We start from the raw sequence: 133,687 nt of genomic DNA on the forward strand, positions 1-133,687 counted from the left end.
TAAAAACATAGGTTGCTGCTTTGGCACTTCTGAAATGTTAAAAAAAACAAGTCTTAAAGTGTAAACCTAGATAATGCTTTAATAAAAGCTACCACAACAGGACAGACGGCGCTGTTTTGCCTGAGCGAGCGGCAGCCCTCTACTGCTGTGCTTCGGCACAATTCATCTCGTGTGATGAGCTTACTTTCGGCCCTGTCCTAAGATAAACTACAACACTCCTCAAAGGCAGGAATGTCTGCTCAACCATAAAGATCAATTTTTTCCTTCTCGATGCCAGCAATGTAACTCCTTAGACGATAACATTCTTAATTCTTTCCTAATTTTGTAAGGGGTCATGGTGACCTGGTGCTGCTTCCTATGTGCAGATCTGGACTATGTATCTTTGGTGAATTTTATGTAAGATGTCAGTGTGTCATTTTGATGTACGACCCTTTGTCTCAAAAATGTATATAACTTATAACAGGCGGAATAGTCCTCAGAGTTTTCTGAACAACTTCTGTGGTTCTAATCCTCAGGTTGGCTCGAATAAAATTCTCTATTTCTCCTTTAGATTGACTGTTGATTAATTTTTCATCAACATAGGTCTTATTCTGTTCAGTACCTCTAGTTGAAGTGGGTATTGTTGAATATTAGGCAGAGGCTTGGAGTTGTCAACAGTCATTTAAATAGGAGTGGCTGACACAGAGGTATATAGTGACAGGGAAACATTTTATAGGCTATACATGTTATCAATCATATTGACTTGTTGCACAAACACTGTATGTGTACTTTTAGCAGTAGAATTTAAGCAAGCAGTGATACACGCCATGCGTAGCTTGATAGCTAGGAAAAGGATAATAATACATACAGTGAAAATAATAATCATCTCTAAAACAGAGCAAAAAAAATTACCTAATCCTGAGGAGAGCCAACTAAACAGATCGTTAAAAGGGTCTTTTTTTTTCTTTTAATGTCATAACCATTTTGCCTCTTAAAAATTTTATCTAGGAGCATCTCTACTTCTGCACAGGTATTGATATAAGTGCAACAAGTAGTGTGAGCAATAGCACAACTCCTTGTTTAGCTAGTAGAAAATCAAAGGTAGGGAATTCCCTGGCGGTCCAGTAGTCAGGACTTCATGCTTCCACTGCAGGGGACACGGGTTTGATCCCCAGTCAGGGAACTAAGATCCTGCAAGTGGTGAGGCCAAACAAACAAAAAAAAAGATTAGAAAAAAGAAAAGAATATCGAAGGTAACTATTATCCAATACTACTTAGGTTAAGGAATTGAGGGATGTCTCTTGTGCTGCAATGCTTTTTGTAGTCTCTTCGGCTATTTGACCAACGGGTGGCTGATAGATTTCTGACCATATCTCTCTTTACATATACTCCTTCACTAGGAATCAAGATTCTCAAAAGACTTTGCTACCAGGTATCTTAATAACATTGATCTCTTCTGTAATGGAGAGAGAAAGGAGTTTTATCTGTCTCTTTTATATAGACAATGGGATAACATAACATCCCAATGAGCATAAACCTTCTGCCTGTCAGCTCTTAAGATATTTATGTGCCCAGTTTTGGGAAGGTGGGTCAATTCCAATGCCGTATATGAAGACAAAACCTGAGGATGCAAGTGATCCCAAAGTTGCAAGTCCAACAATCGGTTAAATGGCCCCCAGTAGCTATACTCTGTGACAATTTTACTAAAGAATTTCCTTTCCATCCTAAACACTGGGTCAAAAGTATAGCCAGAAGAGAAACAATAACTCTCAATGTTGACAGAGAGACAGACAGTAGGTAAACAGTACAACTGAACCAGTAGGATGGGTCTTAAAGAGCTGGTCTGGACTCTTGGGTTAGCTGTCTGCTACTGTTGTCGATTTCTTCTCATCCCAGCTTGGTGAAGCTTGTCTTAGTTGAAGTCAGGTGTCAGAAACAGGGGTCATGGTCCATTTAGGAGCAGAAGCCTTTTTAAAAAATGAGAGATAGGAACCTAGGAGTTTACTCCTTTGAGCTTTGCAGCACAGGGGTTAGTACTAATACCTGATATGGCCCTTTTCAACGCAGCTGCAAAGCATCTTGTATTTATGCCTTTTCCAATGGACAAAATCTCCAGGTTGCAGTCCATGATCCATAAGGTCTTCATCTCCTGGGAGCTCGCGGTGAAAGGAATGTTGCCAGCTTTTCATTTTCTTTAAGTGCCTTAACGAGTCCCTGACGATAATGCAACATATCACACCCTTATGCAATGTTGGTTCATACATGCCTTCATCTGGGCACATAGGTCATCCAGCGGTTATTTCAAAAGGACACAGTTGCTGCTTACCAAAAGGAGTGGACCTAAGGTTGAGAAGCACCAATGGGAGAGCTTCTGGCCATGAAAGATGAAAAGCCCCTGAGAGTTTTGTCAGTTAGGTTTTGATAGTGTTGTTAGTTCTTTCTAACAGTCCTGAAGATTGGAGGGGGGTGATAAGTGCATTAAAGATGCTGCATTATTGGCTAAATGTCATAAATAGATTTAATTATTTGTCTGGCAAAGTGAGTCCCTGGTCACTATGTAACTCAGAAGGAATTCCCCAAACAGGAATTATTATTTCCAATAGTGATTTACCTACTGTTATACCCCTTGCTCTCCTGCAGGGAAAAGCTTCAACCCAGTGTGAAAACATACAGATCATCACCAAGATTATTTATATCCTCGAGGTGGCGGCATTTGGACAAAGTCCAATTGCCATACCTCAAAGTGTCCCTTAGGAAGAAGAACGTGGCCTTGTGCCCCATGAAGTGGTTTTCTGGGATTATATTTAAGACACAGAGTACAGCGAGTACATACTTTATGAGCCACCATGGGAGAATGTTTCCAAAACTATAGTTTCCCCCGTAAAACCATGTTTCAGGTGCCTCATGAGTTAAAGAATATACGTGCTGGAGTAACAGCCATTGTGCTCTAAGAGACACTATAGGTTTTTAAAATCAGGTCCAAAGCATATTTGTGTGATGGGTTCAAAAATTCCCCCTTTTTGTAGCCACATCTGTTTATCTTCTTTAGTGGCGATTTCTTGAGCCTGTGGAAGGAAATCTTTTATTGGGTTAGCAGGGTTCACAGAGAGCAGTGGAAGTTCTCAAAGCTGAACAGGATGAATTTTTAAAGTTGTCTGTTTTTCTGCAGCATCAGCAAGCTGATTTCCTTTAGCTTCCTTAATGTCAGATTTGGGATGCCCCAGTGTTTTAATACCTGCCAACTGTTTTGGTAGTGGTATAGAACTACAACCTGCAGTTAAGAACTCTGCAACCTGTTTCCATTTTTCATAGGCTGCCTGAGTTAAGACGGATTTTAAGGTGTTTATGGCCTCTTTTCCTTTTGGCATCCACTCAACCAGATCAAGCTGGTCAGACTTAAGTAATGCATTTAAAGGTTGAGAAATAAGTGGAAAATTAGGTACCCAATTGCTACAATATTCAGTCAGACCCAGAAATCCCCTCAATTGTTTCTTTTTTTGGAGAAGTGAGAAAGCTAAAATCTCTTTAATTTTTTTAGAGTTGATTAATAGTCCTTCCTTAGATATAAAGGGGCCCAAATGTTTTACAACAGGTCAGCAAATTGGAGTTTATCTTTAGGAAACTTGTGTCCCTTAGAAGCTAGTTGTTGTAACAGATGGATGGTGTCTTTTTGAGAATCCAATTCATTTCTAGAACATAAAAGCAGGGGCTTCCCGGGTGGCACAGTGGTTAAGAATCCACCTGCCAATGCAGGGGACACCGGTTCAAGCCCTGGTCCGGGAAGATTCCCACATGCCGCGGAGCAACTAAGCCCGTGTGCCACAACTACTGAAGCACACGCACCTAGAGCCCGTGCTCTGCCACAAGAGAAGCCACCGCAATGAGAAGCCTGTGCACCACAAAGAAGAGCAGCCCCCGCTCGCCGCAACTAGAGAAAGCCCGCGCTTAGCAACGAAGACCCAACGCAGCCAAAAATAAATAAATAAAATGAATAAATTTATTTTTAAAAAAAGAACATGAAAGCAAATCATCTACACATTGAATTACAGTGGAGCCACCAGGAAAGTTTACATCAGCTAAATCAGCTTTAAGCACTTGAGAAAAGTAAGTGGGGTTCTCACTATAGCCCTGTGGCATGGCAGCCCAGGTATATTGATGATTTTCCCATGTGAAGGCAAAAACGTACTGACTGTCCTTCTTTACTAGGATACTAAGGAAGGCATAAATCAATTACTGAAAAATAGCAGCTATCGGCTGGAATGACTGAGAGCAGAGTGTGTGGATTTGGGACCACAGGACAACAGGAATCACAATGTTATTTATAGTTTTCAGATCTTGAACAAATCTCCAACCTTTCCCATTTGCCTTTCTCACTGGTAAGATATGTGTGTGTGACAAGGACTGGTACAAGGAATTATAAGTCCCTTCTTAAGAAAGTCCTGAATAACAGGGTTTATTCCATTTAATGTCTCTGGTTTAAGTGATATTGTCAAATATTAGGTAGAGGCTTGGAGTTGTCAACAGTCCCCTTAACAGGAGTAGCCAATTTAATTTTTTCAATATCTGAAGAAGATGACCATAATTCTTTAGGCACTGGCAATAACAGGTCATTCACTTCTTCTTGGTCTGTTTGAACCACTGATTTTTATAACCATCTATTTTTCAGTAACTAGATTTTGCTCAGCATTAAAATTTCTAAACCTAGAAGCATTTCACCTTTTTGTGAAAAGGCAATATGAGCATTGCTGGCTTTTGAAAGGTCTCTTCCTATCAGATGAATTGGGGCACATTTTACTAGGAGAAACACAAGTTTCCCTGTGATAGTTCCTAACTGAAAGGTTAGCGACTCTGATTTTAAAATTTGCAAAGGTAAATTAGAAACCCCTACTATTTGAATTGACCTTATACTCCAAGAGAGAGGGCAATGAATAAGGGTAGGGTAAAGACCAGAGATTGTAGCCCCAGTATCTGCAATGGCCTTTGAAGTTTCCCCTCTGATTGTTGTCTCAATTTCCCCTAAGGTATTGGAGAAGAGCCGGGGGAAATACCTTCTCATAATTGTCAAGCACTCCTATTTCTTTTTGTTTTGCCATGTTCCAAACTCCATTTAAATGTATGGCACTCTCATTTGAAGAGACCATGGCTTTTGCACTAAAAACAAGTGCGGGCATTTCGTTTTGGGCCAGGGTTAGAAGAAAAGTGTTTTAATAAGGCCTCTAAGTTGCTGTAGTTGTACATTCATGACTTTAGTGACTCTTTCTTCTTCTTTGGAAGGTTTTAGAGAGATTCTCTGCAATAGTGACAAGCATGTTAGAATGTATTATGGCCCATTCCAATTCATGTCTTTTAATTAGCTTTGCTATTTTTTCATCTAATCCCTCTTAAAGATTGAATTTAGAATTGGATCATTTTGATCATTTTGAAAACTTTCAGAGGCCATTCCAGGGTGCTATTTGGAGGTTTTCTCAAACCTCTCAAAGGAAAAAAAAGTTTCTCTGCACTTTTGCTTGCATTGGTGGATCATTGCCCACTCTATTTTCTCAGGAAAACTTTTGGGGATGGCTTGGTACAAGTTACGAGCAAGTTCTCGACACCTGTGAACATCTGCATGCTCTTGCTTATGAAAATCTTCCATACGTGTCTTCCATTCTCCCTTTTGTAGCCATACTTGGCTTTACTTTTGGATACCAGCAATTGCTCAAGCTATTACAAATCTAAGTATCCTGGCTCATGTATCCTTACAGAATGAATTCTCTTAAAAACCCTAAAGGATCTTGTAAAGGGCCTGGAAAATCCTTAGTTAAAATTTTAAGTTCAGCTCTAGTCCAGGGAGTATATATTAGTTCAGGCTCACCTCTTCCAGTAGGTTTCTCTTTAAAGGGACCTGCAATGATTTTAGGGCTCTCATTTATTCCCTGGGGTCCAGTTAATTTTTCCTTTGGAGGTGGAGGAGGAGGTAGAACAGACAAGTTGAGATATGGATGTTCAGAAGGGAGAAGGTATAAAGTTCAGAAAGGAGGGGAAGGAGGAGGAGAAAGGGATAGGGTAGCTTCTGAGCTTTTCTCCAATTTAGCAACAGATTCTAATAATTTTCAGTTAGTTTCCTGTAAAGGTGTCATTTTATCATTACCATGCTTCAAAGCTTCTAAGTACCAATTGAAATATGCTTCCCATCCTGTCTATGTAATTTTTTTTTTTTTTTTTTTTTTTTTTTTGCGGCACGCCGGCCTCTCACTGCTGTGGCCTCTCCCGTTGCGGAGCACAGGCTCCAGACGCGCAGGCTCAGCGGCCATGGCTCACGGGCCCAGCTGCTCCGCGGCATGTGGGATCTTCCCGGACCGGGGCACGAACCCGTGTCCCCTGCATCGGCAGGCGGACTCTCAACCACTGCGCCACCAGGGAAGCCCAGTGGCTATGTAATTTTATAGCCATAATTTTCCAATTTTGCACGCAAGTAAACTAATTTTGGTAAGTCGAATGTTCCCCGTTTTGGCCATTTAAGAGTTAAGTTAGAGCCTCCCATTTTACCAAGTTCTTGCAAGTATCAGCTCCATACATACTGTACATGAAGCCAGCCGAAGTTCCAGTGGGTGGCTATCCATCTGGGAACTGGTAGGCTTTAGAAGCACGATTTCCCATTTTCCTTTTGTTTAATTTGTATTATGAGGTCACAATTTCTAAGGGCGCTGCAGGGTCAGAAGTGTGCTGCTTGTGAGCTTAGCTCCTCAAGGTGTCACCCTTGAGTCGGTTCAGATCTTCTGTGTCTCCGTTTCTCCTGTAAGCTGTCTAAAGCCACCATGGGGGCTTGAAGCACCGTAAATTACCTAAAGTGTTAAAAGGGCGTTTCCTATGGGACTGCTACTCATTATAAGGATTAATCCTCAGACACTTCCTCTAGGTTCTCAGTCACCAGAGAAGGCCTGGTGGCTGGAAGGAGCAAATGTCCGTTTCTTCAGAGATGAATAGGTTCAGTCTCTTGTTCTGCTGTCAAACAGTTTGTTCAAACCATTTATACACAATCTTTCCAACTTGAGCCAAATTTAAAAAGACCAGCCAACCCAGTTCACTCCAGAGTTCCTTCTTGGCTTTCCCCTTCTAGGAACCTCCATCTAGCCCATTGCCTAGGAAATTCCCCCTCCGTCCCTTTTACCTGGAAATGTACTGGTACCCTGTTAAGACTATAAATCCTAAAATTTTAACAAATTGGATAAAATTCAGGATCATCATGCAAAGCAATGAGGTCCAGATATCAGGAGAACTCACCAAAGCAACTGAGGAATACCAAAAAGGCGGTGGGGCTCAAAGGGCCAATGCTGGTACTGAGCGCTGGTTTAGAGTAGACTCCAGGTGTCCTCTGGTGGGCGTCTCTGATATCCTGCTAACTACGCCAAGCAAATATCAACAAGAAAGTAATCAATATCGATCTAAAGTGGAAATAGAGAATTTTATTTGAGCCAACCTGAGGGTTATAACCCAGGAGACAGTCTTTCAGAAAACACTGAGGGTTGTTCCACCTGTTAGAAGTCGAAGGCACAATTATATACATTTTAAGACAAAGGATCATACATTAAAATGACACACTGACATTTTATATAAGGTTCACCAAAGATACATAGAGCAGATCTACACATACAAGGCAAGCAGTCACCATGACCCCTAACAGGATTAGGAAAGGAAAAATTAATCTTCTCTGTAGGTACACTGCTGGTGTCAGAAGAAGGAAAAAAATGATCTTTGCAACTGAGCAGACATTCTTGCCTTTGAGGAACGCTGGTTAATGTATAATACAGATGCACATTGCCCATTAGGGAGGGCCCAACATGGACAGGGAGTATGCTACACTTAAATTTTCTTGTCCTACCTCAAAACATAAATTTTATTCCATCACCTGTTATTCAGGAATTTCTTTTAAAAAGGCTTATAGTTCCCTGTACTAGTCCTTGTAACATGTCTATCCTGCCAGTAAGAAAGCTGAATGGAAAAGACTGGAAATTTGTCCAAGATCTGAGAGCAATAAATAATATTGTAATTCCTCGACATCTTTTGGTCCCAAATCCACACACCTTACTCTCAGTCATTCCAACTAAAAGCTGTTATTTTTCAGTGATAGACTTATGCAGTGTCTTCTTTAGCATCCCAGTAGAGAAGGACAATCATACCTTTTTGCCTTCACATGGGAAAATCATCAATACACCTGGATAGCCATGCCACAGGGCTATAGTGAGAACCCCACTTACTTTTCTCAAATACTTAAAGCTGATTTAGCTGATGTAGACATTCCTGATGGTTCTACTTTAATTCAACATATAGATGATTTGATTTTATGTTCTAAAATTGAACTGGATTCTCAAAAAGATACCATCCATCTGTTACATCAACTAGCTTCTAAGGGACACAAGTTGCCTAAAGATAAACTCCAATTTTGCTTACCTATTGTAAAACATTTGGGCTACTTAATATCTCAAGAAGGACTATTGATTGACACCAAAAGAATTAAAGGGGGCTTCCCTGGTGGCGCAGTGGTTGAGAGTCCGCCTGCCGATGCACGGGACACGGGTTCGTGCCCCAGTCCGGGAAGATCCCACATGCCGCGGAGCGGCTAGGCCCGTGAGCCATGGCCGCTGAGCCTGCATGTCCGGAGCCTGTGCTCCGCAAAGGGAGAGGCCACAACAGTAAGAGGCCCGTTTACCACAAAAAATAAATAAATAAATAAAAAATAATAAATAAATAAATATATATACATAAATTTATTTATTTTTAGCTGCATTGGGTCTTCGTTGCTGCACATGGGCTTCCCCTAGCTGCGGCAAGCGGGGGCTACTCTTCGTTGTGGTGTATGGACTTCTCATTGTGGTAGCTTCTCTTGTTGCAGAGCATGGCTCTAGGCACACGGGCTTCAGTAGTTGTGGCATGTAGGCTCAGTAGTTGTGGCTCGCAGGTTCTAAAGCTCAGGCTCAGTAGCTGTGGCACATGGGCTTAGTTGCTCCACAGCATGTGGGATCTTCCTGGACCAGAGCTCGAACCAGTATCCCTTGCATCAGCAGGCAGATTCCTAACCACTGCGCCACCAGGGAGGTCCCTAACAAATGTCTTGAAGAGAAAAAGACAAGTTGTACCAGCAACTCCCTTATGTCAAATACCATATAGATGGCTCTTGGAAAGCCTGCAAGAGCAGTGACCATGTTTAATACCATGTTAGCAAAATTTCCAATTGATGAGGCTATCAATGAGAGCTCTCTTGGAAGGATCACTTGCACTCTCTCAGGTTCTGTCTTCATATGTGGTATTGGAATTGACCCACCTTCCCAAGAATGGACACATAAATACCTTAATAGCTGGCAGATAGAAAGTTTATACTTATTGGGATGTTATGTTACCCCATTGTCTATATAAAAGAGACAGATGGACCTCCTTTCTCTCTCCATTACAGAATCAAGAGATCCATGTTATTAGGATACCAAGATACCTGGTAGCAAAGTCTTTTGAGAATCTTGATTCCTAGTGCAAGAGTACATGTAAAGAGAGATATGGTCAGAAATCTATCAGCCACCATTGGTCAAATCATTGGTCAAATACCTGGAGTGACTGCAAAATGCATTGCAGCACAACAGACATCCCTCAATTCCTTACCCCAAGTAGTATTGGATAATTAGAATCACCTTCGATTTTCTACTGGCTAGTCAAGGAGTTGTTTGTGCTATTGCTCACACTACTTGTTGAACTTATATCAATACCTCTGCAGAAGTAGAAATGCTCCTGGATAAAATTTCCAAATGGCAAAATTGTTGTAAGACTGAAAAAAAAAAAACCCTTAAAAAATCTCTTTTGGTCACTCCCTACAGGACTAGGTAATTTTTAATTTTTTTCCCTCTGTTTTACAGATGTATGATTATTCTTTTCATAGCTATCAAGTTACTCATGGCATGTATCATTGCTCACTTAAATTCTATTGCTAAAAGTACACATACAATGTTTGTGCAACAAGTCAATATGATTGATAACATGTATAGCCTATAAAATGTTTCCCTGTTAGCATATATCTCTGTGCTGTTCACTACATTCAATTAACTAATTTCTCCTTTAGTTTGCTTAATTCTGAAGTTTTTATGCTGAGGAAATCAGTGTTGCCAAACCAAATGGATCTTGACATTTTAACTGCTTGGCAAGGAAGAATGTGTGCTATAATCCAGACTGAACGTTGTGTTTTCATGCCAGATCTGTCCTCTAATATAACTCATCTAATGAATCACATTAAAAATTAAATCTCTGCATTAGGGAATCCCCTTCCTAGTCTAGGTTACATCTTGGGTAAATGGTTCAGCTCTGGGGGTTCATGGTTTAAATCTCTGCTTATGACTTTATTATTGTTGTTGGCTATATTGATTGTGTTCTGTATCGTTTATAGAGTAATAATCTATTGTGCTTTTTGCTGCATATACAAACCTGCAAGTAAAATAATGATGTCTATAAGACTTGAAACCATTGATCATACGTATAGCTCTATATAAAATACTGGACAGGCACAATGCACGTAGGAGGAAGATTGGACAATAATTGGCATGAGTTCTATTGAACAGCATGAGATTAGCTATGAGTCCTTGTCTGGTACTTTACTGACACATAAACCCCTGAAAGATAGAAGAAACTGGCCTATTGGGACCTGGTATTGCAGGACCGGATAGATCCAGGGCAGGTAAGACACCACCCTGGTGTCGAGGGACCAAGCATTTCATAACCTAATACTTTCTATCGAAAGATTAATGATCAAAAGTGGGAAACGATGGAATAAAATTTATGTTTTGAGGCAGGACAAGAAAATTTAAGAGTAACATACTCCCTGCCTATATTGGTCCCTCCCTAATGGGCAATGTGCATCTGCATTATATATTAACCAGACCTCCTGAAAGGCAAGAATGTCTGCTCAACCGTAAAGATCATTTTTTCCTTCTTCTCATGCCAGAAATGTAACTCCTTAGAAGATTCATCTTTCTTTTCCTAATCCTGTAAGGGGTCATGATGACTTACCAATCCGGGGGCATTTGCAGCTGCTAAAAGGAGTACAGGGGCATTTAGCGGGGCCAGAGCTAAAGACAGAATCTGAATACTAAGTGAGAGACACATCCACATAACAGGAACTGGTGTTCTCCCTCCCCCTGGGGTTCTCGTGACCGTCATTCCTCATGGACCATTAACCATCTGTGTCAGCAGACAGACAAACAAACAAACAAACTAAACAACATTCTTTCACTTTTCATATAAGATGAAGGCAAGGGTAAAAGTTGAACAGAGAACTTATCTGGCTTGGGCACATTCCTTGTGAGTAGGCTAAAGCTCAGTCACACGGAAAGGGGAGGGGATAAGACTGCAGGCCTAAGATGGAGCTGAGAAAAATGGAGTCTGTGTGGTTCAGCCACACATTTCACCCCCAACATCTATACGGCCCACACAATCTTATCTGCCATTCTTCCTTGAATACCCTAGGGCCAGATATCGGGAGGTAACCTGCATGCCTAACCCACAACAGCAATATACACAACAGCAAGCACCAAGAATCCCTGCTAGACAAGGAAGGATGCCTAACAGGGCCATACCCCATATGCCAGGTAAGGAGGTCAACCAACGGATGAAGTCGTCTGCAAAATAAATATTCCCTACATGGTTAATAGCCTTTTTCATACGAGACGATAAATCAGTGATGTTAGATTCATAAGAGGGGCTGTAAGTGCAGCATTGTTGTTGAATTAGGACATGTTTCCCCTTGTGCCTCTGTCAACATGTCCAGAGTCGTATGGTTTTGTAAAACTACTTTCCTCATTTGTGCAGTTTCCTGATTTAGTAGAAAAATGCTTTATCTAGAATTATTTAATACAGAAACAGTGAACTTGGCTAGGGCTTGTATTTCTAATTCAGCATGAATGCCTACATATTGAGGGAGAAAGATAGAGACCAGCCATTCACAACAGGAGAGACTATGGTTCCACCTAGTTTTGAGAGCCAGCAAGTTTGAGAGTGTCTGGCAATGAGGAATAGATCTTTCTTGACAAAGAGGGAAAAGCAAGGGTATAGTGGCCAGTCCACCCATATGGGAGATAAGGCCAAAGATTGGTGCCACGTATCCAGATGCACCTTTGGGTGATAAGAAAGCCCCTCCCTTAAGAATCTTATTTTCTTGACCTGTCCATTCAGTTTGTAAAACCAGGTGGACAAAAGAACAAGAGGTTGGTGGTAGCCACTCGATATGTTTATGTCTGGCGAACCAGGTGTGATTTTGTCCCTCTTTACAAAAAGGAGCAGTATGTCCCAGTTGACTGTGTATAGCACATAACCTCCCAAGATCATCTCAGACATGATAGGCAGTGTCAAGTTTAGAGGAATTGGGTTCAAGAACAAGCCAAGGAGAAAATGCTTTTTACTATCATTACAGTCAAAGGGGGAAATGTGAGCCATGGTGACATCTAGTGCCCCCAACAGGAGCTTACCTGCCATGCCCACCCATTGTCCCCATGCCATGAGGTTGAAAGGCAGAATGACCCATGCATTCCTTCAGTGCTAGACATTGGCAGCAATCTGTACACGCAACAGTCAGAGCAGTTATGGACTTCAGCATAGGTGGTGGCCCAGGACAGAAACACATTGTTGGAGGTAGGTGGCATGAATCCCAGAAGGAAAAGGCTAAGAATGATAAGCGTTTGAAAGGTGCCAAGAAAGGCAAATGCTCATTCAGAAACAACACCATAGAAGTTTGGTCTCCATGTACCAGGATCACCCCAGGCTTTGGCACTTTTCCCAGAGGACAATACCAGACATTTTTTCCCTTTATGTCAGAAGTGGGCAGGGAGATATTATATGTGGGACTTCTGGTAGAGCCCATAAGAGGAGCCCTACTTCAGTCCCCCATCTAATTTCAAGGAGGAGATCACCTTGTTTATGGGTGGGCCTTCTCTTAGAAAGGTTGGGGAAATACTATACCAGGGGCTACCCCTTTCCACAAAGATATAAGGATGCCAAGCCACCTGGGAGGGGGATATCATTTAAGTCTCCAAGGTGGGAGGTCCTGTGACACTCTTAGGACAATATCCATATCCTGCTAGATGGGTCGCAGTCCTCCTTCCAAGACTTGTACTTTTAAGGCCCTAGCTGATAGAGCAGGTGCAGTCAGTGTCTCATAAATAGGTGTATAGCCTGCTGTGGGTTGCAGTGTTTAATAGCTGGATGGCCTCTAACAGTCGTGAAGACCATCCTCTTAAAGACCTGTCCAGAGAAGTCTTCTTCAATGTCTCTTTCAGTAACCCATTAACTCTTTCTACCCACCTTGCTGCTGCTGGGTTATAAAGCAGATGGAAGGTTCATAAAATCTCACAGGCTTCTGCCTATTCTTGTACATCATGTCCAGTGAAGTGGGTCCTTTGGTTGCTATCTATGTGAGTGGGGTCTCTTATACACTTTCCAACTTGGTCAAACCCCTTGATCTGTCCATTCAGTTTGTAAAACCAGGTGGACAAAGAACAAGAGGATGGTGGTAGCCACACCATATGTTTATGTCTGGCCAACCAGGTATGATTTTTGTCCCTCTTTACAAAAAGGAGCAGTATGTCCCAGTTGATTATGTTTAGCACATAACCATCCCAGATTTGCTCTTTTACTAGCAAAGGATTGCATCAGACCAGAGGTGGTAATGTGCGTTTGTGTCTCTCTGATAAGGGTAGTAGGTCGATATAGTGCACTTTCCATCCGGTCACTGGGTCAGAGGCTCATTCACTGTGACCAGGGGTATGTCTCAGAGGTTATTGCTGCAGGTTTCAGTGGGGGCAGTCCCAATCCCATTTTTGTCCCTTTTTAACTAGAGAGTATAGAGGTTGTATTATTAGTGCCAGATGAGGTATGAACAGATGCCAATAACCTAGTAAGCCCCCCCTCCAAAGATTGTAATTCCTTGACCAACTGTGGAGTGGGCAAGGCTCGGATTTTATCAATAACTTCAGCCAGCATAACTTTTGTCTTACCCAACCAGACAATTCTGAAGAACTTTACTGATTGCTCAGGTCCCTGGATCTTGTCAGCGTTTATTTCCCATCCTTGGTTTTGGTTTGTGTAAATGTGTCTGTAAAGGGGCAGCAGCTTAGGAGAGGAGAGATAAGTCATCACAGGTTAACATAATGTCATCAGTATAAGATAATTCCAACTCAGAGTGGGGCTTTTGCCAGATTTCCAGGTCCTGGGAGACCATACCATGACAAATGGTGGGACTATGTAAACAACCCTGAGGCAAGACCTGAAAGGTCCCTTGCCTCCTGTCCCAGGTGAAGGCAAATTGATCTTGAGGGCTAGCATCCAAAGGAATTCTGAAAAACGCATTAGACAGGTCAAGCATACAATAAAACATTTTCATCACAGAGATATTCTAAAATAGTAGTATTATTGGGACCTGCCATATGGATGGGAGGGACCACCTTATTTAATTGGCTATCATCAACAGTCATCCTCCAAGTCCTGTTGGGCTTCTTTAGCAGCCACACTGGGCTATTATAATTGCTATGGGAGTGTCTGATAACTCTCACCCTTTCTAGTTCTTTAACAGTAGCAGTAATCTCTTCATAGCCCCTAGGCAGCCTATACTGTTTGACATTAACAATACAGTGGGGTGTGGGTAAACGGACGTGCATGGCCTACCAACATTGGTGTCACCATTCTGGTGTGAAGGCGACACTCTCCAGTGGTAGTGGTCAAATCTAGGTCTTGTAAAACATCAACACCTAGGATATATTCTGGTACCAGGCAAATGTATACGTGGAACAGTCAGGTTGGCAAACAGATAATTTGGAAATATAATCTGATTTGTCTTATTTGAATAGTTTGACCCCCATGTCTGTCTGTAGCCCATATTTCTCCCTGAAATTTAGAGGGTTTGCCATACAGCAATGTACACTCATCTCTAGTATCTACCAATGCTAAGACTGTTTGTTTATGTGGGACCAATAAACTGTCAATTCTACATGAAGCCTCCAGTCACTCCCACACTGCATGCACTACAGGGAAACGTTGGCCCTACACCTAGTTCCTCAGTGAGAGGACAATCCACCCCTGGCATTCTACTTTTAGCGGGGGACACTGGGATGCATTGCCACATGTTTATTGTCAGTAGAAAGAGGAGTAATTTGTTTGTCTTCTGCTAGGGACTTCCACAAAGATGACAGGACTGAATTAGGCTTTCTGTTCTTTGGTTTTGCTGTTGTTGCTGTTGTTGTCATTGTTTTATCACTGTTTTCCTTTGGAGTCCCTGCTAACATTAAATCCTGCCAAAGTTGTTTATGTGATACCTGGGTTGGTCCTTTCCCTGCTTATTCTCCACCCTTTGTTTGTTTCTCTTTTATCTCTTTATTTTTGTCTACTTTTCTATTTCCTCCATGGAGGACTCTTTCTGTTTCACTGAGATCTGCTATAATGGCAGCTACCAGAGCTATCACTTTACTGAATATAGGTGCCAGAACTGATACTAAGGTGTCATACCAAACTCCAGGAGCAGACTGTAAGATGCAGCCCTTCATACCTGAGATAAATTATTCTTCATCTGGCCCCATAAAGCTGTCTGGATATATAGCATGTCTCATTCCCAGTTCTCTAATGATGTCTTGTAGTTCTTCCATGGAGTTCCAGTGTAATGGAGGAGATGGGACATCTCCTTTGTTAGGCCAGGGCGGCTTTACCCCAGCCCTAATCCAAGTAACCAAGTCAGCCACCATCCTCAGTTCCCTCCCATTCCAGCAGCATATAACCTTTGTCTCAGGGCTGGCTGTGCTTTCACCAAATCCAGTTTAGACATCTCCAGGCCATTTAGCATGATACTATCTGTCCCACAGGCAGAGTAACCATGCAGTTACTCCTTTCCTGGTCTTTTGTTTGAACCTGGCTGTCAACTCAACTACTTCTGCAGAAGAATACTCCCTCATAGTTATCTTTTGGCTAGTTGGTATCACTTCTTGTTCATCTTTGGGCTCACGGGTTGCCTGACTCTTTGTTTGAATGAGGGGGCAAGCCCTTAGGTCATCTTCCCCTTCAACAACTATATTTCCCTTCTCAGAGAAATCATTACACAATAGATCCCATCATTTGGGATTCCAATTTTCCTGTGAGATAATGGTCCTCACCCTGTTGGATGGTGCCACCCTTGCATTTTTGCCACTTTGCATACAATGACCTCTAGGTGTTCCTCTTGTTGTTGTACCTTTTTGGCTAGTAGGTCTGAATTAGAGAAACAAACACTCTTAGATCCTTTTCTAATGCCAGGGCCTCTTTAGTTTTCCCCTAGTTCCTGCCTGAGTCAGAGTTCTTTTTCTGCACTCAGTCACAGGGCCCAAAGCAGCAGCCATACTACTGCGGCTATAACATGTTCAATTTCCTACCTTAGCTTCTCTTTACCTACTGCTTTGGTTAGAATCTCCAGTAACCCTTATAGCGTTTTGGGGGTGTCCCTGTACTCACACACTAGCCTGAAGCGTTCCAAAAACTTGGCTAAGTCTACCCACATGGAAGAGGCTGGCCATCCTGGGATTTCCCCCACTGACAACAGGCTGTCTCCCAACATGGTCCCCTTACCCATGTCTATTTCATTTTTGGTCTCCTGGCTGGCTCGCCAATTCTTTGAAGACAGGGTTATTGAATAAATCCCCTGAACTGAGAAGAAACTTTGAGACTGAAAAACAAAGCAGGCAACTCCATAAAGTACAATTATGAAGTTTATTGTGGGTAGGTTACATACAGGTAGGATCGGGCAGATTTCAATCCGGAATCATTCACAGCTGCACTATACACCTCCAAATGTGGTACAGGATTATTTAAAGGGGCCAAAGCTAAGGATAGGATCTGACTACTGTTACCAAGCCAGATTCATTTGCCTGTATGCAGCAAGCCAAACGCTGAGATGCCAAGCTTTGTAGTAGAGAAAAGCTTTACTCACAAGGCAGCCAAACAAGGAGATGAATCTCAAATCCACCTCCCAAAGATAGGTTTTAGGAATATTTACAGGATAAAGAGGCAGGATGGTCTGAGGCACGGGGAAAGGTGATTGGAAATAAGAAAAGCGAGGTAATCAGTGATCTGTGCAAGTGTAGTCAAGCTTCATGGTTCTTCATAGGACACATGTTCAAAAACTGGCAGTGTTAGCATGTTCTGAGGGTGGAGTTTTGGGCCTTCTGATGTTAAAAGGTCATCACGCAAGTCCAGTTAGATTGTCAGTAGTCTCAACCGGTCTGAATCGGGCAAGAACTAGCTCCAAGCTCCTGAAAAACAACTTAAGCAACCATTACTACAGTGACCCATATGTCAGGGATGTTATATATAAGGAAGCTAGTGGGAGTTTAGTTTAAAATCAACTAAAAGCAAACTAAAAGCAAGTGAGGCAGGTTAAATTTGGTGGGCCTACTCAGGTTAGCCCTCCGTTTCACTACTAAGGGAGAAGCACGTCCATGCCAACGGGAACCAGGGTTTTTTCTCTCCCCAGGGGTCTCAGGACTATTATTCCTCACAAATCATTAACCATCTGCGTCAGCAAAAGGCGTTCTTCGAATTTTCATATCAGATGAAGGCAAGGGTAAAAGCTGATAGAGAACTTCTCTGGCGCTCGTGCATTCCTTCTGAGTAGGCTAAAGCTCCATCACAGAGAAAGGGGAGGAGGGTAGGACTGTGGGCCTATGATGGAACTGAAAAAATGGAGTCAGTGTGGTTCAGCCATACAGCACCTTTGGCTAACTTAATGTAAAGTGTCAGTGCCAGGCTTCCCTGGTGGCGCAGTGGTTGAGAGTCCGCCTGCCGATGCAGGGGACACGGGTTCGTGCCCCGGTCCGGGAAGATCCCACAGGCCGCGGAGCGGCTGGGCCCGTGAGCCATGGCCACTGAGCCTGCACATCTGGAGCCTGTGCTCCGCAATGGGAGAGGCCACAATAGTGAGAGGCCCGCATACCGCAAAAAAAAAAAAAAAAAAGTCAGTGCCATTTTGATGTTTGATCCTTTGTCTCAAAGCTGTACATAACTGTGCCTTCCATTTCTAACAGATGGAACAGTCCTCAGAGTTTTCCAAAACACTGTCTTTCAGATTATAATCCTCAAGTTGGCTCAAATAAAATTTTCTATTTCTTCTTTAGATCGACTATTGATTAATTTTTCCTTGACAGGAGGAACGGTAGAGCACAGGCGCGACCAAGGTAACAGGCGCAAGAGGAGTGTTCTGGCACGACCCCAGCCTTCTCCGCTCCTCCCTCCCAGTTACTCCTTGTGGAGATCGCCAACCAACCAGAGACCAGGACCAACCCCAATCCCCCTCCTCCCCTTAGGTTGGGACTGGAGAGCGCAGGCGAGAACGAGATGGACGGAGGGGCGCGAAGCGAGGTGCGCAGGCGCTGCAAGTCTCCGATGAGGCGCGGGCCTGAGTGGGACGTCGGCGCGCAAGCGCAGCAAGTCCCTTCAAAAGGGGCACGCTCCTCCACCGGACTCAGCACGCAGGCGTGGAGTCTTCCCCGCTAAGGGTTCGCGCAGGCAGGGTATTAGTGCGCAGGCGTCCCGCCAGGGGGCGGAGCCCGAGAGTTGGGCGGCGGATATCCGGTTCCTGGAGCAACGAACGGCGGCGGCGGCGGCGGCGGCGGCGGCGACGACGGCGACGGCGACGGCGACGGCGACAGCTACAGCTTCTGAGGAAGCGGCTGCGGAGGAGGAAGAAGAGGAGCTGGGCAAGGCGAGAGCCACAGGCGGGACCCTCGCCATGGGTCAGCGGACCTAGAGCGGTGGAAGGTACCGGCCGGGAGCCGAGCTGGTGAGACAGTCGTGGGGGTGGAAATGGAGACCGCTCAGGCGGAGAATGGGGAAGAATTGAGGCTCAGAACGCTGACGGAGAGCAGTGAAGGGCCCTCAGGCCGATGAGTGGGAGGAATGGCGGCGTCGGAATATTGAAGGGGAGTAATGGGGGAATTTAGGGGAAGGACGGGGAGGAATGGGCTCAGAAGACTGACAGGTGGAAGTGTCGGGATCTTGGGCGAGGACGGAGAGGAATAGGGGAGGATCCGAACGCTGAGGGCAGATATCGGGGCCTCTCAGGTTAAGGAGAGAGAAATGGGGGTCCAGAACGCTCAAGGGGAGAAATTAGGGGCTCTCAGGCTGATGACGGGGAGAAATGCGTTGGAATGCTGAAAGGGAGGCTCGGGGGTCTCATATGGAGGACGATGAAAAATAGGGGGTCAGAGCGCTGACAGTTAGGGATGGCATGATCCTGGCCCAAGAGGAGAGGAATGGGGTGGAGGGGTTCAAACGCGGAAGGGAGAAATCAGGGTGTCTAAAGCTGATGGGAGGATGAGGACGCTGAAGGGAACTTTTTAGTTGCAGAAGAGCGGAATAGGGAGGTTTGGGGGCTTGGGAAGAAATTGTGGCTTAGAGCACCGACAGAGGGAAAATAAGGTGGGCGAGGTTGTCAATGATATGGAGGAGCTGGGGGCTCTGTGGCAGAGGACACAGAGGAAGTCGAGGCAATAATACTGAGGTAGCAGGATAAGAGGACAGCAGACAGGGAAGGAATGGGAGAGTTAAAAGACTGAAAGAGAGATTAGTGACTCCTGGGTCAAGGAAGGGAATGAATGGGAGGTTAGGATGCTGAGGGAGAGTTTGGGACCTGGGTCTGGGGACGAGTCGTATGGGGGCCTCTTGTGCCGAGGATGGGAGGACTGAGGTCTCTCAAGCTGAGGCTGGGGGGGATTGGGGATTAGGACGCTGAGAGTGAGGGATGCATTGAGGATGGGGACCCTTAGGTTGAGGATGGGGCTACCCGGTCAAGAGGTGGGGGGAATGACAAGCTCCTGGGCCCAGGACAGGGAAGAATGGAGTGGGGATGGGGTTTTTTCTCTTCCTTACATTGGCCAGTTGCTTGTGGCAGGTCCTAGATCTTAAACAAGCATTAATAGATCCGTGGGTTTGTGCGGCCTGGGGCACAACGTGTTCCTCCCTAGAGCCTCAGTTTCTCCCACTGCCCCCTCCATGTTGCAGGCCGCTGCTCCTTCTTGTGGCCCCATGGCTGAGGACTGGCTGGACTGCCCGGCCCTGGGCCCTGGCTGGAAGCGCCGTGAGGTCTTTCGCAAGTCAGGTGCCACCTGTGGACGCTCAGACACCTATTACCAGAGGTACTGGGTGGGTTGTGGACAGAGTCAGGCGTTAGGGCTGGGCCTGGTTAGGCAGGGTGAAATCAGGGGGTGGGGTTAAATTATGCATATACAGTTGGTCCTTATTATTTGCAGTTTCCATATTTGCAAATTTGCTTACTAAAATTTGTTTGTACCCCCAAAGTCATACTCACTGTGCTTTCATGGTCATTTGTGGATATGCACAGAGCAGCGAAAAATAAGTCGCCTGATGCATGTGTTCCCAGCCGAGGTTGTACGAGGCTTTCTTATTTTAGCTCTTGTACTGTAAATAAGTATCCTTTTTGAGGTCTATTTAGTGTTCTGTTTTTTGCATTTTTGTACTTTTTAATGGTGATTTTGCTGTTTGTAGTTGCCCCCAAGTGTAGTGTTGAAGTGCTGTCCAGTGTTCTAAGTGCAAGAAGTCGGGGATGTGCCATATGCAGAAATACATATTAAATAAGTTTTGTTCAGGCATGAGTTGCAGTGCTGTTGGCTGTGAGTTCAATGTTAATAAATCAAAAAGGCAGTATATCTAGAAAAAGAAGAGGAAATTTGCCAATTAGTACATGAGGCTGCTAAAGTAACATCTATAGTATCTGATGAAGCTAAGGAAAAGGTGTTAAAGTGGCTAAATTCGCGGAACCATGAGCTGATGATTAAAGTGTAGTGGACAGCGTTGTGAGGCTGAAAGCAAAGGACATTGACAGTCATGTTACCCAGGGTTATGAAAATGTTAAGCCTGTCTCAGCTAGTGATGGCTGGCTCACACGTTTCAGAAGGTGATACATCGTGAAAAGTGTTAAATTTGCAAGTGAGGCAGGTTCTGCAGATAAGAGACTGTGGAGGAATTTAAAAAACACCTGATAATGTTATACAGGAAAAGGGTTATGTAGAAGAGTAGGTTTTCAGTGCTGATGAGACTGGCTTGTTTTACATCGACAAAGGAACCTATATAACACAGATGGCTTCCAAAGCTCCTGGCTTTAAATCATTCAAAGGCCATGCAGTTAATTATTTGTAAGAGGACTGTATTAAGCAGGGTGTCTTTAAACAGAAACACACATAAAACAAGGTTACATACTGATCAGCTGACAAAATGTGACCAGAGGCTTACAGGAACCTAACCTGTAGTTCCATTAGGAGCAGTGGTCCTGTACTCACTAATTGAGTGTTCAAGGTGACTTTATAGAACAGATTACTGTGAATAATGAGAATTGACTGTAAATACATGAAAATACATTTTTATAAACCAGTTACATTTAAGGATTTAAGGTCTTTTAGAATATGTTAGTGATACAGTTATTAAATTTCTTAAACTTTTTTTGTATGTAAGTTGTTGTTTCCTTGGAGGAATATAGTAAAATTGTACCTACAATTACACTTATTTATATGTTTATAAATAAACGTATGGTATTTTTTAAATGTTTATATTAAATGTTTATATGTTTATTTATATTAGTTGTACGTTTATCCACATATTTACAATTTTTATAAAACTTTCAAAATTTATAAATATAAGTGCAATGATCAAGAACTGAAAAGGCCAGAGATTTTACCCTAATTAAGGCAAGATAGCAAGTGAATGTGTCGCGGTTCTGTGGATGCTAGTAGGAGATATGAGGCTTCTGGTTCAGAGATGAAAGACAGTTTATTACTCACAGCATTAGCAGCATCCAGTATGTCATCGTTATTGTGCCAGTTCACCAAATGCCAGTTCCCACAGGGTGACATGAAGAGAGTAATTAATTAGCACCTACACACGCACTGGGTTGTGTTGTAGGAGAGGAACCTTGAGCTTAAGGAATCCAGTCTTTTATAATGTTAGGACAGTAAGGATGCCTTCGCTTTGCTCTGGAAGGACACCCTATCTCTTGTCTTCCAAGGCTGATGCTGTACACATATCCTTGAAAAGATAGTTCATAACAAAGGATAGTCAATGCTGCTCTTGAAAGACATGTAGAAATGTGAGAGACCTGTGGAATATTGTCTCCCAACATCAGTTACTTATACTTTGTTTTGTATGTAGTTGCATTTATTTGTTTACATATGTATTTGTATGTATATCTATATGTACACTTATATGTGTACAGTTGACCCTTGAACAATGTAGGGATTAGGGGTGCCAATCCCCTGTGCAGTCGAAAATCCACATATAACTTTTGATTCCTTAAAAAGTTAACTACTGGGGACTTCCCTGGCGGTCCAGTGGTTAAGACTGTGCACTTCCACTGCAGGGGCATGAGTTCAATCCCTGGTGGGGGAACTAAGATCCTGAGTGTCATGTGGCGCGGCAAAAAAAACAAACACACAAAAAAATTAACTACTAATAGCCTACTGTTGACTGGAAGCCTTACCGATAACATAAATAGTTAACACGTATTTTGTATGTTGTATATATCATATACTGTATTCTTACAGTAAAATAAGCTAGAGAAGAGATTAAGAAAATCATAAGGGAGTTCCCTGGTGGCCTAGTGGTTAGGATTCTGGGCTTCCACTGCTGTGGCCCGGGTTCAATCCCTGGTCAGGGAACTGAGATCCTGCAAGCCGTGCGGTGCAGCCAAAAAAAAAGAAAATCATAAGGAAGAAAAAGTTCATTTACAGTACTGTACTGTATTTATCAATACCATAAGTTTACATCATCTGTTTACAAGATGAATTGCTTGTATGTCAGTACCTACATCAATATTGTCTTATATGATACAAAACATTGTAGATATTATACATATTACTAATACCAGACATCAAAAATGAAAAGATAATTGAAAAATTTACGTTTATTTACAGGTATAACAATTCATGCATTGATAACTAAGAAGGAGCAATATGATTGCTTTATGGTAGGGTACTATAATTGATACGATTGCTTCATGGATTGCTTCATGGTAGCCTCACCTGTACACTAATGAATGAATTGTAAAATTTTTATGGCATACAGTATTATAATCATATTCATAATACAGTATTGGGAACATTGTTACATTTTTAAAAACCACTTACCTGTGACGATAGGCAGTTTCCCTGATTGCCAGAGAGAGAGGCATACCATATGGTAATGTAATTCTTTGAAAGCAAAGTTATAAAACAGTGAGAAAACTAACATGTTAAGTTTGTATTAAATATCACTCACCTTATGCCTGTGTAAGTATAGGCAATCCACTTCAAGTCTCGCACAGGTGAATACTTGGGTGATGAAACGTCTCATACAGTTCTTGCCGTACAGTTGTTAGGTTTTCACACAAAGATACTCACGCACAAACACGATAGGTAAGTATTAACTGTACAGCCTGATGATTATTTACTGTTTGTTAAGTGGAAGTGGATCATCATAAGGGTCTTCATCTTTGTTGTCTTCACGTTGATTAGGCTGAGGAGGAAGAGAAAGAGGAGGGGTTTGGTCTTGCTGAGGAGGGTGGCAGAGGCAGAAGGAGAGGAGGTGGAAGGGAAGGCAGGAAGGCCAGAACACTCGGTGTAACTTTACAGAAGTACATGGTAATTTCTTGTCTGACCTTTTTGCTTTTTCACTTTTCCAAAAATGTTTCTACACAGTACCAATCTTTCTTCCACTGTTTGCTTTAGTTTGTGTCCATATCATAGAAGGGTCCGTGTTGTAAAATAAGTCAAAGTATTCTTGAATATCGGAACCCTTCTGCTAGATTGTCTAATGTCAGTTTTTTTCTGGCACTCCTTTTTCTTCGTCTTCTTCCTCATCATCTGGCACTGGTTCGGCAGCGTTCATCTCCATCAAGTCGTCTTGTGTTAATTCCTCTGGTGTGGTGTCTGATAGCTCTTGAATCCAAGATCCATGTCTTGAAACCCTTCGTCCCCTCCCCCCTTTTTGCCATATCCACAATCTCTTTCATGATATCCTTGATTGACTTGGTCGTAAATTCTGGGAAGTCATGCTCAACATCTGGACACAGTTTTCTCCAGCAGCAGTTATTGTTTTGGGCTTGATGACTTTCACAGCCTTTTCTATAACGATGGCGTCTTCAGTGGTGTAATTTTTCCAGACTTTCATGATGTTCTGTCTATGAAGGTTCTCTTCCATAGTGTTGACAGTCTTTTCTATAGAGCACTGTGTGTAATGAGCCTTAAAGGTCCTTATGACCCCCTGATCTAGAGGCTGAATTAGAGACATTGTGTTTGGGGGCAGGTGGACCACTTCGACACCTTTGGTGTTGAATTCATGGGGTTCTGGGTGGGCAGGGGTGTGGTCCAATATCAAAAGAACTTTAAAGGCTGTCCCTTACTGGCAGGGTACTTCCTGACTTCAGGGACAGAGCATCAATGGAACCAATAAAAAAAAGGGTTCTCGCTGTCCAGGTCTTCTTGTACAACCAAAAGACTGGCAGCTGGGGTCTGTCTTTTCCCTTCAGGGCTCTAGGGTTAGCAACTTTATAGATAAGGGCAGTACTGATCATAAACCTGACTGCATTTGCACAAAGCAGTAGGGTTAGCCTGTCCCTTCCAGCTTTAAATCGTGTTGCTCACTTCTCTTTCTTACTAATATATGTCGTTTCTGGCATTTTTTTTGCAGAATAGGGCACTTTGATCTGCATTAAAAACTTGTTCAGGCAGGTATCCTTTCTTCTCAATGATTTTCTTAATGGCGTCTGGGAACTTGTCTGCTGCCCCTTGGTTGGCAGAACCTGCTTCTCCTGTTATCTTGACACTTTCAAAGCCAAACCTCTTTCTACAATTATCAGACCATCCTTTGCTGGCATTAGATTCTCCGGCTTTAGAGACTTCACCTTCCTTTTGCTTTAAGCTGTCATTACAGTGACTTCATTTTTTCTTGAATTATATTGGAATTTATAGGTATGGCTTTCTTATAGCAATCCTGCATCCACATAAGAGCTGCACTTTCAGTGCGAGATAAAAAGGTGTTTTGCAAAAAATACAAGGTTTTCGAGCTGCTGGTGTAGCTGCAGCGATAGATTCATGAATTTCCTTTTTTTTTTTTTTACAATAGTCCTTACAACTGGATTCATTAATCTTGAATTGGAGGGCAACCACCTGCAGATCTCAGTCTATGGTACATGTCAAGCAACTCTGCTTTTTCTTGTAATGTCATGACTTTTTTCTGCTTCTTGGGAGCACTTCCAGCATAGCTAGTTACACTTTGTTATGGGTCCCATGATGTTATTCAGGATTTACGGTATTGCGCTAAACGCGATGAAAATGACATGAGAACCACCGCAAGGGGTCACTTTCTACTGTGATGTGCAGTTTACTGGAGAAACAGCCTGCTCACTCGGAGATGACTAGCCTTCCATGGCATTTTAAGCAGATACTCACAACACTTGAGCTCACTGCAGTAGCAACAGGAGGTGGCTGTTAGATGATTATAGTAGTACAATACGTACTATAGTTAATTTTATGCAGTTATGGTATAATACTGCATCTTTATGTTTGTTTACATTTCTCTTGACTGCGAATGGTACCACATACAGTCTTTAAGTGTGTGATAAATAAGTTTTGATGTTTAAACTTTTATAATAGATTTATGTATATTTTACGGTGGTAAAAGATGAAATAGACTAGTACTACATATATTTTGTGCATTCATGACACACCTTTTTCTTAATTTTTTCAATATTTCTAGGCTACGTGGTTCATTGAGTTTTTTTAAATAGTCACAAATCTCCAAAAAATTTTCCAGTATATTTATTGAAAAAAATCTATGTATAAGTGGACCTGCGCAGTTTAAACCTGTGTTGTTCAAGGGCCAGCTATATTTAAAACATTTGTTTGTGTCTTATATAAGTTTTCTTTGTCTATGTATTTAGTATGTAATGCTAACACAGTTACATTATTCAATGTATTTGTGCTCCTATTTGTGTTTATTTTCACTTACATAAAATACCACTAGTAGCACACGTTATAAATACATGCACATCTGTTTACATTTATATTACTTATTACTGTTTGTATACTTGCTGGTATTTATACACCTTTTATCTTCCTGCTGTTCAGGATTATTTGGGGTAGTTACTTGGTCGGGGCTCGTAGGCTGATCCCAGGCTGCCTCCTGTATCCCACCAGCTCTGCAGGCCTATTCACCAGCCCAGTGGGAGGGTTGTGAGGGTGGAGTGGCAGTGGTTCCACCTAGGTACCAACCCGTCCTGGCCCACCCCCAGCCCCACAGGAGACAGGATCCGAAGCAAAGTTGAGCTGACCCGATACCTGGGCCCTGCGTGCGATCTCACCCTCTTCGACTTCAAACAAGGCATCCTGTGCTATCCAGCCCCCAAGGTACTGTACAGTGTGCGATACCCAGGCAGGAGTGGCTGAGCCACCTAACACCCACCCGCTGACTTACATCTTCCTGCCCTTGCTCTTATCTCCAGGCCCATTCCTTGGCCATCCCCAGCAGGAAGCGGAAGAAGCCTTCGAAGCCAGCCAAGGCTCAGAAACGTCAGGTTGGACCTTCGAAGAGCGAAGTCAGGAAGGAGGCCCCAAGGGATGAGACCAAGGCTGATGCTGGCACAGTCCCAGCCTCACTTCCTGCGCCTGGGTGAGTGTCAGCCTCAAGTGAGCCAGGTCCACGAGGGCTGTGGTTGGGGGTGCACTCGGCCCCACACCCATGTTTCCTGTCCCAGGTGCTGTGAGAACTGTGGAATCAGCTTTTCAGGGGATGGAACCCGACGGCAGCGGCTCAAGACTCTATGCAAGGACTGCCGAGGTGAGTGGCCCCTGGAGCACTGGGAGGTAGAGCCGGAGCAGGCTTGGCGTCAGGCTAGGACACAGGTGTCTGGCTGGAGATTGAATGGTAGATGTCAGGATGGAGGCAGTCATGAGGTCAGGTATCTGATGCTCCCTTCACATTTCTCTTCTACTCTCTCCCTCCCTACAGCACAGAGAATTGCTTTCAACCGAGAGCAGAGGATGTTTAAGGTAAGCACGACCTGCTTCCTCCTCACAAGTGTGCGGTGGGAGCAGGATGTGATAGGGGCTGGTGAGAGTCCGAAGGAACAGTGATGGATCCACAGGGTGTCAGAGTCATTTTGTAGGGAGCTAGCTACAGTCAGCTGACGGTCATGGGAGTTAATCAGTAGACACAGTGACGAGGTTCACAGGGGAACAGTAGACATCGTTATGGCCTCAATGATGGTGGCTAATCAGTAGTCATCAGACAGTGAGTGATGAGACAAATGGGGGACGAGCAGACATGATGATGGGGGCCAGTGTGGGGTCAGTAGACACACGAGGGGCAGTGCTCCTGGAGCCACTCTGCCTGGACCTGTGACCTTGCCCCGCCCATTCCTGGCAGCGTGTGGGCTGCGGGGAGTGTGCGGCCTGCCAGGTAACAGAAGACTGTGGGGCCTGCTCCACCTGCCTTCTGCAGTTGCCCCATGATGTGGCCTCGGGGCTGTTCTGCAAGTGTGAGCGAAGACGGTGCCTCCGGATTGTGGAAAGGGTGAGTCGGGCAGGTGGGGTGGGCCCAAGGCTCACCTGCACTCCTGACCCTCATAGCCCTGGCCCCATGCGTCACACCTCCGGCCCCCCACAGAGCCGAGGGTGTGGAGTGTGCCGGGGCTGTCAGACCCGAGAGGACTGTGGCCGTTGTCGAGTCTGCCTTCGCCCTCCCCGCCCTGGTCTCAGGCGCCAGTGGAGGTGCGTCCAGCGGCGTTGCCTGCGGGTGAGTCAGGCTGGAGGGGCCGGCGCTGGTGGGCCGCGGCAGAGCTCATTGTACTGTTACAGCTGCCGCTGCTTCGTCCCAACCTGGCCTTGCCCACCTCATGTCTTCTTTTCTCCCCCGTCCCGTGCTCACCTCCTCGGCCCCGCCTGCCCCTGTCTGCCAGCACCTTGCACACCGCCTCCGCCGCCACCATCAGCGATGTCAACGACGCCCTCCCCTAGCTGTGGCTCCCCCTGCTGTGAGTGCCCCGGCCCACCCTCTGCCTGCCTGTCCCACATGCATGCTTCCTGCACACCTCGGGGGAAGCAGGTGGTCCCGTGTCTACCTGGTGCCACCAAGCCTAAACTGTCCTTCTGGCTTTCTCTCAGGGTAAACACGGCCGCCGCAGGGGAGGCTGCGACTCCAAGGTGGCTCCCCGGCGGCGCCCCCCCCGAACCCAGCCACTGCCTGCACTTCCGCCCTCGCAGCCTCCAGAGTCTCCAGAGCTGGTGAGGCCCTGGTGGGCAGGGGGAAGGCACAACCGTAACCTCACCCACTACCTGCCCTGACCCCACCCCATTTGCCTCTGCAGCACCCCAGAGCCCTGGCCCCCTCGCCACCTGCTGAATTCATCTATTACTGTGTAGACGAGGACGAGCTAGTGAGTGGCCGCACCCTACCTGGACAAGCCTAGACTCTCCCAGGGCACTTGGTTAACCCCAAAGAAGCAGATGCTCCATGGGCCTAATAAGGGAATAGTAAGGCACAGTGATGGGTGCTAGTGTGGGATGAGCAGACAGTGGGGTAGGCACTAATATGGGATCAACAGGTGCATTGACAGCACCTAATGTCGGATGAACCAGCACTCTAGTGGGACTAATAGAGGAACAGCTGGCACGGTGACTGAAGTTCACGCAGGATGAGCAGATGTTGCAGGTGCAGTGATGGGAGCTAAAAGAGTGTCAGCAAAATCCTGCTGGAGATGGGGGTCAAAGACATTGTCTTGGTAGCTAGTGGGGGACTAGCAGATAGAACGATGGATACCGTGCTGGAGCAGCCACAGTCCTCGTGGTATCAAGGGCCATCCGGTACAGTGATACTGCCTGGTGCTCGACTAGCAGACACTGAGGTGTGACTAGTGGGGAGTCAGGCTAAGACCAGTGTCCAGCCAGTTCCCTCCAGTGGGGCTAGTGGAGGAGTAACAGGAGCAGCATTGTAACTGTCCTAGTGACAGCGTCCCCTGTCCCTCTGCTCCCCAGCAGCCTTACACGAACCGTCGGCAGAACCGCAAGTGTGGGGCCTGTGCGGCCTGCCTGCGGCGGATGGACTGTGGCCACTGCGACTTCTGCTGTGATAAGCCCAAATTCGGGGGCAGCAACCAGAAGCGCCAGAAGTGTCGTTGGCGCCAGTGCCTGCAGTTTGCTATGGTGGGTGCAGCAGGATGGGTCAGGTGGGTGGGACGATCAGTGCCAGGCCCCCCGGTGCCTGAGAGGGATGGGCCAGCCTGGTAGGTGGGTGGGGACCGGCCAGATGGGTCCTGCAGCTTCAGAGCGGTGGGTGGGGCAAGGGGTTCGGCCAGCAATTAGCAGACATTGTGCTGAGATAAATGAAGAATCTGGGTGGCACTGGCATTGCCAACAGGAGACTAGCAGGCTTGGTGACGAGGGGCTCATACCTGAGGAGACTCTGTGCTGGGATTAACGGGGGTGGGGGAAGCGGAGTCACAGGCACATTGATCGGGGCAGGGTAGTGTGGTTGGCCATTGTACCCAGCGGCCATAACACCCCACCTCTCCTCACAGAAGCGGCTGCTGCCAAGTGTCTGGGCAGGTTCCGAGGATGGTGCCGGGCCACCCACACCTTACCCGCGTCGAAAGAGGCCTGGCTCTGCTCGAAGGCCCCGTCTGGGTCAGACCCCGAAGCCTCCCTTGGTCACGCCCATGGCCCAGCCAGACCGTGCCCAGACTCCAGTGAAGCAGGAAGCAGGCAGTGGATTTGTGCTGCCCCCGCCTGGCACCGACCTCGTGTTCTTGCGGGAGGGTGCAAGCAGTCCCGTGCAGGTGCCTGGCCCAGCTCCAGCCTCCACAGCGGCTCTGTTACAGGTGAGGGTCCCACCTTATCCTGCCCTTCCCGACCCCACCCAGCCTCGTGTGGGGAAGCTGGGACCAAGTCTGCTGCCATCCTCCTTCACGCAGGAGGCCCAGTGCCCTGGCCTGAGTTGGGTCGTGGCCTTACCCCAGGTGAAGCAAGAGAAGGCGGATGCCCAGGAAGACTGGACACCGGGCACAGCCATCCTGACTTCTCCTGTATTGCTGCCTGGCTGCCCCAGCAAGGTGGGGGTCAGTGATGGGTGGTCTGTGAGCAGAGTGATGGTGAGCCATGATGGTGGTTCTTTGAGCAAAGTAATAGTGTGCTGATGACAGCCTCTCACAGAATCATCCCGCCTGTCTGACAGATGCCCCACCCTCCCCAGGCAACTAGTTTTGCCTGCTTTGCTGCCCAGCTAACAGAAGAATGGAAATCTGTGAGGAATGGGAAAGGTTTGTAGGCAGAGAGATGGTTTTTCTGTGCTCAAGTGTGACAGAAGTGGGATTGTCAGCACAGTGACATGTTGGCTGATAGAGACACTTTCCTCAGGCCAGCCCTACCCTTCTGACAACTGCCCGTTTTCCACCTCCCCCAGGCAGTAGACCCAGGCCTGCCACCTGTGAAGCAAGAGCCACCTGACCCTGAGGAGGACAAGGAGGATGAGAACAAGGATGACCCCACCGCTGACTTGGCCCCAGAGGAGGAGGCAGGAGGGGCTGGCACGCCCGTGGTCAGTGCTGGGGGACACCTCACTCTCCTGACCCTGCTTTAGCCCCACCAGCCATGTTGACCCTGGTGTTAATTCTTCCCCAGATCACGGAGATTTTCAGCCTGGGTGGAACCCGCCTCCGGGACACAGCAGTCTGGTTGCCAAGGTGTGCCCTCCACAGGGAGGGGTGGGGATGGGATTGGGTGGGGTGCCTGTCAGATGTGGGCCCTGAGTCTTAAAAGTACACTCAGCGTTTTGGCATGGTGTTGTGGGAGGTAAAGGCCCCACACCACTGCTCTTGTCACAGTCAGTGACGGGGTTTGTACAGGACCTTAGAGATTTCTCCTGAGGTCCAGGTCAGGGCTGTTCTTGAGGAGGGTTACGGGAGGTGATGCGGGGAGAGGATTTGGTGACCTGTGATGAGATTTGAAAGAAAAAGAAAAGGAAAGCCTTGTCCCCATATCCCTAAGAAAATCCACAGAGGTCAGGCTTAATATATAAGTTCTTATTCAGAGAATTATCATTCGGGGTCTTGAAGGCCTGTGGAGTCTCCAAAAGATGAATGGGTGGGCTGGGCAATGGTGGGTGGGCAGGAGACCTGGGTCCTAAGATGGCTTTGTGATCTGGGTCCACATACAACTGGAGTATCCTCTGTGGAAGGGATTAGGCTGTTTTTCTTCAGCCTTTCCAGAGCCCATTGAGGTCATTTACTGTTTTAGCTGCTGCACAGGACTGTCCCCACAGGCGTGGCAGTAGAAGGCAGGATAGGTGCCTGTAAGGACTGGGACGGTGGGAGGAGGACAGGGGGATGCTGCCCCCTGCAGAACTGCTGACAGCCCTGAACAGAGCCCCAGACACAGGCAACATAAACCTGTTGGCCTAAACTCCTGGATTCCTTTGTTCCTGCAAACTAGTGTCTGCAGGCCAGAGACTTCTCCACCTGCACCTGGGCAAGTACTGAGGTACTGATTGCGGCCCTTCTGGGTACACTGCAGTGTGGCAGATACAGTGGTGAATCAATGACCCTGGAAGGCTTATCCTTCAGAAGATACAGGATTTCTGCCATCAGGGAGCTTATAATCCAACTGGGGAGACTTATTTCCCCTATGCATGAAGTCATTACATATTACTGGAGAAGGTAATGATGTGCTTGATGTGCTACATTGTCTGTAATGGAAGATTTTAGAAGAGAGAAGGGAAAATTAAGGGGAAATGGAAGAGTAGGGAATGGTTTGTGATGCTCCATTTTGCATATAGGGAACCTCATTCAACATACAGACCTGCTCCCTCTTCTCTAGGTCCAAGGACCTTAAAAAACCTGGAGCTAGAAAGCAGTAGACTGGAGGCTTCTGCAGACTGTAGGACTCAAGGTGATATTTACAGACCGACTTTATGAGAGACAACACTGATCTGCTCAGAGGCTGGACCATAGATGGATTGCCAGGGCTTGTGTGGGAGTCAGTAGGAACTGGGAAAACCTACCACCAAACCAGAGGAGCAGGCCTGTTCAGTACTTTGAGCTTATAGAGGAAGTAAGCAGAAAAGGAAGGAAAAGAGTAGAAAGTTGGTGCACCTGCTCCAACCGGTGCAAATCCCAAGAGCCTGAGAAGTGTGGATATTAAGGATGGGGGAGTTGGGATGGGATGTAATTAAAGCCACCTTCAGCCTAAACAAGCCATCATCATAAATAATTTTAAATACATTTGGATGAGACCTGGCCGTGACTAAACATTTCCTCAGGGAGACAGCAATTGGGAATGTAATGTGAATAAATGAGGAAAGGAACTGCTATTTGGTGAGTTCCTCCCATGGACCTAGTTTAGTCCTCAGAAACATCTTTCTAGAAAGGCATTGGTTTTGCCCATTTTTGCAGACAGGAAAACTGAGATGCAGAGAAACTACGTAACTTGTCCAGTGTTGAACAGCTAATATTGATAGAGCCTAGAATCAGACCCAGGTTGTAAAAGCCTTGTCCTAAGTTAAGCCACTAAACTGTTAACTATAACCTATATCTAATAGTGTGTAATAATGTTATATTAACGCAAGTTTCCTGTCAGTGACCTTGAAAACAAGGTGGATTACTCTAAGCTTTATAACAAATCCCTTAACACTGCTGCCCTTAGGGTGGTTTAGGGAGCACCAGGGCATTGTGGATGGTGCCACCTTATCAGAGCACCCGTGACTCCTGAGACTGGGTTCTTCCCAGGCCTTGGGTGCTGCATAGGATCCCTCAAACCCAAAGGGCATCTTTCCCCATTGGCGCTGCTTGTTACCGTCACTCCCCGTCCTCAGCCAAAGCAGCCTTCAGAAGTAAAGCTCCTGGACTGGCTCATCATTCCTCACAACTCGAATCCCCTGTCCCTTGGTGACCTTTGTGCTTGGTTTCTGCTCTCAGCCCCTATCTACTAGGAGTCCGAGTTCCTGCTACAAGTCCTGCCTAAGGGCCAGTCTTGGCTCAGCCCTGCCTCACTTTCCAATTCTGCATAAAGTGCCAAGAAGATTAGACCTGTGATTCGTTACTTAGTTAGCTTTACAGTGGCAGGACTGAGTGCATGCCTCCCTCCTTAAATTTTGTAGCCTATGTGCTTCGCTTGCCTTACTCTAGTCCCAGCCCTGCAGCTTGAGATAATTCAGATGTAGATTAAACTTTTCTTTAGTTTAACTCATTATATAGCCCTCTGCCACCCTCCTCTTCTCCTTCCGTTGCCTCACCCTGCCTACTTCAGCCAGAGGCAAGACTGGATAATTTTATTGATACTGTTTTGCTCCCCCGCCCAAGGATCCAACCACTCAACCCTAGTATTCTAGTGGTATTTTGACAGTGATGTCCTAAGTGAAGTTTATTTGAATAGCATTCTGATTCATGAGATAAGAGTTTGGTTATTGTGTGTATGAGGATACAGTCAGAAAAGCAGCATCACTAATATAAAGATTTTATGTGTATATGTACATATAAATATGTATATTAAAAGATTTATTGTAGGGATTTGACCTTATGCAGTTGTGGGAGCTGGTTGAACAGTCTCTGTAAGGCTGTTGTTTTTACATCTAATGCTGGAGCTTGAAGTCTGCAGGGCAGGCAATCGGGAAGGGAAGATGGATGTAAAGAGTGGGAGACCGAGGAGACACTGGCGCCCACGAGCACGAGCTGCAAACCACGCGGATGGCCCGGAACCCATGTCAGCCTCTCACCACCTCCAACTTCGATGATGTGGGTTTCCTGCAGAAGAAGCTGGTGCCCTTCATCACAGAGTTAAATATGCATCTGGGCCAGGAATTAGAGAAGCCGAAGGAAGATCCTGGGGAAGGTGGAGCAGCTGCAGGCCTGGCTGCAGGCCTGACTGCTGCCCCATACCAACGAGGTGAGCCAGCAGATAAATGACATGTGTGAACTGCAACAGTGCCTGGTGCCCCTGCACCAACCTTCCGAGTGTGCTGCTGCTTCACTTCTGCCCTCCAGATATCACGCAAAATGTCTCTTGTGGCCCATCCTAACCGGAAGCGTACGGGGAAGGGAGTACTGGGAAACGTAGCCTAGTCAAGGTGACACGTTACAAAGCCACCCTGCCATGAATCAGCTCCCAAGGGTCTCACTACTCACCTGAGGATAAAGGATAACTTGATAAAGCTGCGTTGCTGAAAATGCAAAGCTGAAGACCATGGATTTCATGGTGACCCCAGCAAGTACAGAAATTCTGTCAAGCCCACCCAGAAAAAACTTGCTGGTCTCGGCTATTTTTGTGTCATTCAAGTATTGAGAACCTGGCCCATGGTAGGCACTGTACTTAATACTGGGATTCAGGAATGAAAAAGATATAGTCCATGCAGTTTTATTAAATACATCAATATGTATTTACAAATGGTGAATGGATTTCCAACTTTATCGTGGAATTTAATGGTGAAAACACAGAATTCAGGAAACTGTTGGGAGGACAGCCCTTGCGTGAACCTTGTTGGGGCACAATAGGCATTGGAAATAATATAAATAGTTTCTATCTCTATGCTGTTCTATTTTAAAATTATTTTTAAATGATTTTTATTGTCCCGTTTACTGATTTATACACTTAGTGTTTCTTTTGGAGAGTCTTGATGGTGCTTAAGTGTTGATTGACTGCCTCTGAGAAAGTGGTATAATGGGTGGCAAGAGCAAGGTCAGGTTCTGTCCATGGACCTTGGGTGAATCACTTCTCTTAGGCCTCCCAGGAGGTTGAGACTTGGTTGAAAGCCTCGTCTCACCGGGCTTGGCGCCTGGCCCAGCCCCTCCACCCACTGAATAGGCCCGCCAGGGGGCTCCGGCGCCCGGACCGCGGTCCTCCCACCGGGGCTCGGGAGACGCTGCCCCTCACCCGCCTGCCTGGGCGGCCCTGGGGCGTGGGCGTGGCCTCCGCTGGGTCCAGGCTTCTGTTCCCAAGCCGAGCCGTCACGGTGGGAAGCCGAATCCCCTCTTCACAAAGTGGCTCAACAGGTAAAACCGAAGCGGAATTAAGTTACGGGACACGCCCAGGGTGAGGGCGCGGCAAGACGAGCTCAGGACCAACGCTGGGATGTGCAGGGCAGCCGGGTATTGCCAAGGGTCTGCTTCCCCTGTCTGTCGCTGAAAACTCCAGGGTGTAGACCTCGGAGGTTACCGACGGGCGCCCAAGGATCTCAGTGGCGTTTACCAAAACCCGCTCCTAGGCCGAGGGCGTTTTCGTCGCCTCTCTTGCCCAAGGGTGTGGTGTCAGGGTGCTTCCACTCAGACCAGCCGGCGGGCCAGGCACCCGTGGGAATCGAAGATCAAGGAACTGGCCCTCAGGACCGTGTCCAGGGAACGGAGACAACCATCTAATTTCTTTCTTTTTTGTTTGTTTCAGGCTACGTAAACTCTTAGCAGTAAATGAAAATGAGTATTTTTCCGAACTGCAGTTGAAGGAAGAAGCTTTATAGGACATAAAAGACAAAATGAGAGAATTATTAAAAGAAATTTTGAAAGAGAAGAGAGACACTGTTTTGTGGCTGAAAGCCTGAACCAGCAATTCAGGAAATGGAGTCCAAACCTAGAAACATTACTGCCTACAAAATCCGAAGTGGGCGCATTACAAATGATTAAGCAATGCTAATTTACCGTAAATTGCGGTCTTAAGATGGGATGCACAGTACTAGTTGTACTTTGGTTATTACACGTCAGTGACCGACTAGGTGCTGATTTTTTTTGTGTTGTAGTGTTGGTTCTATGTTCACCCCCACTATAGAAAGAGTACCAAAGTGTTATTTGGCTTTTAGGTATTAACTACCACCTTGCTCTTGACCAGAAGTACAGCTGTGGTCTCCACCTGTGCTGAGGGCCCCTTCTAGGTTTCCTGACCTGTGTTGTTTTCCTGCCTGGGATCTGGAATCTCAGAGCCCGATCACCTGCAATTCTAATCCACATCCTCCCCCTGGCCCTAGTTTTTATTGTGCCCAGCCAGGTCGTGTCACTGCCGTACCAGCCCATCTGATTGCCCCCCATCCTAGGGTACCTCAAGTCTAAGCCCTGGTTTCCTGATTTTATTAACAAATTTGTCATTACTGGTTGAGTTGGCTGACAAAACAGGCTCTCTCAGCTTTAATTGTTTAGCTGTAAAATGAGGATAATACCCGCTGTTCCATCAATCTTGTAAGATATTTGTGAGGCTCAGAGGTTTTATGTGTGAAAATAACTTGTAAATTCCTGTAAAGAACTACGCGAATAAGGTTGTCTTGTGATGATTTATGTCATGAAGATTAACTTAGAGATGGCCTCAAATTTTAGCCTACCAACAAAATGCCCACTAACCTTCCTCATGCTTTTAGACCGATTACAAGATATAAACAGAAAAGTCAATTGGAATGTAGTTAGATCTTCGACTAAACTTCGGGTTAAGGAGGCTCTTTTTCTGCTATTTGATGAACCCTGGAAGAAGGGAGTGAGGTCGGCGGGAGGCCTGGCGGAGGGCGGGGAGAGGACTGCGCAGACTCAGCTTTTCCGCTCCCAGAGGAAGTCGTGAGTGCTGGAGTCTATGGTCACCATGGTGACGGGACCAACTTCCGCCCCACTCACCTGCCCTGATCCCCGCGAGGCGCACCATGGCAACCGGACCTCTGCGTCGCGGAATCTGGTCCCTCAGGTCGCTGTGGTTGGGGAACCGCGGCGGGCGCCGCCCCCAAGCCGAGGGGACTCGAAAATGTACAGCCAGCGATTTGGCATCGTACAGCGGGAGGTTAAGGGCCCCACTCCCAAAGTGGTGATCGTGGTAAGCACGGGATGTGTGTGCGGGACCCTACCGCTTTCTGCATCTCCCCCAACTCAGCGCAGCCCACCCTGGCCCCCAACAGGGGCTCTCTCGAGGGAAGCAGGTGCTTGATGCAGCAGCTTGAATTTTGAAAGAGGGAAGGATAAGGTCTCTTGCCTAGCTCTCGTACTCCGTCCCTCCCTACCCCCCAACCCCCCCGCGTCATATAATATTTACTTTCTGTATTTGGAGAAACACCACTTTAGATCTTGAGAGTTTTCAGTCTTCCAAGACTGCTGAAAGAGGTCGTCCCTTTGCAATGCGGAGGGTGTGTCAAGGAAACGGTGCTGGGTCAGGCGGCAGGAAATCTGGGGTCTGGGCTGGCGGTGATGCAGCTGTACGGTCTTGGGCTAGTTCTACACGCCTAGGAAAATCGTCTGTTGAAGGAGTATTGGGCTGTGAGGGGTTGTGAGTGGTTATAGAGCCCTTTCTCTGCTGACTCAACCATAACAGAAGCGTCCCTGCAGGCCTGGGAATAGGAGGTTGGTTGCCTTTAAGGCAGGGGAGGTGGTAGGAGGCCAGGGGAATGCTGCGTGCTGCAGATCCTGCTCAGAACCCCAGACGCTTGGTCCATGCACCTTTGTTTCTACACACTGGTTTCTACAGGCTAGAAAACCACGTGTAGGCAGGCAATTATGGAGGTATTACTTGAGCCCCTGCTGTGTGCACAGCTCTGTGGAAAATACAGGGGTGAATACAGTGACCCTGGGAGGTTTACCCTTCTTTAGAAGTCTGATCCCTGCCTTCACGTTGCTTATCATCTAACTGCAGAAACAACTTGCTCATGCACAAAACCATCAAAGGTTAACACAGTAGATAATGATGTGCTATACTGTCTGTGTTGGAACATTGTGGAAGAAATATCAGGGATAATGAAGGGTGCAGTTTTATTATGCTCCATAGTGCGCATAGCAGTTCTCAATGCCCCCTCTTTTTTAGGTCCAGGGACTGTAGGATCTGGGTTTGGAAATCAGTAGAGTGGAGTCTTTTACAGTCTGTACGGTTCAAGGTGATCATTATAGACAGACTTTATGAGGGACAGAAATTGATGTACTTTGGGTTCCGTATGCGAACACTGAGCTCAGGGGCTGGGCCATTGGTCAGGTGATATTACTTGTGTTGGGAACCAATAAGGATTTCTGTTCCACCAAATTACCACCAAACCGGAGAAGGAGGCCTATTGAATACTTTAAGTTTATAGAAGAGTAAAGAGGAAAAGGAAGAGGTCAGAGCTGGTGTATCTCAGATGTCAGAGTGTGATAAGAAGTGTGGATGTTAGAGGTTGCAGAGTTGTGGTGGGAGAAGAATTAAAGCCACCAGAGATGAGACTTGGATGCTAAACAATTCCTCCAGGAGAAGTTGGTGAAAGATGAAATGTCTGAAGTAATGGAGAAGCAAAAGGAGCGGCTATTTGGTGAGTGCCTCCTAGGAACCCAGTTATTTACTTCTTGAAATAATTTTTTAGGAGGACATTTATTTTTCTCATTTTGACAGGTGAGAAAACTGTGACTTAAAAAGATTAAGTAACTTGCTCAAGATCATACAATTAGTAATCAGTAGAGGCCAGGATCAAACCTAGGCTGTAAGACATCATTCTTTAAGACATTAAACTGTAATAGTAGAAACTAATTTGAGATGTTGCAGTAACAAAAGCCTTCAGTGACCTTGAAAGTACAGAGTGGTTATTAAACCCTTTGTTCTGAATTTAGCATGGTTTAAGAGTTGCAGTGTCCATTATGGTGGCCACTAGCCACAAATGGCTTTTGAGCACTTGAACTATGCGTAGAGTCACATGTTGAAATGATAATATTTTGGATATATTGGTTAAATAAAAATATATTATTAAAATTAATTTCCCCTGTTTCTTTTTACTTTTTAAAATACAGCTACTAGAAAATGTTATTAAATTACATATCTGGTTTATATTATATTTCTGTTAAACAGGACAGGTTTTGATTACATAATGCTAAGACTGCATGGGTTGGCACCACCTCGTTGTTAGAGAACTCCAGATCATACCTGTTCATCCAGAGATAAGGTCCTTCCTGATCACAAAGTCCTACACAGGATGCCCAAGCCTTAAAGGGCTTCCTAATCCCCAGCTACTGCTCAGGCTGTTTCTCACCACCCTCCACCCCCATCCCCCTCTTCAGTCAAAATGTACCTCAGAACCTGGTTCTTGCCCTGACAATTTGACAGTTGATTCCTTATGACCTTGGTGCTTGGTTCCTGTTCTCAGCCCATCTGTCTACTGGGAGTGTGAGTTCCTATGTATATCCTGCCCAGGGTGCAGTCTTGACTCAGGCTCTGCTTTGTTGTCACTGAATCCACATTCATAAAATGTTTTATGTATTAGAGAACAGTAGTTTGTTAACTAAATCTAGGCTCTAAATAATTTGGATATGAATTAGTTACTTCCCATGATGTAACCCTCAGTATCATCTTTTGTCTCCAACCTACCTCAGTTTTGTATTATCTTATTCAACTAATCTAGGTGTGTGTATATATATATATATATATACCCTGAGCCCTGAATCTTTTCATGAAGCTATCTTCAAATGTTGATTTTCTTTCCCTAGGAGATTCCCTTACCAAGTCCCAATTCTAAGTGTAAATGATCAGATTGACTCTGCCACATGAGTTAAAAGTTTTGTTCCTGGGCTTCCCTGGTGGCGCAGTGGTTGAGAGTCTGCCTGCCGATGCAGGGGACACGGGTTTGTGCCCCGGTCCGGGAAGATCCCACATGCCGCGGGGCGGCTGGGCCCGTGAGCCATGGCCGCTGAGCCTGCGTGTCCGGAGCCTGTGCTCCGCAACGGGAGAGGCCACAACAGTGAGAGGCCCGCGTACCGCAAAAAAAAAAGTTTTGTCACTGTGAATCAGCACACCAGAGTCTCACTACTCACCTAAGGATGATTTGCTAAAACTGGCTGAAAATACAAAGCTCAAGACCATGGATTTCATGGTGGCCCAGGAGGAGCAGGAATCACATCAAGCCCACCCATAAACATTGTTTCATTCATTCATCTTTCCCATTCATATTGAGAACCTGATGCTGGTAGGCATGTTCATTGCTAGGAGTACAGAAATGAAAAAGATATAGTCCATATGATTTTATTAAATGTGTCAATATGTATTCACAATGATGTATGCATTTCCAACTTTCTGGTGGAAGTTTGTATAAAATGAACATATTTACAGAAATTCAATTTACCCCAAAATGTCAGGAGCACAGCTCTTACATTAAACTTCTGGGCACAATAGAAATAGGAAAAAAGTTCTACCACTAGGGTTTTTTTTTTTCCCTCTTTTCTTTTCCTTCTTTCCCTCCCTCCCTTTCTATCTTCCTTGCTTCCTTCTTAGTAAAGGGTTTTTTATTGTCACAACTTGTTATATATTGATATATCCTTACACTTAGATAGTAGTCTCTTAATTGAAAGAATTTTTATGTCGGTAGCTATGTTGTCCACCCCTGAGAAACAATGTGGGGTAGTTGGTGGCAAGATTAAGGTCAGGAATTAGAAGACCTCTAATTCTTGTTCTATCCAGGTCTGCCCTAACTGTTTTTTTTTTTTTGCCCTAACTATTTAAAGCACTTTGAGCAAATAACTTATCTATTGTTAAGTTATAACTTATCTAGATAATCCAGAGATTATCTAGTCAATTATCTATTGACTAGATAATCTCTGGAGCCCTGTTCAAATTTTTAACTTTATAATTCCATGAACTTTTACTCAAATGGCATTTGAGAAATATTTGAGACTGATTTGATGACATCTTAGGTATAGGTTCAAAGAATCAAACAAGTTACATCTTAGGCACCTAAGTTGTTTGCAGTTGTAGCAGGATGTATTAGTTTTATATACCAAGTTTTGATTAATATGAGTATCGGTGGAGGTCATGATTAATTGAAAATATGCAATCGATTTTGGGTCTATCATAAGTGATAGTTGCTATTTGTTTTCAGAGAGCCAAGCCTCCCAAAGGCCAAGGGGCTGAACATCATCTGGAAAGAATCCGACGCAGCCATCAGAAGCATCATGCTATTTTGGCTTCCATTAAGTCAAACGAGCGGGATCGCTTGAAAGTTGAGTGGGACCAGCACAATGACCGCAAGTTTGTGGACAGTCTTGTGAAATCAAGAGTCAAGGATGCCATGCAAGGGTTTATCATCAATACTGAAGAAAGACGAAATAAGTAAGGCTCGTAAACCAGCTGACCCAGACTCTGAAACATTCCTAAAACCACAGTTTGAGATTGATCAATCAAAAATCAAGTGAATTTTTACAGTAAGGATCATGGCTGAGCTATGCATATTCCTGCCAAACCAATAGCTATTGCTTGTTTCTATTTTCACTTGTGATAACCTATGTTTGATAGAAAGCAAAAGAACATATTGTTTCAGATTTCTTTATTTTTAATTAAAATCTGCTCATTTTGCTTTTTTGTTGAAGATATACATTACATATCTCATCTGTATGTGATCAAATAAAACATGGCATAGATCAGTATCTTTATTGCTTTAAATGGCAACTAGTCTTATTTTATGGAATACTGTAATGATCTTTCCTTCTTACAAAATTTATGACTGAACGTGTACTTCTGAAATCAGATTTAACAAAATAAAAATCAGTTAGTGAAATGGTACATGTGGCATGATAGTTTTAATTTCCTTTTCTCTTGTCATTTTGTTTTGTGAACTTAGGTTACGTGAACTTTTAGCATCAGAAGAAAATGAATATTTTATTGAAATGCAATTGAAAGAAGAAACAATTGAGGAGAAAAAAGATAGAATGAGAGAAAAAATCAGATTATTAAGAGAGAAGAAAGAAAAAGAGAGACAGGATTTTGTGGCTGAAAAGCTAGACCAGCAATTCAGGTAATGATATCAGAAAAACACACACACAGAACCTGAAGTTGGTATATTAAGAATTATTTAGGAAAGCTAACTACAGTAAAGTGTAGCCTTAAGAGGGTATACACAGCAGTTGTACCTTTAAGTCTTGTTAATTATATATACATCATTGCATAATGCAGATACTGAGGAGTTTTGTTTGTTTTGTGGTGAGAATGCATAAGATTCACTCTCTTAGCATATTTCAAATATATAATACAGTATTATTGCCTGTAGTCACCATACTGTATATTAGATCCCCAAAACTTATTCATTCATCTTATAGCTGAAAATTTATATCCTTTGACCAATATGTTCAGATTTCTCCCACCCCATAACCCCTGAGAACCAGCATTCTGCTCTCTGTTTCTATATATTCAACTTTTTTTTCTTAGACTCCACATTTAGTGAGATCATACAGTACTTGTCTTTCTCTGTCTGGCTTATTTCACTTAGTATTATATCCTTCAGGTTCATCCATGTTGTCTCAAATGGCAGAATTTTCTTTTTTATGCTGAATAATATTCCATTTCATACTTTCTTTATCCATTCATACATCAATGGACACTTAGTTTGTTTCCATATGGTAGTTCTGGTTTTAATTTTTTGAGGGATCTCCATACTGTTTTTCAGAACGGCAATACCAATTTATATTCCCACCAACAGTGTACAAAGGTGTCGTTTTCTCTACATCCTTGCTGACACCTGGTCACCTCTTGTCTTTTTTATAATAGCCATCTGAACAGGTGTGAGGTGATATCTCATTGTGGTTCTGATTTGCATTTTTCTGGTGATTAGTGATGTTTTCACATACTTGTTGGCTATTTGTATGTCTTCTTGGAAAAATGTCTATTCAGGACTTTTGCTCATTTTTTTAGTCAGATTATTTGGTTGTTTTTTTTTTTTTTTTTGCTATTGAGTTAAATGAGTTTCTTATGTATTTTAGATATTAACCCTTTAACAGATATATGGTTTGAAAATATTCTCTTCCATTCTGTAGGTTGCCTTTTTATTTTGTTGATTGTTTCCATTGCTGTGCAGAAGCTTTTTAATTGGATATAGTCCTACTGGTTTATTTTTCATTTTGTTGCCTTTGCTTTTAGTGTCATATCCGAAAAATCATTGTCAAGACCAATGTCAAGGAGCTTTTTCTCTATGTTTTCTTCTATGGGTTTTACAGTTTCAGGTCTTATGTTTAAATTTTTAATCCATTTTGAGTTAATTTTTTTTTTTTTTTTTTTTTTTTTTTTTGTGGTACGCGAGCCTCTCACTGTTGTGGCCTCTCCCATTGCAGAGCACTGGCACCAGACGCGCAGGCTCAGCAGCCATGGCTCATGGGCCTAGCCGCTCCGCGGCATGTGGGATCTTCCTGGACCGGGGCACGAACCCGTGTCCCCTGCATCGGCAGGCGGACTCTCAACCACTGTGCCACCAGGGAAGTCCTTGAGTTAATTTTTTTGAATGGTGTATATAGGGATGCAATTTCATTCTTTTGCATGTAGATATCCAGTTTTACCAAGACTGTTTATTGTGTTTATTTACCAAGACTATTCATTGTGTGTTCTTGGTCTCCTCGTAAAAGATTGGTTGACCATATATGCCTGGATTTATTTCTGGGCCCTCTATTCTGTTCCACTGGTCTATGCAACTGTATTTATGCAGCTACCATACTGTTTTGATTATGATAGCTTTGTAATATAGATGGAAATCAAGTATGTGATGCTTCCAGCTTTGTTCTTCTTTCTCAAGATTGCTTTGGCTATTCATGGTCTTTTGTAATTCAGTTGGAATTTTGGGATTTTTCTTTTTCTGTTTCTGTGAAAATGCCATTCGAATTTGGATAAGGATTGCATTGAACCGGTAGATCACTTTGCGTAGTATGGACATTTTTAAAAATTAATTAATTAATTTTATTTTGTTTATTTATTTTTGGCTGTGTTGGGTCTTCGTTGCTGCGTGCGGGCTTTCTCTAGTTGCGGCAAGCGGGGGCTACTCTTCACTGTGGTGCGCAGGCTTCTCATTGTGGTGGCTTCTCTTGTTGCGGAGCACAGGCTCTAGGGTGGACGGGCTTCAGTAACTGTGGCTCACGGGCTTAATTGCTCCGCGGCATGTGGGATCTTCCCAGACCAGGGCTCGAACCCGTGTCTCCTGCATTGGCAGACGGATTCTTAACCACTGCACCACCAGGGAAGCCCCAGTATGGACATGTTAAAAATATTAATTCTTCCAACCCAAGGGCAAAGGATATCTTTCCATTTATTTGAGTCTTCAATTTCTTTCATCAGTGTCTCATAATTTTCAGTGTACAGATCTTTAACCTCCTTGGTTAAATTTATTCTTTTGTATTTTATTGCTTTTGAAGCTGTTGCAAAAGGGATTGTTTTCTTAATTTCTCTTTCAGATCATTCATTATTAGTGTAAAAAATGCAACTGATTTTGTTTGTTGATTTCAAATCCTATAGCTTTACTGAATTCATTGATTAGTTCTAACAGTTTTTGATGGAGTCTTTAGGGTTTTCTATATGCAAGATCATGTCATCTGCAAACAGATAATTTTACTTCTTCCTTTTCATTTTGGATGTCTTTCATTTCTTTTTCTTGCCTAATTGCTCTGACTAGGATTTCCAGTACTATGTTGAATACAAGTGGCAAGAGTGGGCACCCTTGTCTTATCCCTGATTTTAGAGGAGAAGCCTTCAGTTTTCTACTTTTGAGCATGATGTTAGCTGTGCACTTGTTATATATGGCCTTTATTGTGTTGAGCTACGTTCCTTCTATAAGTAATTTGTTGAGAGTTTTTTTTTATCATGAATTTGTCAAACCTTTTTCTGTATTAAGATGATCATATAATTTTTATCCTTCATTCTGTTAATGTGGTATATCACATTTATTGATTTGCATATGTTGAACCATGCTTGCATCCCAAGGATAAATTCCACTTGATCATGGTATCTGCTTCTTTTAATGTGCTGTTAAATTTGCCATGCTAGTATTATATTGAGGATTTTTGCATCTGTGTTATTCAGGGATATTGGAAGTGTTTTCTCTTCTTCAATTTTTTTGGAGGATTTGAGAAAGATGGGTATTAATTCTTCTTTAAATATCTGGTAGAACTCACCCACAGCATGTGGCATCCTCCTGGACTGGGGCACGAACCCGCGTCCCCCACATCGGCAGGCGGACTCCCAACCACTGCGCCACCAGGGAAGCCCTATTGGTAGATTTTTGATTACTGGTTCAATCTCCTTACTCATTATTGGTCTTTTCAGATTTTCTATTTTGTCATGATTCAGCCTTGGTAGTTTATATGTGTCTAGGAATTTATCCATTTTTTAGATTATCTAATTTGTTTGCATATAATTGTTCATAATAGTCTTTCATGATCCCTTGTATTACTGCAGTGTCAGTTGTAATGTTTCCTCTTTCATTTCTGATTTTATTTATTCAAATCTTCTCTCTTTTTTCCTTAGCTAGTCCAGGTAAAGGTTGTCAATTTTGTTTATCTTTTCAAAAAACCAGCTTTAGTTTCACTGATTTGTTTTATCATTTTTCTAGTCTCTACTTCATTTATTTCTGCCCTGATCTTTGTTATTTTCTTCCTTCTGCTTACTTTGGGCTTAGTTTGTTCTTTTTATAGTTCCTTGAGGTTTAAAGTCAGGTTGTTTATTTGAGATCTTTCTTTTCTCTTAATATAGATGTTTATTGCTATAAACTTCCCTCTTAAAGCTGCTTTTGTTGCATCCCATAAGTTTGGGTATGTTGTATTTCTGTTTTCATTTAAGATATTTTTTGATTTCCCTTTTCATTTCTTCTTTGACCCATTGGTTATTCAGGAGTGTGTTGTTTAATTTCCACATATTTGTTAATTTTCCAGCTTTCTTCCGGTGTTTGGTTTCTAGTTTTATGCCATTGTGGTCAGAAAAGATACTTATATGATTTTAATCTTTTTAAATCTGTTAAGACTTTTTTGTGACCTAGCATGTGATCTATCCTGGAGAATGTTCCATGTGTACCTGAGAAGAATGTGTATTCTGCTGCTATTAGATGGAATGTTCTGTGTATGTCTGTTAGGTGCATTTGATCTAAAGTATGGTTCAATCCAGTGTTTCCTTACTGATTTTCTGTCTGGATGATCTATGCACTGTTGAAAGTGGAGTACTGAAGTTCCTTACTATTACCACACTGCTGTCTGTTTCTACTTTGATATCTGTTAATATTTGCTTAACATATTTGAGTGCTCTCATGTTGGGTGCATATATAGCTGACCCCTTGAACAACACAGATATGAACTCTGCAGGTCCACTTAAATGTGGTTTTTTTCAGTAAATGCAGTACTACATGATCTGGGATTAGTTGAATTCGCAGATGTGGAGGGCTGACTACAGGACTTGAGCATCTGTGGGTTTTGGTATCTGTAGCAGGTCCTCAAACAAATCCCCTGCAGATACCAAGGGATGAATCTATATTTATAATTGTTATATCCTCTTGATGAATTGCTCCTTTTATCATTATATAATGACTTTCTTTCTCTCTTATTACAGCTTTTGAGTTAAAGTGTATTTTATCTAACATAAGTGTAGCTACCTCTGCTCTCTTTTGGTTTCTACTTGCATGAAATACCTTTTTCCATCCCTTCACTTTAAAGATATGTGTATCCTTAAAGCCGAAGCAGGTCTCTTGTAAGCAGCATATTGTTTGATATTGTTTTTTATACATTCAGACACGCTGACTAGATAATTTCAAATTACCTGTCTTTGAGTTCTCAGATTTTTTTCTTCTGTTTTGTTTGTTCACGCCTGATGTTGATGCTGTCTCTTGGATTTTTCATTTCATTCATTGTATTCTTCAGCTCCGGAATTTCTGTTTGGTTCTTTTTGATGATTTCTATCTCTGTTGAATTTCTCATTTTGTTCCTGTGTTGTTTTCCTGATTTTGTTGCATTGTCTATCTGTGTTCTCTGGTAGTTTACCAACCTTCCTTAAAACAATTGTTTGGAATTCTTCATCAGGTAATTTGTAGAGCTTTATTTCTTTAGGATTGGTTATTAGAAAATCATCGTGTTCCTTTGTTGGTGTCTGTTTCCTTGATTTTTTGTAAGCTTCGAAGTCTTGTGTTGCTGTCTTTGCATTGAAAGAAGTATTTACCCCCTCCAGTTTTTACTAGCTGGCCTCAGGAAAGAAATACCATCACCAATCAGCCCAGCTAGGGATTCTGAGACCTTTCTCAGACCTTTTCTATGGATGCACCTGCTCTACACTTCTTGTTCTCTCGAGTGTATGTAAAGCATAGCCTCACATCCTGTCTTTGGCAGGATCTGGATTCTCCCTACTGGCTGCTAGAGGAGAAGATGCTGTAAGGGGCAAAGGGGACACTGGGAAGTGAATTTCAATGGACCATTAATATATTTTCCACTCTCTAGTAAATGTTTTTTGACACAGTAATAAAAATGAAGTTTCATAAGTGGTTTGTGCTCTTAAAATACGTATTAATTTGGTAACAATTTTTACAGATTTCAGAGAGATCTTATATAACTAAGTATACAACTTCAAGTTGTATAACTTGCTAGTTAGATGAATTATTAGAATTTTTGAAGAAACAGTTATATCCTGCAACAATATACAGTAGCCCCCCTTATCCATCCCCAGTAAATGTCTGAAACTGGGGCGAGTACCAAATTCTGTATATACTATGTTTTTTCCAATACATACAGACCTATGATAAAATTTAATTTATAAATTAGGCACAGTCAGGGGTTAACAACAATAATGAAATGGAACAGTTATAACAATATACTGTAAAATTCATGAATGTGGTCTATCTCTCTATCTCAAAATATCTTATTGTACTGTACTCACCCTTCTTCTTGTGATGATGTGAGATGATAAAATGTCTATGTGATAAGTAAGATGAAGTGACGTGAATGATGTAGACGTTGTGATGTAGCATTAGGCTACTGGCCTTCTGACCACACGTCAGAAGCAGGATCACCTGCTTCGGGTGATCCTGGATCATTGATCAATGACGATGTTGATGGTTGATGTCAGGAGCAGAAAATGTTGACGGAGATCCCAAGTGGGTGCAAAATTTCATTACACTACTTAGAACAGAGTGCAGTTGAAAAACTTATGAATTGTTTATTTCTGGAGTTTTCCATTTAATGTTTTCAGACCACAGTAGATTGTGGGTAATAGAAACTGTAGAAAGTGAAATGGTGGGTAAAGGAGACTACCATAATTCATTTGAAATCCAACTGTTTTCAGTGTTTTTAATGTAATACCACCAACTCTTTAATACAGAGCAGCAAATATAGTTTTAATTCATTATAACGGTGAAGGGGCAGTGTTAAATTTTGATCAAGGATGCTAAATCAGGCCCCATTACTGAAAATATAACTGAGGCTTTAATGTATACATAAAGTGAGATGAAATTTTTCCTCTTCCTCTCCTTTCCCTTCCTCTTCCTTTTAGTATTCCATTGTGTGAATATACCACAATTTATTCATCTTCCAGGTTATAGGCATTTCAGTCATTTCCAGTTTATTCCTATAAATAAAGCTGCTGCAGACATTCTTGTACATATCTTCTGGTAGACAAGCACATTCATTTCTTTTAGGTATATTCAGTGGCATACCTAGAATATTTGACACTCTAGAACGGATCATTTTTATTGCTCCAGGTCTTCCAAACAGCAAAATTATTTTCAGTAATAATAATGAAATGAAATGAATAACAGTGACAAGATAACCAGTGATTTTAAATTTATTTATTTATTAATTTATTTTTTGCGGTACGCGGGCCTCTCACTGTTGTGGCCTCTCCTGTTGCGGAGCACAGGCTCCGGACACGCAGACTCAGCGGCCATGGCTCATGGGCCTAGCCGCTCCGTGGCATGTGGGATCTTCCTGGACCGGGGCACGAACCCATGTCCGCTGCATCGGCAGGCGGACTCTCAACCACTGCACCACCAGGGAAGCCCAAAATTTTTTTTATTTTTAAATAATTATATATTCACAGAAATTGAAAAGATAGTACAAAAATCTCATGTATTCTTACAGTCCCAGTTTCCTCCAATGGTTATATCTTATGTAACTATAACACAGTATCCTACAAGGAAATTGACATTGGTATAATGTATGTATATAATTCTGTGCCATTTTATCACGTGTAGATCCATCTAATCCGCCACCACAATCAAGATACAGAACTGTTCCATCATCACAAAAGTCTCCCTTGTGCTCCCCTTTATAGTCACAACCACCACTGTCACCCCCATCATTCCTAACCTCAGGCAATTTCTAATCCCTTTTCCGTCTCCATAATTTCATCATTTCAAGAATTTTATATAAATGGAATCATACAATATGTGATCTTTCGAAATTGGCTCTTTTCAGTCAATGAATTGCCTTTGAGGTTCATCCAAATTGCTGCATGTATCAATAGTTTGTCCTTTTTATTGCTGAGTGGTATTCCATTGCATGGATGTACTTAAGTTTCTATAAATCATTCACTTACTGCAGTACATTTTGATTGTTTCTAGTTTTTAACTATTATAAATGAATCTGATATGAACATTTGTGTACAGATAGTTGTGTGAACATAAGTTTTCCTTTCTCTAGGATAATTGCCATATGCTGGGTCTTATATGTATGCTTAATTTTGTAAGAAACTGACAAATTGTTTTCCAGTGTGGCTGTACGATTTTATATTTCTACCAGTAATGTGTAAAAGATTAAGTTTTTCCATATCTTTGCCAGCTTTTCATACTGTCACTAGTACAGCAGAGGTGTGTAATGATATCTCATTGCCACCTTTACTGGCATTTCCCTAATGGGTGGTGGTGTTGAACAACTTTTCATATGCTTATTTGCCATGTGTACATTCAATTTGGTGAAGTGTCTCTTCATATCTTTTCCCATTTTCTAATTGGATTAGCTGTTAAGTTTTGAAAAGTCTTTGTATATTCCAGATATGAGTCCTTTGTAGGATATGTGGTTTAGAAATAGTTTTTCCTAGTCTGTAGCTTGTTTTTTTTTCCTCTTAGGGGTGTCTTTCACAGAGAAAAAGTTGGTACATCATGAAAAAAACTTTTTTAATCCCCTACCCCTGTATGGCCTTTCCCCCCTTCCCTCTCCCCACTGGTAACCACTAAGTTTGTTCTCTATATTTCTGAGTCTGCTTCTTTTTAGTTATAGTCATTAGTTTCTTGTATTTTTTTGGATTCCACATGTAAGTGATATCATATGGTATTTGTATTTCTCTGTTTGACTTATTTCACTTAGCATAATGCTCTCCAAGTCCATCCATGTTGCTGCAAATGGCAAAATTTCATTCTTTTTTATGGCTGAGTAGTATTCCATTGTATATATATGCCATATCTTCTTTATCCATTCATCTGTTAATGGACACTTAGGTTGCTTCCATATCTTGACAATTATAAATACTACTACTATGAACATTGTGGTGTGTGTGTCTTTCTGAATTAGTGTTTGTTTTTTTTTTTTTGGATATGTACCCAGGACTGGAATTGCTGGTTCATATGGTAGTTCTGTTTTTACTTTTTAGAGAAACCTTCATGCTGTTTTCCAAAGTGGCTGCGCTAATTTACATTGCTACCAATAGTGCAACATCCTTGCCAACATTGTTATTTATGTTCTTTTTGATGATAGCCATTCTTTTTTTTTTAACATCTTTATTGGAGTATAATTGCTTTACAATGTTGTGTTAGTTTCTGCTTTATAAGAAAGTGAATCAGCTATACGTGTACATATATCCCTATATCCCCCCCTCTTGCATCTCCCTCCCACCCTCCCTATCCCACCCCTCTAGGTGGTCACAAAACACTGAGCTAATATCCTGTGCTATGCAGCTGCTTCCCACTAGCTATCTATTTTACATTTGGTAGTGTATATATGTCCATGCCACTCTCTCATTTCGTCCCAGCTTACCCTTCCCCCTCCCCGTGTCCTCAACTCCATTCTCTACGTCTGCATCTTTATTCTTGTCCTGCCACTAGTTTCTTTGGAACCATTTTATTTTTTAGATTCTGTATATATGTGTTAGCATACGGTATTTGTCTTTCTCTTTCTGACTTACTTCACTCTGTATGACAGACTCTATGTCCATCCACCTCACTACAAATATCTCAATTTCGTTTCCTTTTATGGCTGAGTAATATTCCATTGTATATATGTGCCACATCTTCTTTATCCGTTCATTCGATGATGGACACTTACATTGCTTCCATGTCCTGGCCATTGTAAACAGAGCTGCAATGAACATTTTGGTACATGACTCTTTTTGAATTATGGTTTTCTCAAGGTATACACCCAGTAGTGGGATTGCTGGGTCATATGGTAGTTCTATTCTTAGTTTTTTAAGGAACCTCCATACTGTTCTCCATAGTGGCTGTATCAATTTACATTCCCACCAACAGTGCAAGAGTGTTCCCTTTTCTCCACACCCTCTCCAGCATTTATTGTTTGCAGATTTTTTTGATGATGGCCATTCTGACCGGTGTGAGGTGATACCTCAATGTAGTTTTGATTTGCATTTCTCTAATGATTAATGATGTTGAGCATTCTTTCATGTGTTTGTTGGCAATCTGTATATCTTCTTTGGAGAAATGCCTGTTTAGGTCTTCTGCCCATTTTTGGATTGGGTTGTTTGTTTTTTTTTGCTATTGAGCTGCATGAGCTGCTTGTAAATCTTGGAGATTAATCCTTTGTCAGTTGCTTCATTTACAAATATTTTCTCCCATTGTGAGGGTTGTCTTTTGGTCTTGTTTATGTTTTCCTTTGCTGTGCAAAAGCTTTTATGTTTCATTAGGTCCCATTTGTTTATTTTTGTTTTTATTTACATTTCTCTAGGAGGTGGGTCAAAATGGATCTTGCTGTGATTTATGTCATAGAGTGTTCTGCCTATGTTTTCCTCTAAGAGTTTGACAGTGTCTGGCCTTACATTTAGGTCTTTAATCCATTTTGAATTTATTTTTGTGTATGGTGTTCAGGAGTGTTCTAATTTCATACTTTTACATGTATCTGTCCAGTTTTGCCAGCACCACTTACTGAAGAGGCTGTCTTTTCTCCACTGTATATTCTTGCCTCCTTTATCAAAGATAAGGTGACCATATGTGCGTGGCTTTATCTCTGGGTTTCTATCCTGTTCCATTGATCTATATTTCTTTTTTTGTGCCAGTACCATACTTTTGATTACTGTAGCTTTGTAGTATAGTCCGAAGTCAGGGAGCCTGATTCCTCCAGCTCCATTTTTCTTTACAAGATTGCTTTGGCTATTCGGGGTCTTTTGTGTTTCCATACAAATTGTGAAATTTTTGTTCTAGCTCTGTGAAAAATTCCAGTGGTAGTTTGATAGGGATTGCATTGAATATGTAGATTGCTTTGGGTACTAGAGTCATTTGCACAATGTTGATTCTTCCAATCCAAGAACATGGTATATCTCTCCATCTATTTGTATCATCATTAATTTCTTTCATCATTGTCTTATAATTTTCCGCATACAGGTCTTTTGTCTCCTTAGGTAGGTTTATTCCTAGATATTTTATTCTTTTCATTGCAATGATAAATGGGAGTGTTTTCTTAATTTCACTTTCAGATTTTTCATCATTAGTGTATAGGAATGCCAGAGATTTCTGTGCATTAATTTTGTATCCTGCTACTTTACCACATTCATTGATTAGCTCTAGTAGTTTTCTGGTAGCATCTTTAGGATTCTCTATGTAGAGTATCATGTCATCTGCAAACAGTGACAGCTTTACTTCTTCTTTTCCGATTTGGATTCCTTTTATTTGTTTCTCTTCTCTGATTCCTGTGGCTAAAACTCCCAAAACTATATTGAATAATAGTGGTGAGAGTGGACAAACTTGTCTTGTTTCTGATCTTAGAGAAAATGGTTTCAGTTTTTCACCATTGAGAAGAATGTTGGCTGTGGGTTTGTCATACATGGCCTTTATTATGTTGAGGTAAGTTCCCTCTGTGCTGACTTTCTGGAGGGTTTTTATCATAAATGGGTGTTGAATTTTGTTGAAAGATTTTTCTGCATGTATTGAGAGGATCATATGGTTATTCTCCTTCAATTTGTTGAAAAGGTGTATCACACTGATTGATTTGAGTATATTGAAGAATCCTTGCATTCCTGGGATAAACCCCACTTGATCATGATGTATGATCCTTTTAATGTGCTTTTGGATTCTGTTTGCTAGTATTTTTTTTAACATCTTTATTGGAGTATAATTGCTTTACAATGGTGTGTTACTTACTGCTTTATAACAAAGTGAATCAGTTATACATATACATATGTTCCCATATCTCTTCCCTCTTGCGTTTCCCTCCCTCCCACCCTCCCTATCCCACCCCTCTAGGTGGTCACAAACCACCTAGCTGATCTCCCTGTGCCATGTGGCCGCTTCCCACTAGCTATCCACCCTACGTTTGGTAGTGTATAAATGTCCATGCCACTCTCTCAATTTGTCCCAGCTTACCCTTCCCCCTCCCCATATCCTCAAGTCCATGCTCTAGTAGGTCTATGTCTTTATTCCTGTCCTACCCCTATGCTCTTCATGACATTATTTTTCCTTAGATTCCACATATATGTGTTAGCATACGGTATTTGTTTTTCTCCTTCTGACTTACTTCACTCTGTATGACAGACTCTACGTCCACCCACCTCACTACAAATAACTCAATTTCGTTTCTTTTTATGGCTGAGTAATATGCCATTGTATATATGTGCCACATCTTTATCCATTCATCTGTTGGTGGACAGTTAGTTTGCTTCCGTGTCCTGGCTATTGTAAACAGAGCTGCAATGAACATTTTGGTACATGACTCTTTTTGAATTATGGTTTTCTCAGGGTATATGCCCAGAAGTGGGATGCCTGGGTCGTATGGTAGTTCTATTTATAGTTTTTTATGGAACCTCCATACTGTTCTCCATAGTGGCTGTATCAATTTACATTCCCACGAACAGTGCAAGAGTGTTCCCTTTTCTCCACACCCTCTCCAGCATTTATTGTTTGCAGATTTTTTCATGATGGCCATTCTGACTGGTGTGAGATGATATCTCATTGTAGTTTTGATTTGCTTTTCTATAATGATTAGTGATGTTGAGCATTCTTTCATGAGTTTGTTGGCAATCTGTATATCTTCTTTGGAGAAATGTCTATTTAGGTCTTCTGCCCATTTTTGGATTGGGTTGTTTGTTTTTTTTTTGCTATTGAGCTGCATGAGCTGCTTGTAAATCTTGGAGATTAATCCTTTGTCAGTTGCTTCATTTACAAATATTTTCTCCCATTGTGAGGGTTGTCTTTTGGTCTTGTTTATGTTTTCCTTTGCTGTGCAAAAGGTTTTATGTTTCATTAGGTCCCATTTGTTTATTTTTGTTTTTATTTACATTTCTCTAGGAGGTGGGTCAAAATGGATCTTGCTGTGATTTATGTCATAGAGTGTTCTGCCTATGTTTTCCTCTAAGAGTTTGACAGTGTCTGGCCTTACATTTAGGTCTTTAATCCATTTTGAATTTATTTTTGTGTATGGTGTTCAGGAGTGTTCTAATTTCATACTTTTACATGTATCTGTCCAGTTTTGCCAGCACCACTTATTGAAGAGGCTGTCTTTTCTCCACTGTATATTCTTGCCTCCTTTATCAAAGATAAGGTGACTATATGTACGTGGGTTTCTCTGTGGGCTTTCTGTCCTGTTCCATTGATCTGTATTTCTTTTTTTGTACCAGTACCATACTGTCTTGATTACTGTAGCTTTGTAGTATAGTCTGAAGTCAGGGAGCCTCATTCCTCCAGCTCCATTTTTTGTTTTCAAGATTGCTTTGGCTATTCGGGGTCTTTTGTGTTTCCATACAAATTGTGAAATTTTTTATTCTAGTTCTGTGAAAAATGCTAGTGGTAGTTTGATAGGGATTGCATTGAATCTGTAGATTGCTTTGGGTAGTAGAGTCATTTTCACAATGTTGATTCTTCCAATCCAAGAACATGGTATATCTCTCCATCTATTTGTATCATCTTTAATTTCTTTCATCAGTGTTTTATAGTTTTCTGCATACAGGTCTTTTGTCTCCTTAGGTAGGTTTATTCATAGATATTTTATTCTTTTTGTTGCAGTGGTAAATGGAAGTGTTTTCTTGATTTCACTTTCAGATTTTTCATCATTAGTGTATAGGAATGCCAGAGATTTCTGTGCATTAATTTTGTATCCTACTACTTTACCAGATTCATTGATTAGCTCTAGTAGTTTTCTGGTAGCATCTTTAGGATATTCTATGTAGAGTATCATGTCACCTGCAAACAGTGACAGCTTTACTTCTTCTTTTCCGATTTGGATTCCTTTAATTTCTTTTTCTTCTCTGATTGCTGTGGCTAGAACTTCCAAAACTATGTTGAATAAGAGTGGTGAGAGTGGGCAACCTTGTCTTGTTCCTGATCTTAGTGGAAAAGGTTTCAGTTTTTCACCATTGAAGAGGAACTTGTATGTGGGTTTGTCACATATGGCCTTTATTATGTTGAGGTAAGTTCCCTCTGTGCTGACTTTCTGGAGGGGTTTTATCATAAATGGGTGTTGAATTTTGTCGATAGCTTTCTCTGCATCTATTGAGATGATCATATGGTTCTTCTCCTTCAATTTGTTAATATGATTTATCATGTTGATTGATTTGCGTATATTGAAGAATCCTTTCATTCCTGGAATAAACCCCACTTGATCATGGTGTATGATCCTTTTAATGTGCTGTTGGATTCTGTTTGCTAGTATTTTGTTGAGGATTTTTGCATCTATGCTCATCAGTGATATTGGCCTGTAGTTTTCTTTCTTTGTGACATCTTTGTCTGGTTTTGGTATCAAGGTGATGGTGGCCTCGTAGAATGAGTTTGGGAGTGTTCCTCCCTCTGCTATATTTTGGAAGAGTTTGAGAAGGATAGGTGTTAGCTCTTCTCTAAATGTTTGATAGAATTTGCCTGTGAAGCCATCTGGTCCTGGGCTTTTGTTTTTTGGAAGATTTTTAATCACAGTTTCAATTTCAGTGCTTGTGTTTGGTCTGTTCATATTTTCTATTTATTCCTGGTTCAGTTTCGGAAGGTTGTGCTTTTCTAAGAATTTGTCCATTTCTTCCAGGTTGTCCATATTATCCGCATATGGTTGCTTGTAGTAATCTCTCATGATCCTTTGTATTTCTGCAGTGTCAGTTGTTACTTCTCCTTTTTCATTTCTAATTCTGTTGATTTGAGTCTTGTCCCTTTTTTTGTTGATGAGTCTGGCTAATATTTTATCAATTTTGTTTATCTTCTCAAAGAACCAGCTTTTAGTTTTATTGATCTTTGAGATCGTCTCCTTCTTTTCTATTTCATTTATTTCTGTTCTGATCTGATCTTTATGATTTCTTTCTTTCTGCTGACTTTGGGGTTTTATTCTTTATTCTTTATTCTTTCTCTAACTGCTTTAAGTGTAAAGTTACATTGTTTATTTGAGGTGTTTCTTGTTTCTTAAGGTAGGATTGTATTGCTATAAACTTCCCTCTTAGAATTGATTTTGCTGCCTCCCCTAGGTTTTGGGTCATTGTGTTTTCATTGTTATTTGTTTCTAGGTATTGTTTGATTTCCTGTTTGATTTCTTCAGTGATCTCTTGGTTATTTAGTAGTGTATTGTTTAGCCTCCGTGTGTTTTTAGTTTTTACAGATTTTTTTCTGTAATTGATATTTAGTATCATAGCGTTGTGGTCAGAAATGATACTTTATACTATTTCAGTTTTTTAAAATTTACCAAGGGTTGATTTGTGACTCACAATATGATCTATCCTGGAGAATGTTCCATGAGCACTTGAGAAGACAGTGTATTCTGTTGTTTTTGGCTGGAATGTCCTATAAAATATCAATTAAGCCCATCTGTTTAATGTATCATTTAAAGCTTGTGTTTCCTTATTTATTTTCATTTTGGCTGATGTGTCCATTGGTGAAAGTGGGGTGTTAAAATCCCATATTATGATTGTGTTACTGTTGATTTCCCCTTTTTATGGCTGTTAACATTTGCCTTATGTATTGAGGTGCTCCTGTGTTGGGTGCACAAATATTTACAATTGTTATATCTTCTTTGATTGATCCCTTAATTATTATGTAGTGTCCTTCTTTGTCTCTTGTAATAGCCTTTATTTTAAAGTCTGTTTTGTCTGAGATGAGAATTGCTACTCCAGCTTTCTTTTGATTTCCTTTTGCATGGAATATCTTTATCCATCCCCTCACTTTCAGTCTGTATGTGTTGCTAGGTCTTAAGTGAGTCTCTGTAGACAACCTATATATGGGTGTTGTTTGGTATCCATTCAGCCAGTCTATGTCTTTTGATTGGAGCATGTAATCCATTTACATTTAAGTTAGTTATCGATATATATGTTCCTGTTACCATTTTGTTAATTGTTTCGGGTTTGTTATTATAGATCTTTTCCTTCTTTTGTGTTTCCTGCTTAGAGAAGTTCCTTTAGCATTTGTTGTAAAGCTGGTTTGATGGTGCTGAATTCTCTTGGTGTTTGATTGTCTGTAAAGGTTTTAATTTCTCCATCAAATCTGAATGATATTCTAGCTGGATAGAGTAATCTTGGTTGTAGGTTTTTCCCTTTCATCACTTTGAATATGTCCTGCCTGTGCCTTCTGGCTTGTAGAGTTTCTGCTGATAGATCAGGTGTTATCCTTATAGGGGTTCCTTTGTATGTTATTTGTTGCTTTTCCCTTGCTCTTTTTAATGTTTTTTCTTTTTATTTAATTTTTGATAGTTTGATTAATATGTGTCTTGGCATGTTTCTCCTTGGAATTATCCTGTATGGGACTCTCTGTGCTTCCTGGACCTGATTAACCATTTCCTTTCCCATATAGGGAAGTTTTCAACTATAATCTCTTCAAATATTTTCTCGGTCCCTTTCTTTTTCTCTTCTTCTTCTGGGACCCCTATAATTTGAATGTTGGGGCATTTAATGTTGTCCCAGAGGTGTCTGAGACTGTCCTCAGTTGTTTTCTTTTTTTTTTTTTATTCTGCTCTGCGGTAGTTATTTCCACTATTTTTATCTTCCACGTTACTTATCCGTTCTTCTGCCTCAATTATTCTGCTATTGATTCCTTCTAGAGAATTTTAAATTTCATTTATTGTGTTGTTCATCGTTGTTTGTTTGGTCTTTATTTCTTCTAGGTCCTTCTTAAACGTCTCTTGTATTTTCTCCTTGTATTTCCAAGATTTTGGATAATCTTTATTATCATTACTCTGAATTCTTTTTCAGGTAGACTGCCCATTTTCTCTTCATTTTTTTGGTCTGGTGGATTTTTACCTTGCTCCTTTATCTGCTGTGTGTTTCTCTGTCTTCTTATTTTGCTTGACTTACTGTGTTTTGGTGTCTCCTTTACATAGGCTGCAGGTTTGTTGTTCCTGTTGTTTTTGTTGTCTGCCCTCAGTGGCTAAGGTTGGTTCAGTCGGTTGTGTAGGCTTCGTGGTGGAGGGGACTAGTGCCTGTGGTCTGGTGGATGAGCCTGGATCTTGTCTTTCTGGTGGGCAGGACTGCATCTGGTGGTGTGTTTTGGCTTCGTCTGCGAACTTTGTATGATTTTAGGCAGGCTGTCTGCTAATGGGTGGTGTTGTGTTCCTGTCTTGCTAGTTGTTTGGCATAAGGTGTCTAGCTCTGTAGCTTGCCGGTCATTTAATGGAGCTGGGTCTTAGCATTGAGATGGAGATCTCTGGGAGAGCTTTTGCTGTTTGATATTACGTGAAGCCAGGAGGTCTCTGGTGGACCAACGTCCTGAGCTTGGCTCTCCCACCTCAGAGGCACAGGCCTGACACCTGGCCAGAGTACCAAGACCCTGTGAACCACATGGCTGAGAAGAAAAGGGAGAAAAAAAAGAAAGAAAAGAAAGAAAGAAAGAGAGAAAGAAAGAAAGAAAGAAAGAAAATAAAGTTATTAAAATAAAAAAAATTTTAAATTATTAAAAATTATAAAGTAATTCAAAAAAAGAAAGAAAGAAAGAAGAGAGCAACCAAACTAAAAATCAAATCCACCAATGATAAAAAGTGCTAAAAAAATTATAAAGTAATTCAAAAAAAGAAAGAAAGAAAGAAGAGAGCAACCAAACTAAAAATCAAATCCACCAATGATAAAAAGTGCTAAAAACGATACTAAAAGAAAAAAGGGACAGACAGAACCCTAGGACAAATGGTAAAAGCGAAGCTATGCAGACAAAATCACAGATAGAAGCATACACATACACACTCACAAAAAGAGAAAAAGGAAATATATATATATATAGAAGGAAGCAAGCAACCAAATCAATAAACAAACCTACCAATAATAATAAACTCTAAATACTAAACTAAGATAAACATAAAACCAGAAACGAATTACATGCAGGAAGCAAACCGCAAGTCTACAGTTGCTCCCAAAGTCCACCGCCTCAATTTTGGGATGGTTCGTTGTCTATTCAGGTATTCCACAGATGCAACGTACATCAAGTTGATTGTGGAGGTTTAATCCGCTGCTCCTGAGGCTGCTGGGAGAGATTTCCCTTTCTCTTCTTCATTTGCACAGCTCCTGGGGTTCAGCTTTGGATTTGGCCCCGCCTCTGTGTGTAGGTTGCCTGAGGGCGTCTGTTCTGCACCCAGACAGGACAGGGTTGAAGTAGCAGCTGATTCGGGGGCTCTGGCTCACTGAGGCGGGGGGGAGGGAGGGATATGGAATGCGGGGCAAGCCTGCAGCGGCAGAGGCTGTCGTGACGTTGCAACAGCCTGAGGTGCACCGTGTGTTCTCCCGGGGAAGTTGTCCCTGGATCACGGGACCCTGGCTGTGGTGGGCTGCACAGGCTCCCAGGATGGGAGGTGTGGATAGTGACCTGTGCTTGCACACAGGCTTCTTGGTGGCTGCAGTAGCAGCCTTAGCATTTTATGGCCGTCTCTGGGGTCCGCGCTGATAGCCGCAGCTCGCGCCTGTCTCTGGAACTCGTTTAGGCGGTGCTCTGAATCCCCTCTCCTCATGCACCCCGAAACAATGGTCTCTTGCCTCTTAGGCAGTTCCAGACTTTTTCCCGGACTCTCTCTCGGCTAGCTGTGGTGCACTAGCCCCTTCAGGCAGTGTTCACGCAGCCAACCCCAGTCCTCTCACTGGGATCCGACCTCCAAAGCCCAAACCTCAGCTCCCAGCCCGCACCCACCCTGGCGAGTGAGCAGACAGGCCTCCCAGGGTGGTGAGTGCTGGTCGGCACTGATCTTCTGTGTGGGAATCTCTCCGCTTTGCCCTCTGCACCCCTGTTGCTGCACTCTCCTCCGTGGCTCTGAAGCTTCCCGCCTCTGCCACCTGTATCCACCAGTGAAGGGGCTTCCTAGTGTGTGGAAATTTTTCCCCTTCACAGCTCCCTCCTAGAGGTGCAGGTCCTTTTCCTATTCTTTTGTCTGTTTTTTCTTCTTTCTTTTGCCCTACCCAGGTATGTGGGGAGTTTCTTGCCTTTGGGGAGGTCTGAGGTCTTCTGCCAGTGTTCAGTACGTGTTCTGTAGGAGTTGTTCCACATGTAGATGTATTTCTGATGTATTTGTGGGGAGGAAGGTGATCTCCACGTCTTAATCCTCTGCCAGCTTGAAGGTCTCCCCCGACGATAGCCATTCTGACAGGTGCAAGGTGATACCTCATTGTGGTTTTGTTTCTTTCATTTTTTTTTTTTTTTTTTTTTTTTTTTGGCCATGCCTCGTGCATCGTGGGATCTTAGTTCTCCAACCAGGGATTGAGCCTGGGCCCTCAGCAGTGAAAGCATGGAGTGCTAGCCACTGGACCACCAGGGAATCCCTTCATTGTGGTTTCGATTTGCATTTCCCTGATGATTAACCATGCTGAGCATCTTTTCATGTGCTTTTTGGCCATTTGCATATCCTCTTTGGAGAAATGTCTTCAGTTCTTCTGCCCATTTTTTAATCGGGTTTTTTTTTTCTTTTCTTTTGATGTTGAGTTGTATGAACTGTTTATATATGTTGGATATTAACCCCTTATCAGTCATATCATTTGCAAATATTTTCTCCCATTCAGTAGGTTGTCTTTTCATTTTGTCGATTGTTTATTTTGCTATGCAAAAGCTTTTAAGTTTAATTAGGTCCCATTTGTTTATTTTTGCTTTTATTTCCCTTGTTTAAGGAGACAGATCCAAAAAAATATTGCTATGGTTTATGTCAAAGAGTCTTCTGTCTATGTTTTCCTCTAGGAGTTTTATGGTATCCGGTCTTACATTTAGATCTTTAATCCATTTTGAGCTTACTTTTATATATGTTGTTAGAGAATGTTCTGATTTCATTATTCTACATGTAGCTGTCCAGTTTTCCCAACACTTATTGAAGGGACTGTATTTTCTCCATTGTATATTCTTGCCTCCTTTATCATAGATTAATTTACCATAAGTTCATGGGTTTATTTCTGGGCTCTCTATTCTGTTCCATTGATCTGTGTGTCTGTTTTTGTGCCAGTACCATACAGTTGTGATTACTGTAGCTTTGTGGTATAGTCTGAAGTCAGGGAGCATGGTTTCTCCAGCTGTATTCTTCTTTCTCAAGATTGCTTTAGCTATTTGGGGTCTTTTGTGTTTCCATACAGATTTTAAAATTATTCATTCTATTTCTGTGAAAGATGCCATTGGTATTTTGATAGGGGTTGCATTGCATTTGTAGATTGCCTTGGGTGTGGTATGATCCTTTTTTAACAATATTAATTCTTCCAATCCAAGAACACAGTGTATCTTTCCATTTCATTGTGTCATCTTCAATTCCATTCATTAGAGTCTTTTAGTGTTCCAAGTACAGGTCTTTTACCTCCTTAGGTAGGTTTATTCCTAGGTATTTTATTCTTTTTGATGTGATGGTAAATGAGATTGTTTCCTTAATTTCTCTTTATGATAATTTGTTGTTAGTGTATAGAAATGCAACATATTTCTGTATATTTATTTTGTATCCTGCAACTTTACCAAATTCACCAATGAGCTCTAGTAGTTTTCTGGTGGTGTCTGTAGGATTTTTCTATGTATAGTATCATGTTATCTGCAAACAGTTTTACTTCTTTGTTTCCAATTAGAATTCCTTTTATTTCTTTTTCTTCTCTGATTGCTGTGCCTAGGACTTCCAAACTGTTGAATAAAAGTGGGGAGAGTGGGCATTCTTGTCTCATTCCTGAGCTTAGTGGAAATGCTTTCAGTTTTTCACTGTTAAGTATGATGTTGAGGTATGTTCCCTCTGTGCCCCAGACTTCTTTTTAAATGTCCTATATTTGTACACAGTGATTGGACCCCAGATTAAGGAAGGAATTTTTTTGGCTTTTTAGTATTTTGTGGTGTTTTTATTAAATGAATATCCTAGGATGTGTGGTCAGAACACTTGATGATATAATGAAGTACCAAGGAACTCCAGGACCAGACTGCCAGGTCTTCAGTCCCTGCTCTACTACATATTGAATGTTTGAAATTACGTGAGATACTTAACAGCTCTGTGCCTTCATTTCCTCATCTGTAAACTGGGGATAAAATAATAATAATAATTAGCTTACAATAGTGTTTGTTGCAAGACTGGTTGTTATGAAGATCATAAGAGTTCAAATATGTAAAGTGCTTAGAACAGTGCCTGGCAAATAACTGTTGCTAATAATATTACTACTCCTGGCTCTGTGGCTTGGAAAGATACTTAGGCTCCCTGAGTTTCTATTTCTTTCTTTCTTTTCTTTTATTACTATTTTTTATTTATTTATTTTTGGCTGCGTTGGGTCTTCGTTGCTGTGCGCAGGCTTTCTCTAGTTGCGGTGAGTGAGGGCTACTCTTCATTGCAGTGCATGTGCTTCTCATTGCGATGGCTTCTCTTGTGGCAGAGCATGGGCTCTAGGTCCACGGGCTTCAGTAGTTATGGCACACGGGCTCAGTAGTTGTGGCTCAAGGCTCTAGAGTACAGGCTCAATAGTTGTGGCACATAGGCTTAGTTGATCCGCAGCATGTAGGATGTTCCCAGACCAGGACTCGAACCTGTGTCCCCTGCATTGGCAGGTGGATTCTTAACCACTGCACCACCAGGGAAATCCCTCTGTTTTAAAAAATATTTATTTATTTATTTGGCTGCGCCAGGTCTTAGTTGTGGCATGTGGTATTTTCATTGCCGCATGCAGGATCTTTAGTTGCAGCACGTGGGATCTTTTAGTTGCGGCATGCGGGATCTAGTTCCCTGACCAGGGATTGAACTCGGATCCCCTGCATTGGGAGTGTGGAGTCTTAACCCCTGGACCACCAGGGAAGTGCCAGGTTTCGATTTCTTTAACTCTAAAATGGGGATGATACTTGCTGCCCCATCTAAGTTATAAGGCACTTATGAGGATGAAATAAGATTTTATGTGTGAAAGTGCCATGTGAAGCACTGACAAAAAGTTTTCCTCTTATTAATGATTATTATCATTAAAATAGATATTCTATTTGATGTTTTTTAGCTCATCTATTTTAATTTTTGCATATAAATAATTTATATGATATAGTTACATATTAATAACCTCATATAATTTATAAACAATGTTGTGGGTGCTTAGAAGTTTTTTTACTGAAAGACATACATAATCAAAAAAGCTTGAAAACCTACTGATCTAAAGAAGTGTTTATGATATGAGCTCATTCATGCAGTGTTAACACATTATTGACTGGGGGATTTTTGCATAAACTAATGCCTGTGGCCAAAGATTTGTTTTGTAAGTGAATATTGAAACACCCACGTTTGAGTAAATATCAACAACTTTTTTTGCACTTAATGTATTTATTTGAAACTTTGTACATGTCTTACGAAAGCATTCTAATATTTCGTTAGAGTGTGATAGGCCCTAGCAGGCACCTCTGTGCAGGGGAACAGAACATCTATTACAAATATACCATGTTTCACTGCACTTTCCCCTGGAAGAGCAGACTCTACACTTTCTGGTGACATTTTTTTTTTTTTAGTCCTGTGGATATTATTTCCTCTAGAATACGTTATTTTATTTTACTTGATAGTTGACAAGGTGGATCTTTGCGGGGGACTCTTTTAGAAACGCCACAAGAAGGACCAGGTGCGGGACTACCACTACATTCACCAGAATGGTCAGTTACCCATTCTCTAACTATTGCTAACAAAAGTTGCTTGTAAGTCATTTTATTCTGTGCGTTAAAGCTACAATTAATTTTAAACACATTGAATAAACTGCAATTACTCAAATAGAAACCCACTTTCTTATACCATTTTTGAGTTTTCCAGAGGATATTGAAGTTTTCCAGGCATTGATCAGATCGATCAACTCCTTATATATTTATTATACTCTATTAGACAAGTGGGCTTAGTTATCTCATGGCCACTCCTCCTGTCTTCCTTTCCTGTAGATGCTATGGAGGCGTCATGAATAACTGTCACCATGCGGACTAACCCCTTGTCTTTCCATATAAGAAGAATCACTTCTCCCTTCCATAAGAATGTCATTTCTCCCCTCTGTAGATTTTTAGATTTATCCTTTAATTGGTTTGGTAGACCACAATTATCTCTTATAGTCCCACAAACTCTGGTTTTATTTTTCAACAGTATTTCAGATGTGGACACACTGTTGTAATAATTGTCTTGGTAAATATGGTGCCATGAACTAAGATAAGGTTGTAGGACTGAAACCGTTTCTTGAAGTTTCTTTTCTTCACCCATGTAAGTCTCAAGGTTACATATATATCCGGTTTCACTTTTGCTAACCATCCTGACCGAAATTCCATATTTTGTAAGTTTTCCGGGATTATAGGTTTTGAATCTGAGTCGTCCTCTCCACTTTATCATTGCCTCATCAAGTGATAGCTCTTGTTTGAGTATATAGATCAATTGAAATTTTGGTAGAAAATAATCCAAAAGAGCTTTAACTTTTGAAATTCTGTCTGCAGGAAGTGGAGTTTCCAAGTTATCGTTAAAGTGAAGAAATGTCATTATTTGTTCGAACCTTCTTCTGGTCATAATCTTTGGAAAGATAGGTTTCAAGTAAGGGATCAACCGACTATTTTTTCCAGTGTGACTTTCTTATTTGTCCCATCAAAATTATTAATCCAAGAAACTTTTTCATGTCACTATTGGTTACATCAGTCCATTTTAAAGCCTTATCATACTTTTTATATGATTTTTCATTCTGTTGGTGATACAAGTTTGTTTGAGAAGCGACCAACTTGAAAAAGTCATTACCAAAAATTAATTCTGTTATTTTGCTAATACTTTGCGTGTTATTACATTCAATAGTTATACCTGACACACCTCTAAAGTCTTCTAATTTTTGTTATGAAATGTTGTCCTCAGTCCACTTTTCTGTAGAAGCAAAGGAGCATTCTCCAGCACCGTGAGTTTCATTTTCACTTTCTGTATCAGAATCAATCACTAAGGTTTTTTGTCTTTTTGTTGGTCTAATATTCACATCATCTGAATCAGAACTGTATTCTGAAGAACTACCATCTTCTGAGACACTAGCATATATGTCACTCAGACAATCAGAGAAAGTATCTGCATAAAATTCACTGAAAAGTTCTTCTTCACTCAAAATTTCGCAATGCGTTATTTTTGAAAATTTTATGATAATAAACTTGCATTTATAATATACACAGGGTTGGAACAAAAACCTAACTGAGCAAAATGTGAATGATAATGACAATCATAAGTTGTGATCAGTTTTAAGCTCTAACAACTTCGCATGGTGATGTTAATTGTATCACTCTCTAAAACCATATTGATACGTCTCTGGTCAATAATGTTCGGGTAACAAAAGACGTATTAATACATCTCTGGTCAATAATGTGTTAATTCTGGCATTCTTGGCAGCATGCATCATCAACTGCCTTAAGAATGTCTTTGTACTCTTAGATTTCATATTAAGGAAGGAATTACCTTAAGAAAGTCATTAGCAATAAACAAAGAGCTACAGAAACATGTTGTTCATTGCAACATTGTAATAAAAGTTAGACATAACCTATATGTTCATCAAATAGGGGAATGTTTAAGTAAACTGTGATATATTTATAGGCTGTAGCCTCTGTTATGCAGCTTAGTAAACTATAATAAAGTTCTAAGGTTAGGAATTGTTTTAAAAAATATTTCATGAGGAAGCATTCCCAATATAATGGTAGGTGGAAAAATTAAGATACAAGGAGATATAGATATGCAGAATAACTCCAGTTCTAGTAAAAATGCACATACATAAGACTGGAAAGAAATATATTAACATGCTAATAGTGATTATCTCCTGATAGTAGGATTACGTGTTATTTTTAGTGTCTTCATACTTTTCTATATTTTCTAGTTTTTCTGCAATGAACATGTATTAGTTTTATACTTAGGAAGAAAGAGTTGATTTTAAATAAAAATTTAAAAATATAAGCCATACTTATTATCCTTAGGCTTTAGATTTCCATTAATTGAATACCTTTGTTAGAGTATGAATCATAGGATTGGGAAGGACTTTAACAAGTTATCATGGCCAATTCTGAGAATTTCACTGATGAATTTCAGACAGCTGAATTCGTTTTTTTAAATGTTAAAGTGTATTTTGGGGGTTTCATTTTGTGTGAAATTGACCACTCTTGCAATAAGAGCTTAGACCTCATCTTTTCTTTCAGTCTTAACAACTCGAATTTCTTTAAAAGTTCTTTATTGAGCCTATTCTCCAAACTTTAGCTTCTTGGTGTAGAATTTGATTTAGAAACCAGGAAGACTTGATGTTTATAAAAAACATTGCCTTCCATCACAGTTCTCAAACTTGGCTATATGTCAGAACCATCTGAGGAGCTTTTAAAAAATACAGATGTGTTAAACATTCTGATTTAACAAGTCTGGTCTGGGAGGGGGTAGGGAGGAAGAGGAGAGTAGGGTTTTGAAAATATTCCTAAATAATTTCACAGCTCTTAAATTAAAAATGGGCTCAGTCAAGAACATTTGAAGAAATTTAAATTACTGAGGCTGAAAGAAAGGATGAGGTCCAAACACTTACTGAAATAGCATTTCTTCTTGAATGGTGACACAAGCCTGGTTGTAAAAAGGCAACAAGAGGGCTGTTTTCTCAACTCTAGCAGAAACCCCTTCAGTGGATGTGTGCCCTGCCAGGAATCTAGATGCAATGGGGAAACATCACCATGATATGCTAACTCTATCCTTGGGTCTTTTCTTGGATGTACATTCAGGGTCTCTTTCTACCAAAGCCTTAATCTACTTGTAATGTTGCAGGGACTCATCCCTCTTCTATTTCCTCTATAGTAATAATAGTAGTTGCCATTTACTGAGTTCCTGTTACCTACTAGGTATTTATGTCCATCTATCTCTGATTCTTACCAGAACCTTGAAAGTCAGTTCTTTCACAGATATAGAAACAGGCTCAGATAGATCGAGTTTTTGATCTAAGGTCACATAGGAAATATCAAAACCAGATTTCAAAGCCTGCTCTGCTTGACTCCAGTGCCTGTGCTTTGTCTGTGGCATCATGGTGCCTGCCTCCTTGCTGCTCCCTCATGTGTTTCCGGTGTTCAGATGGCCTACATCCAGGTCTTTAACTTTCTTACTTCAGTGTCTGACTGTGCAGATTTGTGCCTACAGAGAGCAATGTCTTATGAAAGGCTGGGTTTCTTTTTAAAATTGTCCTTTCAGGGAACGGTGTGAGGAGCTCCGTGTTGAGTTGTCCTGTATCCATCAGAAGGCAGTGAGCAAGGATCGGAAAGCACAGATAGCATTTAATGAGGAGCTGAAAAGGCAGAAGCTGGTGGAAGAGCAGATGTTCTCAAAGCTCTGGGAGGAAGACCGACTGGCCAAAGAGAAGCGAGAAGCCGAAGAGGCGAGGAGACAAAGAGAGCTGGTGGAGAACACACGGCTGGGGCTGAATGCCCAGATCACCAGCATCCAGGCGCAAAGGCAGGCAGCACGGCGGCTGAAGGAGGAGGAGGCGTGCCTTGTGGTGGGTCTTTTGAAATGCTTGTGATAGGATGATGAACTCAGTGGCTAGAATACAGTTTCCGGGCCTGCTACTGTAGTTTGCCTGATGGCCAAGGCTCATTCACAGAGCAACAGACCATGGTCAGAGCCTTGGATTTCAAGGCCCAGCTGACAGTGCCATCTCATTGTATAGGGCAAGTTACTTCACTACTGTGATTCAGTTTCCTCATCTACAAAATGAGGCAAAGGGCACTTGTCTTTGTTGTGAGGAAGAAATGGGATAATCATTGGCAGTGCCAATGAAGCCTAGTGGCAATTTGGCAACATCCCCCCATTCTTTGATATGAATAATTGATAGTTTCCAAATCCTATATAAAGTGCTTGTACAACAGCTACAGTGACCCCCCAGACCACCAGCATCAATAATTTTGTTCCTACAAGATCACTGCCCCTAGTATATACAAATTAGAGTTGTCAATGGAAATGTGTGCAAGCACTCAAAAAGGTAGCAATTTTATACGTATATAAAGCTTTCAACATCTGATACTTTAATACCACTAAATTTAGGAAGATGGTAATATTTTCTTGGGGAATCCCAAGTATTGAAATTTGAAACCATAAGAAACATCAAAGGTAAGGTACATGCAGAGCCCAGAAATCTTCTCTGGGTTTAAGATTGTTTTATTTTGAAGAGTTTAGTAGAAGATCTCTAAGAAAATCAAAATAGTGGCCCCCAAATGGCCTTATATATACCCCCTCCTCTGGTGTAAGATACTTAGTGAGCCAGTTTTACTCACAACACTTCTGACACCAAATGTGTGGGTTTTTTTCTCACATCAAACAATACTCTGATGCTCTGCAGACACTGATTAGGTGTCCTACAATTTGATTCAGTTCTGATACTATGTGGAGTTAGTGTCAGACTCCGTAAGTTGAAGGGCTTAGTCCCACAAGACTGCCCTCACTTCAGATACCCATCACAAGTAGTGGGTCCCTAGGTTACCCACACTTCTGTCCAGCTTGGCTACAAAGTCCAAGGTTCTCATGACTCCCCCTCAGTTTCAGTAATTCACTAAAATAGCTCATAGAACTTAGGAAAGTGCTTTACTTACCATTACCAGCTTATTGTAAGGTATACAACTCAGAGATGGTCAAATGGAAGAGATGCATAGGGGAAGGTATGTGGGGTGGTACACAGAGCTTCCGTGCCCCCACCACCTTGATGCATTCAATCCAGAAGCTCTCTGGACCTCATCATTTGGGGGTTTATGGAGGTTTCATCACATGGGCGTGATTGATTAATTCAATCACCATTGGTGATTGAACTCAATCTCTGGCCCCTCTTCCCTCCCTGGAGGTCAAGGGGTGGAGCTAAAGTTCCAACCCTCTGATCACATGGTTTGGTCTTTCTAGTTATCATCTCCCATCCTGAAGCTATCTAGGGGGTCCAGCCACTGGTCATCTCATTAGGCTACAAAAGATAATCTTATCACTTTGGAGATTTCAAGGGTGTTAGGAGCTATGTGCCAGGAACCAGGGGCAAAGACAAAATATTTATATTTTATAGCACACCTAGCTATCTCTATTTCTACCTTACTTTAAAAAAATTTTTTTTTGGAAATAACTTTAACAAGGAGTTGCCAAAAATATTAGAGTTTCTTTGTACCTTTACATGACAAAATATTATATATAGAGACTTATAAAAACTTAAACTCGTATAATACTTTCAACTAAAGTTACTCCCTTATTTAACTAAACTAAAAAACCCTCCTTTGGATTTCACCAGCTTTTACATGCACTCTTTGGAGGAAGGGGTGTAGTTCTATGAAATTTTACCATATGTAACCACTACATTTATGTAACCACTACTGAATCAGGATATAGAATTGTTCCATCATTCAAAGAAACTCCTTCCAGCTACTCCTTTACTGTTATAACCTCTGTCAAAGAAAATTCAATTAACAATCAAGTTAAGAAGGAAAAGAGAATTTTATTCAAGCCAAACTAAGGATTATATAATACAAGAGACAGACTCAGAAGCTCTGAGAATTGTTCCACCTGTTAGTAGTTGAAGGCACAGTCATATACATTTTCAAGACAGAGGATCATACATCAAAATGACGCACTGACATTTTACATAAGATCACCAAAGATACATAGTCCGGGTAAGCACATACGAAGCAAGCAGTAAGTCACCGTGACCCCTTACAGAGTTGGGAAAGAATATTAATCTTCTATAAAGTTCTATTGCTGGCGTCAGAAGAAAGAAAAAAGAATTGATCTTTGCTGTGAAGTAGGCATTCCCATCTTTGAGGAGGTCTGGTTAATGTATAATGAAGATGCACATTGCACTGTAAAGGGGGAGGGAGGAGGCCCAAACAGAGAGAGAAAGAATTTTATGTTTACATTTTCATCCTACCTTAAAATATAAATTTTATTTCATCACCACCCTCAACCCTAACCCCTGGCAGCCACTGATGGGTTCTTTATCTCTATTATTTTGTAATTTCAAGAATGTTTTTTCACCCTTTTTAATGTTATAATTATAACATTTGTTATAATTATAACAGTAATGTCATATTAAATAATAATATGAACACTTTCAAATGCACAGAAGTGGAGAGTACAATGATCATACTCATGTACTGATCTCCCAGTTTCAGCAGCTGTTGCATTTTGACATGTTGATTTCCTATATTCTACCTCCTTCTGTTTTTGTTTTAAAATATGTCCCAGGGACTTCCCTGGTGGTCCAGTGGTAAAGAATCCACCTTACAATGCAGGGGACGCAGGTTCAATCCCTGGTCAGGGAACTAAGATCCTACATGCTGCAGGGCAACTAAGCCCGTATGCCACAACTACTGAGCTTGCGTGCCTCAGCTAGAGCCCGCGTGCCCCAAACTACGGAGCCCACGTGCTCTGGAACCCAAGCACCACAACTAGAGAAGAGAAAACCCGCACGCCACAACTAGAGAGAAGCCCGCATACCACAACAAAGAGCCCGCACGCTGCAATGAAAGATCCCGCGTGCCTCAGCAAAGATCCTGTGGGCCACAACTAAGACCGGACGCAGCCAAAAATATATGTGTGTGTGTGTGTGTGTGTGTGTGTGTGTGTGTGTGTGTATCCCAGACATGTCATTTCTCCCTTAAATACATCTCTAGTATGCGTCTCAACAACATGATTAAGGATATTTTCTTATACAATGCCAATATCAAACCTAAAAAAATTAATAATAATTCATTGCTATCATCTAAAATCAGCATCAAATTTCCATCACTGTCTAAGTTATTTGACATTTAAATCAGGATCCAAACGTTGTTGTCCTCTTATAAGTCTCTTTTAGAATGAGTCACTGTTTATTATTCAAATATGGTCACATTTGAGATTGAAAGGGGTGCATTTAATTCAGTACATAAGCGCAACAGTGTAAAATCAGAACTATCCTGGGAAAACCAAGACATAGTAAACTGCTTTTAGGTCTCTTAATTTTGAGCAGTTCTCCCCCCATACCATCTTTACCTGCTTCATAGTCTGATTTGGCTGATTTCTGCCTCCTGGTATAGTCAACCTTACTTTTTAAAAAGTGTGGCCTGGAACTTCCCTGGTGGTCCAGTGGCTAAGACTCCACAATCCCACTGCAGGGGCCCCGGGTTTGATCCCAGGTCGGGGAACTAGATCCCACATGCCACAAGTAAAAGTTTACATGCCGCAACTGAAGATCCCGCATGCCGCAACGAATGTCCTGCACGCGGCAACTAAGACCCGGTGCAGCCAAATAAATAAATGAATGAAAAATAAATAAATAAATAAAAAGTGTGGCCTGCTATCCCACTGGCTTTCATGTTTGATATCCATCGTTTTTCCTTAAATATTGCAGAGCATTTTTACTTTTATTGTCTCATTTGACCCTCACAATTCAGTGTGGAATTACTCTCATGACATTAATGGAAAAGTCTAGCATATAACTTTCTTCTCACAAGCCAGAAATCATGGCAATCATGGCTGTTGTGAGTCTCAGTTAGATCAAGTCAATTGGGGATTATATCCCTCCTCACTATCAATGTGTCATCTCCTGTCCCCGCTGGGCAAGGACTTATCCCTCCAGGAGAGTGCAAATGCCTTTGACAGGAGGATTAATGCCTCAGTTTATACCAAGCTCACAGCACCCAACAGCAGTGGTACCCCAGTTAAAACTGATTGGTCAGGCAGTTAAGCTAGCCAGGAGGGTCAGATAGATAAGAAAATGAGAGGAATGGGGGAGAGCTTTTAAAGAACAAAATGCTTAATTTACTTTTGTATATTTAGCTGATGTGGACATCTGCATTTCTGGACTCTTATTGCTGGTTAATAATGTATGCAAATCTAGATGTGCAGATGTGCATAGAAGACTAAAGTCTGGAAGGTCAATACACCAAAACGTTGAGAATGGTAGTGGGTGAATGGGTATTAAGAATAAAAGTGATTTATCCTTATACTTTTCTGCATTTTGAACTCCACAACTATTTATTACTTGATAATCACACACAGACAGCAATTTCACAAAGCCGTATTGCTGATTCAGCAATGAAAAGGCAAGTTTTATTTCTTATAGTACCTTTTCAGCCAGGAGTGTGTGTTTCCAAGAAACCATTTATTCTCACCTCTTAAATGAAATGCATTAACTTCTTTGTTTTGTCCAACTGTACTGATACAGTATCTTCACTATTGTTCTGCCATAGGAAAATGACAAAGCACAGGTGAAACTTGAGAATGAACAGGATAGGCTAAAGAAACAGAAGACAAAACAGGAAATAAGGGCTGCTTTGCAAAAAGCCCTCCAAGAGAAGATGGAGCATATTCAGCAGGAATACAGAGAAGATCAGGACTTGAACATGAAGCTCATGCAAAGCGCCCTTCAAAACTTACAGGAAGAGGCTGATAAAAGGAAGCAAAAAAGAGTAAGACATTTATTCAGTGCCTACTGTGTGCTGGATGAGGTTCCTTGTTGAGCTCTCAGTCTTACGGGAGCCAGCCATGTGTAGAATAAAGCATAACTGCTACTGTAAGTGTGGTCCACGAACCAACAGCATTAGCATCATCTGGGAGGATGTTAGAAATAGAAATTCATAGGCTTCAGACTCAGAATCTCCAAATTCAGATCTTGGCCGGTACAAGAAACCTGTTTTAACAAGTTCTCCCAGGTGATTCTGATGCTCACTAAAATTTGAGAACTCCTACTCTATAACATGGTATTAGTACTGTGATAGCAGGATGGGATCGCAGGAAGTGGAGTGACTAAGTATGTCCAGAAGTTGGGGAAGACATCACTGAGAAAGTGGTGTTCAAGTTGTACTTTGAAGGATATGTAGTTTTGACAGGCAAAGAGAGTAGAGAAAATCATTCCAGTGTTTATTCAGCTGTTTCTTTAAAATTTGTATTGAACTCTTTAGGGTGTTGTTGTTTTCCTAAAGGTACTATGATTTGTTTTGTTTTGTTTTGATAGACTTTATTTTTTAGAGCAGTTTTAGGTTCACAGCAAAATTGGGCAAAAAGTACAGAAACTTCCCATATACCCCCTGCCCCAACACATGCATAGCCTTCCCCATTCTCAACAGCCTCCACCAGAGGGTACATTTGTTACAATTGATGAACCTACATTGACACATTATCACCCAAAGTCCATAGTTTACATTAGGGTGCATTCTTTGGTGGTGTAGATCTATAGGTTTGGACAAACATATGATGACATTTATCCACCATGAGAGTATTATACAGAGTGATTTCACTAGGCTAAAAATCCTCTGTGCCCCACCTGTTCATCCCTTCCTCCACCCCAAACCCCTGGAAACCACTGATATTTTTACTGTCTCCATAGTTTTGCCTTTTCCAGAACGTCATATCATTGGAATCATATAGTATGTAGCCTTTTCAGATTGGCTTCTTTCACTAACTAATATGCATTTAATTTCCCTCCATATCTTTTCATGGCTTGATAGCTCATTTACTTTTAGCACTGCATCTATTCCATTGTGTGGATGTACCACAGTATATTTATCCAGTCACCTTCTGAAGGACATCCTTGGTTGCTTCCAGGTTTTGGTGATTATGAATAAAGTTATTGTGTACATTCTTAGGCAGGTTTTTGTGTGAACATAACCTTTGGGTAAATATCAGCATAACCTTTGGGCAAATATCAAGAAGCGTTATTGCTGGATCATATGGTAAGAGTATGTGTAGTTTTGTAAGAACAGCCAAATTGTCTTCCAAAGTGTCTATACCATTTTGCATTCCTACCAGCAATGAATGAGAGTTCCTATTGTGCAGCGTCCTTGTCAGTATTTCGTGTCATCCGTATTCTGGACTTGAGCCATTCTATTAGGTGCGTAGTGACATGTCATTGTTGTTTAATTTTAATTTCCCTAATGTCATGTGATATAGAGCATTAAGGATCCTGAGCCCAATTCCAATATGTAGAGTGGTATCCAAGCACTGCTCGGGACACGAGCTGGGTGTCCTACAATTCCGTTCAATTCTGACACTATCTACCTAGAGATAGCATCGGATTCCACAGGGAAAGGGCTCAGTTCTATAAGACTGCCCTCTACTTCAGTTGCCAGTCACAAGCCCAGATGGTTACCTGTGCATCTGACCAACTGGCTACAAACTGGAAGTTCCAATGATTTCCCCCTCAAACCCAGGATGCCAATTGCAAATCCAAGTTGTTACTTGACAGACTGGCTGTAAATCAGAGGTTCCCATGACCCCCTCCTTGAGTTCAATTGATTGGCTAGAGCAGCTCACAGAACTCAGGAAACCAGTTTGCTCACTAGCTTACCAATTTATTACAGAGTATATTAAAGGATACAAATAAATAGCCAGATGAAGAGACATATAGGATGAGGTCCTGAACAAAGGAGCTTCTGTCCTCATGGAGTTTGGGGCCTGGCATGGTGGAAGTGTTCTGGTTCCCCAATTCTGAACCCTCTCCTTTGGGGTTTTTATGTAGGCTTCATTACATAGACATGATTGGTTAAGTCATTGGCCATCAGTGATTGATTTCACCCTCCAAACCTTCTCCCCTCCCCAGAGGTCAGGGAACTGGGGCTGAAAGTTCCAACCCTCTAATCACATGGTTGGTTCTCCTGGCAACCAGAGGTGTGGTCCAAAAGTCACCTCATTAACAGAACAAAAGACAACTTTGTTGCTCTCATCACTTAGGAAATTCTAAGGGTTTTAGGAGTTCTGTGCCAGAAATGGGGATGAAGACCAAATATATATTTATTATAAATCATAATACCACAAGCATCTTTTTATATGTTTGCCATCTGTATATTTTTGATGAGGTGCCTGTTAAGATATTTGGCTCATTTTTTGAGTTGTTTGTTTTCTTCTTGTTGAGTTTTAAGAGTTCTTTGTATATTTTATCGCGAAAGCACCCTTCCTACCGTCTTGTTGTAGCTTCTTCTTTGTCTTTGGACGTAGAATATCTCTTCTGGTAGGTCCCAGTCTTTTTTTGTTAATGGTTGTTGAGCAGTTAGTTGTGATTTTTGTGTTTTCATGAGAGGAGGGGAGCTCAAGTCCTTCTGTTCCACCATCTTGTCTCCAATGCTCTCTGTATATTTTAGATAACAGTCCGTTATCAGATAAGTTTTTAGCAAATATTTTCTCCCAGTCTGTGACTTGTCTTTCATTCTCTTGATCAGAGCTTTCATAGAGCAAAATTTTTAATTTTAATGAAGTCTAGCTTATCTATTCTTTCTTTCATGGATTATGCCTTTGCTATTGTATCTAAAAGCTTATCACCAAACCCAAGGTCACCTAGATTTTCTCCTTTGTTATCTTCTAGGAGTTTTTTTTTTTTTCTTTTACAACTTCTAGGAGTTTTATATTTTATGTTTAGATCTTTGGTCCATTTTGAGTTAATTTTTGTAAAGGTGTAAGGTCTGTTTCTAGATTCTATTTTTTTTTTTTTTGGCATGTAGATGTCCAGTTGTTCTAGCACAATTTGTTGAAGAGATTCTCTTAACTCCATTGTATAGCCTTTGCTTCCTAGTCAAAGATCAGTTGACTATATTTATATGAGTCTATTTTGGGACTCTATGTTCTTTTCTATTGATCCATTGATCTATTCTTTCACCAATTCCATACCATCTTGATTACTATAGTAAGTCTTAAAGTTGGGCAGGGTCAGTCGTCTGACTTTGATCTTGTCCTTAAATACTGAGTTGGCCAATTTGGGTCTTTAGCCTCTTCATATAAATTTTAGAATCAGTTTGTTGATTTCCACAAAATAATTTGCTGGGATTTTTTTTTAATTACATTGAATCTATAGATCAAGAATGGAAGAACTGACATTTTGACAATATTGAGTATTCCTATTCATGAACATGGACTATCTCTCTATTTAGTTCTTTGATTTTTCTCATCAGCTTTGTGCTTTTCCTCATATAGATCTGGTACATATTTTGTTAGATTTGTACCTATGTATTTCATTTTTGGGGTGCTAATGTAAATGGTATTGTGTTTTTAATTTCAAATTCTACTTCATTGCTGGTATATAGGAAATCAGTTGACTTTTGTATGTTAACCTTGTATCCTGTAACCTTCCTTTAATTGCTTATTAGCTCCAGGAGTTTTTTATAGGTTCCTTCAGATTTTCTACATAGACGACCAAGTTATCTGTGAAAAAAGACCAACTTTATTTTGTTCTTCCCAATCAATATACCTTTCATTTCCTATTCTCGTCTTATTGTTTCAGCTAGGACTTTCAGTATAATGTGAAAAAAAGTGCTGAGAGGGGGGGCATCCTTGCCTTGTACCTGATTTTAGTGGGAAAGCTTCTAGTTTTTCATCATTAAGTATGATGTTAGTTGTAGGTTTTTTGTAGATATTCATTATCAAATTGAGGAATTCCCACCTTTATTCCTGGTTTACTGAGAGGGTTTTTTTAAATTTTAACATGAGTGGGTGTTGGATTCGGCCAAAACTTTTTTCTGCATTACTTGATATGATCATGTGGTTCTTCTTCTTTAGCCTGTTGATATGATGGATTACATTAATTGATTTTTGCATGGTGAACCAGCCTTGCTACCTAGGATAAACCAATCAGAGAAGAAAAGAAATAAATGGAATCCAATTCAGAAAAGGAGAAATAAAGCTGTCACTGTTTGCAGATGACATGATACTATACAAAGAGAATCCTAAAGATGCTACCAGAAAACTACTAGAGCTAGTCAATGAATTTGGTAAAGTAGCAGGATACAAAATTAATGCACAGATATCTCTGGCATTCCTATACTCTAACAATGAAAAATCTGAAAGTGAAATTAAGATAACACTCCCATTTACCATTGCAACGAAAAGAATAAAATATCTAGGAATAAACCTACCTAAGGAGACAAAAGACCTATATGCAGAAAATTATAAGACACTGATGAAAGAAATTAAAGATGATACAAATAGATGGAGAGATATACTATGTTCTTGGATTGGAAGAATCAACATGGTGAAAATTACTCTACTACCCAAAGCAATCTACAGATTCAATGCAATCCCTATCAAACTACCACTGGCATTTTTCACAGAACTAGAACAAAAAATTTCACAATTTGTATGGAAACACAACAGACCCCAAATAGCCAAAGCAATCTTGAGAATGAAACATGGAGCTGGAGGAATCACGCTCCTTGACTTCAGACTACACTACAAAGCTACAGTAATCAAGACAGTATGGTACTGGTGCAAAAACAGAAATATAGATCAATGGAACTGGATAGAAAGCCCAGAGATAAACCCACGCACATATGGACACCTTATCTTTGATAAAGGAGGCAAGAATATAGAGTGGAGAAAAGACAGCCTCTTCAATAAGTGGTGCTGGGAAAACTGGACAGGTACATGTAAAAGTATGAAATTAGAACAGTCCCTAACACCATACACAAAAATAAACTCAAAATGGATTAAAGACCTAAATGTAAGGCCAGACACTATCAAACTCTTAGAGGAAGACATAGGCAGGACACTCTGTGACATAAATCACAGCAAGATCCTTTTTGACCCACCTCCTAGAGAAATGTAAATAAAACCAAAAATAAACAAATGGGACCTAATGAAACTTCAAAGCTTTTGCACAGCAAAGGAAACCATAAACAAGATGAAAAGGCAACCCTCAGAATGGGAGAAAATATTTGCAAATGAAGCAACTGACAAAGGATTAATCTCCAAAATTTACAAGCAGCTCATGCAGCTTAATAACAAAAAAACAAACAACCCAATCCAAAAATGGGCAGAAGACCTAAATAGACATTTCCCCAAAGAAAGAATGCTCAACATCATTAATCATTAGAGAAATGCAAGTCAAAACTACAATGAGATATCATCTAACACCGGTCAGTAAGGCCATCATCAAAAAATCTAGAAACAATAAATGCTGGAGAGGGTGTGGAGAAAAGGGAACACTTTTGCACTGTTTGTGGGAATGTAAATTGATACAGCCACTATGGAGAACAGTATGGAGGTTCCTTAAAAAACTAAAAATAGAATTACCATATGACCCAGCAATCCCACTTCTGGGCATATACCCTGAGAAAACCATAATTCAAAAAGAGTCATGTGCCAAAATGTTCATTTCAGCTCTGTTTACAATAGCCAGGACGTGGGAGCAACCTAAGTTTCCATTAACAGACAAATGGATAAAGAAGATGTGGCACATATATAAATGGAATATTACTCAGCCATAAAAAGAAATGAAATTGAGTTATTTGTTGTGAGATGGATGGACCTAGAGTCTGTCATACAGAGCGAAGTAAGTCAGAAAGAGAAAAACAAATACCGTTTGCTTACACATATATATGGAATCTAAGAAAGAAAAAAAAAAGATCATGAAGAACCTAGGGGTAAGACGGGAAAAAAGACACAGACCTACTAGAGAATGGACTTGAGGATATGGGGAGGGGAAAGGGTAATCTGTGATCAGTGAGAGAGTGGCATGGACATATATACACTACCAAATGTAAAATAGATAGCTAGTGGGAAGCAGCCACATAGCACAGGGAGATCAGCTCAGTGGTTTGTGACCACCTAGAAGGGTGGGAGGGTGGGAGGTAGGGAGACACAAGAGGGAAGAGATATGGGAACATATGTATATGTATAATGGATTCACTTTGTTATAAAGCAGAAACTAACCATTGTAAAGCAATTATACTCGAATAAAGATGTTAAAAAAAAAAGATCAGCTGTTATCCTTATGGGGATTCCCTTGTGTGTTATTTGTTGTTTTTCCCTTGCTGCTTTTAATTGTTTTTCTTTGTATTTAATTTTTGATAGTTTAATTAATATGTGTCTTGGTGTGTTTCTCCTCGGATTTATCCTTTATGGGACTCTCTTTGCTTCCTGGACTTGATTAACTATTTCCTTTCCCATGTTAAGGAAGTTTTCAACTATAATCTCTTCAAATATTCTCTCAGTCCCTTTCTTTTTCTCTTCTTCTTCTGGGACCCCTGTAATTTGAATGTTGGTGCATTTAATGTTGTCCCAGAGGTCTCTGAGACTGTCCTCAATTCTTTTCATTCTTTTTTCTTTATTCTGCTCTGCAGTAGTTATTTCCAGTATTTTATCTTCCAGGTCACTTATCCGTTCTTCTGCCTCAGTTATTGTGCTATTGATCCCTTCTAGAGTATTTTTAATTTCATTTATTGTGTTGTTCATCACTGTTTGTTTGCTCTTTAGCTCTTCTAGTTCCTTGTTAAATGTTTCTTGTATTTTCTCAATTCTGTTTCCACGATATTGGATTATCTTTACTATCATTATTCTGAATTCTTTTTCTGGTAGACTGCCTATTTCCTCTTCACTTGTTAGGTCTGGTGGTTTTTTTCCTTGCTCCTTCATCTGCTGTGTGTTTCTCTGTCTTCTCATTTTGCTTAACTTACTGTGTTTCGGGACTCGTTTTCGCAGGCTGCAGTTTGTAGTTCCCGTTGTTTTTGGTGTCTGTCCCCAGTGGCTAAGGTTGGTTCAGTGTGTTGTGTAGGCTTCCTGGTGGAGGGGACTCGTGCCTGTGTTCTGGTGGATGAGGCTGGATCTTGTCTTTCTGGTGGGCAGGTCCACGTCTGGTGGTGTGTTTTGGGGTGTCTGTGGCCTTATTATGATTTTAGTCAGCTTCTCTGCTAATGGATGGGGTGGTGTTCCTGTCTTGCTAGTTGTTTGGCATAGGGTGTCCAGCACTGTAGCTTGCTGGTCGTTGAGTGGAACTGGGTCTTGGTGTTGAGATGGAGATCTCTGGAAGATTTTCATCATTTGATATTATGTGGAGCTGGGAGGTCTCTTGTGGACCAGTGTCCTGAAGTTGGCTCTCCCACCTCAGAGGCACAGCACTGACTCCTGGCTGCAGCACCAACAGCCTGTCATCCACACGGCTCAGAATAAAAGGCAGAAAAAAAAAAGGATGAAAGAAAGAAGATAAAATAAAATAAAGTTATTAAAATAAAAAAATAATTATATTAAGAAAAAAAATTTTTAAGTAAAAAAACGGACAGACAGAACCCTAGGACAGATGGTAAAAGCAAAGCTATAGAGACAAAGTCACACACAGAAGCATGCACATGCACACTCACAAAAAGAGAAAAAGGGGAAAAAAATATATATATCGTTGCTCCCAAAGTCCACCTCCTCAACTTGGGATGACTTGTTGTCTCTTCAGGTATTCCACAGATGCAGGGTACATCAAGTTGATTGTGGAGAATTAATCCGCTGCTCCTGAGGAGGCTGGGAGAAATTTCCCTTTCTCTTCTTTTCTTGCACAGCTCCTGGGGTTCAGCTTTGGCTTTGGCCCCGCCTCTGCATGTAGGTCGCCTGAGGGCGTCTATTCTTCGCTCAGACAGGACGGGGTTAAAGGAGAAGCTGCTTCGGGGGCTCTGGCTCACTCAGGCCGTGGGGAGGGAGGGGTACGGATGCGGGGCGAGCCTACGGCGGCAGAGGCCGGTGTGACGTTGCACCAGCCTGAGGCGCGCTGTGCGTTCTCCCGGGGAAGTTGTCCCTGGATCACGGAACCCTGGCAGTGAGGGACTGCACAGGCTCCCGGGAGGGGGTGTGTGGATAGTGACCTGTGCTTGCACACAGGTTTCTTGGTGGCGGCAGCCACAGCCTTAGCGTCTCATGCCCCTCTCTGGTGTCTGTGCTGTTAACCGTGGCTCGCGCCCGTCTCTGGAGCTCCTTTAAGCAGCTCTCTTAATCCCCTCTCCTCGCACACCAGGAACCAGAGGCAAGAAAAAGTCTCTTGCCTCTTCGGCAGCTCCAGGCTTTTTCCCGGACTCCCTCCCGGCTAGCTGTGGCGCACTAGCCCCCTTCAGGCTGTGTTCATGCCGGCAACCCCAATCCTCTCCCTGGGATCCGACCTCCGAAGCCGGAGCCTCAGCTCCCAGCCCCCGCCCGCCCCGGCGGGTGAGCAGACAAGCCTCTCGGGCTGGTGAGTGCTGGTTGGCACCGGTCCTCTGTGCGGGGATCTCAACGCTTTGCCCTCCACACCCCTGTTGCTGCGCTCTCCTCCATGGCTCCAAAGCTTCCCCCCTTCGCCACCCGCAGTCTTTCCCCGCGAAGGGGCTTCTAGTGTGTGGAAACCTTTCCTCCTTCACAGCTCCCTCCCACTGGTGCAGGTCCCGTCCCTATTCTTTTGTCTCTGTTTATTCTTTTTTCTTTTGCCCTACCCAGGTATGTGGGGAGTTTCTTGTCTTTTGGGAGGTCTGAGGCCCTCTGCCAGCGTTCAGTAGGTGTTCTGTAGGAGTTGTTCCACATGTAGATGTATTTCTGATGTTTTTGTGGGGAGGAAGGTGATCTCCGTGTCTCACTCTTCTGCCATCTTGCAGCTCCTCCATAGATTATTGATTTTAGATCTTTTTCTTTCCTTATATGTATGTGTGTGCATATATGTATATACGTGTGTGTATATTTATATATATATTCTAGAGGAAGTACATGGCATGCCTTCAGGGACCACAGATGGTAGTCAAAGCAGAGTGCAGACAGAGAGAGGCAGGACCTGAGGCACATGCCTTTGTTAGGATCCATGGGTGGAGTACTTTGTGGTTCCCAGGCTAAGGCTGGATTGGTCAACTCAAAACAAAAGTGTGGGGTTTCAGTAAGCCCCACAGGGGTCTTATCTAAGAGGTATATAAGGGGAAGATGTTGGGAGGTGGGGCACTGTCGATCACAGGGGCTCTTGGGGAAGTCATATTAGGAACTTACATTAGCTTGTGACTCTGTGGACTGCTATGTAGAGCATGCACTTGCATGAGGGCTCGTGTCAATTTGAGATCCCTGCAGGATACTTAGCCAAACAATATGGATTCAGAGGCAGCGATGCAGTAGAGTAGCTTAGCTAAACTCTTTTTTTTTTTTTTGTGGTACACGGTCCTCTCACTGTTGTGGCCTCTTCCGCTGTGGAGCACAGGCTCCGGACGCGCAGGCTCAGCGGCCATGACTCACAGGCCCAGCCACTCTGTGGCATGTGGGGTCTTCCCGGACCGGGGCATGAACCCATGTCCCCTTCATCGGCAGACAGACTCTCAACCACTGTGCCACCAGGGAAGCCCTTAGCTAAACTCTTGACAGTCTATCTTGTGATTCCTTGTCATCAGGAATAACAATCACTTGTGTAGTGGATATGTTAAAGACATAGGTATTGTTTTCTTTCTTTAAAAAAAAATTTTTTTTTTACCATGCCGCATGGCATGTGGGATCCTAGTTCCCATACCAGGGAGCAAGCCTGCACCCCCTGTATTGGAAGCACGGCGTCCCAACAACTGGACCACCAGGGAAGTCCCAGTATTGTTTTCTGAAGCCACCTTAAGGCACATTTAACCAAGGCAATAATGATGAAGCCTATGATAAATAGACTTGCTACTGTTTGGAATCCAGGTCTTAGCCATTGCCCTCAGGTGGATGTCGAGAGCCATGAGAACAAATCAGGGACCTCGGAATGTGGGAATTTGTTGAAATACTTTAGTGATATTAAGCATGACCTGTATCTCTTGACATCTGGAGGTTGGCCTGTAACAATGTTACAATAATAGGGATCATCTCCATGGATAGCTTGCAGACTGGGCAGAGTCAAGTAGACCTGCTCCAGCCCCTTGAGTCAGATCCACAACAGACTATGAATGCGGTGTTATTCATCGTTAAGAGGCGATGAGTATACAGGGTGAGGTCCAGCCTTTGTGTTTGAGTATAGTCGGTAGCCCTCAGAAAGTACTGCAGTTACTTTGATGCCTACCCACAGGGTGCCATGTGTAGGGTCTAGATTAGGGGTTTGGTCCAGCCTAAATGAGGCTCGAGGTGTTTTGGAGGGAATTAGTACAAGGGTCTGATAACCAGGAAGAGCTATAGGATACGTAGGGACATGGGGCTGTACATCTTGCCCTGGGTGCTCACAGACCCAACACCTTTTTACTTGCAAGTCCTGAGCTGCCACCTTGCAGGTTTGTATGAATATATTTGTCATGTAGGATCTAGGGTTGTGGTGTGGGGCAGGATCGTGGCATGCAGCAGGAAGGAGTTGTGGATGAGATGTAGAGAGGTGTGGAGGTAGCTTTTTGGGTATGGAGGATGTGCTGGCAGTGGTGGTGGTGCTGGGAATAATGAGGGGAGTAGGCCTGTTGTGGATACATCAGGTAGAAAGCAAAAGCTGTAATCTAGTACACTGAGCAGGGAACACAGCACTGAGAATTCCCTGACCATGGGGTCTAGGCAGGTCAGTCAGGCTAGAGGTGCCTCATTGTGGCTCATATAGTTTAGAATACATTGTTTGGCTTGCCATAAAGGTGAAATGATGTCTAATGCTGCCAGGCAGTCAGCAGGGGACTTATAGATTTTCAAGGGTTTTTATAGAGGCAAGGGTCGTGAGGCAAGCAGTTAGCTATTTCAGGAAAATAGTACTCTGTAGAGTCTTCTGGGTTGATCTACTGGAGGCGTTTTTGCATCTTGGCCTTGAGGTTAACAGTCACTGTCACCGAACTGCACTTGGGTCGGCTCGCCCAACACATGCAGCAAAGCCAATCTACTGACACGGGATTGTGGTGAAGGAAAATACAGTGTTTATTTGTAGGGCACCAATCAAGGATAACAGGTGGCTCATGCTCAAAAGACCTAAATTCCCTGATGGCTTTCAAGGATGAGTTTTTAAAGACAAAGTGAGGGAGAGGGTCATGGGTAACATGATCAGCTCGTACACAGTTTTCTGACTGGTGGGTGGTGAGGCAACAGGATGATGTTTCGGGAACCTAAATCATCAAGTCTTCTGGCTCCCCACAGTTGGGGGTCTCTCCTATAGTAGGGGGTCTATGTGCTGGTGGTCAGGATCTGGTGGGGTGCTGGTGTCTATAAAAACAATTCAAGAGTGTGGATCAGATTGCTATCTGGATCCCTCAGGGAGGAACCACAGTCCTCTGACTCTGTTTTATGGCTGACTTATTGTTTAAGTTACTATTACTTTTCTTGCTTGACTGCTTTTTCTTTGTTTCTGCATTACCCCGATTCTCTAATTATTAACTTATTGAGCCTGGTCTTTAAAACTCAAGAGGACGAGGAAACCAAAGCTTTTCCTACAAAAAAGAAGCAGGGGACACAGAGAGCTCTGTGACCGGGAAGGTCCCATAGGGTCCTGCTTGGTTTCAACAGCCTTGAGGTTAACAGTCACCACAGTCATCACCCCCTGGTGTGGAGGGGATCTGGGAGACAAAAGTCCCAACGTCCAATGAGGTTGGGGCACGTTGTCTCCCTCTTTGTTCTATTGGGTTGTTGTGTTGTCACCTGAGGTGCAGTCATGTCCAGCAGTGAGCCCTTGGTCTGGGGCTATGTTCTCTGCGGAGCTAGTGTGCTTCGGGGTGGCAGAGGCTAGCTTACACTAGCCTTACACTAGCCTCTTCCCAGGTGGAGAGTCATGAAGGGTAGGAATGGCTGGTTGGTGTTAAGTTCTGAGTATAAATGCTAGAGGCCTGACTCAGGACGAAACTACAAGTATGCGCTCTACTACTAGTTGAGCAGATTCAGTGAACTCCATGGGGTCATCAGGGGCATACCTTGCAAAGGAACACTTGGTGTCCATGACCAAGCTTTGTGGGGACTCTAACCACAATGTGTATAGATTCTGGGCACAATGATAGGCTAGTCCTAGGGACATTTTGTGGATGGCAGCTTTGTAATCCAGAGATCACCCCATTAAAACTATAGTAAGATCATTAGAGCATGAACTTGCCAGCCAGAGGAGTCTGATTTGGTTACATTGAGATGGCCGTTCTGCCTGGGATATAATTTGAGGCATGGTCTAAAAGGGAGTGACTCACTTAAGCATCGCTTCTACTGGCACCATTTAATGTAGAGGGAGGTGAACTCTGGGTCAGAATCCATGCCTGCTGGCAAACTGGCAGAAACTCTTCTAACAGGGCCTGCCAGCGCCGGGTGCTCTGCTATCCAGTTGCGCCCCTGGCTGGTTTTGTTCCAGCGTATCTCCTGAGACATGGTTAGGCCTGAGGGGTCTACTGGTAATCCTATTACCCATGCTGTACACAGTAAGAGTAATAGGCACATCTAAGATCATTTACATTTGACTGACTTGCAGAGGCCTCCTTTGGGGCCAGCAATCTGGATACTGACCAAAGGTGGGGTATAGTTGCTTTGGAGCATGAGCTCATTTACCTCTTCATCTAAAGTTAGGTAGGGACCCAGCCCACATCTGCTGATAGAGGCTGCTAGATCCCAGGGTCCTTTTTGGATTTCATTTCCTAATGTGGTTGACAACCACTAGGTTGAGGGCCACTTTTCCTCTCTCTGAGATCCACACAGTTCAGCTAGTGGGTCCTGGAGCTATAATTTCAATCTCCAGCAAAATTTGTGATGAATTTGTTTTAATTAACCAGCCTTTGTAACCCAAATAATGAGTCGTAGCTGGTGGCCCTAGATTCGTGACTGATACTGAGTCATCTTCTGGGTCAATAAAATCTGTATAATCATGATTCTAAGGAATTTGGTAGGAATTTGTCCTCTCAGGCTTTCAATTATAAGAGGATCATATTGCACAATCTTCCCTTGACTGGGTTGCCAGCGTGTGGAAGGCAGAGAGACAATGGAATAATCAGAATGGTAAGGGGAGTATTCACCTGGTGAGTGGATGTGAGTGGCATCCTCTCTAATGTCAAAGGATTGGGGGTTCCCTTTTAGTACTAACAGGGGAGTCTTTGGAGGAGACTGGTAGTACGTGTGGTGGTGTTTAGAGACATGAAGCTGGGAATTAAGTAGTATTAGAGCCTGGGGCCAAATTTCTGTCCATTTGGGGGACAACACAGTGTATAAGAGCTTGAGGAGTATATCTATGCATAGGCCATTGTGTCTTTCTGTAAGTCCAGCTGCTTGAGGCTGGTAAGCTAAGTAGAATTCCACAAGATTCCGTATTCTAGAGCCCATGACGGAACAACTTGGGAGGTGAAATGGGTACCTTGATCTGAATCTACTCTTGGTGGGGCAAAGGGGATGAGCACATACTTGATTAAGAAGGAGGTCACATAATGGGAAGCAGCCAGCAGACATCCACTGAAGGTATGGATGATGGTGTTTGCATACCTATTAGATCTTGTGGAGGGCAACAGCAGCCTGATAAACTCCATATGCCATCTGAAGTAGAGTCTGTCGCTTGGGGCATGTGTCCCCACCAAGCATCTTTCCAGAGTTTTGTTCGGGAGCAAAGGAAGCAATTATCTACCACCACTTTGGCTAGAGCTGGAGTAAAGGGCATACACCTGTATGCCCAGTCAGTAAGTGCTGTCACTCCCCTATGGCCTGATATAATATGGGCCCACTCTGCTAGTGAGTATGGCACTGAGGAATAGTTGTGTCCAGGCTCGCTTTTGGTACTCCGGGAGGGGGCTCATACATGTAATTTAGATGAGTCTGTAATGTTACTATATGCTTCTGGTGTTTGCTGTGTGTGTGTGTGCAGAGACGAATGACCCTAATCGGCATGTGTGAGTTGGCTATTTCTTTCCAAATGGAGGCACCCCAGATGGGCTTTCCCTGAATCATGAAATTATCCTTTTGCCATTGTCCAGACTAGACTGTGAATCCATTGGCTACCTCCCAGGAGTGAGGGAAAAGTATGTGCCCTTAGAAATCTCATTTTTATGATCTGTCGTAGATCAAGGTACACTGCCTCTAACTCTGCCAGTTGGACCGAGTCAAGAAAGCTGTCCTATACTAGGGATGTGCCATGGCCTATGTGTACAATGGTGGTGCTGCCAATGGTGAAGAATACCAACTCCCTTTCCATGTCAGATTTTGTTTGCAAGGAAGGGCCTCCCCAAACTACTAGATGGGCTGGCATGAGGGTGCCACTAGTTGCACCTCAATGTCAGTGAGCAAGGGGCTGGGCATGGGGAAACCACTTTCCTGTAATTTGGAAAGACCCTTGATATCAGATTTAGCCCTTTTCTGAAGGTGCTATTTCCATTTTAACAGTGAGGCCTCAGTGGCCGTGCCGAGCCTCTGCCAGGTTGAACCCCTCACAAAGTGGAGGAACATGGCCTTGTAATTTGTGGGGGGGACTCCCTGTAAGAAGAATTATCTGGATCTGGGGTCAATTAGGGCCTCTTCAGGATTGGAGGTGAAATCTAGGTCATCTGGGTTGCTCTGTTCAAAGAAGTGATAGATCCATTGACCCATACCAGTCTTACAGAGAGGGAGTCAGGCCTCATCTAGTGTTTTCCATTGGCTTTGAACCTTTGTGGTAATAACCGCAGTAGAAGGGTGATCTCAGTGCCAAGCGTTAAAAATCCAAGTAAACAGGGGAAGGGATTCTCTTTCTATACCTTTAGGGCTAGTGCCTTTGGGTTTGGACTCTCCCTGGTCATTGGAAGCCTCAATTATGGTGTTTCCCTTTTCCCACATGGAAGGCTAGAGGTTGCCCAGAGTTGGGTATTTCCCTTCCCCCAGGTCAGTGAGGCTCTGATAAAACCCCAGCAGGTTAGACTCTGGTTAAATACTTTCTCCTGAGGCCAAACCTTATTAAGAAGAATAGAATGCTCTGGTGTATTTCAGAATGGTTCATTTTCCCCTCCCCTTGCCATAAGCATGAGGGGATTTTTCTCTGATATTTACTGTAGAACCTGAGGTAAGGTTTTGTGAGTTTACAGGAGGTAAAACTCACAAACGTGTGGGGTCCCCCTGGATGATTGGGTCCCCTTAGAGTTTTTAACTCAGAGCAGTCCACACTGAGCCTCCAGCCAATCTCATTGTGTTTTCAATTTGCATTTCCAAAATAGCTAATGATGTTGACCAACTTTTAATGTGCTTATTTGCCATCTGTATATCCTCTTCAACCAAATGTCTTCTGATATCTTTTGCCCATTTTCTAACTGGATTGCTTATTTGATTTTTCCCTTTCTTTCTTTCTCTTTCTTTCTTTCTTACTATTTTTGATATTGAGCTTTTTCTTCTCAATTGGATATTTTTTTCTTAAATTCTTAACAGCTTCATTACGGTATCATTCATAAAACATACAATTCACCCATTTAAAGTGTACATTTCAATGGATTTTAGTGCAACCATCACCACAGTTGATTTTAGAACATTTTTATTATCCCACTTTCCCTCTTCCCCTCCCTCCACCCCCAATCCTAAGCAACTACTAATAGTCTGTCTCTATTGATTCCCTATTCTGGACTTTCATATGAATGAAATCATATATTATGGGATCTTCTGACTGGCTTCTTTCACTCAGCATAATGTTTTCAAGGCTTATCCATGTTGTAACCTGTATGAGTAGTTTACGCCTTTATACGGCTGAATAATATGTCAGTGTATGGATATACCACATTTTGTTCATACATTTGTCAGTTGATGGGCATTTGAGTTGTTTCTACTTTTTTGCTATTATGAATAATGCTTATGTGAACATTCATATGTGAATTTTTGTTTGGACATATATTTTTGTTTCTCTTGGGCATATACCTAGGAGTAGAATTACTGACTCTATGTTTAAGCTTGTGAGTGATCACCAAATTGTTTTTCAAAGTGGCTTCACTGTTTTACATTCTCACATACTTAGGAGGGTTCTGATTTTTCCCCATGCTTGTTAACATTTGTTATTGTCTGTCTTTTTTATTTTAAACATCCTAGTTTGTCTAAAGTAGTATGTTACTGTGGTTTTCATTTGCATTTCCCTAATGAGTAAAAACGTTGAGCCTCTTTTTCTGTGCATATTGGCCATTTATATATCTTCCTTGGAGTAATCTATCTAAAGGCTACTGAAGTCTTAAGAAGTATATTCAAGTTATTTGCCCAGTTTTTAACTGGGTTGTCTTTTTATTATTGAGTTGTAGGAGCTCTTTTTATGTTCTAGACACAAATCCCTTATCACGTAAGTGATCTGTAAATATTTTTCTCATTCTGTGGGTTGCCTTTTCACTCTTGATGGTGTCCCTTGAAGTACAAGAGTTTTAAATTTTGATGAAGTAAAATTTATCTATATTTTCTGTCGTTGCTTGTGCTTTTTGGTGTCATATCTAAAACACTCTTATTACACCAAGGTCATGAAGATGTCCTGTTTTCTTCTTAAAGTTTTATAGTTTTAGCTCTTACATTTAGGCCTTTGATCCATTTTTTTTAAAGATTTTTTTGATGTGGAGCATTTTTAAAGTCTTTATTGAATTTGTTATAATATTATTTCTGTTTTATGTTTTGGTTTTTGGGCCGCGAGGCATGTGGGATCTTAGCTCCCTGACCAGGGATTGAACCCACACCCCCTGCATGGGAAGGTGAAGTCTTAACCACTGGACTGCCAGAGAAGTACCTGCCTTTGATCCATTTTGAGTTAACTTTTGTATATGGTATGAGGTAGAGGCCTAACTTCATTCTTTTGCATGTGGATATCCAGTTGTCCCAGCACCATTTGTTGAAGAGACTATTTTTCCTCTATTGAATTGTCTTGGCACTATGTCAAAAATCAATTGACAGTAAATGTGAGGGTTTATTTTGGACTCTCAGTTCTATTCCATTAATCTATATATCCATTCCTAGGCCAATATCATGTCTTGATCACTATAGATTTGTAGTAAGTTTGAAATCAGGAAATGTGAATTTTCCAACTTTGTTCTTCATTTTCAAATTGTTTTGGCTATTCCAGCTCCCTTGAATTTCCATTTGAATTTAGGATCAGCTTGTCAATTTCTGCAAAGAAACCAACTGGGATTTTGATAGGGATTATTTTGAACTTATAGACCAATTTGGGGATAATTGCCATTTTAACAATATTGTCTTCTGATCCATGAACATCGGATACTTTCCATTTATTTAGGTCTTCTTTAATTTTTTTCAGTAATGCTTCTTAGTTTTCAGAGTATAAGGTTTGCACTTCTTTTGTTAAATTATTCCCCGAAGTATGAAACTATGTATACAAGCCATTCTGAGGGTGCAGCTACACCCTCAGATCTTGCTAGTTCTACCTCAAATCTGTGATATTCTCAAAAGAGATCACAGATTGGATCAAACAGCACAAATATAATACCATGAAAGACAGAAGGCAACTGAAATTACCTGTGTTATAAAGCCTAGTTCACAGCCTTAGCTGCACAGTCAAATCACCTGGGGAACTTAAAAGCTATTCATTAGATAGGAATCTCGAGGGGTGAGACTTAGTACTTTTTAAAGCTCCCCAGGTGATTTCAAAGTGTAGCTAAGATTGACATTTGCTGTTGTAAATTATCAACTAACTCATCTTCTAGTCAGAGACAGTGCTGTAATAATAGTAGTGACTTATTTTATCAGGTTGATATTTCATCTACCTAAATTAAAATAAAGTTGTATAATTGAAAATTATTTGGGAACTTCTTTGAGAAACAATTTGAGAAAGTATTTGAATTACTATTTGAACTGTTCAAAAATGTGTTATAAAACATTTCAAACAGTTGCAAAGAATAGTACAATGAACCCCCATGCGTCAATTTCCTAACTTCAACAACCATCAACCAATAGCTCTTCTTGTTTCATCTGTCCCTCCCACCCATTTTCCACTGTCACCCGAATTTTTTAAAAAATAAATTTATTTATTTATTTTTGGCTGCATTGGGTCTTCGTTGCTGCACGTGGGCTTTCTCTAGTTGCAGCAAGCGGGGGCTACTCTTCGTTGTGGCGTGCGAGTTTCTCATTGCAGTGGCTTCTCGTTGCGGAGCACAGGCTCTAGGTGCGTGGGCTTCAGTAGTTGTGGCATGTGGGCTCAGTAGTTGTGGCTTGCAGGCTCTAGAGCACAGGCTCCATATCTGTGGCGCATGGGCTTAGTTGCTCCATGACATGTGGGATCTTCCCGGACCAGGAATCGAACCCATGTCCCCTGCATTGGCAGGCGGATTCTTAACCACTGCGCCACCAGGGAAGCCCCACCCCGAACATTTTTAAGTAAACCCTAGAAATAATATTTTACAATATCTGTAAATGTTTCAGTATGTAATTCTGAAATATTGGAATTGTAGCTCTAAAAGATTATTTTAAAACTTATCCTCTATATCGTTATTGCACCTAAAAGTTTTAACAACATGAGGTAATTTTTATGTTATGTAGGAAGATATGATAAGAGAACAGAAGATATATCATCAGTACTTGGCACAGCGGCGTGAGGAAGAAAAAGCTCAGGAGAAAGAACTGGACAGAATGTTAGAGAAAGAGAAGGAAAAGAAGTTTGCTGAGAAGGACAAGGAGCTGAGACTTGAAAAGGAGGCAAGAAAACAACTTTTGAATGAGGTCATGTATGCAAGAAAACTGCAAGTTCAAGAAAAGTGTAAGGAAATGAATTATAATTATATTATATTTGGGCCTTAATTCAATTTAAGTAGCAACCAAAATATTTATTAAATAAGTATTATGTGTGAAATACTATGAAGAATGTAAAAAGGATTAAGGCAAGATCGCTGCTTTGCAGGGACCTTACCTAATTGAATACTTGAATATCTTTCTGCAGGTGTCTCCATACGTCCATACCTGCATGCCTTTGCTTGGGTAGTTTTCTCTCCCTATGATACTTTTGATCTTGAGAAATCCTGGACATCCTTCAAGGCCAGCTCAAATATCTCATTCCTTGAGAGGCCCTCTGTGTTCCTCTATTCATAATAAATCTTCTTTCTGGGGTTCTCACCATTGCTTGTTCACATCTCTTAGCATACCACTGAATTCCCTCAGCTTCAGTGCTTGGTCACAGAAGGAAATATTTGTTGAGAGGATTTCTATACCCAGATGTAAACATTTACTAGTAGGGTACTATGGACTTCACACTAGCTGTCTTTGCAAGAGAAAGCTCATCTTGGTTCCACTGATTAATTCTCCACTCCAGGAATTATAATGGCAGTTGAAAATTGTTAAGCCAGTATTAGATGGAGTTTTAAGAAATGAAAAGAAAGCTTCTATGATAAAATGATTTCTGTATTGTCCCATGATAAATGTTTTAGAATATATTGAGAAAACATGGAAAATTTAAGTATTTGGAACTATTTATAAACAAGGAAATAAAATCAACCATAATGCACCACCCAGGAATAGCTACTGTTCACAACTTCCTGTATTTCCTTCGAGTATTTTTTATTATATATGTCATTTCCCCTCACAAATTAGGATCTTGTTGTATATATTTTTTTACAGCCTGCATTTCCCACTTATCATTAACATTTTTCCAGGTTATTTTTCTTCAATTGTAAGATTTGTAATGCTGCCTAGAAATCCATTATAAAAATGGACCATAATTTATTTTACCTAAACACAGCTAATGGACCTTCAGCTTGTTTTGAATCTTTTTCCTCCTGTGTTAGCATTGGAGGTTACTGTCTCTGTACATAGGTTTTTTGGCTCATATATGATTAAGATAAATTCCTGTAAATGGATTTGGGACCAAAGATATGTACATTTTAGATGTATATTGCCTGGTTTTATTTATTCTTTTGTGAACTCTGCTCTCTTTGTCATTTTTTTACCTACTGGGTTGTTTAAGTTTTCCTTATTTAATTTATAAGAGACTTACATACTGTTTTTCCAATACTTATTTTGTAATAAATAAAGTCGCCTGTTAATATAAATGGCAATAGAACTGTTTGTCCTCAAGAAGAGAAAGGTGAGAAGTGTTCAAACAGTGGTAATCTGGTATGAAAAAGGCTGGTCATAGATTTCAATGACAAATGATTAAGAGAAAATCTCTGTAGATTGCAGCACATATGAATCTAAACCCTATTCTTTCCTTAAAGGAGATGACTACTTCTACCTTATTAAGCTAAGATCCAGCCCAGTGATTCTAAGCTCTGCCTTTCTAAAGACAATATGGCATCGATGCCCCGAAAGATGTCAGCAAGGCTTTTCTGAAAAAGTCATTCAGCAAAAATTACTTTTGTCTTTCTTAGTGCAACGCAAAGCAAAAGAACAGGAAGAACGTGCTATGGAACAGGAACGCATAAATGAAGGTCTTAAAGAGCTTAACCGTGAAGAGAGGGAGGATTTTACAAGGTATGATTTTGTTTTCTTTATTATTACTAACTAACCAAAAATAGGAGATTTTTAGCATAGAGGACAATGTGCCATAATTCATGTATTATTGATGTTATTTTACATCAGTCTTATGTTTGTCCTAAAAGCTCAATTCAGTTTATAAAATTTCATATAAAAATAAGCAACAACCATTTTGGTAAAATTAAATTCTGTACATTGTGTAATTCTGATTATACACATTAGGTATTAAACTAGATAAACATCTTAAAAAATAAAACAAATTAGAAACATTTTTTATAAAGCAGGCACCAACCCTAAATCATAATGAAATAAGTTTTTATCCCCATGAAATAAACCCGGAAATACAGCATGACCTAATTAGTTAGATTAACAGAAATGGCTTATGGGGTTATGATTCCATGCAAATGTCCCAGGAAGATTTTTTGTAGCCTTGCTGAGCTGGAAAACTGAAGTGCTCTGGGTGCTTTGAGATGTACCACTTCCCTCCTCAGGCAAGTGTCCCTCTGATCACCATAATCAGGCTCAGGTAGAGAAAATTGGCTGATGCCTCCTTGCAGCCTTTCACAGATCATAGCAGTCCCTTCCCACTGATGACTATGACACCCAATTCAGGTGACCAGTGTGGTGGAGAAAGAGGACCTGGCTCCTCTAATTACTGGTCACCCTCCCTGTCCCTAGGGCCTATTCCCCGGCTCACCCATATTTGGTGCATAGAAATAAGCTCTCTTCTTTATAGGAAGAGTATGGTTTATATACCTGAGCCTATTGTTACTTTGGGGGCACTACCAACAATATCTGGCCGACCCTACTGACTTCCTCTACTTGTTCTACTCTGGAGGTCCTTCCTTCTCACTTTTGAAAAGTCTGTTGTTGGAGATGCGAAGGGAATTTAATGAATAACAACTCTCTTCCCTGCCCAACTTTTATTTTTTTCTTATTTTAACATCTTTATTGGAGTATAATTGCTTTCCAATGGTGTGTTACTTTCTGCTATATCATAAAGTGAATCCGCTCTACGTATACATATATCCCCACATCCCCTCCCTCTTGTGTCTCCCCCCCACCCTCCCTATCCCACCCCTCTAGATGCTCACAGAGCACCTAGCTGATCTCCCTGTGCTATGCAGTTGCTTCCCACTACCTGTTTTACATTTCGTAGTGTATGTATGTCCATGCCACTCTCTCACTTCATCCCAGCTTACCCTTCCCCCTCCCCGTGTCCTCAAGTCCATTATCTACGTCTGCATCTTTATTCCTGTCCTGCCCCTAGGTTCTACTTCACTCTGTATGACAGACTCTGGGTCCATCCACGTCACTACAAATAACTCAATTTCGTTTCTTTTTATGGCTGAGTAATATTCCATTGTATATATGTGCCACAACTTCTTTATCCATTCATCTGTCGATGGACACTTAGGTTGCTTCCATGTCCTGGCTATTGCAAATAGTGCTGCAATGAACATTGTGGTACATGAGTCTATTTTCTCTTTTTTCAGTTTTGCTTCAGAATGTATTTATTTAGGTTTATAAAATATTAAATATATTTATAATATATGTAAATATATATTTTTAAATCTGAAATTCAAATTTAACCCAGTGCCCTGTTTTTTTTTAACACCTTTATTGGAGTATAATCGCGTTACAATGGTGTGTTAGTTTCTGCTGTATAACAAAGTGAACCAGCTATACATAAACACACATCCCCATATCTCCTCCCTCTTGCGTCTCCCTCCCACCCTCCCTATCCCACCCCTCTAGGTGGTCACAAAGCACGGAGCTGATCTCCCTGTGCTATGCGGCTGCTTCCCACTAGCTATCTATTTTACATTTGCTAGCGTATATATGTCCAGTCCACTCTCTTACTTCATCCCAGCTTACCCTTCCCCCTCCCTGTGTCCTCAAGTCCATTCTCTACGTCTGTGTCTTTATTCCTGTCCTGCCCCTAGGTTCTTCAGAAACCCCCCTTTTTTTTTTTTAGATTCCATATCTTGTGTTAGCATATGGTATTTGTTTTTTTTTTTACATCTTTATTGGAGTATAATTGCTTTACAATGGTGTGTTAGTTTCTGCTTTATAACGAAGTGAATCAGTTATACATATACATATGTTCCCATATATCTTCGCTCTTGCATCTCCCTCCCTCCCACCCTCCCTACCCCACCCCTCCAGGCACTCACAAAGCACCGAGCTGATCTCCCTGTGCTATGCGGCTGCTTCCCACTAGCTATCTACCTTACATTTGGTAGTGTATATATGTCCATGCCTATCTCTCGCTTTGTCACAGCTTACCCTTCCCCCTCCCCATATCCTCAAGTCCATTCTCTAGTAGGTCTGTGTCTTTATTCCTGTGTTATCCCTAGGTTCTTCATGACATTTTTTTCTTAGATTCCATATATATGTGTTAGCATAAGGTATTTGTCTTTCTCTTTCTGACTTACTTCACTCTGTATGACAGACTCTAGGTCCATCCACCTCACTACAAATAACTCAATTTCTTTTCTTTTTATGGCTGAGTAATATTCCATTGTATATATGTGCCACATCTTCTTTATCCATTCATCTGTCGATGGACACTGAGGTTGCTTCCATGTCCTGGCTATTGTAAATAGAGTTGCAGTGAACATTTTGGTACATGACTCTTTTTGAATTATGGTTTTCTCAGTGTATATACCCAGTAGTGGGATTGCTGGGTCATATGGTAGTTCTATTTTTAGTTTTTTAAGGAACCTCCATACTGTTCTCCATAGTGGCTGTATCAATTTACATTCCCACCAACAGTGCAAGAGGGTTCCCTTTTCTCCACACATTCTCCAGCATTTATTGTTTGTAGATTTTTTGATGATGGCCATTCTGACTGGTGTGAGGTGATACCTCATTGTAGTTTTGGTTTGCATGTCTCTAATAATTAGTGATGTTGAGCATCCTTTCATGTGTTTGTTGGCAATCTGTATATCTTCTTTGGAGAAAGGTCTATTTAGGTCTTCTGCCCATTTTTGGATTGGGTTGTTTGTTTCTTTGATATTGAGTTGCATGAGCTGCTTGTAAATTTTAGAGGTTAATCTTTTGTCAGTTACTTCATTTGCAAATATTTTCTCCCATTGTGAGGGCTGTCCTTTTGTCTTGTTTATGTTTTCGTTTGCTGTGCAAAAGCTTTTAAGTTTCATTAGGTCCCATTTGTTTATTTTTGTTTCTATTTCCATGTCTCTAGGAGGTGGGTCAAAAAGGATCTTGCTGTGATTTATGTCCTAGAGTGTTCTGCCTATGTTTTCCTCTAAGAGTTTTACAGTGTCTGCCCTTACATTGAGATCTTTAATCCATTTTGAGTTTATTTTTGTGGATAGTGTTAGGGAGTGTTCTAATTTCATTCTTTTACATGTAGCTGTCTAGATTTCCCAGCACCACTTCTTGAAGAGGCTGTCTTTTCTCCACTGTATATTCTTGCCTCCTTTATCAAAAATAAGGTGACCATATGTGCATGTGTTTATCTCTGGGCTTTCCATCCTGTTCCATTGATCTATATTTCTGTTTTTTTGCCAGTACCATATTGTCTTGATTACTGTAGCTTTGTAGTATAGTCTGAAGTCAGGGAGCCTGATTCCTCCAGCTCCATTTTTCTTTACAAGATTGCTTTGGCTATTTGGGGTCTTTCGTGTTTCCATACAAATTGTGAAATATTTTGTTCTAGTTCTGTGAAAATGTCAGTGGTACTTTGATAGGGATTGCATTGAATCTGTAGATTGCTTTGGGTAGTAGAGTCATTTGCACAATATTGATTCTTCCAATCCAAGAACATGGTATATCTCTCCACCTGTTTGTATCATCTTTAATTTCTTTCATCAGTGTCTTATAGTTTTCTGTATACAGGTCTTTTGTCTCCTTAGGTAGGTTTATTCCTAGATATTTTATTCTTTTGTTGCAGTGGTAAATGGGAGTGTTTCCTTAATTTCTCTTTCTGCTTTTTCATCACTAGTGTATAGGATTGCAAGAGATTTCTGTGCATTAATTTTGTATCCTGCTGCTTTACCAAATTCATTAATTAGCGCTAGTAGTTTTCTGGTAGCATCTTTAGGATTCTCTATGTATAGTATCATGTCATCTGCAAACAGTGACAGCTTTACTTCTTTTCCGATTTGGATTCCTTTTATTTCTTTTTCTTCTCTGATTGCTGTGGCTAAAACTTCCAAAACAATGTTGAATAATAGTGGTGAGAGTGGACAAACTTGTCTTCTTCCTGATCTTGGAGGAAATGCTTTCAGTTTTTCACCATTGAGAACTGTGTTGGCTGTGGGTTTGTCATATATGACCTTTATTATGTTGAGGTAAGTTCCCTCTATGCCTAGTTTCTGGAGGGTTTTTATCATAAATGGGTGTTGGATTTTGTCAAAAGCTTATTCTGCATCTACTGAGAGGATCATATGAATTTTCTCCTTCAGTTTGTTAATATGGTGTATCACATTGATTGATTTGCGTATATTGAAGAATCCTTGCATTCCTGGGATAGGCCCCACTTGATCATGATGTATGATCCTTTTAATGTGCTGTTGGATTCTGTTTACTAGTATTTTGTTGAGGATTTTTGCATCTATGTTCATCAGTGATATTGGCCTGTAGTTTTCTTTCTTTGTGACATCTTTGTCTAGTTTTGGTATCAGGGTGATGGTGGCCCTTAGAATAAGTATGGGAGTGTTCCTCCCTCTGCTATATTTGGAAGAGTTTGAGAAGGATAGGTGTTAGCTCTTCTCTAAATGTTTGATAGAATTTGCCTGTGGAGCCATCTGGTCCTGGACTTTTGTTTGTTGGAAGATTTTTAATCACAGTTTCAATTTCAGTGCTTGTGTTTGGTCTGTTCATATTTTCTATTTCTTCCTGGTTCAGTCTCCAAAGGTTGTGCTTTTCTACGAATGTGTCCATTTCTTCCAGGTTGTCCATTTTATTGGCATATAGTTGCTTGTAGTAATCTCTCATGATCCTTTGTATTTCTGCAGTGTCAGTTGTTACTTCTCCTTTTTCGTTTCTAATTCTGTTGATTTGAGTCTTCTCCCTTTTTATCTTGATGAGTCTGGCTAATGGTTTATCAATTTTCTTTATCTTCTCAAAGAACCAGCTTTTAGTTTTATTGATCTTTGCTATTGTTTCCTTCATTTCTTTTTCATTTATTTCTGATCTGACGTTTATGATTTCTTTCCTTCTGCTACCTTTGGGTTTTTTTTGTTCTTTTTTCTCTGATTGTTTTAGGTGTAAGTTTATGTTGTTTATTTGAGATGTTTCTTGTTTCTTGAGGTAGGATTGTATTGCTCTAAACTTCCCTCTTAGAGCTGCTTTTGCTGCATCCCATAGGTTTTGGGTCATCGTGTTTTCATTGTCATTTGTCTCTAGGTATTTTTTGATTACCTCTTTGATTTCTTCAGTGATCTCTTGGTTATTAAGTAGTGTATTGTTTGGTCTCCATGTGTTTGTATCTTTTACAGATTTTTTCCTGTAATTGATATCTAGTCTCATAGTGTGTGGTCAGAAAAGATTCTTGATAAGATTTCAATTTTTTTAATTTACCAAAGCTGATTTGTGTCCCAAGATATGATCTGTCCTAGATAATGTTCCATGAGCACTTGAGAAGAAAGTGTATTCTGTTGTTTTTGGATGGAGTGTTGTATAAATATCAATTAAGTCCATCTTGTTTAATGTATCATTTCATGCTTGTGTTTCCTTATTTATTTTCATTTTGGATGATCTGTCCATTAGTGAAAGTGGGGTGTTAAAGTCACCTACTTTGCTTGTGTTACTGTCGATTTCCCCTTTTATGGCTGTTAGTATTTGCCTTATGTATTGAGGTGCTCCTATGTTGGGTACATAAATACTTAAAATTGTTATATCTTCTTCTTGGTTTGATCCCTTAATCATTATGTAGTGTCCTTCTTTGCCTCTTGTAATAGTCTTTATTTTAAAGTCTATATTTTCTGATAATAAGACTTGCTAATCCAGCTTTCTTTTGATTTTCATTTTCATGGAATATCTTTTTCCATCCCCTCACTTTCATTCTGTATGTGTCCCTAGGTCTGAAGTGGGTCTCTTGTAGACAGCATATGGGTCTTGTTTCTGTATCCATTCAGCCAATCTATGTCTTTTGGTTGGAGCATTTAATACATTTACATTTTAGGTAGTTATCGATATGTATGTTCCTATTACCATTTTGCTAATTGTTTTGGGTTTGTTATTGTAGGTCTTTTCCTTCTCTTGTGTTTTCTGCCTAGGGAAGTTCCTTTAGTATTTGTTGTAAAGCTGGTTTGGTGGTGCTGAATTCTCTTAGGTTTTTCTTGTCTGTAAAGGTTTTATTTTCTCTGTCGAATCTGAATGAGATCTTTGCTGGATAGAGTAATCTTGGTTGTAGGTTTTTCCCTTTCATCACTTTAAATACGTCCTGCCACTCCCTTCTGGCTTGCAGAGTTTCTGCTGAAAGATCAGGTGTTAACCTTATGGGGATTCCCTTGTATGTTATTTGTTACTTTTCCCTTGCTGCTTTTAATATTTTTTCTTTGTATTTAATTTTTGATAGTTTGATTAATATGTGTCTTGGCATGTTTCTCCTTGGATTTATCCTGTATAGGACTCTCTGTGCTTCCTGGACTTGATTGGCTATTTCCTTTCCCATGTTAGGGAAGTTTTCAACTATAATCTCTTCAAATATTTTCTCAGTCCCTTTCTTTTTGTCTTCTTCTTCTGGGACCCCTATAATACAAATGTTGGTGCATTTAATGTTGTCCCAGAGATCTCTGAGACTGTCCTCAATTCTTTTCATTCTTTTTTCTTTATTCTGCTCTGCAGTAGTTATTTCCAGTATTTTATCTTCCAGGTCACTTATCCGTTCTTCTGCCTCAGTTATTGTGCTATTGATCCCTTCTAGAGTATTTTTAATTTCATTTATTGTGTTGTTCATCATTGTTTGTTTGGTCTTTATTTCTTCTAGGTCCTTCTTAAATGTTACTTTTATTTTCTCCTTCTATTTCCAAGATTTTGGATCATCTTTATTATCATTACTCTGAATTCTTTTTCAGGTAGACTGCCTATTTTCTCTTCATTGTTTTGGTCGGGTGGGTTTTTTCCTTGCTCCTTCATCTGCTGTGTATTTCTCTGTCTTCTCATTTTGCTTAACTTACTGTGTTTGGGGTCTCCTTTTCACAGGCTGCAGGTTCGTAGTTCCCATTGTTTTTGGTGTCTGTCCGCAGTGCCTAAGGTTGGTTCAGTGGGTTGTAGGCCTCCTGGTGGAGGGGTTGGTGTCTGTGTTCTGGTTGATGAGGCTGGATCTTGTCTTCCTGGTGGGCAGGACTGCATCCGATGGTGTGTTTTGGGGTGTTTGTAACCTTATTATGATTTTAGGCAGCCTCTCTACTAATGGGTGGGGTTGTGTTCTGTCTTGCTAGTTGTTTGGCATTGGGTGTCCAGCCCTTGAGGTTGCTGGTCATTGAGTGGAGCTGGGTCTTAGCGTTGAGATGGAGATCTCTGGGAGAGCTCTCGCCAATTGATATTACGTGGGGCCGGGAGGTCTCTGGTGGACCAATGTCCTGAACTTGGCTCTCCCACCTCAGAGGTTCAGGCCGAACACCCGGCAGGAGCACCAGGACCCTGTTAGCCACACAGCAGCTGTGCAAACTTGGGCAGCCTATTTTATTCTCCAGGCCTCAGTTTCTCCATCTCCAAACTTCTGGACCTCCACACTCCAGAGGCCCTCCTTTCAACGTGCTGCCTCTCCCCTTCTGTGCAGGTCCTAAGCCCCTGCCCAACTTTTGAATCAACTGAGAAATAAGAAAAGTAGTGTGAGCAGAAGGTATTACAGTTACCTACTGGTGTATAACAACTCACTCCCAAATTTGTGGTTTAAAGTGAGTTATGATTATGTCTCATGATTCTGTGGTTGACAAGGCTCAGCTGGGCGGTTCTTGCTTGGGGTCTCTCATGTGGTTCAAGTCAGATGCTGGCTGGGGCTACATTCATGTGAAGGCTCAGCTGGAATGCACACCTAAGATACCTATTCATATAGCTTGTAGCATGTACTGACTGTGCCTGGGGATCTCATCTGGTATTACCAGCCGGAACACGTACATGTGGCCTCTCCGTGTGGCTTGGGGTTCTTACAGTGTGGTAGCTGGTTTTGAGAGGGATAGTTCCAACATCAAGCATTCCAAGAGACAGGAAGAGTAAGCTGCCAGGCCAATTAAGGACTACATCTAGGACTGCTATAGCATCACTTCTGTCATATTCTATTGGCCATAAAAAGCAGCCACACAGGGCTTCCCAGGTGGCGCAGTGGTTGGGAGTCCGCCTGTCGATGCAGGGGACACGGGTTCGTGCCCTGGTCCGGGAAGATCCCACATGCCGCAGAGCGGCTGGGCCCGTGAGCCATGGCCGCTGGGCCTGCGCATCCGGAGCCTGTGCTCCGTAACGGGAGGCCACGGCAGTGAGAGGCCCACGTACCACAAAAAAAAAAAAAAAAAAAAAAGCAGCCACAGGGCCCATCTAGATTCAGTGGGATGGAGAAATAAGCTCCACCTCTTGATAGGGGAGTAGAGGTTCACATTGCAGAAGAGCATATGGGAGGGGGCGATATCACTGTGGCAGTCTTTGGAAAATGGAATCTGCCACACAGAGGCGTATGCATGCTGTAATCTCTATTTCTGATAAAGTCTTATATTAATAATGTGGCTTATAGATTGTAAAATGGTAAAACTGCTATGGAAAACAATATGAAGTTTCCTCAAAAAATTAAAATTAGAAATACCATATGATCCAGTAATCCCACTTCTGGGTATAAATCCAAAATAAATGAAAGCAGGACCTTAAAGGGATGTTTGTATACTTGTGTTCATAGCAGCACTATTCACAGTAGCCAAGGTGGAAATAACCCAAATATCCATTAACAGGTGAATGGATAAACAAAGTGTGGTATGTACATACAGTTGAATATTATTCAGCTTTAAAACGGAAGGAAATCCTGTCAGATACTACAGCATGGATGAACCTTGAGGACGTGCTAAGTAAAATAAACCCAGTCACAAAAAGACAGATGCTGTATGATCTCACTTACTTGAGGTACCTAGAATAGTCAAATTCATAAAGACAGCAAGTAGAATGGTGGTTACTGAGGGCTGGTGGGAGGGGACAGAAAAGAGTTGTTGTTTAATGGGTATAGAGTTTCAGATTTGCAAGACGAAAAGTTCTGGAGATCTGCTTCACAACAATGTGAATATACTTAACACTACTGAACTGTACACTTAAAAATGGTTAAGATGGTAAATTTTACATTATGTGTTTTTTACCACAGTAAAAAAAAATCACTATAAATTTTTAAATGTGGCTTATATATTTTAACTGTGGCTTATATATGGAGGAAATCATCTAGTTAATACTGAACAGAATGAGTCAAACTTACCCACCCGGTCACCAGCAACCCACCCAGTCACCAGCAGTGCCAGACCACTGCAGGCCTCCCCTGCAGGGAGAATATGCCCCCTTTGATATAGAAAGAGGACAAGAAATAGGCAGAACAACTTGTTCCATTTTACCTTCTTCCTTGGAGGGGAGTAAGAGGGGATGGAGAGAGGCCAAGGGCTCTCTCCACATAGCAGTCAATATTTTGAATGAAGAAGAGACATTCCCTCGCTAAAATCAATTTTTGTTCTAAGGTTGTCTTAATTATTATTGGGTAATAAACACATTATTGAATTTTTCATCTATTTCTTCCCCACTCACCCTGATTTTAATGGGAATTTTAATTTGACTTTGAAAATTACATTTTAAGTGTAATGGTCTACATAAATCCAAATACTTACTTTGACAGTTTTATACTTTGACATTTCTGATACCTTAGACGCTCCAGTTTAGCCCAGGAGTACAGGAAGCAACTTCAGATGCAAATGTGCTCCCAACAGCAGGCCCGTGAAGCGGAGAAGGAGGAGGAACGTCGAGAGTTTGAAGCAGGGATGACAGCAGAGAAGAATTTCCAGGACAAGATCCAGGAGATCCTGTCCACCCATCAAGTGCTGCCCCAAAGTATTCATCCCATGCGGAGAGCATCGCCCTGATAAACTTCCACCATAGCTTCATAAACGTCAACCTAGCTTTTCTCAGTCCTTTACTATTTTAAACTATAGCATGCCTGTATATCCCTTTTAACTCATGGATAAACTGTTCTTTTATACTGAGTTTGCATAATTATATGCCACGAAAGTTCCTTCTTACAGATTAAACTGTTCCTTTTTGAGATTTCATAGACTGACAAATCTGAATGATCTACTTCCTATCACACAGTTATTTTCCTTATTTATCTCCATGCCTCCCTTTCTTGTTCATTTATTAATAGCTTCACTTTCTTCCATCCATCTGCCAATATGCCCATTTCCTCTTGCCTCCTTTCTCTTCTCTCTCACAGATATCATTCACAATATTAGCAGGGCATTTTTGCAGGCGGAGCTGGGACCATCAGCCACTTTCATTAACCTGCTTATTCAGTCATTAAACAAATGTTTACTGAGTGCCTTTCGTGTGCCAGCACCATTCTGGATCCTGAGACTTCAGCAAGAACAAAGCAAGCCCCTTGCTCTCATGGAGATTACATCCTAGTGGAGGAAACCAGGTAGGTGTTAAGTGCTATAGGCAAGAAGTGGCAGGAGTGCTATTTTATTTTATATGTGATAGTCAGAATAGATCTCTTAGAGCAGCTGATATGTGAATGAACCAGCCATGTGGCTATCTGGGGGGAAGACATCCCAGGCAGAAGAAAGAGCCAGTGCAAGGGCCTTGGGGCAGAAGTCTGCTTAGTGCATATGAGGCTTTGCATTTGTGCTGGAGTAGAGTGAGGAGAGAGTGGTAGAAGACTAATTGGAAAGGTAGTGGGGCCAGATGATGTAAGGCCTTGGAACCAGGGTAAAGACTGGCTTTTACTTCTATAGGAAGCTGTTATAGGGTTTTGAGCAGAGGAGCAACGTGATACGATGTAAGAGGCTTGCTGGCTACCATGTAGAGAATAGACTTCAAGGAGACAAGAAACAAGGATTCAGTTAAGAAGTGATCACAATATCCCAGGTTAGGGGTGATGGTAGTGTGGTAGCCAGCCTCCAAGATGACCCCTAATAATTCTCGATGTAGAGAATGTACACACAGAAGTATGTGTTTATGCCCTTGTATAGTCCCCTTCCACCCTGAATCTTGGACACTATGTAAAATGTGTGCATATACTGGTTAAAAAAGAAAGGTAGAAAGAAATCGACATGTTCATATTCCTAAAGTTCAGCATTATAATTATTTCTACTTGTTTGAAAAGTTCCCTCCAAGGCTTTTTTTATATGGATACTCATTTTTACATTGTAAATACTCTGCCATGTTTCTTCACCTATCACATTTACAAATGGCTACATAATAGTCTACTGTTTGTCCTATAATTTATTAAACATTAGACTTTGAGTTTATTTCAAATTTGTCACTATTACAAATTTTTCTATACAACATTTATTTGAATTGTTTCCTTAGAGTCATGCAGTTCCCTGGAGTGGGATTTTTGGGTCAAAGGGGTTAAACATTTATTTACTTTTGCTTTCAAGCACCACATTTGCAAAAGAAGTTTTTAGAGTTGCAGACTCTTTAGGGAAATATTTTCAGGGCCAGTTGGTATTCTCCCTGAAGGTTTAAAATGTATTTAAGCAAATTGTTTGCTAGGATCTCTGAGAGGTTTTTTCTTTAACCTTTCTACCCATTCATCCACTCTTAACCTCAGCTCTGGGAATCTAGCTCCTCCTTTGGATCCTTTCGAGCCTCCCTGTGGCCAACATTAATCTCTAATCGAAAAGTGGGAGTGGGAGTCTTGGCCACAAAAAAAAGAAAAAAAAAGTCTATCATTGAAGTTTTGTTGAAAATCAACTGACCGTTAATATAAGGATTCATTTCCAGACATGCTACTCTGTTCCATTAATTTGTCTGTCCTTACACCAACACAAAACTGTAGTGATGATCACTGTAGCCTTTAATAAGGCTTGAAGTTGGTAGTGTAAGGCATCCAATGTTGTTCTCTTTTTTTCCTGCCCAAAATTGTTTTGTCTATTCTAGTTTCTTTAAATTTCCATATAATCGTTAGGGTCATCTTGTCAATTTCTACAAAGATGCCTACTGAGATTTTGATAGAGATTGCATTGTATCTATAGATCAATCTGGGGAGAACTGCCATCTTAACAATAATGAGTTTTCCAACCCATGAAGAAGATCTATCTCCCCATCCACTGAGGTCATGTTTAAATTTTTAAGCAATATTTTATGGTTTTCAGTGTGTAGGACTTGTGCTTCTTTTGTTCAACTTATTCCTAAGTGTTTCTCTTCAATGCTATTACAAACAGAATTGTTTTCTCAAATTCATTTTTGGATTTTTCATTGTTAATGTATAGCAATGTGACTGATTTTTGTATATTGAACTTGTATCCTGTGACCTTGCTAAACTCACTTATTAGTTCTTGTAGGGTTTTTTTGTTTTTTCTTTTTTGAGATTGTGTAGGATTTCCTACATTCAGGATCATGTCATTTGCAAATAAAGACAGTTTATTTCTTTCCAATTTGGATGCCTGTTGTTTCTTTTTCTTTCTTTAACTGCACTGGTTAGTGCAATATCAAGTATGATATTGAATAGAATTAGAAAGCATAGACATTCTTGACTTCTCCCCAGTTTTAAGGGAAAACGCTCATTCTTTAACCATTAAGTATGATGTTATCTGTAGGTTTCTCATAGATGCCCTTTACCATGGTGAGGATGTTCCCTTCTCTTCCTGTTTTATTGAGAGTCTGTATATAAAGAGGTGTTGGAGCTTATCAAATGCTTTTTCTGTGCCTGTTGAGTTGAACATGTGATTTTTGTTCTTTTGTTCTATTAATATGGTGTATTACATTAATTTATTTTCAGATATTAACTAACCTTGCATATCTGGGATAAATGCCACTTGGTCATGGTTTATGGTTTATTTTTTTTATTACGTTGCTGCATTTCATTTGCTAATTTTTTTTTTTTGTCACTGTGTTGATCTTGGTCTGTTGTGTATCTTCCATCTAGGTCTCTTGTGATGTTGTCTGGGTCTGGTATCAAGATATTATCGGCCATATAAAATGAGTTGGAGAGTATTCCCTCTTCCTTTATTTTCTGAAAGATTTGTGAAGGATTGTTTTTATTTCTTCCTCAAATGTTTGATAGAATTCACCAGGGATGCCACCTGGGCTTTCTCTGTGGAAAGATTATTTTTTATTGCTAATTTAATATTTTTACTGACTTAGGTCTAATCACATGTTCTGTTTCTTCTTGAGTCAGTTTTGGTAATTTGTGTTTTTCTACAAATTTGTCCACTTCATCTAAGTTGTCTAATTTAAACACATAAAGTAGTTCATAAAATGTCCTTATAATTATTTTAACTTCTAAAGGGTCTGTAGTAATGTGCTCCTTTCATTCTACTTGGAATTTGGGGTTATTTTGCTACTCTGTGACCAGAAAATAACTGGAAAGTATGACCTCTCCATCCAGTGTCTTTCCCTGCCCCCAACCCAGAATAACTCTCTACCAGAGAGCGTTGCACTTTGATGATTGAAGCAATGTTTAAAAACAAAAGTAAAAATCACTTATTGTTGAATTATGCTGTTTATCTTTTTCTTATTTTTATGTAAAGGAAACTAGCCTTTCATCGTATAGATGCAAACATTTTTTTCTAGTTTTTCTGCCCTTTTGATGGCAGAGCAAGGGTCTGGATTCCTGACATTTTATTATCTGGTAGGGCTGATTTCACCACTTTGGTCTCCTTTACAGTTTTTTTTTCAGAGCTATCATATCGGGTTTTTGTTTTTTTTTCCCCAGATCAATACTAGTATCATTTGATTATCCCAGTAATATTTTCATTCAGATTGCATTGGGTTTATAAATTTGTTCAGGGATGCTGTCAACTTTACAATGTTGCATTTATTCAAGAAAATCCACTAAACCTTGGTGAGAATGGTGGGAGTCTATGGCATTTTGGCCTTGAGCTGCTTCCAGATCCCCCTCAGCTGCGTGGACCAGTGGTTCTGTCAGGGCAGAGTAGGTTGTAAGGACCTACCTGCAGCCTCACTGCCACAGGGGGTTGACTTGATTGACAGCAAATTTGGAATAATCCATGCTTGGTACATTGTCAAAACAAGAGCAATCTTGGTGGCAATAAATCAAGGAATGCCAACATCACAGCTAGCTTGAGACTGTGATACTGGTTGGAGCAAACAACAGACAGACCAGCTAGAAATTTCACAGGAAGATCTGGGGAACATGACAGCTATTATGGGCTTTGATAAGCTCCCACATATTCTTGGTGATATGGAAACTGCTTAGACAAAAAACTACATGCATGCTTATGAGAAACCTAGCAGGCCCTCATAGTCTACTGATCCTTGGCCACACATGAGGCCTTGCACATACAAAAAGTAAAAGCTGGGGCGGATTTGCTAATGGCCTAAACTTTGAATGTGTTCCCCACCCCCTCACACATATCCATCAGCAGAAGGTGGAAGCCTTACTAGCTCAATCACTCACTGACCACCCAGGGCAACCCCTGGGAAGCCATACTTAAAACTAAAAAGAGGAATTTAAGAAAATGAGCAGAGACATCAATGTTATTTTTCCAGGTGGTATAAAGCGTCACATGAAGTCAAGTATGTGTAAATGACTTGATTTACCATAAAATGTTATACATACATGGGCATTATTATCGAGTCCATTCACCTAGTGCAGGGAAATCGATAAGAAAAAGATAACCCAGTAGAAAAATGTATGAAAGACTTGTGCAGACACTTTGCAAAGGAGGATAGGAAGATGGCCAATGAACAGAGGAAGAGATGCTCAAAATTATTACTCATCATGGCAATGAAATTAAAACTACTGTGTATCAGGAAGGGGGATATTTCCCCCTTTATCCGTCTTGAGTTCTTGTGGCTGGACTAATAATAAAATTGACACAAGACAGATTAACAGAAGAAAAACACAAATTTTAATTCGTGCACACAGAAGTCTCATAGAGATGGAACCTAAGAAGTGGCCAAGGCAGGCAGTTTTCATATCTCTTAGATAAAAACAATAAATTTGTGAGAAATTGACAGGAAATTTGTGAAGAATCTAACTAAACAGAGTTTGGGATTGGGGTAGTAAATTCAAGAAGTAACAAGTTTTGTTTGTACAGGCTTCTTGGCCTGAATGCTCTATCTCTGGTGATAGGGTGTCCTTTTACCTCCAGATGCCAGGAGTACACCTGTTGTCGAACCCAAGTTCATGTGCCTGAGGCACAGTGAGGCCAAACAAACCGAAATGTTGGAGTTTGGAGCAGAGAAAGGTTTATCACCGGGCCATGCAAGGAGAAGGGGATGGCTCATGCTGAAAAGACCCACACTCCCTGATGGGCTTCAGGGAAGCATTTTTAAAGGCAAGGTGAGGGAAGGGAGTTGCGGGCTGTGTGACTTGCCTCACGCACAATTCTCTGATGGTGAGGTAACAGGGCCATGTCACAAGGGTTAACATTGTCAATCCTCAGACTCCTGTAGCTCTGGGGACAACATGCTCATGGTCATCGAGTAGTTAACTTCTTCCATTTGGTGGGGGTTTTAGCATCTATAAAATGACAGTTCTCCTGGCCCAACTGCTGTTTTTGTCACTATGTGTTCACATTCTTTCAATCATTAATTCTTGAGCCAGGCTTTTGTGACTCAGGGGAGGCCTGGGAGACTACGGCTTTTCTACAAAGAAGAGGCAGGCAGAGGATATGGGGGCAGGAGCCTGTTCCAGGAAAGCCCCATAGGGTCCTGCTCACTTACACACCTTTCACATGAGAGATTTATTTCCTACTTGCAGGGGGACAGAGAGGTGGGTTCGATCTCCGGGGCCATGGGGTGCAGTGGCTTGAAGCAGAATCTTAGTTCCCTGACTGGGAATTGAACCCAGCCCACAGTGATAAGAGTGTGGGATCCTAACCACTAGACCACGAGGGCCAGCAGGCTTGAAGCAGGACCTCTCTTCTTGACTTCTTTGAAGAAAGAATTCAGTAAAGAGACAGAGGCAGTGAAGCGGGTTAAGTGTTTATTAGAGGCGAAGTACATGTGGAAGAACACACAGGCGGGCTTGGAGTGAGTCATGCGCTTTTGGGGTGGCTTAAATTGCTTATGTTGGGGCAGTTTTCTGGGTTCCCTCTGGCCAATCATCTTGCTCCATGCCCATATTTGGTCTGACTCAGGGCCCTCTCTGATGTCTGTGCATATCTTTTAGCCAAGATGGATTCCAGTGCAAGGGTTTCTAGGAGGTTGGCAGGACATATTATGGGCTGGCATCCCTTCCCTTCCCTGACTCGTGAGGATCTTTTCTGCATATATGTGGTCTGGGAGGTCTCCTTGACCCAAGAAAAATGTGGTCTCCTTATCTTTTACTCAATCAGAGTTCTGCTTCTGCTGTTATCTTCATCTTGAAGTGTCAACAGGAGACAAGTTCCAGCTGCTCAGCCTGGGGCCCAGCTATCTCCTGCCTCAGGTCAAAATGTCCCTCTTGCATCAGTCATTTCTTAACTAACTTTAACTCAAAACAATCAATGTACCGTTAAGTCATATGTTGGGATGGCCTCTGCCTTGGGCCTTAACACATGCAGTAACTCTACACACTCACCAAAGTGGGTAAAAGAAAAAGACAGGCAAGCATCAGAGAGAATGTGGAGCAACTGGAACTCTCATACAGTGATGGTAAGAATATAAATGTAAACAATCACTCCGGGCTGCTAAAGCTGAAAATATATGCGCACTGTGATCCGGAAATTCCACTCCTAGGTACTTACCCAACAGAAATGCATACGTATATGCAGAAAATGACGTACGTGAGATTGTTCACAGCGGCACTATTTGAAAAAGACCTAAATTAGAACTAGTCCAAATGCCCATCCAGAGGAGAACGGAAAATATCAATTCTACACACAATGTATATGAACAAACTTTGCTACCTGCAACAGTATGGATGAGCCTCATAGCCGGAATGATGAGCAAAATAAGTCAGACATAGAACAACATGTGCTGTGTGGCTCCACTTATGAAAAGCTCAAAAGCAGGCAAAACTAATTTTGGGTGTTAGAAATTAGGTCATTACCCTTTTGGAGAGAATGAGTGGAAGGGGGACTTGGTATTAGTGTTCTGTTTCTTGATTTGTGTGGTGGTTATTCAGTGTATTCCTCTTGAGAAAATTCTTCAAGCTGTACATTTAAGATTTGTTTACTTTTCTGTATGTGCGTTATACTTTCATTAAGAGTTAAAAAAAACACAACCACCTTCACAAAATAGCTACCATTGGTCATTGTGCTGGTTTCTGGAGGTTTCCAGACTAAATCTAATGTTTGGAGACTACTGTCATGTATCTTACCATTTATTCTCCAGGTAAACACCTCTAATTTGTCCATCTACCCCAGACCCTTCATCATCAGTTTGCCCTCTAGTGGCCTCACCTCATTTTTCTAGGTTTGTATTGAAACAGGATGCTCAGAATTAGATGAAAGCAGTCCGGAAGAGGTCTGCAGAGCAGAATACAATGGGACCATCACCTCCTTCGATCTGTGCATTATACTTCATTTCATGTAGCCCACAGGGGAATGTCCACCCTCTAACCACAATTGAAAAAATGTAGGTGTAAATTGTCTTGTCCCTGGCAGGCCCTACCTGCCTGTTATAAACAAGGTAGTGAGAAGCCATGTTTAATACTTCAGAGGACAAAGTATTTTCACTAACTTTATCACCTTCTATTTGCATATAAGTTACCAGAGTGCTAACTACTGGTGACTCAGTTATTAATGAAGACCTGGCAAAGCTGCTATCTGGCAACACTTTGTTAACAGTTCATTTGAATTACTTTCTAGATTTATAAACAGCACTTCATTTCCTGAGTCATTCTGACTTTTTCCTTTTTCAGGTTGACCTTGCCCTCTATCTTTCAGTTCTAATTAAAAAGATTAAATAATGACAACTAAACTTTACATAGGGCTTACCGAATACTAGCTACTACCCTACTGCTCTTTACATGTGTTTACTCATTTAATCCTCATGACATCTTTTTGAGGGAAGTACTCTTATTTTCAGACCCATTTTACAGCTGAGGAAACTGAGACATGGCAGGTTAAGAAAACTTGCCAAGGCTACATGGTTAGAATAAATATTTGGTCTTTGTTCCCAGTTCCTGGCACGGAGCCCCTAAAGTCCCTGGGATTTCCTGAGTGATAGGAATGCCTTTTGTTCTCCGCAAAGAGCCCCTTTTGATCACACCTGAGTTTATGCTAATAAGGTGAGTTAGGATGCGGCCCCTAGAAGCCTCAGGTTAGGGCTGGTCACCTGAAACACCAAGTGATTAGAGAATTGGAACTTTTAGCCCCACGCAGAAAGGAGAAAGGCTCCAGAGAAAGGGGAGGCTAGAGACTGAGCTGCAAAACAGTTGTTTGATGTTCGGAGAGCTCGGAGCAGGGCGCACTCAGAGAGGGTGTGGAAGTTCCCCCTCCCCCATACCTTGCCCTGTGTATCTCTTCTATTTGGCTGTTCCTGAGTTGTTTCCTTTCTAATAAACCAGTAAATGTAAGTAAAGAGTGTTCCTGAGTGCTGTGAGCAGTTCTAGCAAATTACTGAACCTGAAGAAGGGGTCGTAGGATCTCCTGATTTATAGCCAGTTGGTCAGAAGTACAGGTGGCCCAAGACTTGTGGCTGGCCTCTGAACTGGGGGAGCAGTCTCGTGGAACAGAGCTTTTAATCTGTGGGGTCTGTGCTAACTCCAGGTCGTTAGTGTCAGAACGGAATTGAATGGTTGAATGTTGGTGTCTGGAGAATCACAGAATTGGTGGCTGGTGTTGGAAAAACCCCAGTCAGTGCGTGATGGTGCTGGCATTTGAAGCCCGTCTCATCGCAGAGCCCTTGGCTTTCAGGCTCTCTGCTTTACTGCCTCCCCACAACAGGCAAAACTCAATGAATTTCAGACTTTTAAAGCTTAAAAACCCACCACAAATACTTTAATTAGTTTACTTTGCAAATTAAGAGCCAGAAGTCCAAAGAAATCTCCTATCTATCTCTTGGTTCAGCACTTTTTCCGTTATATAACATCATGATTTCTTACCAAAATCCAGTTTGTTATCAAAGCACCCTTAGTCACCAATATGCCCTTTTTACAGGCTTGCAGTTCAGGCAATATATAGCATGAGACTATTTTCGCTCCATTTCGATCACTTTGTGGTCTCTATCCAAACCTTTATGTTTGCTAACATAGCATTTTGGTGCAAGTCCATCAAGTACATTTATGCATACACATTGCATAAATTACACAAGGGCATGAATATTTTTCCTTCTATAAACCATTCTTCTGATATTTTGATTACCTTATATAAACTGGGCAAAAAGCTTCTCAGAATATAGATGAGAGTTGCATTTAACAAAAAGAATAGTTTCCTATATAGAGAAGCCCCCAAGGTAACTGGAAAGGGTATTTTATCACACCTAGTACAGGTCACAGTAAAAGATGTGATTCTCGGGCTTCCCTGGTGGCGCAGTGGTTGAGAGTCCACCTGCCGATGCAGGGGACGCGGGTTCGTGTCCCGGTCCGGGAAGATCCCACGTGCCGCGGAGCGGCTGGGCCCGTGAGCCATGGCCTCTGAGCCTGTTCGTCTGGAGCCTGTGCTCCACAACGGGAGAGGCCACAACAGTGAGAGGCCCGCGTACAGCAAAAAAAAATAATAATAAAAATAATAAAAAGAAACCAGAATACTTATAAAATAAAATAAAAAAAAAAAGATGTGATTCTGTTTATGTCTCCTGTGAAGCTGTTGGCTGGATCTTGGGCTCTGAGAGCCAAAATTCCTCCAGATGTCAATTCTTTAGAGAATTCTTTAGAGAAACTTTAGAGAACTAAAGTTCTAAGATGTGTGTTTCGGACAGAAGCTGAGGGTTATTAGCTTAGTGCTTCCAAGTATTGTGATGTGGGACTTTTATCTGAAATGACTTTGTAGATATGGTTCTGGGAAAACTGATAAAACAAGACAATTTCATGCTAAGTCTTTGCCCGAATGTGCCATTAATCAGCTGTGTGGCCTTGGCAGGACTTTGTGGGCTACAATTCTCTTGTCTAAAAACTGAGGGGCTTCTTGAGCTAGAACGGACCTGAGAGGGTGTCTAGTCCAAATCCTTCACCTTATAGACGAGAAAGTGTCTGGGGTTTGGTGGCCTCGCAAGCAGAACCCATTAGGAGGACTTGGATGCAATTAGGTTCTTTGGTAGGTGACCCAGGAAGCAGAAGAATGGGGTGGGCAGAGTAGCAGGGGAGGAACTAGTAGAAGAACGTGTTACAGGGTGGTTATCACAGTAGGCAACTGGGTCTTAATCCACTCAGGAGCCTTCTGAAGAAATGTGTAGGCCTCACAGGTATCTACTGCTCAAGGTGGAGGCTGGGGCATTTATCACTCCCACCCCCTTTAGCTGAGGGGTGCCCCTACCGGCATTGACTTCCCCACCATAGATGGTAGGCTAAAGAGGCTGTGAGAAAGCCCTGGGATAATAAAGCAGAATGATGCAGGGCCTGCACCTGAGGCAGACCCTGGTGCCCTGGACAGAACCATGGCTGGAATCTGAGAGGCAGAGGGAAACAAAGCCAGAGAAGTGATGACTTACGATTTGACCTGCAGCACACAGCTAAAACTACGTTTTTTTAGGAGGTTTTTTTTTTTTTGCATATTTTCGTGGTGTGTGTATGTTTTCTTTCCAATTAGGCACTGTTGCTTAAAGCAGGTACTAAGTGTTAGACAACTCTGATGAATCCAAGCTTTCAGCAAAAGTTCTGCCCAGAGCAACCCCTCAGAGAATATTTCGTCATTTGTTCGGGGGGAAAAGAGGAAGGCTAAGTGGCGAGAGTGAAAGGGTGACCATAGAGCCTTCCTTCTGATTCTTCAGCACGCAGACCTAAGAGAGCCAAGCAAAGCTAAAATGGGATAAGACCAGAGGGACAGCCCTGAAATGGCCAGCAGCCAGCGGAGATGACAGGAGGCAGAGAACTGTGACGGTGAAGAGGCCAAGCCAGACCTGAAGCGGTGGGTGCTGGGCCAGAAGATGAGCCATCGGAGGTAGCAAGACTCCGACATTTCTACAGCTCCCAGCTCCGGACAGGAAATGGCTTTAGCTTCCGGAAGCACAGACATTGACATGGAGCAGGCAAAGGCGTTGTAAGGTGTTTGTGCTCTCTCTCCCCTCTGGGGGAGCTAGAATTCAGACTCCCATCTTGACCATGCACCCAAGGCTGGTGACCATGGCTCTCATCTGCTTTTTTTAAAAATTAAATTTATTTATTTTTGGCTGCGTTGGGTCTTTGCTGCTGCGCGGGTTTTCTCTAGTTGTGGCGAGCAGGGGCTACTCTTCATTGTGGTGCGCGGGCTTCTCATTGCAGTGGCTTCTCTTGTTGCAGAGCACAGGCTCTAGGCACATGGGCTTCAGTAGTTGTGGCATGCGGGCTCAGTAGTTGTGGCTCGCGGGCTCTAGAGCGCAGGCTCGGTAGTCGTGGCGCATGGGCTTAGCTGCTCCGCGGCGTGTGGTACCTTCCCGGACCAGGGCTCGCACCCGGGTCCCCTGCGTTGGCAGGCGGATTCTTAACCACTGCGCCACCAGGGAATTCCCCTCTCGTCTGCTTTTGCTGTGCCACTAGATGCTTTCAGGGGAGAGACTCCTCAGAGCTGGGAGCAGGTTAGCCAGGGTGATGTGGAGAGAGTGGGGTTGAGGGAAAGGCATCTTGCCCCTTTGTGTCTTCTGGACACTGAGTAAAGGGTGCTCCTTTGGTCGCAGATTTCCCTCTGCCTCCCTGCAGGACTTCAGTGGGTTTGGGGCTGATCAAGGACCACAAGGCGGCCACAGCACACACAGCTTCTGGTGGGTGGTGTTTGGACAGGGTTGCTGGAGAGGTTACTCCTCACAGCACAAGACCATCCAGAGGCCTGCAGAAATCAAGGGCCAGCGTCCGGAAGGGCAGGAGGACAAGGGACCTCCCAGTGGGGAGAGGGACCGGGCAGGGGCTTACATGTCTAGGTGATGCTGTGCAACAGCGTCGTGGGGATTCTCTGGGTGCAAGAACTCCCAGGGCGCCCTAGCGTTTGGGGCCTTATTACTGCAAGGTCCTATCTCATCGACAGGTAATAGCTGTTGGGTGAGGTTTCATGGGGTTTGCAAAGCAGGCAGTCTCTAAATGGCTAAACATTTGTGTGTCTGGGCTGTTTTTTAAATAATTGGATGTGTAAAAATTTAAGTTTGGCACTGACAGGCTTTTGAACTAACAGGTCTCTGCCTGCAGTGAAGAAGTACATAACCTAGGGGCTAATACGCAGAGGCCACGTTGGCTGTTTTATATAACATTCTCTGAGCATCAGGAACCCAGCTATGCAGAACTGAGAGTTACTGTTCCCCCAAACAGACACCCTCCCTCCTCCTCACACGTAGGCACTTTTCCCCACTGCTCTGCCTGGACTCAGAGGGTCCACATGCCCCTTGGAATTCCAACCTTTCCTTCACCGTGAGCTCAACTCAAACAGCATCTGTTGTGTAGTCCCCCCAGACTCCCTGGCGGTTCACCTCCCTGTTGTTCACCCCCAGCTCTCTATTTCTCTTTTCTATCACAGGGTGCAGTTTAGCTGTGATAGGCCTGTGTCCACTACTAGACTATGAGCTGTTTGAGGGAAAGAGCCAGGTATGAACTGAACTGTGTCTCCCCAAAATTCATATGTTGAAGCCTTAACCCCCAGTGTGACTGTATTTGGAGATAGGGCCTTTAGGGAGGTAATTAGGTTTAATGAGGTCATAAGGGTGGAGCCCTAATCGGATAGGGCTGGTGCACTTATAAGAAGAGGAAGAGACACAGGGATTGCCCTCTCGTTGTGCACAAAGAAGCAGCCATGTGAGGAAACAGCAAGAAAGTGACCATCTTCAAGCCAGGAAGGGAGTCCTCATCAGAAAACAACATGTTGGCACCTTGATCTTAGACTTCCAGCCTCCAGAGCTGTGAGGAGATAAATGTCTGCTGTTTAAGCCACCCAGCCTGTGGTATTTTGTTATGGCACCTGAGAAGACTAAGACAGAACCCTATCTTTTTCCCCTGAAAATCTCTCACAGCACTTAGAACAGGGGCACATGGAAACCCCTAAACAAATGTTTACTGAACTGAACTGTAGTCCTCAAATGAATGAGACATTCATGGTGCTGGTGGTGCCCTGGGTCTGGAATCTCTGACAAACCCAGTGGTCAACCCTTCTCCTTGCACACTGTAGGAGAGAGACCAGCCCGCCAGTCTCCTCTGCAACGGAAATATCCACAAAGCTCTGGGACCAGAAAGTCTGATGCTAAGCCTCATTTAGCAGCAAAATCTGAGCTGAACAAGTATGAAACTACTTAAGATTGTCCCACTAGGGTTTACTACAGAACCATGAATGATTTTGACTACTGAGCACCACCCCAGCTCTGGCTAATGCATTATAAGGGTTATGGCTTAGGTATCTACTACACTTCTAAAATCTAAGAACTTCAGAATTCCAAAACATATTTGGCCCCAGACTTTGGAATAAAGGATTGTGGACCTGTGCTATATAAAGGGGTTAATACCAAGACCACAAGTGTCAACTTGAGGAAGACCATGGGAGGCACCGCTTATCCGGTGTATAAGTAAACTGCAATGGCTGTTTGAACAGAATGAGAAATAACTAACCTAAACTGGGGAGTTGCTTGATTGGAATTAAAACGCTGTTGATGTGCATGCTACGGATGCCGGCATTGCTTTTGAGCAGTTTATTCCATCAGCCTACAGGATGTGCTGAGTACAGTTTTTAAAGATGCACAATGTTACCTAGGAAAATAGCAGCCGTGTAGTTTAAATTCCAATTGGCTTTTTATGAATTGTGTTTAACAACTGGAGAAATCAATAAAAATGACATTATAAGACCACTCACAACTCTTCATTATGACTATCAGCGTTGCTACTACAAATAATATGAATAAAAAATTAATCTGCTGAATTTACAAAGTCAAGCATGTTTTTAGCAGAGCATCTCAAAGTGTTTAGTATCTAGACTCTACAAAGCCTACAATATGAGACTGACACTGTTTCTTCCCTTGAGGAATTTATAGTCTTGTTGAAGGTCAAGACCCAGACACAAGAAATGATTGTGAACGTTACAAGGCAACATATAATCCAGTGCTGCGTTAAATATAATCAAGTACGTGGAACAGATTTACTGCTAAGCCTTCTTAAAGGCTCCAGAATGCCTGTGCAGCTTGGGCTGATGGGAGGCCCCTGGTTGGAAGACAGGCTTAGAAAGTGTGTCTTGAAACTGCATTTGAATAGCAGTGCACTGGTTCTGCTTAGATTTTATGGGTTTTTTAAAAAAATTAATGTTTAGGGCTTCCCTGGTGGCACAGTGGTTAAGAGTCCGCCTGCCGGTGCGGGGGACACGGGTTCGTGCCCCGGTCCGGGAAGATCCCACATGCCGCGGAGCGGCTGGGCCCGTGAGCCATGGCTGCTGAGCCTGCACGTCCGGAGCCTGTGCTCCGCAATGGGAGAGGCCACAAGAGAGGCCCGCGTACGCCAAAAAAAAAAAAAAAATTAATTTTTATTGGAGTATGGTTGCTTTACAATGTTGTGTTAGCCTCCACTGCGCAACAAAATGAATCAGCCATACACATACAGATATCCCCTCCCTTTTGGACTTACCTTGCATTTATGTTTTTTTTTTAAAAAAATTTATTTATGGCTGCGTTGGGTCTTCATCGCTGTGCGCGGGCTTTCTCTAGTTGCGGTGAGTGGGGGCTACTCTTTCATTGCAGTGTGAGGGCTTCTCATTGCGGTGGCTTCTCTTGCTGCGGAGCACAGGCTCTAGGTGCACGGGCTCAGTAGTTGTGCCTCGTGGGCTCTAGAGCGCAGGCTCAGTAGTTGTGGTGCACGGGCTTAGTTGCTCCGTGGCATGTGGGATCTTCCCGGACCAGGGCTCGAACCCGTGTCCCCTGCATTGGCAGGTGGAATCTTAACCACTGCGCCACCAGGGAAGCCCCCCCATTTATGTTTAATTGGAGGAGCTCTTGGCGAGTTGGAGGAGGGTGGTACCAGCTAAGTCATGCTTCAGAGCCACATCACTGCTGCTCTGGGTTTTTGGCAAAGCGAAAGGTGAACTATGGCTGCGGCAATCAAGGAGGCTTCCAGGAAAAGTTGGCACTTGAGCTGGACTTATAGGTCGTGTGGACTATAGATGACCTGGAGAAGGAAGAGGATCTTTGGAGAGGAGTCTGTTGGGGGCAGATCATAGTGAAAAGTACACTCGACTCAACTGGAGAATCTGTCTTGGGGGCAGGAGGTCAGAGAGTTCTGAGGCAGACCAAAAAGTCCCATTTTCCAAATGAGAAAAAGGAAAATCTGCTAAACGTCACCAGATTCCAATAGAAATGTATTGCCTTAGAATTCAGTAACTGCACAACCGGCTTAGGCGCGCTTCATGAGCGGACACCTCACCTCCTTTCCCACTAGGGGCACAGTCTTGGCGGTATGGATAACACCGTGTGACGGAATCATTTGGAATGTCGACCTCAGCAAGAAGAAGGTGCATCAGTACGTGACAGGCAGTGGGTGCCTGACAAGCCTTGGCAGCTTTGAGAGTTGGGGCCTGGGTGTTTGACTGACTTCCAAAATCATTTGAAAGGTCAGAGCTGAGGGCAGCAGGGGCAGCCCTCACCTTGACTGCTGGGGAATTAAGTGAGATGCTACAGGAAAGGGTTAGTGCTCAACAGACGGCAAGTGCTATAACTCAACATCAGAAATAGTGCAGACCCAACACGTACCCTATCCTTCCAGTGAAATGATGTAACTTCCCAGAAGCTCTCTGTTTCTATTCCAAGTCGAGGTACTTCTGGTCTGCAAGAAACAACCTGGCTTTCTCGAGAATCTAGCATCTTTCTAACACATTATTATTACTTAACAGTAACCGTTCGTACGTGTTTGCTGTTTTACAAGTATGTCCAGTTTTACTTGTCCTCACCATAGCCACAGGCATTTGACAGGGATTTTTTTTCTTTTTTTTTGTAACTGAGATATAACATTCATACAGTAAACTTTGTGAAGCACATGGTGTGGTGAATGTTTACATGTTTGCTCCTGTATAACAAGCAGGTCAAGATATGGAACATTTCCAGAATCCTGGAGGTTCTCATGCCCCTCCTCAGTCAAGGCCCCTCAGAAATAACCACTATTCTGATTTCTATCATCACCCATTAGTTTTGCCTGCTCTTGGACTTAATGTAAATGGAATCTGCTATCTTCCACTCGACATAACGTGTATGTGATTCCTCCGTGCTCTGCACACATACCGATAGTTCATTCTTTGTCCTTGCTGGGCACTATTACATTGTCTGAATGTACCACAATACATTTATCCATTTTCTCGTGGGCAGACATAATTAAACAGAGTTTACAAATGAAGAAATTCAGGGCCAGAGTGACTTAGTCCCTTAGACCCTAAGGTCAGGCAGCGGGAAGGTCAGGATTAGAACTGGAGCTGTCTGTCTCCAAATCCAGGGCTCTTTCTAATGTTCCACTTTGGAGCAGCCGTGTTTTCTAGAACATTTTTTTAAGGTTTCAGAATTTTGAACTACTTAGTTCAAACTTCTGAACTAAGGAGTTCAATCAAAAAATAAGAGCAAACAATAAAATCCCCATTTTGTTGGGAATCCCCATGTGAAAATGTAGGTAGGTACTCAGCATGAACACCGTGCCCGTGGCAGGCTTTGAAGAAATGCTTAATGGTCCCGATTCACATGGAAGAAGTCCTGGAGTGATGGATTCAGTCCTTCAACTCTCTGTGTTTATAGTTACAGTCTGAGTGAGACAGGAGGAGAAGTACCACTGTTTCCCTACAGAACACTCCGCACATGGTTGGCTGGTCCATGGTGTGTGTGTGTGTGTGTGTGTGTGTGTGTGAATCTAGCATGCTGCTAATCGTGAAATTCCAAAGCCCTGCTGTGCACATAGGCACACACCTCTCCCTGCATCCCTGCATTGTAAACCCAGACACATTGCTTTTCCCCTGCAGGCCCCGGGCTCCCAGGACCTGGCTGTGGCCACTCTAGCTCTTTTTTTCAAAGGGCGAACTGCAGAGTCTTGCTCCAGCCCTGGGAAGCCAGTGTCTGGCACCTGACAGGGGGAGAGAAGCTGGACGCAGCTCAGAGTGATTTGTGCGATGCTGGGATGGGGAAAATAGAGCCAGATAAGGATTGGGAGCAATTAGACAAAATAACAAATCACTTCTTTGTAAATGCTGCAAATCAAATCCTAAGTCTAGGGCCAAGAACCTGTTTTCTGTTCAGCAAACAGGTTAAGAAGGGAACCACTCAGACTGAATGTGCTTTCTCCAAAATGGGTGCTAAATACGGGAGTCTGCACTGTCAGGAAGAAGAGAGTCTTTTCCATTTATTAGCAGAGAAATTACATTTCTTGCAAGAGGTGTCACCCAAGCCACCTTGGCTTACAACAGCAAAAAATTCAAAAATCAAGTTTTCTCACTGGCAGTCGTGTGTCCACTTTCAGACCCCCTCCCCCCATGACATCATCTCTCCTCCCAGCCCAGCACCCGGTGGGCAGGGTCCCCCTCCATAGCCGCCACCCCTGGACATATCTGTCATGACTTTTTCTCCCACAAGGACACATAGCTACCTACCCTCCCCTCATCCACAACCAGCTCTCCTGTCTCTCTTTTCTGACCCCAGACTCAACTGTTCTCATGTGTGCAATGCTCTCCCCTCACCAGAGAACATTCTGGCAAAGTAACCTCTGAGATGGCTACCACCCAGGTTTGGACCGATATCTCCATGGACAAATCTTAGCGCTTCATGCCAGCAGGAGACTCCTGCAGCTGGGCATTCAGGTGGTTTCCAGTCTTTGGTTATTTCACATCACGCTGCCGTGAACGAACTTATGAGCATATCAGGAAAGTGCATCCCGAAAATGGAATTTCTCCGCCAAAGGAGACGTGCATTACTGTGTTTGACCATTATCGCCAAGCAGCCAGCAATCTTCCCATCCACACTACTGATTAACTTTAGAAGAGGAGGGGCTGATTGATGGGAGGATGTTATAAAAGGGAAGGATGAACCTGACCCTGTCATGTTTCTTCAACTTTAAAAGTATTAAACATAATGTTTATTGAGGTACAGTTGATTTACGATGTTGTGTTAATTTCTGCTGTATAGCCCAGTGATTCAGTTATACATACATATATACATTCTTTTTCATATTCTTTTCCATTATGGTTTATCACAGGATATTGAATATAGTCCCCTGTGCTATACAGTAGGACCTTGTTGGTTATCCATCCTATATATACTAGTTTGCATCTGCTAATTCCAGCTTCCCAATCCTTCCCTCCCCCACCCTCTCCCCCTTGGCAACCACAAGTCTGTTCTCTAGGTCTGTGAGTCTTTTTCTGTTCTGTAGTTATGTTCGTTTGTGTCATATTTTAGATTCCACATATAAGTGATATCATATCCCTAGGTCCATCCATGCTGCTGCAAATGGCATTATTTCATTCTTTTTTATGGCTGAGTAATATTCATTGTGTATACATGTACCACATCTTCTTTATCCATTCATTGTCGATAGACGTTTAGGTTGTTTCCATGTCTTGGCTATTGTAAATAGTGCTGCTATGAACATAGGCGTGCATGCATCTTTTCAAATTAGAGCTTTGTCTGGGTTCTTCAAATTTTTGTGTATGTTTCAAGTCATACTTTTAATACCAGAATATTTGTTGACACATCTGAAAGGATCAAAAGACACAAAACTAGACAAGTCGGCGGCAGTTACAACACAGTCATTGCTACAGCCACACAATGTGTCAAGGTGTCTGTAAAAGCACGCAGGCCAGCCCATGCTGTGCACGCTCTCCGGCATGGGGTAGAGCACTTGATTGCACCGTCCACGTGCTCAGCCTGCAACGTGCCAGCAAACGTGTTTGCTCATTTCTTACCTCTCAACCACAGCAAATGGCATCCTGTTCATGAAAGTGTGTCTCTTCAAACAAACATCAATTTTACATGATAATCAGAATTTGGTGACCCAACAGTGACAGTTCATGGTGCTGCCTCAGTGTGGCATGGGACACTGATTAAGAACCACTCACCCAAAAGCCAAGCAGATCCCCCAGCGGGGAGCGGGGAGTATGGGAGGGTGCCAGCAGTGGGTCACAGGGATCTGACAGGTGAGGGACTCCCAGCATTGGGAATCTGGAAGTAAGATGTAGGCAAGTCCAGGCATCCAGGGGGAACTGCTGCAAATATTGGGACAAAGCCCTGAGACCTGAGCTTAAGGATGGGGTCACAGATCAAGGGAAGACTGTGGTGGGTGAGGCTGAGTCTCATCCCAGGAAAACCAGGATATGATGTAGGGAATTGGGTAAAGATGAGGGCACTAGGACAAAACAAGGATTCGGTTCCTATAACCAGAACGTGACAAGGCTTGGTTGCAAGGAAGCATCCCAATTGCTGGAACCGGGATGCAGTTCAAGGCAAGACGAGCATTTAAGACTGAGTTGGACAATTTACTGACTTTGGGCTTCAAACTTGTGGCAGCTCCAGCGCCGAGCTTGCCTGCTGGTGGTAGCTGTGAGGAGTGGGGAGCTAGGAGCTGGACAGTTATTTCTCCGGCCACTTGTGGAATAAGCTTTAAGACCAACTTAAGCAGGAGTGGCAAAACACTTGAGTCAAAAGACAACTCTGTACGTGAGAATTTTACAGCCTAATTTATGGAGTAACACATGTTGAAGGAGAAAGTAGACCGTAAACTTTTAGCTAGAGCATAAAGATGAAATCCTAAATGATATGCCTCCCCACACTGCAAAGCCGCCAAGGCTGGGGGTGCAAATATTATGGGAGGCGCCGGCAGGTGGCTGCTGACAGATGGCCATGGAGAGAAGGAGCCCCCTCTCACGCGTGGGCTTGCACAGGACCAAAACACCAGCAGTGTGATCACTGCTCAGTCGGTGCTGTCACGAGCCTGCGCGCTCCTTGTGGGAGGGGCTTGCCTGTCACTTTTTTGTCTCAGTGATAGCAAATGCCTGGCCCTATAAATCCTTGTGGAATAAATGGTGAAGACAAGAAGGAAGCCTTTGTCTCCAACCCCATGTCTTTGTCTTGATGGGACAGAACAGCCACTGGACGAGGACATCCTGAGATGTCACCTTTAATGGGATAAATTCTGTTCCCTTCAAAAAATGATACGTTGAAGTCCTAATCCCCCCAGTACCAAAATGTGACTTTATTTGGAAATCGGTTCACTGCAAGTGTGATTAGATAAGATGGGTCACACTGGAGTATGTCGGCCTTTAATCCAATGTGACTGGTGTCCTTATAAAAAGAGGAAAGGACACAGAGGGACACAGACACACTAGGGAGAAGGCCATGTGACAATGAAGGCAGAGATTGGAGGGATACAGCTGCAAGCCCAGGATGCCAGGTTTTGCTGGGAAACCACCAGAAGGTGGAAGAGGCAAGGAAGGGTCCTCCCTTACAGGCTTCAGAGGGGTCATGGCCCTGCTGACACCTAGATTTGGGGCTTCTAGCCCCCAGAACTGTGAGGCAATACATCTCCATGGTTTTAAGTCACCCAGTTTGTGGTTCTTTGTCATGGCAGCCATCCTAGGGAACTAATACATCAGCCAGACTACCTCTTCATGTTGGAAAGAACCAGAATTAAGTGAGGCTGCCCCTAGAAGAGAATAAAACAGCTTAACATTTGCACAAGGGGGAGAAACAATAAACAAATAAATATGGAAAAAATATAATATGCTATACAGTGATAATGGCATAGAGAAAAATAAAGGGGGGGTGGGATATGGAATGACAAGGGGATGTGCAGGTTTAAATGAAACAGACAGGAAGACCTCATGGGAGAAGCCCTGAGGAGGTGAGGGGGTGAAAACCGTGGAGATGGAAAAGGCACCCAAGGGGGACTGGCCTTGAGATTTGCCAGGGCGGGCAGGTGGAGCAGAGCGGGAGGGAGCAGAGCCAAGGCCACTGCGAGGAGGACCCTGGCTGGTACCTTGAGTGAGACAGGAAGTTGTCAAAAGGTTGTGCACGGGCAGATCTAGGGAACAGAAGGAGAGATTTGTGTGTTAGGAAGCGTGCAGAGGCAAGCAGGAGGCCAGAAGGAGAAGGATGGGGTCACACCCCATGAGGACTCTGGGTCCAGAAAGAATGGCGGTGATGACTGGGCAAGAGCCAGAAAACAACACAAGACTCAGAATCACAGGCATTAAAATGCAAACTTTCACATCTGATGACTTGTTCCTGCCTTTTCCTTTAGAGGTTTGTATTTTAATAGTAGGTGCCTAGAAACACAAATCACCACCAGAAAAGGATGAATCATTTTCCCAGGACAGACCACAGGCCAAAGTATCTCTTAATAAGCTCAGAGGTGGTGGCAAAGGGGTGTTTTCTGCAAAGCTGGAGAGTATACATGTAGCTAATTTGAATGATGTGAAGTTTGAATATGAAAGGTGTTTTCTGCGCTCTGACAGGAGTGCAACTTGTCTGTGCTCTGTAAACAGCTCTTGTTAAACTGGTAAAATTGGAAATAGCTAGAGGCTTCCTTTGAGTCTAATGTTCCATCTGGATTTGTCTCTGTGGGTCCTTTCAGCCACTGGATGCCCCCCTCCCTCCCCAAGCCACAGAGGGCAGCTTGGCAGTCATAAGAGAGGGAACCTCAACTGGGTGCCCGCTTTTTGTGTCTACCCTGACAAAAATGCTTCAATCCCCAGGCAGAGGCTCAAAGCAACTAACATTTATTGAGCAACTACTATGCGAGGGACACTCTTCTGAAGTCTGGGAGTTCAGCAGCGAATAAGATGGACACAGTTTCTGCTTTTATGAAGCTTATATTGGTTGGGAGGAAAGGATAGACAGAAAATAATAAGAATATGAATAAGGCAATTTCAGAGTGTGAAGTGATTAAACGAAACGGGAGGGTGCTATCATAGGCCGGGTGATGAGGGAAGCCTTTCAGATTCGGTGTTATTTGAGGTTAGAAAAATGAGAAGCAACAACATTTAAAATAGATAACCCACAAGGACCTACTGTATAGCACAGGGAACTCTGCTCAATATTCTGTAATAACCTAAATGGGAAAAGAATTTGAAAAAGAATAGATACATGTATATGTATAACTGAATCACTTTGCTGTACACCTGAAACTAACACAACATTGTTAATCAACTATACTCCAATATAAAATAAAAAAAATTTTTAAATGAATATAAAAAAAGAAAAAGAAGAAACAGTAGATTTTCTATGCTACTATAAAAGTTTGCCCATTACATTCCAGTCTTATAATTCTATAATGTGACGAAAAAGTATTAAAATCAATGGAATATGGATGCAAAAAAAAAGAAAGAAAGAAAAATGAGAAGCAACAGCTTTGATGGTTGGGGGACCAGGACTAGGGTGTGGTGAGTGAGGCACTAGCCTTGGGTGCAAAACTTAAGGGGCACCAAAAACTCAGTAATCATGATAAATAATATTTGTAAAAGTCAAAATTCATGACAAAAATCCATGAGGACTGAAATTTCAAATTTTTAAATAAAGGTCTGACAGTGCTGGGCTGGGCCAGATTAGAGCCTGAGGCCAAAGGAAAAATGTGTGTCCCTATATACATGTTTTAATGTTTTTTTTTTAATTTTAATTTTAATTAATTAATTTATTTTTTGCTGTACGCGGGCCTCTCAGTGTTGTGGCCTCTCCCGTTGTGGAGCACAGGCTCCGGACGCACAGGCTCAGCGGCCATGGCTCACGGGCCCAGCCGCTCCGCGGCATGTGGGATCTTCCCGGACCGGGGCACGAACCCGTGTCCCCTGCATCGGCAGGCGGACTCTCAACCACTGCGCCACCAGGGAAGCCCTAATGTATCTCTTTAATGGTTCATTTTTTTTCCAGAGGTATATTTTGAAACTATTAGTGGTAAGTTTGCTTCATTAAAGCCAGACTAAGTAAAAGAGTATATTCTGTTTAGGGGATTGTTATAGTAAAGGGTTAAGTCAGCAGGCTCGGGGTGCTCAAACCCTACACGTTCCAAAGAAAGGACTGGTCCTTGATCAGCTCCTGGGAGACAACCTATAACAACTCATTTGGACATTGGTGTGCTAATTAGCCAAGACTTGGTTATTGATTCAGATATGAATAGCAGAAGAACCTGTAGGCTATGTATGGGATGTGGCTTTTTCTGATATGCCAGCTGACCAAACACTGCAATGTAAATTCTTGGCTACCTGGCTACCCCTAGAATTAAAATGCAAAATAAGTACATGTACTGAAGTATTTCAAAGTATATTAAAAATATTGTCAATCCCAGGTACCAAATAGAATAGAAACATATACAGTATATCCATGCAGTGGAGGAAGGCTTCATGGAGAAGGTGGGACAGGGGGTAAGACCAAAAGCAGAGGTTTAGTAGCTCTGCTTTAGAATTACCTGGGAGTGTAAAGACCATATCCCTGGGAGTGTAAAGACCTCAGCTGGAGATTCTGGGATGAGATACAGGAATCATCCCTTTTGAAGTGATTCCTAGGTGATTCCTAGCGTGTAGTCAAGCCCAAGATTCATGGTCTTAAAGGATGGGTAGAATTTAGAAGCAGACAGCATATTCCAAGCAGTTTTTATTAATTTACAGGGTTGTGTAATTAATACAAGCCCTGATATCTATCCTCAGCCCACCCTCTGGTTCTGATTCCCTCTCAATCTCAGAACAGGAGAAAGTCTCATCTGGAATCAGACAGAAACTTGAGCCCCACAGTGAGATCTCGGTTTAATGGTTCAATTTTATTAACGGGCGAGAGGCGATGAAGGGTATGCTTTGAAGGCAAGTGGGTAGAGATTGTGAGTGAAATTCTCTGCTACTCAAGCAGGACTCGTGAACCCCTATCCACTTCCTAGTTCTTCCCAGAAATGTCCAGGCTAAGAGCAGCTCAGCCACCAATCAGCAGTGTGACTTTGGGCAGATCTGTCTCCTCTGGGAGCCTCAGTTTTTTCATTTGTAAAATGAGAAGGTTGGATATTGATCTCTTTAAGGCTCTTCCAGTTATGACTTTGGAAGATCAGAAAATTATGGAATATTGAAAATGAGAGAAAAAGCAAAAATAAAACTAGCCGTTGGGAAAAGTGTCCAGAAGAGGGCGCAAGATGCTAGGGCTAAACTATACATGTCCCTGGGAATCCTCCGGAAAGGGATCCTGCAGCTGCTTACTTGAGAGCAAGTGACAGTGAGATGAGCAGTGATTGGAGGACTAGAATCTCAGGGTTACGTTAGGGGGGGGTTTATAGCCTGTGGGCATGCAGGTGGTTACATTGTGTTTACTGAGAGCCACACCACCTCATTTTTCTCCTGTTTCCTCTCCATCCAAACTCCAATAGATTGGTCACTCCATCCTGGAGGGGGGTGGGGGGTAGGGAGTGGGAGGGTCATTACAGTTATTTACTCAATAGCCCTTGGGTCTTGGAAGAGCTTCCATGACCAGAAGTTTTGGAGATTCTGGGAAAGTGTAAACTCCACTCTTTTCTCTCCCACTTCCCCCAAGAAAAGAACCCAACCCTTTTGCAGCAGAGTCAGGATGCCCAGTAGGAAGTGAAGCCTTTCATTCCATTTAGGATTAAAGTCAAGCTTTAAATGAAACCCCCCTAATCCGGTCTCACTGAGTTGTAAAGCATTGCTATCAAACCTTCCCATGGAACAAGCTTTGACAGGGGGGTTTTCTTTGCTTGAGGTTATCAATACAGCATTTGTGACAACAGCTCTAAACTTTGTTTGATGTCGTGAGCCAGGTGTATGGAGGGCAGCCACAAGGGCACAGCCACTGACTCCCAGGGGTGGTACAGCTCACCCCCACCCAGTGGCAGAATCTACAGCATCCTTGGCAGTGATAATCCAGCCTCTGCTTGTATTCCCCCAGGGACAGCAAGCTCACTTTTCCATGAGATGCCTCTCTTAGACAGTCTTTATTAGAAGTTGTTCTTCATGGTTGTGCAATATCTATCACCCAGACACTTCCTCCCTGTGGTCTGGCCTCCAGTAACCAGACCCAGCCTAATCGCTCTTTCACATGACAGATTTTCAAGTGTTTGAAAATAGTTTTGATGCCCGAATCTCTCACCAGTCCTCAGCGCCCAGAGTCTTTTCTTACCCAAATCAAACCAACCCAGTGGTCTTCAACCATCCTCACGTGTCACGGTTTCCGCCCTCATCACCCCCCACCTGCATCCCACAGAGGAGTGGCCGGTGGGAAATCCAGGCTGGGGTCTATGTCACTGTCTCTCCCTGACAAACAGTGACAGAAGTCATGGCTTAAATCTGCACACAGGCTGAGTGCTAACTCAGAACAGGTGAAAAATAAGTCTGCTTTGCCCTAAGAGGGACTCGGAGATGACCATTGAATGAACTGCAAAGGTGAAAGTGTTCCACAGCATCAGGCTCTTAACACTGTTTTAAATCCTGAATTTCTAATAAAGATCTAATTTGGGAGGTCGTGGAAGCAGATGCCCTTCGCTTCATGGGCTTCAGACTTTCTTGTTCTCAAATTCTCTAAAGGAATTTTGAAAAACCATGTATGTCGTCACACATTTTTAGGTTAATAACTAACATTTTTAATAAGTTTAAATAGTTGGAAAATATGTAATTTCTGGCATATCGTAAATATTGTCAGCTTAAAATAAAACTTATATCAAGTGAACCCAATGGACTCTAACTGCTATAACAATTTGATACCCTCCACTGCCCATTTAAAAACCACACAAATTCTTTAAATCATTCATTTTTTCCCTTGAGCCTGGAATTCTGTTCCACTTCCCCCACAGAATTTTATCCTACATTTTTTAATGCTAGAAACTCCTTTAATAATCACCATATAATACTTATCTATAACAAAAATATGTATATAAATTAATATATTTTTAAAATTTGCAGTGGTCAAGTATTAAAATTATTCTGAAATGAATCATCACAAATGCTATTATACAATTTCAAAAATCTATTTGTATTTTTGTTATAGACGTAAGTGTTATATATTTGCTTACATAAAAAAGTAGATGGTAAAGAAACTTTTGTTAGAACAGGGTCCCTTAATTCTTTGAATTCCTTCTGAGTTGCCAAAAATCACATGGTGATCCATCAAAAGGTTATCTTTTTTTTTTTTTTTTTTTGCGGTACGCAGGCCTCTCACTGTTGTGGCCTCTCCCAGTGTGGAGCACAGGCTCCGGACGCACAGGCTCAGCGGCCATGGCTCACGGGCCCAGCCGCTCCACGGCACGTGGGATCTTCCCGGACCGGGGCACGAACCCGTGTCCCCTGCATCAGCAGGCGGACTCTCAACCACTGGGCCACCAGGGAAGCGCAAATGGTTATCTTTAATAAACTGTCAGGTGACAATGGCTTAGTTCCTCCTTCAATTTTGTTGATAACAAAATTGGAAACCACCTAACCTGAACAGAATGTGTGGTCCCTTCATCAGAGTCACTGTCAACAAGGAAGTTTTCCAATTGTCCTTTGTTTGGTGCCCCGAAGGCTCTTGCTTCCCAAGGAAAGAACCACACTACTATTCAGGAGGATTGAGAAATGTGTTTTCTTCTGCAAAGTGGGAGAAGAAGTGAGAAGGGCCATCGGAGATGAGCCCCCCATCTCAGGCTTGTTTTCTGGCAAAGTCGTGTTTAGAGTTGCCACTAGATATGGACACTTAGGATCTGGAAATTGGTTTTCTTAAAACAAACTACGGACTAACAACTCCTTGAAAAGCCTTGGCATACACCAGTGGACCACAAACGCCAGTTTGAAGATGCTGCCTTAGCAGGTAAGAGCATTTGGGAAACCAACCTACCGTGAAGGGCAGGAGAGCAATTGCTAGGTTGAAGTTGCTCGTGAGTCAATCATCACAGGACGCGTTTTGTATGTGATTTTATTAGTCATCTATTGCTGCATAACAAATTACCCCCAAACTTAGTGGCTTCAAACAACACACATTTATTATCTCACAGTTTAATTTGGACACAGCTTTTCTGGATCCTCTGCTTCTGGGTGTATCACGTGGCTGCCCTCAAAGTGTCAGCTGGGGCTGTGGTTCTTCAAGTCGAGTCTGAAGACTTGACTAGTGCAGAATCTGCTTCCAAGCTCACTCACTTAGCTATTAGAAGAATTCAGTTTCTCGAGGGTCTGAGGCCACCCTTAGTTTCTTGCCACATGGGTCGCTCCATAGGGCAGCTCACAATATGTCAGCTTGCTTCATCAGAGCAAGCATATGAGAAGAGCCAGAGAAAATTCCAGCAAGACAAAAGTCACAGTCATATAACCTAATCATGGAAGTGATGTCCCATCATCACCTTTGCTATGTTTTATTGGCTATAAGCAAATCATTAGGTCCAGCCAACACACAATTCACCTACTGTTTCTTGAGTTCTATTTTGTGCAAGGCATTGTGTTAGGACGTGCAGAGGTTACAAATATGGGTCAAGTGTGGTTCCTGCCTTCAAGGCCCTGAGAGCCTAGTGTTGAGGAGGAGCCAGGGATATTAGCACAGACATAACACAGGGTGCAGTGAGGGGAGCTTCTTAAGTGCAGATGAATGCTTTGGAAGTTCAGAGTTCTTCCTCATTTGTATATGATGGAAAGTCCCATCAGGAAGGAGGAGGAAGGAGACCAAGGCACTCCCAATGGATGTCTTCTCTTTAGTTTGAGACACCATGGAGCATAGAGCAGTGTTTCTTAAAGTATGAGCTCTATACCACCTGGGGTACTTATTAAACGTGAGGACTAATGGTCCACATGTGGACCAACTGGAATAGCATCCCCTGGCCATCCCTTTCATCCTGATACCCACTAATGTTTGGGAACCACTGGCAAGTGCTTAGGCTCTAGAGTGGGATAGAGTTGGGTTGAATACTGGTTCTCTGACCTAGAACATCTCTCCCCCCAACCCCCAGCCTCACTTTGCTTATCTGTCAAACAGAGTTAATGTCCAAACCTCCTTTAAAGGGTTGCTCTGAGGCTCAGACAAGATCACAGAAGTAAAGCACTTGGCAAGTTTCCTGGCACAAAGTAAGTTTTCAAAATGTCTTTATTATTATTCAAAGGAGGGAAAGCCCATATCTGACTGTGGGGTTAGAAATCCACAAAGCTCTGGCCAAGAGTAATATGCTCCTCAAGGATGTGATTCAGCTCAGTCAGCATGAATTCAGCTTTTAATCTGTGCCAGGTATGATGGAAGCCAGAAAGTTGGAACTGGGTTGGGGGTGGGAAGAAAGGATGGTAACACGAGTCGCAGGTTGGTCCGAGGGCCTAGCGGGATCGCTAACATTGCCTCTCTGGCAGGTGGAAAGGTGGGTCTAAAGGTTAGAATTGGATTTAGGAGTTAACATTGCAGTAAGAGGTGAGATAGGGGGGCATGGCTGAGAAGAAAGGTGAGATCTGGGATATAGGCCACAGTTTTACTCAGGAACCAGGAAGAGAAAGCAGAAGGTGTGGTTAGCGAGGCTGGGAAAACAAGAGGAGATAAAATGAGAGGACAGGGGTGGACAGCAGTGTGGGGAGAGTCAGTTACCACCCCATGCTTCAGAGGGAGAAGGCAATTTCAACAGGAGGGGGCTGAGAGGGAGCGGCTTAGGAAGGAATTAAAGCAGCGACTCTTAACCTTGACTGTCATTAGAACCACCTGAAAATCTTAAAAAATCCCTTTGCCCAGGCAGCATCCCAGGCAAATTAAATCAGAATTTCTGGGAGTGGGAGCCAGGCATTTGTCTTTGTAAATGTGATTCCAATGTGCAGAAGGTGTTGAGAACCAGTGAATTTCGTGGGACTGGGCAGTAAAAGCTACCACTTCAACAATTAAGCCGGAAAGGAGAACAGAGGAAAAGTCAAGAGCCAGCTGAGAGAGAGAGTTGCTGGTGGAGAGATGGGACCATGATGGAGCACGGTGGTGAAGGCAAGGGGATCTGGAGCTGAGGTGCGGGTTGAGCCTTAGCGAGGAGTCTTTCTTAGTCTGAGAGGGAAGAATCCCCCAGGAGGTGTGAAGACACCCTGTGCTGAGCCCCACCTCCAGCCCTTCTGATTGAGTAGGTCTGCAGTGAGGCCCCCATATTTTGTCTTTCTAAAAAGTTCCCACGTGTTGCTGATGGCCCTGGGGGCCACACTTCAAGAATTATCAGAATATAGGGAAGGAAACTACGCAGACAGATTTTTGAGGGAGAGAGACATGATGGAATCCTTTCTGCTCTTGCCAGTGATATGAAGAGCTCCCTTTGAGATCCAAGAAGAGTTGCCCAAGCTTTGGTCACTGCATTTGTCAACACTGGAAGCACAATCCTTTAGAGTTATGGAGGAACTTAAAAAAATCAGATACTGGGGTCCCACCCTTCACCAGTGAATTGGAGTTCCTCAGGGTGGGATCCCTTCCTTGGAACTGTTAAAGCTCCCCAGGTGATTCTCACTGAGGAGGCATGGTTGAGAGGGTGGCAGGTGGATTAAATGGGGATCCTACCTTCCAAGTGGGAAGGTCTTAAATGGGATGAGTCTAAGAATCACCTTCCCGGGAGTGGAGCTCCGGAACAACTGTAGAGATGGATGCTCTGACTGAGAACCACTTTCAGAGGCCATCCCTCATTCAGGTACAAATGCCACCTCAAAAGACGGTGTCTCCTCCTACAGCTCCTGCTCTCCCTTTACTGACTCCTGCCAATTATTTTCCTTTTTGGCTGAAATTTCTACTTTTTGTTGGAAGTGGAAGAGGGAGTGAAGCTGCCAAGCGTCACTGGCAGAAGCGACATAAGTAAATGAGATAGGGAGCGGCAGAGGGATTGAGAGTGTGCGTGAGAGAGAGGGGAGAAAATGTGAGGCTTCCCAGAAAAGCAAACAATTCTCTGATGGGGGCGGCCAGGAGCCTAGCTGGAAGCTGTGGGTGAAACCCGCAAAGTGGAGAAGAGTTACGACTCCCACGTTCTGATCAGGATTTCAGCGCAGGGAGCTGTTTGGCGGAGACCATCTTTAGTATATTGAAAGCGCCTTAGTAACAGTCTACACATAACTGAATTTTAATAATGAAAATGTTAATGCCCACGTAAAACCCAGAGAAAAATGTGTGGAGCCTTTCGGCCGCAGGCATCTCTCCTTTTTATTCCTCTTCTCCCTTCTCTGGTGCTTCCTCCTCTTTTTCTCTGGTCTCCAATGGGTCCCCGCCCAGCCTCCCAGAGCGCAGTCTGCGCAGAGAGGGGGCGCCGCGCGGCAGGTGTTGGCAGCCGGCGCGCACCTGTCCCGCGAGCGCCCGGTGTCCAGCAGGGGGCGGACGGCGTCCGCTCCTCGCGCGGCCCCGCCCCTGGCCGGGAGGACCCCGCTGCGGCTCGGGGCGCGAGAGGCGCGGCCGGCCCGGCCCCCGCAGGGCTCAAAGGCGGCGGCG

General features: G+C 42.3%; 2 protein-coding genes across 23 annotated transcripts; both read left to right on the plus strand.

The window, feature by feature from the left end:
• Nucleotides 1-18,579: 18,579 nt before the first annotated feature.
• Nucleotides 18,580-35,599, plus strand: LOC114884953 (methyl-CpG-binding domain protein 1). Of its 22 annotated transcripts, none has more exons than XM_029205081.1 (18): nt 18,580-18,781; nt 20,002-20,135; nt 26,279-26,393; nt 26,489-26,655; nt 26,741-26,823; nt 26,995-27,035; nt 27,412-27,558; nt 27,652-27,780; nt 27,944-28,018; nt 28,149-28,268; nt 28,352-28,420; nt 29,019-29,186; nt 29,561-29,860; nt 29,954-30,091; nt 30,442-30,576; nt 30,660-30,721; nt 31,854-31,925; nt 33,630-34,532. In XM_029205081.1, the coding sequence occupies exons 2-17, from the start codon at nt 20,026-20,028 to the stop codon at nt 31,891-31,893; spliced, it is 1,899 nt and encodes a 632-aa protein (XP_029060914.1). In that variant the 5' UTR covers nt 18,580-18,781; nt 20,002-20,025; the 3' UTR covers nt 31,894-31,925; nt 33,630-34,532. The 22 variants fall into 22 exon arrangements, with proteins under 22 accessions (XP_029060914.1, XP_029061007.1, XP_029060663.1 ...); XM_029205174.1 differs by having other exon boundaries at nt 33,623-33,715; XM_029204830.1 differs by lacking the exons at nt 31,854-31,925; nt 33,630-34,532 and adding an exon at nt 35,409-35,599.
• Nucleotides 35,600-36,519: 920 nt separating this feature from the next.
• LOC114885747 (cilia- and flagella-associated protein 53-like) lies at nt 36,520-103,451 on the plus strand. The gene is made up of 8 exons (XM_029206037.1): nt 36,520-36,806; nt 40,810-41,039; nt 41,548-41,721; nt 67,400-67,703; nt 72,403-72,621; nt 91,253-91,469; nt 93,073-93,175; nt 103,038-103,451. Exons 1-8 carry the CDS (start codon nt 36,573-36,575, stop codon nt 103,249-103,251), a joined length of 1,695 nt encoding a protein of 564 aa, XP_029061870.1. The 5' UTR covers nt 36,520-36,572; the 3' UTR covers nt 103,252-103,451.
• The last annotated feature ends 30,236 nt before the right edge of the window (nt 103,452-133,687 follow it).

The sequence above is a fragment of the Monodon monoceros genome, unplaced genomic scaffold (genome assembly GCF_005190385.1).
Source record: "Monodon monoceros isolate NGI ecotype Baffin Bay Population unplaced genomic scaffold, NGI_Narwhal_1 Contig4285_ctg1, whole genome shotgun sequence".
Classification (NCBI taxonomy): domain Eukaryota; kingdom Metazoa; phylum Chordata; class Mammalia; order Artiodactyla; family Monodontidae; genus Monodon; species Monodon monoceros.

Coding starts and splice junctions, on each gene's coding strand:
- LOC114884953 (XM_029204136.1), top strand. CDS start 20,026: ATGGCTGAGGACTGGCTGGACTGCCCGGCCCTGGGCCCTGGCTGGAAG. Junction 28,019..28,148: donor TAGCTGTGGCTCCCCCTGCT/GTGAGTGCCCCG, acceptor GCTTTCTCTCAG/GGTAAACACGGCCGCCGCAG. Junction 28,421..29,018: donor GTGTAGACGAGGACGAGCTA/GTGAGTGGCCGC, acceptor TCTGCTCCCCAG/CAGCCTTACACGAACCGTCG.
- LOC114885747 (XM_029206037.1), top strand. CDS start 36,573: ATGGTCACCATGGTGACGGGACCAACTTCCGCCCCACTCACCTGCCCT. Junction 41,040..41,547: donor ACTGAAGAAAGACGAAATAA/GTAAGGCTCGTA, acceptor TTGTGAACTTAG/GTTACGTGAACTTTTAGCAT. Junction 67,704..72,402: donor AGGAGGAGGCGTGCCTTGTG/GTGGGTCTTTTG, acceptor GTTCTGCCATAG/GAAAATGACAAAGCACAGGT.